The sequence below is a fragment of the Odocoileus virginianus genome, unplaced genomic scaffold, assembly GCF_023699985.2.
Source record: "Odocoileus virginianus isolate 20LAN1187 ecotype Illinois unplaced genomic scaffold, Ovbor_1.2 Unplaced_Scaffold_1, whole genome shotgun sequence".
Taxonomy (NCBI): Eukaryota; Metazoa; Chordata; class Mammalia; order Artiodactyla; family Cervidae; genus Odocoileus; species Odocoileus virginianus.
The window spans coordinates 11,328,287-11,432,767 of NW_027224263.1; the positions used below are offsets into that span (position 1 = coordinate 11,328,287).

Here is a 104,481-nt window from a genome sequence, read left to right on the forward strand (position 1 = left end):
TTCTCCTCCTGCCCCCAATCCCTCCCAGCATCAGGGTCTTTTCCAACGAGTCAACTCTTTGCATGAGGTGGCCAAAGTATTGGAGTTTCAGCTTCAGCATCAGTCCTTCCAATGAACACCCAGGACTTATCTCTTTCAGGATGGACTGGTTGGATCTTCTTGCAGTCCAAGGGACTCTCAAGAGTCTTCTCCAACACCACAGTTCAAAAGCATCAATTGCCACAGGGACCTCCTAGTCACAATCTACATGAAGGAAAGTAAACATGCTTTCCTAGAACCAGAAGTAAGGGGAAAGATAGTGTTGTGGGCTGAACTGTGTATCCCCAAAATTCATATGTGGAAGACCTAAGCCCTAGCACCTCGGAATGTGACTGTATTTGGAGATGCACATATGCATGCTCACTCACGTCTGGCTCTTTGTGACCCCATGGACTGTAGCCCTCCAGGCTCCTCTATCCGTGGGACTCTTCTTCCTTTGAAGGAGGTCGCCATTACCGCCATTACCCCTACCATAGTTGGGTCCAAACAACAGGGAGGGAACACAGCCCTGCCCATCAACAGAATAAATTGGATTAAAGATTTACTGAGCATGGCCCCGCCCATCAGAACAAGACCCAGTTTCCCCCACAGTCAGTCTCTCCCATCAGGAAGCTTCCATAAGCCTCTTATCCTTATCCATCAGAGGGCAGACAGAATGAAAACCACAATCACAGAAAACTAACCAAACTGATCACATGGACCACAGCCTTGTCTAACTCAATGAAACGATCAGTCATGCCATGTAGGGCCCGCCAAGACAGAAGGTATCATGGTGGAGAGTTCTGACAAAATGTGGCCCACTGGAGAAGGGAATGGCAAACCACTTCAGTATTCTTGCCTTGAGAACCCCATGAACAGTATGAAAAGGCTAAAAGATATGACACTGAAAGAACTCCCCAGGTTGGTAGGTGCCCCAAATGCTACTGGAGAAGAGTGGAAAAATAACTCCAGAAAGAATGAAGAGATGGAGCCAAAGCAAAAACAATGCCAGCTGTGGATGTGACTGGTGATGGAAGTAAAGTCTGATGCTGTAAAGAACAATACTGCATAGGAACCTGGAATGTTAGGTCCATGAATCAAGGTAAATTGGAAGTGGTCAAACAGGAGATGGCAAGAGTGAACATTGACATTTTAGGAATCAGTGAACTAAAATGGACTGGAATGGGTGAATTTAATTCAGATGACCATTATATCTACTACTGTGGGCAAGAATCCCTTAGAAGAAATGGAGTAGCCCTCATAGTCAACAAAAGAGTCCAAAATGCAGTACTTGGGTACAATCTCAAAAATGACAGAATGATTTCTGTTCATTTCCAAGGCAAGCCATTCAATATCACAGTAATCCAAGTCTATGCCCCAACACCTAATGCCTAAGAAGCTGAATTTACTGGTTCTGCAATGACCTACAAGACTATCTAGAACTAATACCCCCCCCCAAAAAAAAGCTGTCCTTTTCATCATAGGGGACTGAATGCAAAAGTAGGAAGTCAAGAGATACCTGGAGTAACAGGCAAGTTTGGCCTTGGAGTACAAAATGAAGCAGGGCAAAGGCTAAAAGAGTTTTGCCAAAAGAACACACAGGTCATAGCAAACACCCTCTTCCAACAACACAAGAGAAGACTCTACACATGGACATCATCAGATGGTCAATACCAAAATCAGATTGATTATATTCTTTGCAGCTGAAGATGGAGAAGCTCTATACAGTCAGCAAAAACAAGACTGGGAGCTTACTGTGGCTCAGATCATGAACTCCTTATTGCAAAATTCAGACTTAAATTGAAGAAAGTAGGGGAAACCACTAGACCATTCAGGTATGACCTAAATCAAATCCCTTATGATTATACAGTGGAAGTGACAAATAGATTCAAGGGATTAGATCTGATAGAGTGCCTGAAGAACTATGGATGGAGGTTCATGACATTGTACAGGAGGCAGTGATCAAAACCATCTCCAAGAAAAAGAAATGCAAAAAGGTAAAATGGTTGTCTGAGGAGGCCTTACAAATAGCTGAGAAAAGAAGAGAAGCTAAAGGCAAAGGAGAAAAGGAAAGATATACCCATCTGAATGCAGAGTTCCAAAGAATAGCAAGGAGAGATAAGAAAGCCTTCCTCAGTAATCAATGCAAAGAAATAGAGGAAAACAATAGAATGGGAAAGACTAGAGATCTCTTCAAGAAAATTACAGATACCAAGGGAACATTTCATGCAAAGATGGGTACAACAAAGGACAGAAATGGTATAGAACTAACAGAAGCAGATGATACTAAGAAGAGGTGGCAAGAATACACAGAAGAATGATACAAAACAGATAACTACAAGGGTATGATTATTCACCTAGAAGCCAGACATCCTGGAGTGCAAAGTTAAGTGGGCCTTAGGAAGCATCACTGCAAACAAAGCTAGTGGAGGTGATGGAATTCCAGCTGAGCTATTTCAAATCCTAAAAGATGATGCTGTGAAAGTGCTGCACTCAATATGCCAGCAAATTTGGAAAACTCAGCAGTGGCCACAGGACTGGAAAAGGTCAGTTTTCATTCCAATCCCAAAGAAAAGCAATGCCAAAGAATGTTCAAACTACTGCACAATTGTATTCATCTCACACACTAGCAAAGTAATGCTCAAAATTCTCCAAGCTAGGCTTCAATAGTACATGAACTGAAGAACTTCCAGATGTTCAAGCTGGATTTAGAAAAGGCAGAGAAACCAGAGATCAAATTGCCAACATCCGTTGGATCATTGAAAAAGTAAGAGAGTTCCAGAAAAATATCTACTTCTGCTTTATTGACTATGCCAAAGCCTTTGACTATGTGGATCACAACAAACTGTGGAAAATTCTTAAAGAGATGGGAATACCAGACCACCTTACCTGCCTCCTGAGAAACCTGTATTCAGGTCAAGAAGCAACAGTTAGAACCAGACATGGAACAACAGACTGGTTCCAAATTGGGAAAGGAGTATGTCAAGGCTGTATATTGTCACCCTGTTTATTTAACTTATATTCAGAGTACATCATGTGAAATGCCGGGCTGGTTGAAGCACAAGCTGGAATCAAGATTGCCGGGAAAAATATCAATAACCTTAGATATGCAGATGATACCACCCTTATGGCAGAAAGCAAGAGGAACTAAAGAGCCCCTTGATGAAAGTTAAAGAGGAGAGTGAAAAAAGCTGACTTAAAAGTCAACATTCAAAAATGAAGATCAAGGCACCTGGTCCCATCACTTCATGACAAATAAATGCGGAAACAATTGAAATAGTGACAGACTTTATATTCTTGGACTCCAAAATCACTGTAGATGGTGACTGCAGTCATGAAATTAAAAGACACTTGCTCCTTGGGAGAAAAGTTATGACCAACCTAGACAAGTTAATAAAAAGCAGACATTACTTTGTCAACACAGGTCTGTCTAGTCAAAGCTATGGTTTTTCCAGTAGTCATGTATAGATGTATGAGTTGGACTATAAAGAATGCTGAGCGTCAAAGAATTGATGCTTTTAAACTGTGGCATTGGAGAAGACTCTTGAGAGTCCCTTGGACTGCAAGATGAAACCAGTCAATCCTAAAGGAAATCAGTCCTGAATATTCATTAGAAGGACTGATGCTGAAGCTGAAGCTCTAATACTTTGGCCACCTGATGCAAAGAACTGACTCATTGGAAAAGACCCTGATGCTGGGAAAGATTGAAGACAGGAGGAGAAGGGGACGACAGAGGATGAGATGGTTGGATGGCATCACTGACTCGATGGACATGAGTTTGAGCAAGCTCTGGGAGTTGGTGATGGACAGGGAAGCCTGGCATGCTGCAGTCCACGGGGTTGCAAAGAGTTGGACATGACTGAATGACTGAACTGAACTGAACTGAACTGAACAGTAAAGACTCTTTCACTTTATAAGGTAACATTGGAAGGTTCCAGCACTTAGGACTTGATATATTTGGGTGAACATTATTCAGTCTCCTACAGAATCCAAAACCTTTGCAAACAATTTCAGGAAGATCATGGACTCCAGGAAGAATATCTGCTCTGTCGTTGCATGTCAGCATAGGTATGCTGTGAACATATGCACTGGAAGTTCAGTTCAGTCGTGTCTGACTCTTTGCGACCCCATGAACTGTAGCATGCCAGGCTTCCCTGTCTTTCACCATCTCCTGGAGCTTGCTCAAACTCATGTCCATTGAGTCAGTGATGCCATCCAGTCCTCTGTTGTCCCCTTCTCCTCCTGCCTTCTATCTTTCCCAGCATCAGGGTCTTTTCCAATGAGTTGGCTGTTCACATCAGGTGGCCAAAGTATTGGAGCTTCAGCTTCAGCATCAGTCCTTCCAGAGATATGTTGGAAGCAGGTCTATTATTCACCATCCTCTTGACACCTCCAAATCAAATACAGTGTTTTTTTTTTTCTCTAAAAAAGTAGAAATAGAGATACAGATGTACAGAACAAATGGATGGACACCAAAAGGGGACAGGAGGGGGCATGAACTGGGAGATTGGGATTGACATATATACACTACTATGTATAAAATAGATAACTAATGAGAACCTACTGTGTAACACAGGGAACTCTGCTCAATATTCTGGTGACCAAGAGGGGATATATGTATAGATTCACTCTGCTGTACAACAGAAACTAACATAGCATCGTATAGCAACTAAACACCAATTAAAAAAATACAACCCCCCACCCTCCAGCTCTAGCCCTAGTAAGTCAGAATCTCCCAAAGGCCAGGCCCAGGAATCTGCATTTCCAATAAGCACCCCAAAATTATTGAGGCAGCCAGCCTTGCACACATCCTTTAGTGAGTATTGGTTAAACAGTCTGAGGGCACAAGTATCCTCACTTAAATGGACGCAGTACTGCCACCTCCTTCACAGTAAAAAAAAAAAAAGAAAAAAAAAAAAAAGTCTGTGTAAGCTATTTGCACAAAGAAAACGCTAACGCTTTTATTTTCCACTCCCCCGATACAAAGGTGAAGAACTTTTACTGCTTATTTGATTTGGATTCCGCCTCATGTTTAATGCACCTGGCTCCAAGGCCCAAAGTTGAACCGACAGAGAGGGAGAAGGGAAGACTCGAGAAAACTCCAGTTCCCACAACCAAGCCGCACTTGACCTCGCGGGGACCTGCTGCTCATCTCCACCCTCCGCCGCTAGCGAGCATTTGTATCCCGCCCGAGGCTGCGCGGGAAGCCCGCCCCCGCGCCCCGTTGATTGGCCGCGCCCGCCCGCCCGTCACGCTCTTTTGTCTCGGTTAGCTGAGGATAAAAGCTGCCGCGGCAGCCGTGGGAACTGCTGCCTCGACTCGGCTACCAGTCTCAGGGTGGTCCCGGCTAACTCAGCGGCTGAGGAGGCGCCAATCTTTTTCCCCTGCAGGGCCGCGGAGACCGAAGGCGGAGACGCAGCTGTCGACGCCAAAGCGCCCGGTGCCCACCAGCCCAACACAGGTAAAGAAAGGGGGGCGCGATTGCCCCGCGCGGAGAGAGCGGGGGGAAGCCCTACCAGGACTGGCGGCTCCCAGTTTAGGGAATGGAGGACTGCGCGGCAGGGGAAGGAGCCCTCCCGCGGCCTGGCTGCACTGAGGGAGGAGGTGGGGTTCCACTGGATGCTGCCGAATGGGTAGGATTTGCCTGGATTGAGAAAGGGGGCGTTTTCAGGGGGAGGGGGCAAGGGGCGTGTTTGGGAGGTGGGAGAATCGCAAACTGCCTTGAACCCCCTTTGCATCTCCTCATTCCTTCCGGCGGGAGGAATATGTGGGTGTGCGTCTCCAACTCCGATTCTCTTTCTCGGTGGCAGGCCACCAGAGCCGAAGCTGAACTTGAATTCTGTGCGGCTGATTACAGAGCTGGTAGGACGACGATTTCCCCGGGGGAAATGGAATGGGGGGCCTTCTTTGGCTTGTATTCAGAAGGTGGGAGAAGGAATTTTCCCCCTGGCTGCTGTGGAGGCCGCGGGGTGGGGGGCGGGGGGCGGGGAGGAGGAAGCGGGATGAGGAATGAGGCTGTTTCTGACCCTTCGCCTCCCTGCACTGCCCTCTGCGGCGGCGCAGTCTTGACGCCCTGAGGTCCCAGAACGGCGACCCCCGGTGGACAGCGATCGGTTGAAGCCCGGAGGCGAACTTTCCCACGGAGGCCACCCGTTGCAGAAGCTGGAAGTGAAATAAAGGCGCGCACTTGCTCCTGAGCTCCTGTAAGAATCTGAGAAATAGCGGGGCGGGGTGGGGAGTGGACTTTAAGAAGGGGGTGTGGTTGAGACCGGCGATCAAGAGGTTAATGAGATCTTGTTTATTCCCGCAAATCTGTGACCGCTGTACTCTATTTTGAGAGCCCACTATCCTCTCCATACACTATTACACTTAGAATTAGAAGCAACAGTTGCCGTCCCTCTTGAAGGAACGGAGGGAAGGGATAGAAGTGGCTGTAAGAAGCATCGTGCTAACACGAGACACCGGCTGGCTCCGTGAGGTTTAATTGCCAGTCTCCTGGACGATATTTTTAGAGTAGTGGGCAGATATAAAATGTACTGCAGGGTATTCAGGAAGGGAGAAAATAACCCCTGCTCCCATCTTTTGTTTCGTTTGTTTCTTTTTTCAGTTTCTACTGAGGTAGGAGAACGACAGAATCCCCCAGGACGCCTGCAGATTAGGCTTTTTGTAAAAGCCTTGTTAACATTTAGAGACCCGAACATTTAGAGACCCGGTCATCGTCCCGTCATGACTAGCATCATTGCGCGCGTGGGTAACAGCCGGCGGCAGAACGCACCCTTGCCACCTTGGGCCCATTCTATGCTAAGGTCTATGGAGAGGAGTCTTGGTCCTTTAATGGCCATCCTGGCAGAGAGAAACCTGAAATTGTTCTCGGGGAGGGTGGTGCCAGCCCATGGGGAAGAAACCCTTGAGAACTGGCTGATCCAAGTCAATGAGGTCTTGCCAGATTGGAATATGTCTGAAGAGGAAAAGCTCAGGCGCTTGATTAAAACCCTGAGGGGCCCCGCACGGGAAGTGATGCTTTTGCTGCAGGCGGCCAACCCCAACCTCAGCGTGGCAGATTTCTTGCACGCCATGAAATTGGTGTTTGGGGAGTCTGAAAGCAGTGTGACTGCTCATAGTAAATTTTTTAACACCCTGCAGGTGCAAGGGGAGAAAGCCTCCCTTTATGTGATCCGTTTAGAGGTGCAGCTCCAGAATGCTATTCAGGCAGGGATCATAGCTCAGAGAGATGCCAACCAGTCTCGCCTGCACCAGTTCCTTTTAGGGGCCGAGCTGAATGGGGACCTGCGCTTCAGGCTGAAGAATCTTCTCAGGATGTATGCAAATGAGCAGGAGTGTCTCCCCAGTTTCCTGGAGTTAATCAGGATGATAAGGGAGGAAGAGGATTGGGATGACACTTTCATTAAACAGAAGCGGGCCAAGAGATCTGAGTCAGTGGTGGCAAGGGCAACTAGCCCAGTGGCACTTGGGGGCTCCCCACCCACAGTGATTGATAATAAAGACTGTAACGTGATCGAGATAGATGATACCCCCAATGACTCAGATGAGGATGTGATCCTGGTGGAGGAGTCCCAGGATCTTCCACTTTCATTCTCGGATTCTCCTCCCCCCAGATACAGGGCCAGACTTCAGGATCAAGTGCTAATCATTGATTCCCCCAACAATTCCCAGCCTCCATCTCCTTGCACCAGTGGGGGTTCTGGGTATAAGAATGATGGTCCTGGGAATATGTGTAGAACCAGGAAACGAAAACACATAATTTGCTGTTCATATTGTGGTGAAGACGGCCACTCAAAGGAAAGCTGTGACAACGAGAGCAACAAGGCCCAGATGTTTGAAAATCTGATCATCACCCTGCAGGAGCTGGCACATAGCGAGGAGAGGTCAAGAGAGGCCCCTGTCGAACCCAGTGACCCTTTCGAGCTACAGTGAGGTGCTAGCCCCCAGCTTTAAGTGAACCCTAACCTATATGCAGAGTCCAGCAATGGGAAAAATGGGGGGAGGATGCTTCTAATCACATAAATTAATCCACAAAGCAGCTTTCTTTTGGGGTGAAGGATGGAGGGTCTTGAATATTGGTATAGTGGAGGGAGATGGCCTGACCTCCATCCTTGCTACTAATCCCCTGCTGCCTAATCCTAATCCTCTGTGCGTGCTGCTTTCCTTGATGCCTTTATTCTCTTTGTGAAAGTGATATAATTCATTGTTAAATATTAAAACAGTAAAGACAAATGCAAAACATACAAATTACCCCAAACCCTTCAACCCTTAAATAACCGTTGTCAACCCTTTGATGAATGTCCTTCTAGGTAGTTCCATTTACCTATGTACCCAGACAGATATATGTATAGATAACAGTGAGCAAATATAAGTGTTGTTCTAAAGTCTGTATTTTTTCAGCAAATAATATATGTTGTGAGCTTCTTTCTATATCAATAAATAGCAGCAGCTAGTTTACTGTCTGTATTATTTTAGGAAGAAGTAAAGAAAAAAAGGAATAAGAAAACAGTGAAAAGCTATAAACGGGGGGGGGGGGTTATACACTGAGGTGGGGTTTTGATAAACTTCCACTTTGCAGATGAGGAAAAGGGAAGAAGAAATGGGCTGAAATCTTCCCCAGAGGTAAATGGACAGAGCCCCTTACCACAGCTGACCTGTCCCTTAGGTCATAGAGCCAAACTGTGGCACCCGCTAGTTGACAATGTTCAAAGGCTTTCTTCTCTAACATACGCAGAAGATTCTGACAGTGGGGGAGGCTGGTGCTGAGGTAATAGCCCAAACGGAGGATGCCAGGGGTCCATTCCTGATTACTTTGGGGAGGGGGCAGCTCTCCCTGCTCTGGGCGGGTTTCTGACATCGCCCTTGCCATGGCTTCTCCCCGTCCAGGTCACAAAAGGAAATCTCTCCTGTGGGCTGACGCGGCCCCTCCCCCACCCTGCTCCCCCAGTTAAGGAAGCAGAGAGCAGCTACTGGTGGGAGCCAGCGTCAGGGGGCTCAGCCCCCAGAAGCCCTGAAGTGACATGTTACAGTACACTGGCAGTCCAATGACTTCAAGGCAACCCCGCTCAATCCTGCAACTGAGAATAGCTGGGGAGGGATGAAAAGCAATATAGTTGCCCATACACATGAAGGAACACGTGGTCAGAAAGCCTTCCACATTATTTTAGTGGAGTGGAGGACATTCATGGCCTGGAAAGAAGAAGCAGGGCAGGGGGTGGAGGGGTGGGGAACACCTTCCCAGGAACTTGCCCTGTCCCTTCTCCCGATCTCATATTGGAGATATTGAAGGGGGTTAAAGAGGACTCCTCTGACCTCAGACCCCAAGGTCCTTACGCTTCTTGTAGGTGTATAAATACCTCTGTGAGCAGCACAGGGCTGGGGGCACGGGAGTGGGGAGGACTGCATTTAAGACTGGGGGGGGGGAAGGAATGGGCACACCTGAGGACCTGAAGGAGCTGATGTACAGGAAATCAGTGCTCCTCAGAGCCAAGAGGAGGGAGCCCAGCGGCTGGAGAGGGTGTGCCAGGGGCTAAAGAGTAAGAGGAGAGCAAGTGAGGGCCCATCAGGGACACTCACAGGAGACTGACAGTGATGGGAAGGCTAGTCATCACAGACCCCCGGGCTGTGTATACAACTCCAGGCTGAGGGTACCAGCAATGCACTGGTTGATGTGCCCAGAGAGAGACAGTGGGGTTCCCATTGTGTTAGCAACTGAGAGAGGAAGGAGAGGGAGACACCAGGTGCTGTAAGAAGCCAGTGCAGCCTCTCCTGGACTGTCAAGCCTCCGGAACCTGCTTAGAAAGAACACCCTACCCCCCACCCCCAGGCACATTCTCCATCGGTGGAGAGGGTATAGGCTCAGCCTCCCTTGTTCTGCCATCACCCCTCCCCTGGACCCCAGCATCCCAGGTTTGGCTTAAGCCTCAGCCTCCTTAACCCTCCTGACCAGAGGGAGACTGGGAGGGCCTCTCTGCCTTGGACCCTTTAGCTGAGAACCGGCCCAGCGTGCAGACTCCAGAGGCACTCTCCTTGCATCCATCCCTGGCACTTCTGGGACCCTGGTAGCCACCACCATCTCTCCAGAGCCAAAGGGGACCCCCTCCCTCACCTCCAGGCAAGAGGCAGCTCCACTCAGGCCCCCAAAGCCATATGGACCCCCAACATTTCCCAGATCATATAGAGTTGGAAAAGTCCCTGATGCTGGGAAAGATTGAGGGCAGAAGAAGAGGGTGTCAGAGGATGAGATGGCTGGATGGCATCACTGATGCAATGGACATGAACTTGGGCAAACTCTGGGAGATGGTGAGGGACAGGGAGGCCTGGCGTGCTGCAGTCCATGGGGTTGCAAAGAGTTGGACATGACTGGGCAACTGAACAACAACAATAACATAGAATTTAACCTTTAATTCTTCTCTACCTCTCCATCTCTGCTATTTTCTTAATTTTACTTTATAAACACTTGTTGAATATTTGCCCAAAGATACACTCTATGTTGCCATGTCTCTCTAGTATCCAGTAGAAGAGAGAGCTGAAATAAGACAAAAATAAATCCTGCCCACTTCACTAACCTCCTTTTCACTGGAGTTAGCTTGGGAGTTCAGTTAGACCACTGCTTTGAAAATATGTTCTGTGATTCACCCCCTTTTTCTTCCCTCTTTCATCCTCCTCTCTGGTGTATGAATTTGAGACTGTCTACATTTTTATTTCACCAACCTGATGTCATCTGACATTTCTTTTCTGTTTCACTTTGTGTGACACTGGCTTTTCCTTTACTTGAGAAATACATATTCTCCCTAATTAGGAGACATGGACCCAATGCCTGAGCATTCAGATCAGACTAATGGGGTTAGCCAAAAAAAGCCTTCATTTCAAACTGTAAGCTTCTTTCTTCCTTTCTGCCTTCATTCTCATTGGTCGCTAAGAGATGAAAATCACTCTTTTGTCTTGTCAGAAGAAACCGGCCTTTCTGCACTAAGGATCCCTCCTTCCTGGCATTCTTTTCCCTTGGTTTCCATGAGACAGGTTCCCCCTTCCCTGACCTCTTTGGTGCCTGGTTCTCAGTTTACTTTGCTGAATCTTCTTCCTTTTCTTGATCTTTCCTTGCTGCTGCTGCTGCTTCAGTCGTGTCCGACTCTGTGCGACCCCATGGACAGCAGCCCACCAGGCTCCTCTGTCCACGGAATTCTCTAGGCAAGAGTACTGGAGTGGGTTGCCATTTCCTTTTCCATGATAGTAATCAAAATCAAAATCATTACAATTATGATTTAAGAGCTTATTGCATGCCTGTACCAAGTCCTTTATTAGCAGGCCCCAGCCTTTTTAGAACCAGGGACCAGTTTCATGGAGACAATTTTCCTATGGTGGAGGGAAGTGGCTGGTTTTGGGATGATTCAAGTATATTACATTTATTGTGCACTTTATTTCTATTATTATTACATCAGTTCCACCTCAGATCATCAGGCATTAGATCCCAGAGGTTGGGGGTGCCCACTTTAAATGCATGCACTCCTTTAGCCCTCACATCAATTCCATAAAATAGGTATTACTATTAGCACATGTTTCAGATGAGGAAAGGGCTTCCCAGGTGGCTCAGCAGTAAACAATCTGTCTGCAATGCAGGAGACACGGGTTTGATCCCTGGATTAAGAAGATCCCCTGGAGAAGGAAATGGCAACCCACTCCAATATTCTTGCCTGGGAAATCCCACGGACAGAGGAGCCTGGCTGGCTACAGTCCATGGGGTCCCAAAGAGTTGGATACGACTAAGTGACTAAACAACAACAACAACAAAAACAGATGAGGAAACACACTGCAAAGTTAAATAAACTTGCCTAGGGGTATGCAGCTAGTTAGTGGTGGAGCCAGAGGTCACACTCTAGGGTGGGAAGCCTACACTTCTTACGTGTCTTAGCTCTCCTGTGTACACAGCACCCTACAATGTAGGTGCTGCTGAAGCTGCCTATGAACAGGAAACTGAAGTTTCTAAATTCAGGATGATAAGACCTGCCTTGCCCAGGTGCTTGGTGTATGAGTGATTAGCATCAGGCTTTCAAGAAATGGTAACTATTACTCGGTTAGAATGCATGATTCTGCTACAGAAGGAAGGATGGGGGAAAGTAAATGCTGTCTTTGCTAAGCAGACAGTGCTTATTCAATGATAATCTGACACTGTAACAGTTGGGCTCTAGGAGTTGTGCCGAGCCTGGCCCCTGGCAGGCACAGGAGTGAAATCAAAAATGCCAGAGTGTTTAGTGGGCTTCCCTGGTGGCTCAGTGGTAAAAAATCTGCCTGCCAATGCAGGAGATGTGGATTGATTAGATCCCTGGGTTGGGAAGATCCCCTGGAGGAGGAAATGGCAACCCACTCCAGTATTCTTGCCTGGAAAATCTCATGGACAGAGGAGCCTGGTGGGCTACAGTCCATGGGGCTGCAAAAGAGTTGGACATGACTGAATGACTAAACAACCACAACAGCCACAACAAATATATATATACACAATATATATATATACATGTGTATATATATATTAATATATACATACACAGTAGGATATTACTCAGTCATAAGAAGAATGAAACATTGCCATTTGAAGCAACATGGATGCAGCTAGAGATTATCATACTAAGTGAAGTTGTAAGTCAGAAAGAGAAAGACAAACACTATATGACAAGGGTCCCCAACCTCCAGGCTGTGGACTGGTACCTCCTGTCAGATCAGTGGCGGCATTAGATCAGAAATAAAGTGCACAAGACATGTAATGCAAGCCTAGTCAGTGGGAAAATTGTGTTCCATGAAATCTGTCCCCAGTGTCAAAAAGGTTGGGGACTACTGCCATATGATATTACTTATACGTGAAATCTAAAGTATAATATGGGCTTCTAGTATTCTTGCCTGGAGAATCCCATGGACAGAGAAGCCTGGTGGGCTACAGTCCATGGGGTCACAAAGAGTTGGACATGACTGAGCGACTAAGCACAGCACAGCACAGGGATCTTGATGGGCTTCCCAGGTGGTGCTAGTGGTAAAGAACCTGTCTGCCAATGCAGAAGATGTAAGAGATGCAGGTTCGATCCCTGAGTGAAGAAGATCCCCTGGAGGAGGACACAGAAACCCACTCCAGTATTCTTGCCTGGAGAATCCCATGGACAGAGGAGCCTGGCGGGCTACAGTCATGGGGTCGCAAAGAATTGGACATGACTGAGTAAGCAGCCCCCCACACAAAATATAACACAAACAAACCTATCTATGAAACAGAATCATGGACACAGAGAACAGACTGGTGGTTGCCAAGAGGGAGGGGGGTGGGGGAAGGATGGAGTAGGAAGTTGAGGTTAGCCAATGTAAGCAGATTGCACATTCTATCATGTGTGGAATGAACAAACAAGGTCCTCCTTATACCACAGGGATCTATATTTGCTATCCTATGGTAAAGCATAATGGAAATGAATACATAAAAAAGAAATATAAAACTGAATCACTTTGCAGTACAGTAGAAATTAACACATTATAAGTCAATAATAAATAAATAAAACTGCACGCCTGGACTAGCATTCTCATTCTGTTTTCCCTCCTCTGTTTGCCCATCACATGCCTCTCTTCTAGCACACCACATAATTTACTGATTTATTATATTATTTGTTTATTCCTGTCTATCCCCCACTAGACTAAACATTTTAGTCTGCTTAGTTCACTGTGGTATCCCCAGGTCCTAGAATAATACCTGGAACATAAGCTGGATTTCAATAAATGCTTGTGAATGGAACAAATCAAGTGCTTGGCACACAGTAGGTACACAGAGAATGGCAACCTTTATTATTGCTACACTCCCAGAACAAATGTTATTGGAGGGGAGTCAGTCAAGGAAGGAACAGTGTATACTGCTGAACTGCCATCCATCGAGTTGATGAGATCAGGAACCTGGGAGACATTCTAAATCAACTGCTTGCTTCTCTCTCTCCCACTCACTCTCTGCGACTTGTTAGTTGGACCATTCACTCCTAGCAAGGCAGAAAGAGAGAGATGGGTTTCTTTGTAGCTTCATCCATATCACATCATCAGATCTTAGGTTTAGGTGTTTCAAACTCCCAATTTCACGTGCACTTATAAGTATTAAAAGACAACTGCCCTGTAAAATATGGATGTTTTGGGTACTCTTTGCTATTTCCCTTTTACTGAAGGATAAGTAAAAGAATAATTATGTGGTACAGTCACTATGGAGAATAGTATGGAGGTTCCTTAAAAAACTAAAAATAGAGCTACCATGTGATCCAGCAATCCCACTCCTGGGCATATATCCAGAAAAGAGAAAACTCTAATTCAAAAAGATACATGCACCCCAATGTTCATAGCAGCACTGTTTATAATAGTCAAGACATGGAAACAAACCAAGAGCCCATCAAAAGATGGCTGGTTTAAGAAGATGTGGTATTATACATACAGTGGAGTATTACTCAGCCATTAAAAGTGAAATAATGCCATTTGCAACAAATGGATGGACCTAGAGATTATTGTACTAAGTGAAGTAAGTCAGACAAAGAAAAATACTATGATATCACATGATATCACTCCTATGTGGAATCTGAGAAATTGTACAAATGAGCTTATTTACAAAACAGAAACAGACTCATAGACATAGGAAATGAACTGATAGTTACTAAAGGGGAAAGGGGGGAGGAATAAATTAGGAGTATGTGATTAACAGATACAAACTACTATACATAAAACAGATAAGCAACAAGGATTTACTGTGTAACACAGGGAATTATATTCAATATCTTGTAATAACCTATAATGGAAAAGAAACTGAATCATTTTGCTGTATACCTGAAATTAACACAGTATTGTAAATCAACTATACTTCAATAAAAATATGTAAGACTTATGTGCATAATAAATAACCTAAGATGTAAAAAAAGAGTAATAATAATGAATATTATTTTCACTTGCTATGTGTTGAACATGTAAGTAATATAGTAAGAACTATTAACCCCATTTTATTTATTTATTTTTTTATTATTAACCCCATTTTAGAGGAGTTAAATGGGTCTCAGTAAGAGAGAGCAAGAGGATTAAGGTGTTATATGCCCGTAAACACAGAGTAAGTCTGGCACCAAAGCCTGTGAACTTTCCATCATATATTTGAAGTAAAAGTATTGACATTAATGAGAAAACCTGTATCACAGTGGAAGATCAGTTATTGGGACAGGGGTAACAGACAGATATGAACATCTGATCAATTTCCTGTTCATCAAGTACAGGTTAAAGCTGTTTGAAAATCTGTAAGTGAAAGAACTTAAATTTTACTAGAGGGAACATGATGGAGGTTGATTTTAAATATCATGAATGGACCAAGACAATTTAGCTCAGGGAAACATAATTGAAAATAGAATCTCTTTAGTATCACTGATCTCTGAAACTCAAGAAATCGACACATAAACTTTTCCCTTCTCTGTCTGCCAGAATGTTTGGTAAAACTATTTTATTCACTAAATGACTTTAGAGTTGCTATAAAAGTAGGAAATTTAGAATACCATAAGATTATATAAAATTTTTATATGCTTAATATTTAAAAAGGCATCAAAGTATACAGAAAGAATAAATAAGCCATAGGTAAGTACTGAACATTTGGCATATTTCTTTTAAGTCTTTTTTCTAACTTTGAGAGTGTGAGTGTAGATATATGTACAATGTATTGAGTAAAATTTGTTAATAAGTACAATAATTTCAAAAGCACAAAATAAAGATTGGCAAAAGAGAAGTAAGGGGGTGGTAACACCTGAGCAAATATAAAAACATACCAAGAAAACCTACAAGAAGTAAACTGTTACTGGCTGACAAATAATTATCATTAATTGTAGTAAGTATGATTATTATAGACAAAGCAAAAGAATTGGTGGAAACATTTCTGAAAATAATGAGGGACATTAATGTAAAATCTGAAAGGATTAGGAAAGGAAAACGATAAGAAGAAATTTTATCTTTAGAGGATACAAGTGAAAGGACAGAACTCAAGTTAAGCTAGAAGATAGTGAGTGAGCTTGGTAGCTGTAGAGAGGAAGACATGATTATAAATTCACCCAGGCCCCAGCTACATCACAGACTGACCTCACAATTAGAATGCAGAGATCCTCTGCCTTGAGTGAAGTAGCTTATCAGAATAAAACAAGAGTGATGACATGAATCAGCCATGGATTTACATGTATTCCCCATCCCGATCCCCATGTAAATCCGTGGCTGATTCATGTCAATGTATGGCAAAAACCACTACAATATTGTAAAGTAATTAGCCTCCAACTAGTAAAAATAAATGGAAAAAAAAATAAAAACTACCATGCAAGAGTTCTTCTCTCTAGACTAATTAAATCAAGATCCGAAATGATTCTCACATGCAACCATATATATATATATATATACCTATAAACAAACAAGAGTGATGAGAACCATGGCAGGGGGAGCCGGGGGACAGAACACAGAGGAGGGCTCTATAATCCAGGGTGTCAGAAATGGCTTCTCACAGGGGGTCATGTGTAGGCCACAGGACTAGTATCCACAGCAACTGGGAGAGCAAAGTGATCAGAGCTCTAACCAGTGTGAAACCTACCTACCTTATCACTGTGGTCAGAGAGCCCCAAGAAGGCAGTCCAAGAGGACAAAGGAGCACACTGTTTCCCAGTTGAAGGTCTTGAGCTGTTGTGGGAGGTCTCAGCTGCATTGGATGTCAGTGGGGACTTCAAAACCATCAAGTGCCGACTCTCCAAATATCTCCAACACACATGTTGATATGACCAAGTTGAATTTATCACTTACCTCTGTAAGCGAGAACCCCCACCTCACAAAGCTTTGCTAGTGTTTTAGGGAGGAAGGAAGTTCCAGTGGATTGTGAAATGAAAGCATGGTTTACAGTTGAGGGTCTTTTAATCTGGGACTTGATTAGGACTGGAGTAGGGACCTTGATGGACTTCCCAGGTAGCGCTAGTGGTAAAGAACCTGCCTGCCAATGCAGGAGACATAAGAGATGGAGTTTGATCCCTGGGTTGGGAAGATCCCCCCTGCAGGAGGGCATGGCAACCCACTCCAGTATTCTTGCCTGGAGAATCCTGTGGGCAGAGGAGCCGGCAGGCTACAGTCCATAGGGTCGCAAAGAGTCAGGCATGACAGAAGCAACTTAGCACGCACAGCAGAGATCATGATACCAAAAGTCTGGGATTGGTGGAAGCTGCAAGGGGAGGATTTTGAGGAGGGGGACTTAAAGAATTTCAGAGTGCAAACTGTTGATGCCTTCCACAGAAAAGTTTATGGATCTTTGGGGAGGATGCTGTAGTGAAGAAACCATTTGCCTGGACAGAGGAGTCCTGGAAAAATCAGTCAGTCAATTTAGTCTCTCAGTCGTGTCCAACTCTTTGCGACCCCATCCTTGTCCATCACCAACTCCAGAAGCTTGCTCAAACTCATGTCCATCGAGTCAGTGATGCCATTCAACCATCTCATCCTCTGTCATCCCCTTCTCCTGCCCTCAATCTTTCCCAGCATCAGGGTCTTTTCCAATGAGTCAGTTCTTTGCATCAGGTGGCCAAAGTATTGGAGCTTCAGCTTCAACATCAGTCCTTCCAATGAATATTCAGGACTGATTTCCTTTAGGATTGACTGGTTTGATCTCCTTGCAGTCCAAGGGACTCTCAAGAATCTTCTCCAACACCACAGTTCAAAAGCATCAATTCTTTGGCGTTCAGCTTTCTTTATGGTCCAACTCTCACATCCATTCATGACTACTGGAAAAACCATAGCTTTGACTTGGACCTTTGTCAGCAAAGTAATGTCTCTGCTTTTTAATATGCTGTCTAGGTTGGTCATAGCTTTCCTTCCAAGGAGCAAACATCTTTTAATTTCATGGCTACAGTCACCATCTGCAGTGATTTTGGAGCCCCCACCCAAATAAAGTCTCTCACTGTTTCCATTGTTTCCCCATCTATTTGCCATGAAGTGATGGGACCAGATGTCATGATCTCCATTTTTGAATGTTGAGTTTTAAGCCAGCTTTTCCACTCTCCTCTTTCACTTTCATCAAGAGGCTCTTTAGTTCCTCTTCACTTTCTGCCATAAGGGTGGTGTCATCTGCATATCTGAGGTTATTGATAGTTCTCCCGGCAATCTTGATTCCAGCTTGTGCTTCATCCAGCCTGGCATTTTGCATGATATACTCTGCATATAAGTTAAATAAACAGGGTGACAATATACAGCCTTAAGGTATTTTTTTCCCCAATTTGGAACCAGTCCATTGTTCCACGTTCATTTCTAACTGTTGCTTATTGACGTGCATACAGATTTCTCAGGAGGTAGGTGAGGAGGTCTGGTATTCCCATTTCTTGAAGAATTTTCCACAGTTTGTTGTGATTCACACAGTCAAAGATTTTGGCATAGTCAATGAAGCAGAAGTAGATGTTTTTCTGGAATTCTCTTGCTTTTTCGATGATCCAATGGATATTGGCAATTTGATCTCTGGTTCCTCTGCCTTTTCTAAATCCAGCTTGAACATCTGGAAGTTCTTCAGTTCACGTACTGTTGAAGCCTAGCTTGGAGAATTTTGAGCATTACTTTGCTAGCGTGTGAGATGAGTGCAATTGTGTGGTAGTTTGAGCATTCTTTGGCATTGCCTTTTTTGGGGATTGGAATGAAAACTGACCTTTTCTAGTCTGTGGTCACTGCTGAGTTTTCCAAATTTGCTGGCATATTGAGTGCAGCACTTTCACAGCATCATCTTCTAGGATTTGAAATAGCTCAGCTGGAATTCCATCACCTCCACTAGCTTTGTTCATAGTGATGCTTCCTAAGGCCCACTTGACTTTGCACTCAGGAATGGTGGGTTCTAGGTGAGTGATCACACCATCGTGGTTATCTGTCATTAAGATCTTTTTTGTACAGTTCTGTGTATTCCTACCACCTCTTCTTAGTATCTTCTGCTTCTGTTAAGTCCATACCGTTTCTTTTATTGTGCCCATTTTTGCGTGAAATGTTCCTTTGGTATCTCTAATTTTCTTGAAGAGATCTCTAGTCTTTCCCCTTCTATTGTTTTCCTCTATTTCTTTTCATTGATCATTGAGGAAGGCTTTCTTATTTCTCTCTTGCTATTCTTTGGAACTCTGCATTCAAATGGATATATCTTTCCTTTTCTCCTTTGTCTTTTGCTTCTCTTCTTTCTCAGCTATTTGTAAGGCCTCCTCAGACAACCATTTTGCTTTTTGCATTTCTTTTTCTTGGGAATGATTTTGATCACAGCCTCCTGTACAATGTTACAAACCTCTGTCCACAGTTCTTTAGGCATGTTATCATCTAATTCCTTGAATCTACTTGTCACTTCCACTGTATAATCATAAGGGATTTGATTTAGGTCATACCTGAATGGTCTAGTGTTTTCCCTACTTTCTTCAATTTAAGTCTGAATTTTGCAATAAGGAGTTCATGATCTGAGCCACAGTCAGCTCCAGGTCTTGTTTTTGCTGACTATATAGAGCTTCTCCATCTTCAGCTGCAAAGAATATAATCAATCTGATTTCGGTATTGACCATCTGGTGATGTCCATGTGTAGAGTCATTTCTTGTGTTGTTGGAAGAGGGTATTTGCTATGACCAGTGCGTTCTCTTGGCAAAACTGTTAGCCTTTGCCCTGCTTCATTTTGTATTCCAAGGCCAAATTTGCCTGTTACTCCAGGTATCTCTTGACTTTCTACTTTTGCATTCCAGTCCCCTATGATGAAAAGGATATCTTTTTTTTTTTTTTTTTTTTTTTTTTGGTGTTAGTTCTAGAAGGTCTTGTAGGTCATTGCGTAACTATGCAATTCAGCTTCTTGGGCATTAGGTGTTGGAGCATAGACTTGGATTACTGTGATATTGAATGGTTTGCCTTGGAAACAAACAGAGATCATTCTGTCATTTTTGAGATTGCACCCAAGTACTGCATTTTGGACTCTTTTGTTGACTATGAGGGCTACTTCATTTCTTCTAAGGGATTCTTGCCCACAGTAGTAGATATAATGGTCATCTGAATTAAATTCGCCCATTCCAGTCCATTTTAGTTCACTGATTCCTAAAATGTCATGTTCACTCTTGCCATCTCCTGTTTGACCACTAGCAATTTACCTTGATTCATGGACCTAACATTCCAGGTTCCTATGCAATATTATTCTTTACAGCATTGGACTTTACTTCTATCACCAGTCACATCCACAGCTTTGCGTTGTTTTCACTTTGGCTCAGCCTCTTCATTCTTTCTGGAGCTATTTCTCCACTCTTCTCCAGTAGCATATTGGGCACCTACCGACCTGGGGAGTTCATCTTTCAGTGTCATATCTTTTTGCCTTTTCATACTGTTCATGGGGTTCTCAAGGCAAGAATACTGAAGTGGTTTGCCATTCCCTTCTCCAGTGGACCACATTTTGTCAGAACTCTCCACCTATGACCCATCCATCTTGGTTGACCCTGAATGGCATGGCTCGTAGTTTCACTGAGTTAGACAAGGCTGTGATCCATGTGATCAGTTTGGTTAGTTTTCTGTGACTGTGGTTTTCATTCTGTCTGCCCTCTGGTGTATAAGGTTAGGAGGTTTGTGGAAGCTTCCTGATGAGAGGAACTTCCTGGAAAGTAATATCAGTGAAGACAGTGGACTAGCAAAGTCACATTTATGTAGCTAATACTGTGTGGTTTAGTTTCTTAGTGTCCAGGCTGAGTGTGGGGATGGACTGTTTTAATTCTCATACACAAAACATTTTATGAATAATTCACCTTAGGTATGCATTTATTTTGTAGTGTCAAGACCCTTTTGTTCCCCTGAATACCGAGGAAAGATGACACCTACTCTTCTTATTAGGTGTTTGCTAAGCCCTGAGATACTAATTAAATAGCTAGCTTTAACAGTTTGCTAAGCCCTTTAGGTGGATTATTTTATTTAATGCTCACAAACACCTTGTGAAGTTGGCACTAATTCATTTTTTCAGACCTTCAAGAAAACACAGCTTCAACAAATCTGCCTTATTAGATTCGTTTTTTTTTTTTTCTGAAGGGATCCAGGTTCAAGATTATTTGGCCATTCTGTCCTCTTTGGGGGCCCTTTTCCCTTCGGGAATTACTGAGGAAGTGATGGAGGCAGCCTCCATCTGCTCCACTTTGGATCTGGGTCACCTCCCCTTGGGATTCCTGGTGGCTCAGATGGTAGAGAATCCGCCTGCAATGCGGGAGACCTGGGTTTGATCCCTGGGTTGGGAAGATCCCCTGGAGGAGGGCATGGCAACCCACTCCAGTATTCTTGCCACGGGGGGATTTCCCATAAACAGTGGAGCCTGGCAGGCTACAGTCCATGGGGTCGCAAAGAGCTGGACACGACTGAGCAACTAAGTAAGCAACGGCAGTAGCATCAGCTCCCTTCAACATCGCGGCTTCACCATGCGGTCGGGTGACCCCTCTCGTTGCAGAGGACCCCGCCTGGGATTTGGCTGCTCTGCAGACCGGAAGCCACCCCAACCCCTCCCGCGCATGCTCCGACCATCTGGTGCCCGCCGCGCCGGTTTTTCTGGTTTCCGGCTACCAGGGGGCGCTAGGACCCAATCGCACGTGCTGGGAGGGGCGGCGGCCAAGCGGTCGGGGAGCCGCGCGTTGGGGCGTGGGGGACCGTGGCTTGGAGCACGGGAGGGCTGCGAGCCTACTCAGGCTGCTTTTCTTCTACCATCACCTTCTCCTTTCGCTGTGCACGGGCCACACGGTGGAACTGCAGCGGTGAAAACGACTGAAGTCGGGGCGCTGTAACCTCCTGGCGACCCTGAGGAGCAGCAGCGTGAGTTTCCCGGGTACCAGGAGGCCCTGGGAGGAGACACCTCATCCTGACTTTGTGGCAGTTTTTGCCATTCCGTAACGCAAAGGAGGGACTTGGTCCCAACCTTTCCCTTAGATCGGAGAGGTGCCCTTCCATCCTCTTGCCCTTGGAGGGATGTGCTCTCCTCTGGAGTATCCCGGGCGGGGGGGGGGGGGGGGGGGGGGGGGGGGGGGGCTGGGCCGGGGGGGGTGGAGTTTGTATACTACACTTGATCTTAGCCAAAAGGCCGAGAAGCGATTGGAGTTTGTATCTTTCAGCTGTTCTGGCAGGACTTCCTAGCCCAGTAAGCATTAACCAAATTGCTAGAAAACCCCCAAACAAACAAAAATCATTAACATTTTCACAGATATGCTAGAATAGAACAATTCACCGTTTATGAATAGGGCTTGAGAGTTGCAAGAAATGAACTTGTTACCTGACTAAGGTTTATTGCTTGGAGTAGGGGTCTAGGCACACTCACACTTAAACTGGCAGGCCACTGATTATCCAGAGTACACACTGGGATCACCCAATCGGAAATGGATTCTACACTTCATCCTGCAGTATTCAGAGATGCTGACTTTGCTGTTTCTGTCAGCACAACCCGAAGCCCCAATTGACAAAAATGCATCCGAAATTTCATTCACCACAATTCTTACCAGGTCTTGCCATGGAGGACAAAAGTTAAATTAGATAAAAACGAAATAATGTAATAGATTAATGGTATAAGAGCCTTATATTTTGCGTACCATTAAATTAACTCATTTTGAGTGTACATTTGTTTTTAGTAAACTTTAGTAATTGTCACCACAGTCCAGTTTTAGAGCATTTTTATCACCCCACCCCACCCCCTAAATTCACAAAAGACTATTTGTAGTTGATCTCTCCTCCCACCTCTAGTCCTGAGCAACCATGTAAACTGTCTTCTGTCTCTGTAGTTGCTTTTTCTGAACAGTTCATGTGCATGGAATCATACAATATGTAGTCTTTTGTGACTGACTTCTTTTACTTAACATGTTTTTCAGGTTCATCCATGTTGTAACATATATCAGTACCTCATTGCTTTTTATGGCTGAATAGTATTCCATGGTATGGATATGCCACATTTGTTACCCATCTATTGGCTGAAGGACACTTATTTCCACTTTTTGGTTATCATGAATAACCCTGTTGTGAACGCCTGTGACGACATATGTTTTCAGTTCTCTTAATTTCACTGCTCTTCTCTGGTGCTGCCATATCACCCTTAGCAGACCCTTGTTATAACACTTAAGACACTGCCAAGTAAGCTTGGGTTCATTTTCTGTCTCTCCTCTAGAGAGGGCAAGGACCATGTTCACTTGTTCCCTGGTCTAGGAGTGGTATGTGTGGATCATAAGATAACTGCATGTTTAACTTCTTTAGGAATTTCTAGACTTTTCTAAAGTGGCTGCCATTTAATATTCCCATTGCTAAATGTATGAAGGTTCCAATTTCTCCACATCCTCACCAACACTTGTTTTGTCTTGTTGTCAGTATCTCATTGTGATGTTAATTCGACTAGACTGGTAGTTGGTTTAGCTAGTTTCACTTCACTCTAATGAATACCTGTTTTAATATTTTAATGTAGAAGCTGAAATGAATAATATATGGTCACTCTTTGCAAGGAGCTAATATATAGCTCCTTCAGGGAGACAGGTAGAGAAACAGATAATTACAGTTACAGTGTGTTAAGGTGCTCTGAAGGACTTGAGCACGGGGTGCTGTGGGGAGCAGAAGAAACCTAACCTAGGCTGGGGAGAGGATGGAGGAAAGTATTATTTTTTTTAATTGAAATATAGTTGATTTACAATATTGTGTTAGTTTCAGGTATACAGCAAAGTGATTCAGTTATATACATATGTTTTCAGATTCTTTTCTTTGTAGGTATTGAATACATACAAGATATTGGATATAGTTCCCTGCATTGTACAATAAGTCCTTGTTGTTTATCTGTTTGATGTATAGTAGTGTGTATCTGTTAACCCCAAGTTCAACCATAATGAAACAAAGTGTAGTTCGTCAATTCCATTTTTTTCATTAGTAGACCATATTACAAAACCATGTAATCAATTATTATTATATTTTGGGTTTCATCACTGAAAAACTATGGAAATTTGTTTTTTTCTGTTGTTATATAAGTACCTACATAATATTCTCGATTTTGCTTCTTGGCCCATATAGCCTAAAATATTTACTATCCGACCTTCACAGAAAAAGTTTGCCAACTCCTGGTTTAGTAGAATAAACAGACATAGAAAGTAGTTGACATGTACTTGTTGGCTGACCTTGGGAAGTCACTTTACTTCTCTGGCCTTGATTTTTATTATCTATAAAATAGAGATAAAGGGTGATGGGTGGATGAGATAAGCTCTAGGGTGAAAAACCCCCCATCCCCTAAATTTTTATAAATGATTTAGTTATGCAAATATTTGAGATACTACTGTATTCTAAGAACTGTTAAGAGGTGTTGAGGATACAGCAGGAAACAATATTCTTGTCCTGAAAAAGGATACTATTCTAAATGAAAGGAGATTTAGGTTGCAATGTATGATCTGAGATTGGATCTTTAATTTAAACAGACTAGCTTTATATAGAATTTTGGGGGAAAGTAGGCAAATATAAGTATGGATGGGTCTTAGATGAGATGAAAACTTTTTTTTTTTAAGTGTTTTGACTACTCTTCATGGCATGTGGGATCTTAGGTTCACTGCAGTGGAAGCTTCTTAACATGGAATGGTAAAGGTTGGTAATTGAGAAAAAGCAGTTATAGAGTTACAAAGCATTATGTACATGCATTATGTCATTTTGGTAGAAAATACATATATATATTATATATACTTAGAAAAAGATCTGAAAGGATATATACTTAGCTGTTAATAGTGACAATTTCTGGGTGATAGAAAGTTTGTTATTTTTATTTTAAATTTTTAATTGGAAGATAATTGTTTACAATATTGTATTGGTTTCTGCCATACATCAATATGAATCAGCCATAGGTATACATATGTCCCCACCCTCCTGAACTTCCCATCCCACCCACTCAGCACCAGTTTGAGCTTCTTGCATCATACAGCAAATTCCCACTGGCTATCTGTTTTACATATGGTAATATATATGTTTCAATGCTACTCTCTCAATTCATCCCACCTTCTCCTTCCCCCACTGTGTCCACAAGTCTGTTCTTGTTTCTAATCTTTTTATTTTCTAACTTTCCACAATGAACAAATATACACTGCTTTTGTAAAAATAAAAGATTCTTTCTAATTTAAAACATAATCTCTCTTCATGGTGCTTACCTGCTAGTGCCCCTTTAAGTATTAATATTGCCAAATCTGTCATTTTTTTCCTAGGGAAACACAAGTAAGAATGGAGAGTGCTCTTCTCCCCAGAAGCTAACAAAGCGTCAAGTCTTTCTCTGCGAAATGGCTGTAGAATGTAAACTGAGGCTCCTGGCATTTCCCTACTGGTAAGTAGAGCTTTCTTATACCTGGGGCTTTAAAATGGGGTGGGATTATGTAGGATTGGAGAAGGAAATGGCAACCCACTCCAGTATTCATGCCTGGAAAATCCCATGGACCGAGGAGCCTGGGGGCTGCAGTCCATGGGGTCGCAAAGAGTCAGACACGACTGAGCGACTTTACTTTCACTTTCTGTAGGATTGCTGGCATTAAAAAAGAAGGCTTAGTAAGGCCAATGTTGACTGTATTCAGCTAAGCACCATGCCTAATCTGATAGTGGATACAGGTTTATCTCCTCCAGCAATGGACACATCAGGATACTGAAGCCGGATGTGATCAAGCATTTGAATCATGTAACTCCTACTCCTTTTATTCTAGGCCAGGGATCCATAGACCCTGACAGCTATTTCTGTAACACTTTACTTACTGCAACACTTTACATATTGTCTATCACTGCTTGTGCCTCACCATGCTGGAGTTGAGTAGTTGTGACAGATGTAAGTATATGACCCACAAAATAAAAAAATTTACCATCTGGCCCTTTAAAAAAGAACAAGTTTATGGATCCCTGTTCTAGGCTCACAAGAAAACTGTCTTAGTAGATGAGTCTGTGAAGGAGAGAATGCCCATTTTACAGTTAAATGAATACATTGATGTTCTAATTTATAAACTTCAATCTCTTCTAAGCTTTATTAGCATGTGTCAGTATTCCCAGTTTCAGATGACTCTAGATTACTCATTAGATTGGATTTCTTTTTTTTTTCAAATTGAAATATAGCTGACATGAAATATTATGTTAGTTTCAGTTGTACTATATAGTGATTTGATACTTGTATGACTTATGGAATGATCGCCATGGTTAAGTCTAGTAACCATCTGTTCCCATACAGTTATTATGAATTATGAACCATATTCCTTATACTGTATATTACATTCATGTGACTTATTTAATAACTGGAGGTTTGCACCTCTTTATTCCCTTCATCTATTTTGCTTCCACCACCCTCCTCCCTTCTGGTAGCTACCCTTTTGTTTTCTGTATCTTTGAGTCTGTTTTCATTTTGTTTGTTTTTTAAGATTCTACGTATGAGTGAGAGCTTACAGTATTTGTCTTTTTCTGTCTGACTTATTTCACTTAGCATAATATTCTCCAGGCTCATTCACATTGCTGCAAATGGTAGAACTTTTATAGTTGAGTAATATTCCATCGTGTGTGTGTGTGTGTGTGTGTATACCACATCTTCTTTATCCATTCATGTATCAATGGACTCTTTAGCTTGCTTCCATATCTTGGCTATTGTATTAATACTGCTGCAGTGAAAATTGGGGTATGTATATCTTTTCAAATTAGTGTTTTGTTTTCATCATATAAATACTCAGAAGTGAATTCCTGGGCCATATGGCAGTTCTCCTGGTAGTTTTTTAGGTACTCCCCACCAAATGCTTATTCATTATTAAGGCCAAGCTAGTAACTTCACTGTGGAGAAACCCGGCAGACACCACCTTAACCAAATGATCAATTAAGATTAATAGTTATGGAACAAACTGATATCATGTGCCTCTTGATAGGATGCACTGAAAAGGACACAGTGTCACATCTATAGTATTCCTGCCAAAACAAATGGTCTAAATTGGGTCACGATGAACCATCAGAGAAACCCAAAATTGAAACAGCCAGTATTTTTCAAAAGTGTCATGGTAATGAAAGACCAAAAAACAAACAAACAAAAAGACTGGGGAACTATGCCAAATTAAAGGAGCTGAAAGGGACAGGGGTGATCCTAGACCAGAAAAAGGACATTATTGGGGCAATTGGAGGAAACTGAATACAGTCTATCGATTAGATAATTGTGTTGTATGAATGTTAATTTCTTGATTTATATTAATAGTATTATTCTGTGATTATGGCAGATGTTAACATTTGGAGAATCTGGGTAAAAGATATGTGAGGATTCTTTGGGCTATTTTGCAACTGTTTTTTGATTTCTGTAGTTTCCAAAGGAGAAGGTGAAAGTGAAATGGGAGTCATTTACCACACCCCCGAATAGCCGTAGGTGATCTGACTGCAGTGTGCAGTGTGGCTTGTAGGGGAGCCAGAGTTTAAGTGGGGGATCAGTCAGGAGACAGTGGCAGTTGACCAGGAGAAAGATGATGATGGCTCAGATGAGGGGATGGCAGTGGAGATCGAGAAGGGTGGATAGATTCAGGATACTTGGCATCTCCACTGGAAGGACATTGAGCAGGAAGGAATAAAAGGGAGGACCATCTCCTTTGAAAAGGATGTTCTCTGGGCATTATCTTCAGATAAAATATAGAACAGAAGAGACCCTGCATGTCTATATGGGTTCTTTTTGTTGCTGTTGTTAGTTTTCTGGATTCTAAATTCTTGAGCATGGAAACTATATTTTATCTTTTTTTTCTCTATGGTTTTCAATAGTGTTCCTCTCATCCAAGGGAAAACTAGGAAAGAAGCTTTCTTTGGTTCCCTCCTGTGTTTGCTTCTGACAAGGACTTTTTTTTTTTCCCAATTATTTTTATTAGTTGGAGGCTAATTACTTTACAATATTGTAGTGGTTTTTGCCATACATTGACATGAATCAGCCATGGATTTACATGTGTTTCCCATCCTGAACCTCCCCATCCCATCCCTCTGGGTCATCCCAGTGCACCAGCCCCGAGCACTTGTCTCATGCATCCAACCTGGACTGGCGATCTGTTTCATCACTTGATAATATACATGTTTCGATGCTGTTCTCTCAGATCATCCCACCCTCGCCTTCTCCCATAGAGTCCAAAAGTCTGTTCTATACATCTGTGTCTTTCTGTCTTGCATATAGGGTTATCATTACCATCTTTCTAAATTCCATATATATGCGTTAGTATACTGTATTGGTGTTTTTCTTTCTGGCTTACTTCACTCTGTATAATGGGCTCCAGTTTCATCCACCTCATTAGAACTGATTCAAATGAGTTCTTTTTAATGGCTGAGTAATATTCCATTGTGTATATGTACCACAGCTTTCTTATCCATTCGTCTGCTGATGGGCATCTAGGTTGCTTCCATGTCCTGGCTATTATAAACAGTGCTGCGATGAACATTGGGGTACACGTGTCTCTTTCAGATCTGGTTTCCTTGGTGTGTATGCCCAGGAATGGGATTGCTGGGTCATATGGCAGTTCTTTTTTTTTTTTTTTTTTTTCAACATTTTTTTTTCATTTATACTTTTTTTATTAGTTGGAGGCTAATTACTTTACAATATTGTAGTGGTTTTTGCCATACATTGACATGAATCAGCCATGGATTTACATGTGTTCCCCATCCTGATCCCCCCTCCCACCTCCCTCCCCATCCCATCCCTCTGGGTCTTCCCAGTGCACCAGCCCTGAGCACTTGTCTCATGCATCCAACCTGGGCTGGTGGTCTGTTTCACCCTTGATAGTATACTTGTTTCAATGCTATTCTCTCAGAACATCCCACCCTCGCCTTCTCCCACAGAGTCCCAAAGTCTGTTCTGTACATCTGTGTCTTTTTCTGTTTTGCATATTGGGTTATCATTACCATCTTTTTAAATTCCATATATATGTGTTAGTATACTGTATTGGTCTTTATCTTTCTGGCTTACTTCACTCTGTATAATGGGCTCCAGTTTCATCCATCTCATTAGAACTGATTCAAATGAATTCTTTTTAATGGCTAAGTAATATTCCATTGTGTATATGTACCATAGCTTCCTTATCCATTCGTCTGCTGATGGGCATCTAGGTTGCTTCCATGTCCTGGCAATTATAAACAGTGCTGCAATGAACATTGGGGTGCACGTGTCTCTTTCAGATCTAGTTTCCTTGGTGTGTATGCCCAGGAGTGGTATTGCTGGGTCATATGGCAGTTCTATTTCCAGTTTTTTAAGGAATCTCCACACTGTTCTCCATAGTGGCTATACTAGTTTGCATTCCCACCAACAGTGTAAGAGGGTTCCCTTTTCTCCACACCCTCTCCAGAATTTATTGCTTGTAGACTTTCAGATGGCAGCCATCCTGACTGGCGTGTAATGGTACCTCGTTGTGGTTTTGATTTGCATTTCTCTGATAATGAGTGATGTTGAGCATCTTTTCATGTCTTTGTTAGCCATCTGTATGTCTTCTTTGGATTAATGTCTGTTTAGTTCTTTGACCCATTTTTTGATTGGGTCATTTATTTTTCTGGAATTGAGCTTCAGGAGTTGCTTGTATATTTTTGAGATTAATCCTTTGTCTGTTGCTTCGTTTGCTATTATTTTCTCCCATTCTGAAGGCTGTCTTTTCACCTTGCTTATAGTTTCCTTTGTTGTGCAAAAGCTTTTAAGTTTCATTAGGTCCCATTTGTTTATTTTTGCTTTTATTTCCAATATTCTGGGAGGTGGGTCATAGAGGATCTTGCTGTGATTCATGTCGGAGAGTGTTTTGCCTATGTTCTCCTCTAGGAGTTTTATAGTTTCTGGTCTTACATTTAGATCTTTAATCCATTTTGAGCTTATTTTTGTGTATGGTGTTAGAAAGTGTTCTAGTTTCATTCTTTTACAGGTGGTTGACCAGTTTTCCCAGCACCACTTGTTAAAGAGGTTGTCTTTTTTCCATTGTATATTCTTGCCTTCTTTGTCGAAGATAAGGTGTCCATAGGTATGTGGATTTATCTCTGGGTTTTCTATTTTGTTCCATTGATCTATATTTCTGTCTTTGTGCCAGTACCATACTGTCTTGATGACTGTGGCTTTGTAGTAGTCTGAAGTCAGGCAGGTTGATTCCTCCAGTTCCATTCTTCTTTCTCAAGATTGCTTTGGCTATTCGAGGTTTTTTGTATTTCCATACAAATTGTGAAATTATTTGTTCTAGTTCTGCCCATCAGCAGACGAATGGATGAGGAAGCTGTGGTACATATACACCATGGAATATTACTCAGCCATTAAAAAGAATTCATTTGAATCAGTTCTAATGAGATGGATGAAACTGGAGCCCATTATACAAAGCGAAGTAAGCCAGAAAGATAAAGACCATTACAGTATACTAACACATATATATGGACTTTAGAAAGATGGTAACGATAACCCTATATGCAAAACAGAAAAAGAGACTCAGATGTATGGAACAGACTTGTGGACTCTGGGAGAAGGCGAGGGTGGGATGTTTCAGGAGAACAGCATTGAAACATGTATATTATCTAGGGTGAAACGGATAACCAGCTCAGGTTGGGTACATGAGACAAGTGCTCGGGCCTGGTGCACTGGGAAGACCCAGAGGGATCGGGTGGAGAGGGAGGTGGGAGGGGGGACTGGGATGGGGAGTACATGTAAATCCATGGCTAATTCATATCAATGTATAGCAAAAACTACTGTAATGATGTAAAGTAATTAGCCTCCAACTAATAAAAATTAAAAAAAAAAAAAAAAAAAGAATACCGTTGGTAGCTTGATAGGGATTGCATTGAATCTATAGATTGCTTTGGGTAGTATACTCATTTTCACAATATTGATTCTTCCAATCCATGAACACGGTATATTTCTCCATCTGTTTGTGTCCTCTTTGATTTCTTTCATCAGTGTTTTATAGTTTTCTATGTATAGGTATTTTGTTTCTTTAGGTAGATATACTCCTAAGTATTTTATTCTTTTTGTTGCAGTGGTGAATGGTATTGTTTCCTTAATTTCTCTTTCTGTTTTCTCATTGTTAGTGTATAGGAATACAAGGGATTTCTGTGTGTTAATTTTATATCCTGCAACTTTACTATATTCGTTGATTAGCTCTAGTAATTTTCTGGTAGAGTCTTTAGGGTTTTCTATGTAGAGGATCATGTCATCTGCAAACAGTGAGAGTTTCACTTCTTCTTTTCCTATCTGGATTCCTTTTATTTCTTTTTCTGCTCTGATTGCTGTGGCCAACACTTCCAAAACTATGTTGAATAGTAGTGGTGAGAGTACTCAAACTCTTCCAGAAAATTTCAGAAGAAGGTAAACTTCCAAACTCATTCTATCAGGCCACCATCACCCTCATTTCAAAACCAGACAAAGATGCCACAAAAAAGAAAACTGCAGGCCAATATCACTGATGAACATAGATGCAAACATCCTTAACAAAATTCTAGCAAACAGAATCCAACAACATATTAAAAAAATCATACATCATGACCAAGTGGGCTTTATCCTAGGAATGCAAGGATTCTTTAATATCTGCAAATCAATCAATGTAATACACCACATTAACAAACTGAAAGATAAAAACCATATGATTATCTCAATAGATGCAGAAAAAGCCTTTGACAAAATTCAACATCCATTTATGATAAAAACTCTCCAGAAAGCAGAATAGAAGGAACATACCTCAACATAATAAAAGCTATATATGGCAAACCCACAGCAAACATTACCCTCAATGGTGAAAAATTGAAAGCGTTTCCCGTAAAATCTGACAAGGACTTTACTCTTGGGAATCCCTCTCTGCTCCTTTTTTAAACTTAGGACTATATCTTTGTTTTCAATGAATTTATTTATTTATTTATGGCTGTGCTGGGTCTTCGTTGCTGCTTTTCTGTAGTTGCAGTGAGGTGCTGGCTACTCTCTAGTTGTGGTGCATGGGCTTCTCATTGAGGTGGCTTCTCTTGTTGTGGAGCGTGGGCTCTAGGGCATGCAGGCTTCACTAGTTGTGGCTCCTTGGCTCTAGAGCCCAGGCTCAGTATGTGGTGCACAAGCTTACCTGTTTTATGGCATGTAGGATCTTCCTGGGCCAGGGATCGATCCCGTGTCTCCTGCATTGCCAGGCGGATTCTTTACCGCCAAGCCACCAGGGAAACCCTCTCTCTGCTTTTTTTATGAAAGAGTTTGAATTCTGTGTTCTCACTCAAACTGTGACCTTTACAGAGCCCCATTGGTTAGTTTGGGTTTCCCCGTGATGTGCCTTTTCCTACATTTAGGTCTTAACCTGGAATACACTCAATAAAATTTTGTCTGTTTTTCAAGGCTGAGTTCAAGAACCACCCACTCTGAGTTGTCTTCCTGGATTTTCTCAGCCCAAAGTAATCCTTCTTTTTCTGAGGTAAGTCATAAATCTTGTTGTTGTTTAGTTGCTAAGTCATGTCCAACTCTTTGTGACCCCATGGACTGCAGCATGCCAGGCCTCCCTGTCCCTCACCACCATCTCCTGGAGTTTGCCCAAGTTCATGTCCATTGAATCGGTGATGCCATCCAACCATCTCATCCTCTGTCACCCCCTTCTCCCTGCCCTCAATCTTCCCCAGCATCAGGGTCTTTTCCAGTGAGTCAGCTCTTCACATCAGGTGGCCAAAGTATTAGAGCTTCAGCTTCAGCATCAGTCCTTCCAATGAATATTCAGGGTTGATTTCCTTTAGGATTGACTGGTTTGATCTCCTTGCTGTCCAAGGGATTCTCATAGCTCTTAGTTTATTTGTTTTATTTAGACCCCATTCACTGTTTTACAGTCATACTCATTGCTTTGTGCTTATTTGGCTTTGTTTGTTTTGGGCCATGCCACGGCATGTGGGATCTTAGTTCCCCTGCCAGGGAAGTCTCTGTACTTGTTCATATTCATGCCTTATATCCTCTACCTGATTTTAAATTCCTTGAGGGAAGGTACTTAGGTTGTTCAGCTTTAAATGAATAATTTTCTTTCTCATCATCAGATACAAAAGAGGTTCAACAGTGAGGTAAGTTGATAAATTCCCCAGTGTACTTGGAATCTAATCTTAAGTTTCTCGTGTTTCTAGTGAGGACTTTTCCTGTGAAATACTAGAGTCATTTCCTTTGTCCCCAGCAATCTCCTTTGTAACTTAAAGCCTGTTTTCTATGATTTTCTTTGCCATAGTGTTGATGGAGCTACTTCCACCAGGGGGAGCTCCTTACTCTATCTAGGTCAATTTCTTTTTCTTTATAGAGGCAAAGGAAAGGAGACTTCATCAGGCAAAATACTGAAGCAATGGGAATACAAACAATAGGAAGTAGGAACTTGGGACTTGCGACTTGATTTTGTTCCAGCACCTGTTGACCCAAATGCCATTTCACTTGTCATATTGGGTTTTGGTATGATTCCGGCCCATGTGTAAAGATTTTCCTCTCCCCAGTCATTTATTTCATCTACAGATATATATTAATCATGTACTTTCTGTCAAGTATTGTAGATGCTGAGCTTCGTCTGTGAACAAAACCTACCGAGTCTCTGACCTCATGGAACTCGTGAGGTGGAATCAGGTGGGTAACACATAATATGTAAGATAGATAGATACAAAGATGGGGATGAGTGCTAAAGGGGAAAAACAATGCAAGGTCTAATAGGCCATTGTAAGAACTTTGATTTTTACTATAAATGAGATGGGAAGCATTGGGGAGTTTTGAGTGGGAATGGTGTGATCTGACATGTTTTAAAAGGATCACTATTGTTTTCTATATAATACATTATATATAAGAGGATAAGCTTGGGCCAGACTGGTAACAGTGAAATTTGGGAGAAGTTGCTGGATTTGGGGGTGCATCTTGAAGTTGAATTTGCTGGCAGATCAGATGTGGGATGTGAAAGAGGAATCAAGGAAAACAGAGTCACCATGTTGCATAACACCAATAGCATTGTCTAAAATGTGGCTGGTGCTCTCTGGAGTGATATAACACAGTGTTTCTGTTTGAGACAATGCCAAGATTTTCATCCTGAGCAGCCGAAATGATGGAGTTACCACTAACTGCAGTGGTAAAGACTGTGGGAAAAACAGGGTTGGGAGTGTAAAAGAAGTTAAATTGAGGATGTGTTGAATTTGAGATGCCAGTCAGACATCTAAGTGGAGTTGATGAGTGAGCTGTGGGGTACAAGAGCATGGCACTCACAGGTGTGGTTAGGGCAGGAGATAAATGTTCTGAAGTCACAGATGTCTAGATAGTATTTCAAGCTCTGAGATGGATGAAATCTCCAGGAGTGAGGATAGTTAAGAGGAGGGGACCACGGACCCTACCCTCGGGTACTCTGACAGCCAGAGATTAGTAGGATGATGATGAGGAACCGGCAAAGGAGACTGACAAGGAGTGGCCAGTAAGGTGGAAGGAAAACCAGAAGAATGTGGTGCACCCGAAGCCTCGTGAAGAAGGTGCTTCCAGGAAGAGGGGATGATCAACTGTGATAAGTGCTTCTGGTTGGCCAGGCAAGGTGAGAGCCCAGAATATTCTATGGACTCTCACAACATAGAGGCCCCTAGTGACCTGGATAAAAGCCTTTTCAGTGGACGAAAGCTTGTTGGGAGTGGGGCCAAGGAAGAAGGGGAGGAGAAAAATTGTACATGGGGAATATAGACAAATATTTTGAAGAATTTTGCTGTCAAGAAGAGGAGAGAGATGAGGCAGTAACTGGTACGGTGTGTGGGAGGGTCAAGAGAAAGTATCAGAATAGGAGAAAATAGAGTCCAGAAATAAACCCACACACCTATGGTCAATTAATCTACAACAAAGGAGGCAAGAAAATATGCTGGGGAAAAAACAGTTTCTTCAGCAAGTGGTGCTGGGAAAGCTGGCCAGCTACATGCAGAATCAATGAAGTCAGAACACACCCTCACACCACACACAAAAATAAACTCACGGTGGGAGGAATAATGAAACGTTTGCCCCAGGAGTACTCACCAGTCGTTGGAGTTCACTAGTCCTTAGTCACATACGTTTCTGGTAATTCTCAGAGAAGAAAGGTGTTGAGGGAGGGAAAATTGCCAGCAGGTTTGACTGGAACAAGCTCTAAGGAAACCCGTGGACAGCCTTTAATAAAACTGGACTGAGAACCTCCACAGTTAGGAAAGGGGAGAGTATCTCCACGTGTGGAAACAAACAGTTGGGGTCATGAGCTATAGCTGGCCCCCTGATCTATTGGGTGATTCTAGCCTCCTGTGCCAACCTTGGCGGATCTGGCCTCCATTATACTGAAGACAGCCTGTACATCTACCTCCAGAAACATTATCTATTATTATTTACAGAAGGGAGAGGAAAATAAATTCTTGTAGATGCTGTGAACATGACAAAACCCCAGGTGGGGTGTGAACCAAGTAGGAAAACTGACATAAAAATTCAGGTCACAGTACCACAGTATCACTAATACCTTTGACTGTGTGGATCACGACAAACTGTGGAAAATTCTTCAAGAGATGGGAATACCAGACTACCTACCTGCCTCCTGAGAAATCTGTATGCAGGTCAAGAAGTAACAGTTAGAATTGGACATGGAACAACAGACTGGTTCCAGATTGGGAAAGGAGTACATCAAGGCTGTATATTGTCACCCTACTTATTTAACTTATATGCAGAGTACATCATGCAAAATGCCAGGCTGGATGAAGCACAAGCTGGAATCAAGATTGCTGAGAGAAATAGCAATCACCTCAGATACACAGATGATGTTACCGTTACGGCAGAAAGCGAAGAAGAACTAAAGAGCAAAGAGCTTCTTGATGAAAGTGAAAGAGGATAGTGAAAAAGTTGGCTTAAAACTCAACATTCAGAAAACTAAGATCATGGCATCCAGTCCCATCACTTCATGGCAAATAGATGGGGAAACAATGGAAACAGTGAGAGACTTTATTTTCTTGGGCTCCAAAATCACTGCAGATGGTGACTGCAGCCATGAAATTAAAAGACGCTTGCTCCTTGGAAGAAAAGCTATGACCAACCTAGACAGCATATTAAAAAGCAGAGACATTACCAACAAAGGTCCATCTAGTCAAAGCTATGGTTTTTCCAGTAGTCATGTATGGATGTAAGAGTTGGACTATAAAGAAAGCTGAGAGCCAAAGAATTGATGCTTTTGAACTGTGGTGTTGGAGAAGACTCTTGAGAGTCCCTTGGACTGCAAGGAGATCCAACCAGTCAATCCTAAAGGAGATCAGTCCTGAATATTCATTGGAAGGACTAATGCTGAAGCTGAAACTCCAATACTTTGGCCACCTGATGCGAAGAACTGACTCATTGGAAAAGACCCTGATGCTGGGAAAGATTGAAGGCGAGAGGAGAAGGGGACGACAGAGGATGAGATGGTTGGATGGCATCACTGACTTGATGGACGTGAGTTTGAGTAGGCTCCGGGAGTTGGTGATGGACAGGGAAGCCTGGCGTGCTGCAGTCTGTGGGGTCACAACGAGTCAGACACGACTGAGCGACTAAACTGACCACTAATGATGTCCTTATTCCTTGGCCAGAAGTGGACTTGGCAGCAGAACCCCATGTCTAGCTGGGCTCAATTCTTAGCTGTGTATACTAGGAGTGATGGCTTTGAGAACACGTACAAGTTTCACTGATCACCAGTCACCATGTTCTTTTTTTGTATTTGAACTTGTTTCCCAGTCTCATGTCTTCAAGGCCCAGCTCAAGTGTCACTTGTTCTGCAGAACCTTCTGTGAGCCCCATCTCAGGCAAAATGCATCATTTCCTTCCCTGAGTTTCCAGACCACTTTTTCTCTCTCTCTCTTCTCACATCTGTAACACTGAGGTGTGTGTGGCTGTGAATGGAAGAGATGGCAGAGTACAGTGGATAAGAACACAGGCTTTGGAGCAAGGATGCTTGGGTTTATATGTATAATATATATAAATATATATATATGTATACATTATAATGTGTGTATATATATATATATATATATTTGGCTGTACCAAGTCTTAGTTGCAGCACATGAGATCTTTAGTTGCGGCATGTGGGATCTAGTTTCCTGACCAGGGATTGAACTCAGGCCCCCTGCATTGCGGAGCATGGAGTCTTAGCCACTGGACCACCAGGGAAGTCCTGGCTGTATCTCCTTGTGCCTCAGTTTCTCCTCTGTCTCATCTGAATAGAATAGTAGTAAGATGAAAGAAGTTAATACATGTGAAGTACTTAGAACAGTGCCCAGTGTGTAGTAAGTGCTCAGTAAGCTTTAAAAAATATTTTTATGGGAGTAGAGTTGATTTACAATGTGGTGTTACTTTTAGGTGTACAGTAGTATAAGCTTTTGTTATTTGTCTCTCTTCTCCTTGAGGAATAAGACCGTGCCCTTTTGTTAGCACTGGGATTGGCACAGAGTGCTAGGTGCTTAATATATATTTGGGTGACTCAAGAGGTTTCTAAATCAAATCCAAGTTCGCATTTAACAGTTTCATATGTGTATGTCCCTTTCATTAGCTCACTTATTTATTGCTGTGTACCACTCTGTGTAGTGGTTAAAAATGAAGGTTCTAGAACCTGATGCCCTGGTCTGTGTTGTTGCTTAGTCACTTACTAGCTTGTTAGCCTCTATTGCCTCAGATTCCTCATCTGGAAAATGAGAAAAAAATATAGGAAGTTAAATAGTTACTGAACATTCAAGTGTTAACTATATCTATTTCTAATCTTATTAATTAAGTGACTTAATATACACCTCTGATGTTCTATGGACTGTGTTGGACAGTAGAGTTTCAGAAATGAATAAGGCTTGGTTCCTGCTCTAAGAAAACCCCTCTGCTAGGGAAGGCAGCAAGTCAGTAGGTATAGAGCCTAGCAGAAGAAGGGAGCAACTTTTTGAGAGGGACCAGTGAGGGGAAAAGGGAGGGTCATAAGGTTTTTTTAGGGTTTTCCCTGGTGGCTTAGTGGCACAGAATCTGCCAGCAATGCAGGAGATGCAGATGTGGATTTCATCCCTGGGTCGGGAAGATCCTCTGGAGTAGGAAATGGCAACAAACTCCAGTATTCTTGCCTGGAGAATCCCATGGACGGAGGAGCCTAGTGGGCTGCAGTCCATAGGGTAGCAAAGAGTCAGACATGACTGAGTGAATGAGCACTCATGCAAGGCTTTTTGGAGCAAGTACATCCTGAGCTTTGAATCTATGGGTTGCGGATCCTGGAATAAGAATGTCAAATAGGTATCAAAATCCTTTTTGTGGTTCATTGGAAATGAATTTTAGAACAGACGTCTCTCAACGATTTCCTGAATAAGACCCCTTCATGAGAGGTCCCACCCTCTATTTTGAAACTGAGAGAAACTGTTCTGGGCCAACAACAACGCATCGTCAGGCCAACCTAAGTGCCCCAAAAATGGTTTTGAACAGTTTTCCTTGAGCAAAACTCCTCTTTCCTTTTGTCGTTAAGCCAGAGAGCCGTCACGGGCAGAGGAGTACATTCCACGGGCCTCTGTCCTGCCCTCCCCCTCCCTCCCAGTGGATTTTCTGAAAAGGTTGGCACTCTCTTCCCTTTGTCACCCCCACCATCAGGTGACAGGCAAAGCAGAGAGAAGCATGTTTTCTAAGAAATGGCCAGGACCCTGTTCTCACTCACACCTCTCATAGAGACCTCTCCAAGATGGTGGGATGGGGCTATAGTAACATTTTTGAGATCAAAGACAGGGTAGGGGTAGATGAAAATGTTGGTCTTTTGTCTCTTAGAAAACCAATAAAGCCAGTGACGCTTGTCTATATTCCCCGAGTAGTTCATAAGAACAATAGAATTCAGAGTTCCTGGTGTTCCTCTAGAGCTGATTTTGGCAAGTGATAAGCAGCTTATAAAAGGGCTTATTATTGAGTAGAGCTTTGGCTGCCTGACTTTTAAGGTTGGTTATTTATTTTGCATGTTGTATAACAGGAGCGTTGGGCAATGCTCAGAAGAGGCCTTCTGGGTCAGGGAGTAAGGGCTTCTCTGTCTCCTCTTGCCAGAAGCAGATTCCAGTGCAGAGTATGAACCCAAGCCATGGCTTTCCTGCAACCTCTAATCACCAGACAGGCCTTCTCCTTAGGGGTTGAACATTTCCATCAAGTCCCAGCCCCAGAAAAATAGATGTGTGTATAATTTCTCCAACTCACACTGATAACGTGACCTGCCTTTGAAAGACATGTTTTTAAAGACACACTGTGGTCATTTGCAACAGACAGTCATATACAGGGTCCCTGGCATCTCAGTAGGTAGATGCTCTGAAAGATAGGACTTTGAAGAGCGCCCAGCCCAAATTGTCCCCAGTCTTTTTGGTTCAAACATTAAAGCATGTACCTCCTATCTCTTGCTGGCCTTACTGGTTCCCTGAGAAAGATCCAGACATTTTAGAGACAGTGAATGAAGGAAGTTCTTCTTTCTCCTGTTCTAAACTTTAGGAAACTGAGCCAAGGCTCTCAAGAAACTGCGATGGTCTTGATAGAGGAAAACTTAGTCGTGGCTCTTTTTTTCACTTTTCTCTTGTTTGATTTTTATGGGAACCTGAATTTATGAGGATGTTGTGTTTGTAGAGGCTATAAGCCAGCGTTTGTGTCTGGTCATATTAGTACAATGGGAGACAGCAGGAGGTTATAGGTGCCTGGGCAGAGGTTTCATGAGCTATTGAACGAGTTGTAGATGCTTTATGATATTTTGAAGACACATGTCTTGGGAGAGGTGGCCTTTACACTTGAAGTTACTGTTTCAGGATGAACCCTCCCTTCTCAGAGACAGGTTTTGCTGAAGAAAGCCTTAGAAAGCATGTGAGAAACAGTCATCCTCATAGAGTTTATGAGTGTGACTAGGTTAATTCTGTGCACTGAAGTCTCCAGCATCGGGGATGGCCCACTGCTTTGGCTCCTGAATTAGTCAGGATAAGCTAGATTCTGCAGGGACCCGTGCTGAGTCGTTCAGTCATATCTGACTCTTTGTGACCCCATGGAGTGTAGCCCACCAGGCTCCTCTATCCATGGGATTCTCCAGGCAAGAATACTGGAGTGGGTGGTCATGCCTTCTCCAGGGGATCTTCCCAATCCGGGGATCAAACCCTAATCTCCTGCATCTCCTGCATTGGCAGGCGGACTGTTTACCACTGAGCCACCTGAAAGCACCAGACTTTGATGCAGTAACAAATAAGCAACACATATGTTGCTCACATAAATAATTTGATGCAGACTGGTTGGCTCTCTTTAATCTTGTAGTAGTGCCATCCGGCACACATGACCTCCAAGGGCACTGTGGCAGAGGAAAAGACAGCTGGAAGCCCACAGGCCTTAATTGCCTCACCCCGCCATTGACACATCACTTCTGCACATATTTCAGTGGCAGGAACTCATCACCTTTCCCAGTCTAATGCCAGGGTCATGTAGAAGCATACCTGGTCTGTCTGGTGGCTGTGGAGAGTCTCTCCTACATCCTCTGGGGACCAACTGACCCTTAACTTCACACCCCACTCTCAGGGAATGTATGAGTGATGTTGATTTCCTAATTCTGCAGACACCAAACCAGCTCTCTAACCTGACAGAGAGCGCTAGTTTTAGCTAATGAGAGGACACAGGACAGGCAGTGCTTACCTGTTTGTCTGCTGCAGTCCTTTTCCTCGTCCTCCCTCAATTTGTTCACCATGAAGCTCACATCCTCCTTCTGCTTCTGTCTTAAGACTCACACTCGTGTGAATGTAAGAATGGCTCCCAGCTCAGACACCTTCATCACTCTGGTCCCAGGTTCCAGGTCTGACTGGAGCTATGGGAGTGTTAGGTGAGAAAGTGGAAGAGCTGCTCTTTCCGAAGTTCTCACAAAGTTGGGCAGGCAGTCCCTGTCTCTAATGGTCCTCAGGCCCCAGAGTTGAGGCACCATGAATTAATCTACAGCAAACTCTCTGACGAGATTGAGGGAACAGAGTTCCCCAGTGTCCATGAGTATCACTGAGAGAGGGGCCTTACTCCCCTCCCAATGCTGAGTTCTCTGTAGTTATGGTTGCCCTTCTCCCAGGAGGAGGATGACTAGTGGAGCCATTTCCAGATTTCTCTCCAGAAGTTAAGACCAAATTCCCAGAAGGGACCTGAGAGCTAAAAAGTGGTTGGCTGCTCCCGACCTGACTTATCTTGCATAGCTGAACCATAACCACTAGAGTATATTAGAGTGTGTGTGTGTGTGTGTGTGTGTGTGTGTAAAAATCAATCCTGTGGTGCTTGGTGACTTTGGGTGCCCAGCCCTTGGAACAGTTTGCTTCTTTTTTTGTTGTTTTCCCTTGGAATCTCAGGTACAAGCAAACTAAGGAAATAATCGACTCTTCTTGCCTTTAGTGTCTTCCAGAGGAGAGGGGTGGCTGGGGTCAGTGTGGACCAAATCCAAGGAGTGTACATCTGCCAGAGTTGCAGCCCATCTTCCTTGTTTCTGGCATGTGTATCTCTGCAGGATGAGCCCTAGACCTGATGTAAGTTATCCACAGGGTAGCTGGGTAGATGACCTGGTTGGCTTCAAAGGGTAGGAGGGGCAGCAATGTAACAAGGCAGGGGTTGGCATGGCTGTATCTGAAAGAGAGTCATGATGATGAGTTTTTCCTTTCTTTCCTTTGGCTTCATTGTGATATTCTGCGTGGGTCCTGTTAGTTTGAATCTGGGCGAGACTCGCCCAAATAGTTCTTAGATACGAATCACATCCCCTTACCTTCTAGAGTCACTGCCAAGCTCATTACGGTTAAAAGATTTCTCAGACCAGGTACAGCACTCACCTGGCTAGAGTCTACCATTTAAATGTATTTCATACATATGAGCGTTGTTTCCTTTATAATGTTTTTCATTGTTTCACAGTTATTCCAGATTGAACCACTTTTAAAATTTTCTTTGTGTTTTCTTTATGGGAAAACACCATTCAATGGTTGTTGTTTATATTCTCCTCTTTCTTTCCCAGTAACAAAATTTTAATTCTTCACTTTGACATTTTCATGTCTTCCTCTTTGTGTTTCATATTCCTGCTGTTGGTTGCCACTCTCCTCACTAAGTTTTCTCCCCCTTCCCAACATTGAAACCTAAGCCTTCTTCTCTTTTCTATGTCTTCAGTTTGAGATGTTGTGTATGAATTCTAGTAAAACTTTTAAGTGATCAAAGATATTTAACTTTGAGCCAGTTAGAATCTCGCAGACTTACGTCATCTTTCTAAGGACTTCAAAGTAATTCACCTTAAAAACTAAAATAGTCCATTGTAGTACTGTGTTTATCATCTCTATCTGGGAACTAGGTAGGGGCACATTTTATCCCTTCTTTCTTTTTGTTGTTGTTAGTTTTTTTTAAAATGTGTTTAGTGCTATGTTCAATGAACATAACATCATTAAATGCTAAGACTATCTATTTATCCTTGTGCGGTCTTAATTAAGGCTTGTGGGATCTTTGATCTTCACTGCAGCATGCTGGATGCGGGATCTTTAGTTGTGGCATGTGAACTCTTAGTTGCAGCATGTGGGATCTAGTTCCCTGACCAGGGATCAAACCTGGGCCCCCTGCATTGGGAGCACAGAGTCTTAGCCACTGGACCACCAGGGAAGTCCCTTCCTCCTTTCTCAAGAATGGTCAAATCAAGGTGCACAGGTGATAACTTTTCCATTGTCATCATCTTGATTGTTGTTTGATGTCCAGGCCAAAGTAAGGAACTGCTAGCCTATGGATTCTGCATTATTCCCTCCACTGTAAGCTAAAAATGATGCTAGGACAGGCTGAGGGAGACTGCTTTCCATCATGTGTGGGTTAATGGTCTGGCAGAGGCAGGACTCTGGATTTTGAGGCCCCCAGAAGATAGGGACCCTAGCATCTAGGCAATCCTCCTTTCATATTTTGTGTGTAGCTGAGTCTTTGGGGCCTGACCCAGCTCTCCCAGCAGAATCCTGTGGTCATCCTTTTCTACAGAAGATGTGGACACAGTGGGAATTTAGCTGTTGATAATATTATAGACAGTAGAAATTTTCAAGTGTTGCTTCTTAAAGTAACAAGTGATGGCTGAGGGTGCAAGGGAGAATGGCCTTCTCGGCAACTTATCAAATGAAGTGTCAAGTGTGAAATGGTTTCTAAATTGTAAAAGTATGAAACACATGATGGCCATTGCTATTGCATTATAAATTGCATGAGTTGCTTTTCTGCCAAGATTTTAAAGAAGGACATCAAAGATCTCAAGTATTGCTGTAGTTCAGTTCAGTTTAGTCGCTCAGTTGTGTTCGACTCTTTGCGACTCCATGGACTGCAGCATGCCAGGCCTCCCTGTCCATCACCAACTCCCGGAGTTTACCCAAACTCATGTCCATTGAGTCAGTAATGCCATCCAACCATCTCATCCTCTGTCGTCATCCCCTTCTCCTCCTGCCCTCAATCTTTCCCAGCATCAGGGTCTTTTCCAATGAGTCAGCTCTTCCCATCAGGTGGCCATCTGCAGTGATTTTGGAGCCCCCAAAAATAAAGTTTCCACTGTTTCCCCATCTATTTGCCATGAAGTGATGGGACCAGATGCCATGAATGTTGAGCTTTAAGCCAACTTTTTCACTCTCCTCTTTCACTTTCATCAAGAGGCTTTTTAGTTCCTCTTCACTTTCTGCCATAAGGGTGGTGTCATCTGCATATCTGAGATTATTGATATTTCTCCTGGCAATCTTGATTCCAGCTTGTGCTTCATCCAGTCCAGTGTTTCTCATGATGTACTCTGCATATAAGTTAAATAAGCAGAGTGACAATATACAGCCTTGACGTATTCCTTTTCCCATTTGGAACCAGTCTGTTTTTCCATGTCCAGTTCTAACTGTTGCTTCCTGACCTGCATACAGTTTCTCAAGAGGAAGGTTAAGAAACTTCAAAATTCACTTTGCTTACCTTCTGATTAGGGCATTTTTGTTTTGCTTGAACGTAGAGCCCATGGCTGAGTTATTTTTTTCTCCAGCTTCACTGAGGTATAATTGTATGCCAAAAACTGCAAGTAATTAATATGTAAAATCTGGTGAGTTTGGACACATGAATGGACCTAGAAGACATTAGGCTGAGTGAGATAAGTCAGTCACAGAAGGACAAATATGACATGAGATTCCTCTTAGATGAGACCTCTGAAATAGTCAAAAGTAAGGATGGTGGTTGCCAGGGGATGGGAGGATGGGGGTATGGGGGAGGGGTTGGTATTCAATGGATAGAAAGTAACAGCTATACAGTATAAGACGCGAACGTTCCAGAGACCTGAACTACAAGTAGTATTTACAGTTAACAATAAGGTTCATTTCAGTTCAGTTCAGTTGCTCAGTCGTTTCTGACTCTTTGTGACCCCATGGACTGCAGCATGCCAGGCTTCCCTGTCCATCATCAACTCCCAGAGCCTGCTCAAACTCATGTCCATCGAGTCAGTGATGCCATCCAACCATCTCATCCTCTGTCATCCCCTTCTCCTCCTGCCATCAATCTTTCCCAGCATCAGGGTCTTTTCCAGTGAATCAGTTCTTCACATCAGGTGGCCAAAGTATTAGAGCTTCAGCTTCAGCATCAGTGCTTCCAGTGAATATTCAAGACTGATCTTGCAGTCCAAGGGACTCTCAGGAATTTTCTCCAATACCACAGTTCAAAAGCATCAATTCTTTGGCTTTCAGCTTTCTTTATGGTCCAACTCTCACATCCATACATGACTACTGGGAAAACCATAGCTTTGACTAGATGGACCTTTGTTGGCAAAGTAATGTCTCTGCTTTTTAATATGCTGTCTAGATTGGTCATAGCTTTTCTTCCAAGGAGCAAGCATCTTTAATTTCATGGCTACAGTCAACATCTGCAGTGATTTTCAGGCCCAAGAAAAGAAGGTCTCTCACTGTTTCCATTATTTCCCATCTATTTGCCATGAAGTGATGGGACCAGATGCCATGATCTTCATTTTTTTTAATGTTGAGTTTTAAGCCAACTTTTTCACTCTCCTCTTCCACTTTTATCAAGAGGCTCCTCAGTTACTCTTCGCTTTCTGCCATAAGGGTGGTATCATCTGCATATCTGAGGTTATTGATATTTCTCCCAGAAATCTTGATTCCAGCTTGTGCTTCATCCAGCCTGGCATTTTGCATGATATACTCTGCATATAAGTTAAATAAGCAGGGTGACAATATACAGCCTTGATGTACTCCTTTCCCAATTTGGAACCAGTCTGTTGTTCCATGTGTGGTTCTAACTGTTGCTTCTTGATCTGCATACAGGTTTCTCAGGAGGCAGGTCAGGTGGTCTGGTATTTCCATCTCTTAAAGAATTTTCCACAGTTTGTTGTGATCCACACAGTCAAAGGCTTTGGCATAGTCAATAAAGCAGAAGTAGATGTTTTTCTGGAACTCTCTTGCTTTTTCTGTGTTTGAACAGATGTTGGCAATTTGATCTCTGATTTCTCTGCCTTTTCTACATCCTGCTTGAACATCTGGAAGTTCTCGGTTCATGTACTGTTGAAGCCTCGCTTGGAGAATTTTGAGCATTACTTTGCTAGCATGTGAGATGAGTGCAATTGTGTGGTAGTTTGAACATTCTTTGGCATTGCCTTTCTTTGGGACTGGAATGCAATAAGGTATCACAGACTTAAAAATTGATCAGTGCATTTTTTATATCATCTGGTTTCTCTCTGGATCTGCCTAAGGTCAAGACCTCACCTTTTTAATTTCCTCAGCATTCCACAGTTTTGGGGAAAAGGCAGAGATGTTCCTCAGTTGGAGGTTAGAGCAGATTCCCCAAGCCCATGTTACCCCCACTTTGTTGGCACTTCGCTGTCTTATTTTTTTCAATTCATTTGTTTTTAATTGAAGGATAATTGCTCTACAGTATTGCGCTGGGTACTTTGCTCTCTGAAAGAAGAATCTGGCACAGCTTCATGTTTATTCTTGGTTATTCTTCCCAATTTACTGTCACTCAGAGCTGTCTGAGCCAGGGAGTTGGTGCGGGGACAGGGGATTTTGAGGCCTGGCCTAATTCCAGGCAGATATCCAGTAGCACAGCACTTAACCCCAGGCCAGGCTTCTGGCAACTTCTGTCCTCTGGAATTTTGCTCTAAACCTAGAAAGAAGAAAATAGACATAAACTCCCTCAAACACAGAGCGATAGCACTGGAGTCATCAACTTTATTCCCCAGGCCTTTTCTAGTGCCTTGCTTACAACATAGCTCTAAAGAATGTTGTCATCTGGTTTCTAGCTGTACAGATTAAAAGCAACAGGAAGAGATATTGGAGTGGGGGATGGGGGGTAAGAAGCTCAGATATACTGATGGGAAGTCATACTGACAAAATAGCACAACATAATAAAGCATGTTGATTCTGATTACCCTGAACTAGCTGGGAAAAGATTCAAGTGAATTAAGAACTCCGGGAAGCATGTAATATATACACGTATATTTCATGTCATCAGAGATAATCTTTAAAGATTTTGGTGTTTAAAGGATACGACTTGCTTATCTATGCAAATCCAGTTGTTTCTAACTCTGCTATACCTTGCCTAAGCCAGAATTATGAACTATTTCTTGCAATGACAATATAATGCTTTTTGATAGTGAGATTTGAAGCCCTGAGCAGAACTGAAATTGTCTTGTTTTACGAGAGTGATTCATGCATTGAGCAAGAATGTGATTTGAATCCTAAATTCATTCATTCTGAGATTTGGTCCTCAGTAGAGGCATTCCTTTTCAGACTTCATCTGAGGCTCCCTCAGGTACCTCTAGGCTTTTGCTCACATTTTGGCAATTGGCCTAGGAGCTGCCTGTGATCCTGCACGGAGGCCCGAGCTGCATGGGAGGGCAGCTCAGGGCTTGGGGATACCAAACAGGAAGTGACCTCAAGCCTCAAAGAAGTCACTGCCAGCCTGTTGCCTGGGTTCACTATGCCAATGAACCAGCCCGGCCTCGTTGTCACCACCTCTGAGTCAGAAGTCTGGGCAGGGTGCAGAGGCTAATGTGCAGACTCCACTCTGGCAGCCTGTCCCGTTCTCATGGCCTTGAGCTCTCTGCCCAGCTGCTGTGAACTGGCAGGCCTTGGGTGGAAGGGACACCGGTTGGGCCAGGGCTTTCTGCTACTGTCAGAGGCATCTGTGATCAGTCCAGTTCACTTCCTCAGTTGTGTCCGACTCTTTACGACCCCATGGACTGCAGCATGCCAGGCTTCCCTGTCCATTATCAACTCCCGGAGCTTACTCAAACTCATGTCCATTGAGTTGGTGATGCCATCCAACCATCTCATCCTCTGTCGTCCCCTTCTCCTCTTGCCTTCAATCTTTCCCAGCATCAGGGTCTTTTCAAATGAGTCAGTTCTTCACATCAGGTGGCCAAAGTATTGGAGTTTCAGCTTCAGCATCAGTCCTTCTAATGAATATTCAGGACTGATTTCCTTTAGGATGGACTGGTTGGATCTCCTTGCAGTCCAAGGGACTCTCAAGAGTCTTCTCCAACACCACAGTTCAAAAGCATCAGTTCTTTGGTGCTCAGCTTTCTTTATAGTCCAACTCTCACATCCATACATGACTACTGGAAAAACCATAGCTTTGACTAGACGGACCTTTGTTGGCAAAGTAATGTCTCTCTGCTTTTTAATATGCTGTCTAGGTTGGTCATAACTTTTCTTCCAAGGAGCAAGCGTCTTTTAATTTCATGGCTGCAGTCACCATCTGCAGTGATTTTGGAGCCCCCCAAAATAAAAAGTCTGTCACTGTTTCCATTGTTTCATCCATTTGCCGTGAAGTGATGGGACCAGATGCCATGATCTTCGTTTTCTGAATGTTGAGTTTTAAGCCAATCATCTGCAATCACCTCCCTCCTTTTGCTGGTTGATTAATAGTCTGGGCGCTCACCTCTGCTGGCAGGAAAGTCTTGTTCACACCTCTGACTCCCCACCCTGTGACACAGAGCATGATTGCCTCAGGTCAAAGCACAGGAAGAGTGAGGCTGCAGAGCCCATGCGGCAGACAGAAGTGTGGCTCCCTTAGCCCTTGCCAGCGTGATGCCTTGGCCAAGCCCTTTGCCTCCTCCCTGTTCCGTCCCTTAATGCACTTCACCAAGGGGTGCTTGCCAATTGGCCAGTTTACTCCATCCTCCTTGTTTGGGGATGATTCTCATGGCAGTAGGACTACTGAATGGGGCACTAAAATGTGGTAAAGCCCTGGACTGGAAATTGGGAAAGCTGGGTTCTGGTCCTGGATCAGCTGTGGGGTCTTAGATCTCTTACTCCTCTGCCCGAGGGGGAGGGGCAGTGGTTGCATTCAATGATCTCGAAGGTCCAAGCGCTCACTCTTCTGTTCTCTGTCCTGTTCATACATACAGAAATGGGCCATTTTTGAGCGTACCTTCTCTTTTCCTCCATCTCCATATCTCCCTTCACCTGAGTTTCTCTTGTGGTGAATAAGTTCTGAGTCTCTTTCTTTCAAAAGCTGGCCAGGGAGTATGGCAGGATTGTATTCTCGATGCCTGAGTTCTGGGAGTTTTGATTTTGGAACTGATGTGGAATTCAGGATTAATACAGATATGGTAGTCCCATCTGAAAGTTTATCACTGAACAGCAGGCAGACCAGCCCAGCTACCTGTCCGTGTCACAGTGAGGTTTGGAACTCGACATCTTAGCCTCAGTTTACTCTCTTGCATGTGACTTGAGCCGGTGCAGGAGGACTAGGCTGTGCCTTTCCCTCTCATCCTCAGCACTTCCCAGAAAGGTGAGGGAAGGCTGGAGAGGGTGTAGCAGCAAGCTTGGTCATGGATACCTGACAAATGGCCAACTTTATTAAGTGCCTACTGTCTGATAACTGAGCCAGGGATTGTGGAGCGCGGAGACTAAGAGGGCAGCTTTTGACAAACAAACTCTGCCTGTTCTTGGCTTTTGGGCCTGCATCAAGTTGTTTACTCCATTTGGCATGCCCTTCCTCTCTTCTTAGCTTATTGAAAATCCTCACCATCCAGCAAGTTCCACCTCTTGCCTGAAGTTCAGCAACCTTTTACTGAGGACCTCACCATTCCCCAGCCCTGTTTGGGGGGTACAAAGATGAACAGACATGTTGTCCCTGTCCTCAGGCAGACTGTGCTGTATATATTTTCCTGCTTGGGTCACGGTGGCTTCATATTTCTTCCTTTCTTCTCTCCAGCTAAAACTGAAGCCCCTTGATGGCAGAGGCTATATTTTGGGGGGCTCCACAATGGCAAATAGATGGGGAAAATGTGGAAACAGTGTCAGATTTCATTTTCTTGGACTCCAAAATCAATGTGGATGGTGACTGCAGCCACAAAATTAAAAGACGCTTGCTCCTTGGAAGAATAGCTATGACAACCTAGACAGTGTATTAAAAAGCAGAGACATTACTTTGCTGACAAAGGTCTGTATAGTCAAAGCTATGGCTCTTCCAATAGTCAGGTATGGGTGTGAAAGTTGAACTATAAAGAAAGCTGAGCACTGAAGAATTGATGCTTTTGAACTGTGGTGTTGGAGAAGACTCTTGAGAGTCCCTTGGACAACAAGGAGATCAAACCAGTCAATCCTAAAGGAAATCAACCCTGAATATTCATTGGAAGGACTGATGCTGAAGCTGAAGCCTCCAATACTTTGGCCACCTGATGCAAAGAGCTGACTCATTGGAAAAGACCCTGATGCTGGGAAAGATTGAGGGCAAGAGGAGAAGGGGGCAACAGAGGATGAGATGGTTGAATGGTATCACTGACTCAGTGGACATGAGTTTGAGCAAGCTCCGGGAGTTGGTGATGGACAGAGAAGCCTGGCATGCTGCAGTCCATGGGGTCGCAAAGAGTCTGACATGACTTAGTGACTGAACAACAACAACCACTTCAAGTTAGGTGATTCACTAGAAGGATGACTCACAAGATGCAGCTGCAGGTTTTAGTTGCAGGTGAGGTCTTACAGCAAAGGATACAGAGGAAGGCAGCAGGAAAAATACACACATTGCTCGGGGATAACCTTCTGAATTTTTCCCTACCCAGGGCCACACAGGAACAACTCACAGCAAACTACAGGGACATTCATGACATGTCTGTGCCCAGGGAAGTCCACCAAGTCTCCAGGTCTGAGGCATTTATGAGACAAAACTCAAGACTCAAATGAAACTTACTTAAAGCCAGGTACATCATAACTCTTCTTAAACACTCCTGAGAGGACCTCCTGAGCTGGTACAACACACACCATTTCTCTGGACAGCATGGTCAATCAGAGACATAAAGAACCTGCTGAGGGCCATTGTCCCAGGGGTATAGGTCAGGGGTCAGTTATGATGCCAGGGTCCCTTGGAGACATACAAGGACTGATCCACGAGACCTTCTGTATTAACTCTTTCTTCCAAACTGTGTCTGATACAGTTCGTGTCCCCTCTCAGAGTGCCCAGCGTGGGGCTACACAAGACCTGGCCGCCTCTTTGAGCTCCACTCAGATACACATCACTATCTACTTGTCTTCTCCAGTCCCCTAGACACTGGCATGTGAACATGTCAAAATCTGAACTTGAATACCCCCCCACCACCACTTTTCCCCATCTCAGTAACTGTCAGCATCATTCACTCTATTGCTTGAGCCCCAAACCTGGGCATCATCCTTAATTCTCCTCTTCCTTTCACCCCCTCATCCACAGTCGATCCATAATTCCTATTTTTTTAAATATTTATTTATTTATTTGGCTGCGCCAGGTCTTAGTTGCAGCACTTGGGATCTTTAGTTGTGGCATAACTCTTAGTTGCAGCATGTGGGATCTAGTTCCCTGACCAGGGATCAAACCCAGGCCCCCTGCATTGGGAGCTTGAAGTCTTAGCCACTGGACCACCAGGGAAGTCCCTGTAATTACTATTGATTCTAACTCTGAGGTGTATCCCAAATGTGACCACCTCTCGTTCTTTCAACCAGTCTGGTCCAAACCACCATCGTCTTTCATCTGAAATACTCATCTGCTTGGGCTTCCCTGAGGTAAAGAATCTGCCTGCCAATGCAGGAGACGCAGGAGACACAGGTTCAATCCCTGATCTGGGAAGATCCCCTGGAGAAGGAAATGGCAACCCACTCCAGTATTCTTGCCTGGAAAATCCCATGGACAGAGGAGCCTGGCGGGCTACTATCCAGGGTGTTGCAAAGAGCTGGACACTGTGACTAAAGGACAACATCAAAGCTCCATTTTTTTCAAAGCATTTGTTTCTTTCAGTTATGTGCTGATAGAAGCCAGTGTAACTTTTATTATAAGTATGTCAGTTACTAAGAAAAAGAAACTTAATATATTTTTAAAAAGTAAAACTAAAGTTTAGTGCTTAAGGTTGCAACTTGGGTACAAATTAAAAAAGAAAACTAAAAGAATGCAAAGAAGGATTGGGATGGGATATATATCAGGTTTCTGAGGTAGCTGGCAAGGTTCTATTTCTTGACCTAGATGAGAATAAGAAGGTATTGACTTTATAATGCTCTACTAAGATGTGCAGTTTTTTATATGTTATACTTTATAATTTAAAGTGATTACAAATATGTATATCAACTGTTCAAATGTAAATTATTTTAATGCAGATATCCCTTGTGTGTTTTCATTTCAGGATCTCTGAAGACTTCCTTATGGATTTTGTCTCTGGGAACACGTGAGTTCCTGTATGAGTTTAATAGAGAATTTAAAATATGTATCATCGCTTATAGTCAGAGTCTTACAAGTGAAAACAAAACATCATTTCCCTTATCAAGTTGGCAGAGACTTTTCAAAAATGTTATTACTCAGTGTTGGTGAAAAGTATGAAGATATAGGAACTTATATGCCCTGCTGGTAGAAATGTAAATGAATACAACTTTTCTAGAAACCCAGCTTGTAGTCTGGAACAAGGGCCTGAAAATGTTCATATTCTTTTTCCCAGTAAGCTCAATTCTAGGAGATTTATGTGAAGGAAATGATCAGAGATTACATGCAAGAATGTGCCTTGCAACAATTTTATAATACTGAAATCTTGGAAACAACAGAGATGTTTAACACTTGGGAAATAGTATCATCACACGATGGAATATTATGCAGCCATCAGTATGGATGGTTTTGAATATTGGCACATAGAATGATGATGGTGGTGGCCAGGATTTATTAATCACTTACTATTTGCCAGGGACGACTATACCTCTTTAAATGAATTCTTGTATCGCTGCAGCAGTGCTTTGAGGTGAGTACTATGATTATTCACATTTTGCAGATAAGAAAACTGAGGTTCAGAAAGTTATGTAACTTGTCCAAAGTCACACTGTAATTAGCAGTAGAGCCAGAGCTTGCATCCAGGCCTGAATACTCCAAATTTACATAAAGTCTGTTAATAGTAATAATCTTTAAGTGATAGGATTATAGTGATTTTTTTTCTACTTTAAATTTTCTTTTATACTCTTAATTTTATACAGCCATCATTTATCAATTTTATAATCAGAAAAAAATAGCAGCTTCTCCCAGGTATTCCTGCCACACAAGGATATACTGACTTCTAGCAGAAGTGTCTAGGAGCAAAGGTAGGCCCAAAGGCCTTGGGACGAGAAATAACTGAAGACTTCCCTGAGGTTCGGCCTCCCCAGCTCCATGGCTAGTCCACACTTTTCCTGAGAACACTGCCCTTTCACTGGACTGGACAGGCAGCCCCCTTGGTCTGGGTTCTTTGCTTTTGTACAAGTAGTCTTGCTGAGGAAAGGAATGGCATATGGGCAGGGACAAAGGGCAGGAACAGCCTGCTTTTTAAATTTCCTACTAAAATTGCCTCCCTGAATTCCTGTGTCTCACACTGCTTGCCTCGTAGCTGTGCCCTATGTAACAGGAGTTCTAACTTGGCACCTCTGGTATGCTTCTGTACCACGTCTACCCTTAGACCAGGGCTCAGGCAGCCTCCTTCTGGCTCGAACTAACCAGCAACCTTGTTCAGGGGGCTTCATGTGGCCGCCAGTGGGTCATCACCACTTTGTCCTATTTCCATGCATGTATCTGCTACTCCACCTTCCTCCTGATCACAACTGGTCTTTTCCCTAAACTGGGATCTTTTAAGGGAAGATGAGGTCAGAAAATGCAACAGATTCAGTGTGACACCCACCATCCCCCCCCCCCCTTTCTCTAGACCTGGGAAAACTTACTCAGTGCTCCTGCCTTACAAAGAACAGGTCGGTCCATGAAAGAAAGACATTCTGGGAGTCTGCCCCAGGTTAGCCAAGAGACCTGGGCATGAAACTGAGCTCTTTGGCTTCCTGTGCCCCCTGTGCTGTCTATATTTAGCCGAGCTGCCCCGAGCCTTGTCCACCTTGACTGAAAGCCAAAGCAGGCAGTTTGCTTATAAACATTCTGTGCCTGCCAGCTCATGCCAGCCAACCATTTAGATATCGGTTTTAAAATATGAGGCTCCCCTTGGACCCAAGTCCGAGGGTCTGCAGAGAATACACACCAAGGGCTCCACAGCCCAAGTTTTTCCCAAGGCCAAGAGTGACCTCAGCCAAGTGCCTGAAAACGAAAGGCGTGTCTCTCACCGCTTCATCTTGGCAGGGCTCAGCCAGCAGCTCCCTCTCAGTCCCACTGTTCCTGGTCACAGTTCTTTGAGTGTGTTGACCTACTTTCTCCTCTTCAGAGGGAAGACAGAAACCAATAAATGTCTCGCGAGAACTCTTGCTCTCAGGAATGGTGACTCTGTCTTCTGGCCCCTCATCCTTTCCCTGCTCCATTATCACTCTGCTCTGCCCACTTCAAGCATGACTGGAGCAAAACCCTGAGTGTTGCTTACTGTCCCCATATTACCGCTGTATTTTCAGAGGCAGCATGGCCCACATATCACAGGGATGGGGACAGAGCCTGCCCACCTTTCCTTCCTTTCTTTTTTTTTTTTTAATATTTATTTTGAGCTGTGTTGGGTCTTAGCTGTGCTGCATGAGATCTTCACTGTGTTATTTGAGATCTTCCCTTGCCATGCAAGTTGTGGTGCATGGGCTTAGTTGCCCCATAGCATGTGGGATCTTAGTTCCTCAACCAGGGATCGAACCATGTCCCCTGCATTGCAAGGCAGATTCTTAATCACTGGACCACCAGGGAAGCCCCCCCCCCCACCCTTTCTTTCCCTAGTACAGCCCCCACTGGTAAGTGCCGTGTGCTGGAGTGAGGTTGCTTCTGCATGAGAACCTTTTGGAGATCTGCAGGGTGTCTCTGATTTTGTGACCAGTGGCATGATGAACCAAGAGACATCCAGCTTGACTCTTTCCTACATCTTTGGCATGGGCCTCTGAAAAGTGTCTCAGGTGTCTCAACTCTGTAGTTGCCTTGACAGGCAGAATCCTTTGGACAGTATACACAGGTGACTCTGCAATACTCTTCATTGAGATTTTCAGTGGCGAATTGATCAGTTTAAGCTTTCTTTACACTTCCCAGTCTGCATGCCATTGCCCACTTCCTCTAGCCATCAGTTACAATCAGCTTGGAAAATATATGCCCATTTTAATATCAGTCTGAGAAAAGTTACTTAGGTGGATAAGTCTGCTGAGGTTCAGAAGTAAGGGTATGGCTATGTCATATAATGAATTCCAGAGTGCCTTGGGAATCAAGGGGCTTTAATAAGCTGCTATGTCTATTCTCCATGACCATAGGTAATCAAATGGATCTTATTTAGCTCCTCTATCCCTGGCTGCTTTGTCTCCATTCTTTCCAACTCGTCCCTGTGTGCAGAGCAGATTATATACAACCAGCCTGTCTTCTAGCATCCTTTCAGATTTCGTTGACATTGAGTAACAGGTGGTTTGAAAAAGATTGCAAGTCTTTTTCACCAGCTCCAAAATCATATTAGAGTCACGGTGGCCACAGGAGCCTGCACCTCTGCAGCCAGCTGGGCCAGGGGTGGGGTGAGCCCTCCCCTTGGAGAGCTTAGCCAGCAGCAGGTGAGGATACAGGGCATAATTGCAGACAACAGTTGGGGGGATCTGTGCTTTTGGGGGACCCTTCCTACTTGTGGCTGTGAAGTGTCTGTCTCCCCGCCCGACCATCTGGGTTGATTGTAGGCAGAATGAGAATGGATAACAACAGGACCTCTGTCTCCCCAGGACTGGAGAAGGGAGGGGGCAACTGGGATGGGCACAAGGATGAACTGTGGGCAGTGGATAGAAAGGGTGATGTTACTGAAGAGGTGAATGATGGAAGGGACGATAATGGAAGTTATTACCTTAAAGGATGCCTCAGAGTTTCCTCAAGACTATGAAGTGAGAAGCGCCAGATTGGCAGGGTAGAGAGAAGGACACAACACTTGGAAGAAGCTTGCAGAGCCTATCTTGTCATAGGCAGCACACTTTGGTGCCTCACTGACCTAGGAAACCTTCTGTAATGAGGGCAGTGTTTCTTTGTGCTCTCTAATATGGTGGTCAATAGCCACATGTGGCTTTTGAGCACATAAAATGTGGCTGGTGTGACTGAGGAACTGAATTTTTAGTTGTAGTTAATTTTAATTAAATTGACCTACATGAAAAGATGCTCATCATCACTAATTATTAGGGAAATGCAAATCAAAACTACAGTGAGGTATCACCTCACACCAGTCAGAATGGCCATCATTAAAAAGTCTAATAAATGTTGGAGAGGGTATAAAGAAAAGCTAACCCTCCTACACTGTTGATGAAAGTATAGGTTAGTACAGCCACTATGGAAAACAGTATGGAGGTTCCTCAGAAAACTAAAAATAGAATTACCATATGATCCAGCAATCTCACTCCTGGGCATATATCCAGACAAAACTATAATTTGAAAAGATACATGCACCCCTATGTTCATAGTAGCACTATTCACAAAAGCCAAGACATGGGAATAAACCCATTAACCCAAATGTCCATTAACAGAGGAATGGATAAAGATTTGGTGTATATATACAGTGGACTATTATTCAACCATAAAAAGAAGGAAATAATGTCATATGCAGCAATTGAATGAATCAGGAGCTTATTACACTAAATGAAGTAAATCGCAAAGACAAATACCATATGATACCACTTATATGTGAAATCTAAAATATGACACAAATGGACTTATTTACAAAATAGACTCACAGACATAGAAACAAACTTATGCTTACCAAAGGGGAAACGGAGTGGGGGAAAGAAGGATTGGGAATTTGGGATTAGCAGATGCAAACTATTGTATATAGGATGGATAAACAACAAGGTCCTACTGTATAGCACAGGGAACTATATTCAATATCCTGTGATAAACCATCATGGAAAAGAATATGAAAAAGAATGTGTGTATATGTATGTGTGTGTGTGTATAACTGAATCAGACTCTGCTGTACAGCAGAAATTAACACAATATTGTAAATAAATTGTACCTCAATAAAATTTGAAAAATAAAGACATAAATTGACCTAGCTGCATGTGGTTAGTGTTTGTCCAGTGGGGGCAGCGCAGCCCTAGAGTCACAGTTGACTCAGGCAAGTGGGCGGTCCACTGCAGAGCTTTAAAGTACCAACTACAGCTGACAGCCCTGGTGTAAATCCTGGTTTGCCATTTACTAACTTTGCAACCTTGCAGAAGTTACCCAGCCTCTTTGAGCCTATTTTCTCATCTGTAAGATGGAGAGTCTAACAGTGCAGAAACCACAGAAGGCTGTTGGAAAGATTGAATGAGGTAATTCATGTAAAACTCTCAGCAAAGTGCCTGACATCTGTGAGGTGCTCAGTAAATGGTTACTGTCAGGATGTTTTGATGTTAAGATGGTATGATGTTTAGACCTATCTTATTTTTTTGTGCTTTGGCCCTAGTCATTGAACATCAGTAAATCAACCTGACTTGCTAAGTGCCTGGAGGTGTGAGGATAATGACATTTGCCCTTATTGGCTCCCTTGAGCTCCATAGCACAGGATCTGTTATTTGATTTTGTAGCTTTATTGAGTCTGAGCTCTGAATGAAATGAGGTTTTTTAATGAAAGAAAAGATGAAATTGTCAAGGTTAGAATAATAACATGAAAAAAAAATCACATGTCCCACGTTTCCAATTTTCCATTCATCGAACCGGCATTTATTTGCTGAGGGACTAGTGATTACAAGCGCAGACATCGGAGCTAGACTGACTGGGCTTGTATCCATTACTTACTAGCTGTGTGACTTGGACAAAGTTACTTAACCTCTCTGTGTCTATTTCCTACTTCTCAGTTGAGCATAGTAATAGTACCTGCCTCATGGGATTGTTGTACATATTAAATGAATCATACAATGAAATATTGCTTCACCATAAAAAGAGTGAAATAATACCATTTGCAGCAACATGGATGGACCTAGAGATTGTCATACTGAATGAAGTAAGTCAGAGAAAGACAAATATCATATGATACACTTATACATGGAATCTAAAAAATGGTACAAATGAACTTATTTGCAAAACAAATAGAGCCACAGATGTAGAAAACAAACTTATGGTCACCAGCAGGAAACTGGAGTGGCGTATGTGCGTGCTCATTCATTCAGTCATGTCTGACTCTTTTGCGACCCCATGAACTATAGGCCACCAGGCTCCTTTTGAAATCTCCATGGAATTCTCCAGGCAAGAATGCTGGAGTGGGTTGCCATTTCCTTCTCCGGAGGGGATCTTCCTGACCTAGGGATCGAACCCAGTCTCCTGCATTGGCAGGATTCTTTATCACTGAGCCACCTGGGAAGCCCCATACACTACCGTATATAAAATAGATAACTAATAAGAACCTACACAATAAGGAACTGTACACAATACTGTGTAGTGGCCTAAATGGGAAAATAATCTAAAAAAGAGTGGATATATGTATATGTATAACTGATTCACTTTGCTGTACACCTGAAACTAACACAATATTGTAAATCAACTATACTCCAATAAAATTTTTTTTAAAGATTAAATGAATCAGTGCATGTAAAGCACTTATCAAATTACTTAGCACTAATAATAAGCATTTGATAAATATTGGCTGATGTGATTAACTATATGCTCGGCACCATATTAAGTGCTGGTAAAACAAATAAGTACCATCCCTACCCTCATTAAGCTTATTGGCTAGTAGAGGGAGAGAGCTACATGGACATAGAAATATAATAAGATATAGACAATAAAGATGGAAGCATGCTCGGGATACTGAGGGGACATCAAGAAAGAAGAGATCAAGTTGGTTTGGAGGGCAATCTGAAAACTTTTCATAGAGCTGGAGAACAGTTAGTGGTGGGGTGCATTGCAGGTAGGTACATGTTTGTAGAAATAAATAAGAATGATGTGTCCAGAGAACTAAAGGCAGTTGATCAATTGGTATGCCTAGGATGTAAGGGAGAGGGGGTAAATGGAAGATAAGGTTGAAAATGTCAGCAGAAAACAAATCCTAAAAGATCTTATACATTAAGTTTAAGAATTTTTACTTTATCTTGAACAATGGGAAATCATCAAAAGGTTTTAAGTAGGGAAATACCATGATGGGGCATTTTAGAAGGACCCTACTGGCAGCCACAGTTGGGGGGAAATACTAGAGGCAGAGATGTCAGCTAAGAAACTACTGTAGTCATCCAGGCATAAGATGATGAGGTTGATGACCTAAAGTAACTGTCATGGGGATGGAAAGGTGGGGAATGGTACTGGAGATTGAATTGACTGATGAATACAGGAGGAGGACCAGTTTTGAAGAGGAAGTCGATGGAATCATTTGGGGCCATATCAGGTTTATCTAAGGCATTTGGAACTCATGGAAGAAGGAGGTTAGCACTGGACATACAAATATGGGAGACTTTAGAACTCTGCATCAGGCCCCCTTTTTTCTTACTCTCCACTTTCTTCCTAGGCTATTTATTCCCAGGGCTTTAAATACTATATCTATATTGATAAGTTCAGTTTCTAAACTTCCCTCTCTAGCCCTGACCACCTCACTGAGGTCTATCTAGACTTCTATAGCCAGCCATCTACTTAGGATCTCCAGTTGGATAACTCACACACATCTCAAATTTAACATGCCCAGAACTCAGTTCTTAAAGCAAGACCCAATCCTGCTTGCTCCTCTCCTTGTCTTCCAGCCTCAGTGGCACCCACCGTCTGTCTAGTTGCTTCAGCGAAAAACCTGAGGGTCAGACACTTTGGCTGTTCCTTCAAGTTGCCTTTGTAAAAATTCTTTCCTCTTAGACCAGCAAATGGACCTAGGAACAAACTGGACTGGAACTCATTCATAGGTAGGGGTCTTACTGTATGTTTATTGGAGAGGGGACTGGTGGAATTTGCTGGGTGAGGGATGGGAGGTGAGGGAAAGGAAGGAATCAAAGGTACTCGTACAGTACCTGGTAGGTGCTCAATGAATATTTGCTGAATGAATGGGTTGGGATATGAATGGAAGTTGAAGCTGTGGGAAATGTGTGATCTTAGGATCACTTCAAGGAGAGCCTGAAGAGTAAAATGAGATTCTAAAGAGATGTGCAGAGGAAGGGATGCTTACAAAAGCAACTTGAAGGAACAACTAGGGTGGTAGGAGGAGAAGCCGGAAAGTGTGAGAGTACAGAAGGCAGTCCTGCTTCCCTCTCCAGAAGTAACCAATGCTAACAGATGGGTGGGGAGCCTTCCAAATCATCTTCTATATATTTACATACATTCACAAATGTTTATATTGCATGCATATGTAGTTTGGGGTTTTATGTAAATGAACTCATAGTACATGCATTATTCTAGCACTTGCTTTTTTTAAAAAAAAATAACAGCTTTATTGAATTGAGCTGTACTTCGCACACCATACAATTCACACATTAAAACTGTACAATTCAGTGGTTTTTAGTATATTCATAGATATATACAACCACCATCATAGTCAGTTTTTGGAACATGTTCATCACCTCAAAACAAAACCCTGAGACCTTTAACTGTTACTCCCTTATCCCCAATGCCCACCCACAGCCTGAAGACACCACTAATCTCCTCTCTGTCTCTATAGATTAGCCTATTTTGGACTTGCCTATAAATGGAAGCATGTAATACATGGTCTTTTGTGATTGGCCTATTTCACTTAGCACATGTTTTCGAGGCTCATCTATGTTATAGCATGAATCAGAACTTCATTATTTTTACTGCTGAATAACATTCCTTTGTACATGTACACCACATTTTTTTTATCAATTCATCAGTTAGTGGACACTGGGTTGTTTCCGCTTTTTAACTGTTATGAATAATACTGTTATGAACATTCATTTACAAGTTTTCGTGTGGATGCTTATTTTCATATCTCTTGAATATATACCAAGGAGTGGAATGCTGGTGTTTTGCTGAAAGTTTTCACTTTTGTCTCAGGTTCAAAGGATTTGTTAACAAAATAAGCCACTTGTTATATACAAATAAATAATATAGATATTTATTAGAGAATTATCTAGCTTACTTTCATTAAAAGAAAAGAGAAATAGAAAGAGCAGAGAATACATCACCAAATTGGGTTTTGACCAACATCCAGACTTAAAGTCCCTTGTCACAGCACATCTGGAGTCCAGATTGGGAAAAGGGTCCCAGGCAGTGTGTCCACTCCGTGGGTGAGACTTCAAAGATTGCAGTTTGGGGTTCCTGCTTATAATCCCAGGATGGATGCAAACTGATATCATCATCAATCTGTGACCAAATTGCAAGCCTGGTTTCATGTTAATGCTGTTTGTTTTGTCTTGTAAAACTTGGAATGTTGCTAAGCCTATAGCAACATTTCTATAAAGAAAGCTGAGTGCCGAAGATTGATGCTTTTGAACTGTGGTGTTGGAGAAGACTCTTGAGAGTCCCTTGGACTGCAAGGAGATCCAACCAGTCCATCCTAAAGGAAATCAGTCCTGGGTGTTCATTGGAAGGACTGATGCTGAAGCTGAAACTCCAATACTTTGGCCATCTGATGTGAAGAACTGACTCATTGGAAAAGACCCTGATGCTGGGAAAGATTGAAGGCGGGAAGAGAAGGGGGCAACAAAGGATGAGATGGTTGGATGGCATCACCGACTCGATGGACATGAGTTTGAGTAAGCTCTGGGAGTTGGTGATGGACAGGGAAGCCTGGTGTGCTGCAGTCCATGGGGTCACAAAGAGTTGGACACGGCTGAGCGACTGAACTGAACTGAACTGAAGCCTGGGGCTTGGTTGTCCCGGCCCCCTCCAGGTTCTCAACAATCTCAAGATTCCTCCCCCATCTTATCTATGGTGCTGCAAGTCTTGCACTCACAGCAGGCAGTCACTCCCAGTCACTCCCAGTCAGGGCAGTGTCCAGGCAGGTTAGAAACAAGGTCAGAGGCCTGCTCTGCTTTTCTTTGAAGCCTATACAAGACTATTCATTTAGCTTCCATAACACTGGATCATACAGTAGCTCTATGTTTGACATTTTGAGAAACTGCCACATATTTTCAAAGTGGCTGCACCATTTTACATTCCCACCAGCAACCCAAGAGGGTTGCAGTTTCTCCACATCTTCACCAACATTTGTTATCTTGATGATTGCCATACTTGGGGTGTGATATCACTTGCTTTTTAATTTAAGGTGCCTTGAATATTTGTCCATATCAGCACATATAGATTTCTTGCATATATAACCACCATGTAATAGTCCACAGAGACCATGCATTTCAAGATGATCCTGTCCTGTACCACTGTGCTCTTTTCTCTCCCAGGGCTCAGCAGCATGGACACAGAAACAGCAGTGGTGGCTGGTTGCATTGATCCAGATTTGGAAGTTGTGTGGCAGTTAAAGCAGAAGGATAAGGTGAGAATGGTGTTGATGGTAATGGTGAGAGAATGCTTGAAGTGATTTACCAACCCTAGTGCATATCATGATGGTGACAGCCACAGTGACAAAGAGCTGGAATGGGTGATATAGCACAGTGGCCGGTACCTTAAAAGTAGGGGTTCTGCCCATGTTCATTGCAGCACTGTTGACAATAGCCAAACATGGCAGCAACCTAAATGTCCATCAGTGGGGGAATGGATGAAGAATGTGTGTGTGTGTGTGTGTGTGTGTGTGTGTGGTGGAATAGTACTCAGCCATAAAAAAAGAACACAACAAATGCCATTTTCAACAACATGGATGGACCTAGAGATTGCCATGGGGAGTGAAGTAAGTCAGACAGAGAAAGACAAATATTATATGATATCACTTATACGTGGAATCTAAAAAGAAACAATACAAATGAACCTACAAAACAGAGACTCACAGTCTCTGTAATTTATGGTTGCCAGGAGAAAGAGGGGGGATAGTTAGAGAGTTTGGGATGGACATGTACACACTGCTCTATTCAAAATGGATAACCAACAAGGACCTACTGTATAGCACATGGAACTCTGCTCAATGTTTTGTGGCAGCCTGGATGGGAGTGGGGTTTGGGGAGAATGGAAACATGTATATGTATGGCTCTCACCTTTGGCGCTCACCCGAAACTATCACAGTGTTGTTAATCAGCTATACTCCAGTACAGAATAAAAAGTTTAAGAAAAAAAGGTAGGGGTTTTGCATGACACTGAAAACATAGTTTTTTGTTTTATTTTGCATTTACCCATTTTCTTTGTTGAGGTTTTCTTTTTTTTAATTGCATCATTTACTGTTTGCCTTCTTAAACAGATGGCACAGAATATAATATAACCTTGCTTTGTGACTCAGAGTGGCCATTATGACCATCTGCTTTTGCCCTGGACCTCTGAGGCATGTAGTAATATGTCTTTCCCGATTAAATGGGTCCCAGATTTCTGTGCTTTTGAAATTCTATCTTGTTTAGTTTCCAGCTTTACTCTTTTTGGTGTCAGAGGCTGAGACCAGTGTATTCTAGGTTCTTCTAAGGTACAGATGTTTCACCAAGGGCTGACCTCATATATTTCCTGTGAAGTTCATGGATTTTATGATAGCAGTTTCTCAGGCTGTTTAGATGTTTTTTCCTCTTCTAGGTTTGTACTTGTATTATGGCAGAGGTTATGAGAAATTTGATCTCCAGAGAAGTGTTGGTGCTTCTTTAATTTGATACAAGCTGTTTTTGGCAAGCTAGTTTTCTAGCATTGAAGAATTGAACGAATAAGTTTGTATTTACCTTATCCACACTCTTTTTAATGGTAGAGACCTGCTCTGTCAATACAAGCAGCCACTAGCTACATGAAACTTTTGAGATTTCAATGTAAGTTAAGTAAATCAGATTAAAAATTTATTTCCTCATTAGCCCTAGCCACATTTCATGTTCTCAGTAGTCACATGTGCCTAATAATTGCTATTGTATTGGGGAGTGCAGATACAGAACCTTCCCATCATCATAAAAAGTTCTAATTTTCAGCTGTGGTCTAGACTTTGAATCAGTCTCCTCTCAGACTGGAGTTTTAAACATGAAACTTGTGCAGCAAGCATTTAAACAGCAGCCATGTTCCTACTACCCTATAGTACTCTCTGACCGTCCGCCCCCATCATGACCCTTCCTTGCCCTCTGTCAGTGTATTACTTCCTGTTGCTACTATAATAAATTACCACAAACTAAATGGCTTAAAACAACATATATTTATTATCTTACACTTCTGGAGATCAGAAGTCTAAAATCATCCATTTTTCAGCTTCCAGAAGCCACGGGCATTCCTTGGTTCATGGCCCCTTCCTCCATCTTCAAAGCCAGCACATAACATCTTCAAACCTCTCTGTCAGTGTCTGACCCCTGCTTCACATTGCCTTCTCTAATTCTAACCCTGCTGTTTCTCCCTTATGTGGACTCTGTAATTAGATTAGGCCCACCTGGATAATCCAGGATAATGTCCCCATCTTAAATCCTTAACTTAATCACACCTGCAAAGTCCATGTAAGGTAACACCTTCACAGATCCCAAGGATTAGGACATGGACATCTCTGGGGGATCACGATTCAGCGTACTAGAACAGGCAGTCTTCTCCAGTGGCCTCTTGTTTTCCTTGAAGATCAGTGCTGCACAGTGTACTGATATGCCAAGGTTTTCTGCAGAGAAAGGAGAATATTTTAAAATCTTATTTTCTGATTTTCTGCCTCCATCCTGTCTGGAAATATTAATGCCAAATTTTGGTTGTTCTGACTCCTCAAAATATGATCCTGTGAGTGCAGGGCCATCGGAGTGTCATATAGGCCAGACAGATCCACAGCTGACTCAGCCTCCAATCAAGAGTGTTTCCCCACGGTAACACAGTTGCTGCTTCAGGGCTGGTCTCTGCCAGCCTTTCTTCTCAAAAACAAACAGACCACAGACATAAACACAAAAAACCCTCCTGAACTGAGAACTTGTTATATTACCCAAAGCAAAGCCTCCTGAGCACCTCTTTGCCAAGAGAAGGGTGGCAGATGAAAGCCGGAGTCATTCCTAGGAGAAGCAGCAGCAGAAACCAGTGTGAAATTGGACTTCTACTCTCAGTCTGGACAAGATGGCATAGACTCATTGCTCCCTCTTCCTCTCAGCTGAGTATAATTATGAATCCTAGAAATAATTCAAGAGGCAACCAAAGGAGAATTCTAAAAGAGGTAAAGAGGAAGGCAGAGTGGCTGGGAATTCCAGGACTGGAGGAACATCGTGGTAGCCTTATGACTTACCACCCAACAAAAGGCAACATAGGCCCAGTATTTCCCAGCTCCCAACCTAGCAACAGATGGTTGCTCAGGTAGGCTCCTCTGGGTTGAGTGGGAGTCCTGCTGACAATACTAAGTGAGCATGGCAACTCCAGCAAGGAAATGTAGCAGGGAGCCCCACTGACAATAAGCAGTCAGGAGAAGTGCTTTCGTTTCCCACCAAGCCAGAGACTCCCCTGGCCCACCAAAAGATACTGTGCAAATGGCACCATCAAGGGGAAATCCTATTGCAGCAAGCAGTCTGGCTCAGGAAGCCTTTTGTCCTTATGATCTTAAGGATTCCCCTCTCCCCAAAAGATATACCAGGCATACAGCACTGGCAAGGGGTGGGGGACTTGCCACCAGAATAAGCAAAGTCAGGTAATGTGCTCTTTTTAAAGACTAGAGACTCACCTCCTCCACCTAGAGACATGAGGCAGTCCAGCCTGGTGAAGCACCTTCTGCTCCCTCGGGCAGCACCAGCAGGGACCAGTGAGGGCCCCGTCAGCACCATGTTAACCAAGCCGGACAAAATTGCACCACAGAGGTTCTGAAAAGTAAATTGTCATTGAAACCACAGCCTACAAAAGTAGGCTAGGAATTGTGTGCTAAAGCTAAACATTGTCCACTAAAATAAAAGATTTAAATTGTCTCCTAACATAGTAGCCAAATGTCCAGGATACAATGAAAAATCACCCATCATACCAAGAACCAGAGAATCACAACTAGAGTGAGAAAAGACAATCAACTGACATCACTACCAAGATGAATCAGATGTTAGAATTATCTGACAAGGATTTAAAAAAAAATTTTTTTTTATCAAAGGATAATTGCTTTACAGAATTTTGTTGTTTTCTGTCAAACCTCAACATGAATCAGCCATAGGTATACATATATCCCCTCCCTTTTGAAACTCCCTCCCATCTCCCTCCCCATCCCATCCCTCTAGGTTGATACAGAGCCCCTGTTTGAGTTTCCTGAGCCATACAGCAAATTCCCGTTGGCTATCTATTTTACATATGGTAATGTAAGTTTCCATGTTACTCTTTCCATACATCTCACCCTCTCCTCCCCTCTCCCCATGTCCATAAGTCTATTCTCTATGTCTGTTTCTCCACTGCTGCCCTGTAAATAAATTCTTCAGTACCATTTTTCTAGATTCTGTATATGTGCATTAGAATACAATATTTATCTTTCTCTTTCTGACTCACTTCACTCTGTATAATAGGTTCTAGGTTCATCCACCTCATTAGAACTGACTCAAATGTGTTCCTTTTTATGGCTGAGTAATATTCCATTGTGTATATGTACCACAACTTCTTTATCCATTCATCTGTCGATGGACATCTAGGTTGCTTCCATGTTCTAGCTATTGTAAATAGTGCTGCAATGAACAATGGGATACATGTGTCTTTTTCAATTTTGGTTTCCTCAGGGTATATGCCTAGGAGTGGGTGGGATTGCTGGGTCGTATGGTGGTTTTATTCCTAGTTTTTTAAGGAATCTCCATACCGTCTTCCATAGTGGCTGTATCAATTTACATTCCCACCAACAGTGCAAGAGGGTTCCCTTTTCTCCACACCCTCTCCAGCATTTACTGTTTGTAGACTTTTTGATGATGGCCATTCTGACCAGTGTGAGGTGATATCTCATTGTAGTTTTGATTTGCATTTCTCTAATAATGAGCAATGTTGAGCATCTTTTCATGTGTTTGTTAGCCATCTGTATGTCTTCTTTGGAGAAATGTCTGTTTAGGTCTTTTTCCCACTTTTTGATTGGGTTGTTTGTTTTTCTGGTATTGAGTTGTATGAGCTGCTTGTATATTTTGGAAATTAATCCTTTGTCAGTTGTTTCATTTGCTATTATTTTCTCCCATTCTGAGGGTTGTCTTTTCACCTTGCTTATAGTTTCCTTTGCTGTGCAAAAGCTTTTAAGTTTAATCAGGTCCCACTTGTTTACTTTTGTTTTTATTTCCATTACTCTAGGAGGTGGGTCATAGAGGATCTTGCTTTGATTTATGTCATCGAGTGTTCTGCCTGTTTTCCTCTAAGAGTTTTATAGTTTCTGGTCTTACATTTAGGTCTTTAATCCATTTTGAGTTTATCTTTGTGTATGGTGTTAGGAAGTGTTCTGATTTCATTCTTTTACATGTAGCTGTCCAGTTTTCCCAGCACCATTTATTGAAGAGGCTGTCTTTGCCCCATTGTATATTCTTGCCTCCTTTGTCAAAAATAAGGTACCCATAGGTGCATGGGTTTATTTCTGGGCTTTCTATCTTGTTCCATTGGTCTATATTTCTGTTTTTGTGCCAGTACCATACTGAGAATTATCTGACAAGGATTTTAATGCAGCACCACAAAAATGCTTCAATAAGTAATTGCCATGTCTCTTCCAAAAAATGAAAGGAAAAAAAATAAGAAGCAAAGAAACAACAAGTTATAAAAAAGAAACAGCAATTATAGAAGGAAGGATACAATAGCAGAAATTAAAAACTTGCTGGTTAGGCTCAATAGTATAGTGGAGATGACAGAGGATAGAATCAGTGAACTTGAGGATACACCAATAGAATTTACTCAATCTGAGCAGCACAGAAAAAAATAGACTGGAAAAAACATAGAGCCTCTGAAACCTGTGGGAAATTAAAAAAGATCCATATCAGAGTCCCAGAAGCATACCAAAGTCAAAGAGAGTGCAGGAAAGGGAGAAAGCTATAGACAAATATCTCATGGACTTAGAAAAATCTTCAACAAAACATTAGCAAAATGAAACCAACAATGTATAAAAGAATTACACACCATGACCAAGTGAGATTTATTAAGGTATGCAAATCTAGTTCAATATTTTAAAAATCAATCAACATATAAAAACTTGAGAAAAATCAGTCAACATAGGCTACCATATATATCTGACTCTTTGCGACCCCGTGAACTGTAGCCCACCAGGCTTCTCTGTCATGGTATTCTCCAGGCAAGAATACTGGAATGGGTTGCCTTCCCTTCTCCAGGGCATCTTCCTGACCAGGGATTGAACCCAGGTCTCCTGCACTGCAGGCGGATTCTTTACCACCTGAGCCACCAGGGAAGCCCCATCCACATGCCCATATCAGTTAGCAAAGAAAAACACATTTAATAAAATTCAACACTTACTCATGATAAAAACCATCAGTATACTAGGAGTAGAGGGGAACTTCCTTAACTTCATAAAGAACATCTAAACATAACAGCTAACATTATACTTAACAGTGAAAGACTGAATGTTTCCCTCTTAAGATTGGAATGAGGGAAGCATGTCTGTTCTTATCACTTCTATTCAACATTGTGCTGGAAGTTCTGGACAGTATAACAAGACAAGAAAAAGAAATTTTAAAAAATACAGATTAGAAAGAATCAAGGAAAACTGTCTCTGCAGAAAATTTGACCATCTGCACAACAAATCACAAGAAATCTTAAAAAAAACCTTCTAGAACTAATAATTGAACTCAGCAAGGCCACATGATATAAAATCAACACAAAAATCAATTGCATTTCTATATAGTAACTGGAAATCTAAAATAACACCATTTACAATTGCTCCAAAGAAAATGAAATATCAATATTTAGGTATAAACTTAACAAAGCAGGTACAGTATTTGTATGCTGAAAATTACAAAACACCAATGAAAGAACTTGAGATTGATTGTGTTCATGGACTGGAAGATTCAACATACTAAAGATGTCGGTTCTCCCCAGATTGATTTATAGGTTAATGAAATCTCTATCAAAATCCCAGCAAGGATTTTTATAGATAGAGATAGGCTTATTATAAAATTTATATGGAAGAAATTACCTGATTGTCTAGTGGTTAGGATTCTGTGCTTTTACTGCTGTGACCCGGGTTCAGTACCTGACCAGGGTACTGAGATCCCACAAGTCACTCTGTGCAATGCCCCCCAAAAAATTATATGAAATAGAAAAGGACCTAGAGTAGCTAAAAATGATTTTTATAAAGAGCAAACTTTTGTAAAAGATAAACCAATGTAAAGGCTTACTATATAGCTACAGTAATTAAGCCAGTATGATAAAAGTGGGAGGTAAACACACAGATAAATGGAACAGAATAGAGAACCCAGAAACACACCCACACAAATTTGTTCAATTGATTTTTGAAAGTTGTAAAATCAGTTCAGTGGAGGAAGGATAGCCTTTTAAACAAATAGTGCAGAAGCAATTGATATCCATGGGCAAAATAAGTGAATTTTTACCTAAACATCACACTGTATATAAAGATTAATTCAACATGGATCACAGACTTAAAGTGCAAAACTATAAAACTTGTAGAACAAAAGCCACAGGAGGAAATCTTCATGGTCTAGAGCTCAACAAAGTGTTCTTAGACTCGATACCACAAGCATGATCCATAAAAGGAAAAACTATTAATTGTATTTCATCAAAATAATGAAGTTTTGTTCTATGAAAGATCCTATTAATATGAGCTACAAACTAGAGAAATTATTTGCAAAGTATGTATCTGAAAAGGATTTTTATCCAGAATATATAAAGAACTCTCAAAATTCAAACAATCCTGTTAGAAAATGGGCAGAAGATATAAACAAACTTTTCACTAAAGAGAATATACAGATGACACATAACACATGAAAAGATATTCAACATCATCAGTCATCAGAAAAGTGCAAATCAAAACCATAGTGAGATATTACTACACACCTATCAGGTCAGTTCAGTTACTCAGTCATGTCCGACTCTGCAATCCCATGGACTGCAGCACTCCAGGCTTCCCTGTCCATCACCAATTCCCAAAGCTTGCTCAAACTCATGTCCATTGAGTCGGTGATGCCATCCAACTGTCTCATCCTCTGTCGTCCCCTTCTCCTCCCGCCTTCAATCTTTCCCAGCATCAGGGTCTTTTCCAATGAGTCAGTTCTTCGCATCAGGTGGCCAAAGTATTGGAGTTTCAGCTTCAGCATCAGTCCTTCCAGTGAATATTCAGGACTGATTTCTTTTAGGATTGACTGGTTTGATCTCCTTGCAGTCCAAGGGACTCTCAAGAGTCTTCTCCAGCACTGCAATTCAAAAGCATCAATTCTTCAATGCTCAGCTTTCTTTATAGTCCAACTCTCACATCCATACATGACTACTGGAAAAACCATAGCTTTGACTAGATGGACACACCTATGAGAACAGCTAAAATAAAAAATATTGACACCAAATGCTGGAGAGGATGCAGAGAAACTGGGTTACTCATACGTGTATTCTTCAACATATTAATGTTTAAATAAACTGTCGGACATATGTGCCATGGACTACTACTCAGCAATAAAAAGAAGTAGGGTATCCATTCATGTAATAACTTGGATGAATCTCCCAGGAATCCTCCTGAGTGAGAAAAATACCAGTTTTAAAAAGTTACACACTGTATGGTTGTTTATATAATACTATTGAAATGACAAAATGTACAGTGATGGGGGACAGTTAGTGGGTGCCACAGGGGTTAGAAAATGGGGCAGATAGAAGGTAAGTATGAATGCACAGGGAGCAGCTGGAAGGATCCTTGTGATAGTACAGTTCTGATCTTATTGGTGGATTCATGAACCTACACATGTGATAGAATTGCAAACAACTCAATCCACAGACATATACAAACAAATGATTACAGGTAAAGCTGGGGATATCTAGGCAAGATCAATGGATCATGGGCAGTATTGGTGCCGTGGTTGTGGTATTGTACTACAGTTTTATAAAATGTTCCCACTTTGGGAAACTGGGTAAAGTATACATGGTATATCACTGCATTATTTCTTACAATTGCATGTGACTCTACAATGATCTCAAAATACAAAGTTCAATTTAAAAAAAAAGAAAAACAATCGGGGCCTTGAATATTTTGCCAGAAGCTGATCTATGGAATCTGGCTCATTTGCAGGCATGAAACTAGTTGGCCTTTTGACTACAGAGTAGATAGTTATAAAGAACAGCGACTCCCCCAACTTGGGGGTGCAGCCCCTTTGGGAGCCTGTAATAATCCAAAGAGGTACTGTTCACCTTCTGGAAATTCTCAATAACCAAATGTAATTGAAAATCACTTTCATGAAATAACAAATATTTGATATATAAATCTTCATCTCAGAGAACCACAGTAGAAAATCAAAATAGGGGATCTTTAACCTCTCCACACGTTAGCCCTTCCCAAACAGGAGTCATCAGCCTGATCGTTCTTCATACCATCAATGTCTGAGATCTGAATTGGCCTGTTAAGTCTGTATGGTGAATAGCTGTCACCCTTAACCCTGGGCAACCAGAAGGCTCAGACCATAGAGAAACTCTGAGGGGGAATGAGAGGCTGTAGACGATTGGCAAACCCCATTCCATTGCTCGGCCAACGCCTCCAAAGGGATGTACCACCTTTAGATTCAACATCTTCCTTAAGAGAAGCTTAGAGGCTTTTCATGATCTTTTCCTAAAAGCTCTTTTCCTGCTTGTTCTTCAGACCTGGAGCATCTTGAATTTATCACTTGCTTTGATCAAAGAGAAACTTGATTTCACAGAGGACTAAACAAACAATGGGGAAAGCACATTTCCCCTTAATATTAGGTTTTTTTTCTTTAGTGACTCAAATTTAATCTTGTTAACATTGGCTTTTTTAAAAAAAATGTCCTCACAAATTGTTTGTCTGCAAAAGAGATCATTTGGAAGTTTGCTTTGGTTTTATGATTTAATATCTAAATTACTAAATTGGCCAAGTTAAAAACCTTGACCTTCCTTAAGCTTTTAGGTTCTGAGGCAAGAATACTGGAGTGGGTAACCATTCCCTTCTCCAGGGGATCTTCCTGACCCAAGGATTGAACCTGGGTCTCCTGCATTGCAGGCAGATTCTTTACTATCTGAGCCACCAGGGAAACCCTATATCAGGATTCCCCCCAAACTCCCTCATGCTGCCCCTTTGTAGTTACACCCCCTCCAAAGCCTGGCAACCACGGATGTGTTTTCCATCACTGTAGTTTTCTCTCTTTGAGAAAGTCATAGAAATGGAATCATACAGTAGAGAACTTTAAAACTGGCTTCTCTCAGCATCCTGTCTTCATGATTCATCACATTGGTGTATCTATCAGTAGTTCATTTAAGATCCTTTTTTACTTATGAATTGCTCCCCAATTTCATTAATTAGTTTTCTAAGCAGGCTTTGTAATAGTGTAGCAACAGTATAATCTGTGTGCAATGAAATCACCTTTGGTAAAAGGACTGACAGTTACTAAGGTTTTTCTTATCCAGTTCTTCATCTGTTTCGGCTGATAAAAAAAAAAAGGCAGATAGGCAAGAAGTAGATAATAATTTCTAAACAAGCATCATAGAGTTCTAAAACCAGCAAGCAGCACCCCTGACTGCCTGAATTGTTCTCAAACTACTTCTCTCACCACTTGAGAAACCTACCAGGACAGCAGTGGCCACTGGACTTCTAGACATATGCTTCCTGCCTAGGAGCCTTCCTGTTGATTCTAGAGCCAGCTTCACACAAAAGAATGAGTACAGTTTTCTAGAAAGTAACATCCCCCCCCCCCCCGCCCACCCACGGATCACACCCATACCCCCTGATCGCACCCACATCCCCTGCAGTGAAATCATGGAGTCTCAACCACTGGACTGCCAGGGAAGTCCCGAATGTGACATTTTAAGGAATTCTTGAACTGACCTCCTGAGGAACCCAAAATGTCTTTTACTAAAGGTTTGTCATACCAGAAACTTCTACCATTAGAATCACTCATTTAGGCTAAGGAGTTCCAGAAGACCTCTCTTTAAAAAATGCAAACATGTCATATAGGAGGGTATCCCGTTATGAAGTTGGGCCCTGAGGGGCTGAAACAAAACCTGATCTGAGGCAGAGGCCAGATTTGGAGTGGAGCTCAGTGCTAAGGGCTGGGACCCCGGCTTAAATTAAAGGTGAGGTCAGTTGACTCTGCAAGGCCAAGTAGTAGCAGGACTTTCTGAGGCCTTCCCAGGAGAGCTCTTCCCCGGTGTCCTCTGCTTTAGCTCCTCTCTGAAGTACCTAGATAATAGTATTTGATGCAAATTTCCTGAGTTATTTTGCAGATGTGAAACCGCTCCCCCCCCCCCCAAATAGATAATGTTAACTACTTGACGACCAGGAGCACATAGCCCCAGGCCTCCTGGAGCCTAAGGACTGATAATGTTAACCCCTGTGACACCACCCTATTCCCTCGCCACCAGAGAATCCTGTGTGAGTTGATCACATACCTTTCGACCCCCTGCCCCACCTGACTTTTATAAATGCTTTGCAGAAACCCTTCAGAGAACTCGAGGCTTTTTAGGGCAGGAGCCACCTGCCTCCTGGCATGGCCCTGAGTAAACCCTTCCCTACTCCGAACTCCACCTTTTCAGTTTGTTTAACCTCACCGTCAGGTGCACGAACTTGCATTAACAGCAGGAGACACTGGGACCCAGGGAAGTGGGCTGAAAAGGGGTGGGGGGTATGTGTCAAATGAGGCAGTGGGACCTGTTAAGAACAAACATTGCCTGTGTCCTCAGTACAGCCGGGTCATGCCCTGGTGGCCCCACTCTGGAGTCAGATCGCTAGATGCTGTGTTTGCTTCTGTCTTATCTACCTACTAAGTCAACACGAAGTCAAAGCTCTGAAACCCAATTCAATAAGAGTGTTTATGAATCCAGTGTACTTAGCCAGCACTAAGGAGGAAGCCACCTTCCGACTGCAGGAGGGCTTTCCTTTTTTATTCAGTTTCCCTTTCTTTTGTGTTTATAGTCTTTCCCCCTTCTCCCCAAAGTCACGTCACTCTGAAAGTCCTGCTTGTATTAATAAAAGCAACTCGATAGCCAACTATCAGAGACTCTAGGTGGAGGGTAAACCGAGTCATTTCCTGTGAGGGAGGGGAGTCAGCCTCGAGTGGTCAGACTTACCCCGAACTGAGGGCAGTAGGACGACCCTTGCACACCCACTTAGGAAGCCAGGGCCGCCTTAGCCTGGGGTTAGCTGGGGCCTTGGTCTTCTTCACCAGTGTTATTTTACAACCTCTTGCTCCACGCAGACACGTACAACTAATGAAGTAACTGTTGGTGCATCTGCCAGTAACACAGCTCATTTCTGTTGATTAGTCATAGACCAACAATTAGTAATTTGGTAGATTGCACTTGAGCTGACACATTTTCAAACTAACAGTTCATAAAACAGAGGGCTGTTTATTTTATGTATATATAAGTGGCTCTTAGTGCATCAAAAAGATGTTTAAAATAACAAAGGAATACTCAAAAGTGCAGTTTATCATCTTGGTTGGTAACATTCAATGGCAGCCCTTGGTTAAATAAGCAAAGCAGCACACAGAGGGTGGAAGTGCTGGGGCAAGCGTAGGCTCCTTCCTAAGGGCTTCTGGCCATGGCACCTGGGGCTCTAGGCAGGTGTGCTGAGGGGCTGCCCAGGGAGCAGGAGAACTGAGTTGCAAGATTGTTCAGACCTTTGCAAAGAAAGAATCACAGAGACAGTGCTTTCTGAGAAAGAGCAGAAAAAACCCACTCTAGTATTCTTGCCTGGGAAATCCCATGGACAGAGGAGCCTGGTGGGCTACAGTCCACGGGGTCTCAAAGAGTCAGACATGACTTAGTGACTCAACAACAGGAAGCTAGTTAAGTGTTTGAGACCCAAATGCCAATGGAAAAAGCTCTGTGTCTTTAGAGATGATGCAATTGGAGCCTTTCATATTGAAGCGTGAACATTTACAGCTGGGGCAGCAATCTCCCCTACATTTCTGTTCATCTGATTTTCAATTTCAGTTGTTCATTCTCTATACCCAGCCCCACTGTGGGACTGCGCACTAATTATCTCATGGTGGTGATACCATCTGCTGAAAAGGCTGGCAGCTGAGCCATTACCATCTTCCTACCTCTACCTGCCCTGGTACATGAAACAGAAGGCAGTGTACTGTCCCCTGTGCCCTCCTCAGGGGACTGATTCAGCTTCACAGATTGAGGCAGAAACTGAGAACTTGACCCATTCTCCAGACTGGAGCCTTTGCCTATGATGTTTAGTACTGGAGCTGGGGGACTCAGCCTGTGTCTACATGTGGCCTGGGTGGTGGAGCAGGTGAGACGGGCCTTGCGGTGAAATATTTGGCTAAACTACCTTCCTATGTGGGTCGACGCACCTGTGATTGATTCATGGGCCTGGGTCTGATCTAAATGAACAAGTGAATTTCTTGACCACCACTTTTATCTCTCTCCCTGGCCACCTGGACACAATTAAAAGCCACTTAGTCACAAGAGGGTTGAGAGGGTGTAGACAAGACTGAATAATCCCATCCTTGACCCTGGGAAAAGAACTGAAAGGATCTGATGTACACATAAATCAGTTGTACCATCTTTTTGTAGAAATGGCAGCATGACCTTTCTTTGTAATCCCACTCAAAGTATTTTTAAACTTCAGAATAGGAGTGAGGAACCCAGGCATTGACACTGGTAAATTGTTGCAAGCAGGCAGTATGGGAGAAGGTGGACAAGGCATACGGTCCCTAGTCTGATCTCCCCCTGCCCATGAAGTTCTGAAAGTTTGGTGAGAATAGTTGGTGAGTTAGAATGATAGTTAAGCATCTATTCTTTTATATATGTTAAAATATTCTTAATGCTTATGACAACTGTGAGGGATGTTACAGAGAGAGGAACATATTCACTGTCTAAGTAGCAGGGATAGGGAATAAGTCTTGATTTTTTTTAGTTATTCTTTATTTTTACTTATTTTTAATTTTATGTTGGAGTAGAAAATCTTGATTTGACCAGAGAAAAAAGGTGGTTTGTTTTCCACTTTTGAGCCATTGATTTGATCTCCAGGGAACACAGCCTAACTGTTGCACAGCTGGGCACTGACATTAATAGCAAGAAGCCAATCACATTTTTTTTTTCCTTTTGACTCTCCTTTTCTTTTACTGATCGTTATCTGTAACTGTTCAGGTTCCTTGGGTTTTTTTCCCTGTTATCATTAGCTTGTAAAAGAATGTGGTCAGCTTCCCCCATTTGTATGAATGTAGGAGAATATTAATACAACTACAAGAAAAGCAGAGATAAGCCAGAAGTCAAAGAATCAGAGTGTTCCAGCCAGAGGAGCCATAGAAAAAACTGGGACCAGCCCTTCACTTGTTTTTGTGTGTGTGTGTGTGTGTGTGTGTGTGTGTATGTGTGTTTTGCCACTCTTCCCTGGTAGCTCAGTTGGTAAAGAATCTGCCTGCAATGCAGGAGACCCCAGTTCGATTCCTGGGTCGGGAAGATCCTCTGGAGAAGGGATAGGCTACCCACTCCAGTATTCTTGGGCTTCCCTTGTGGCTCAGCTGGTAAAGAATCCACCTGCAATGCAGGAGACCTGGGTTCAATCCCTGGGTTGGGAAGATCCCCTGGAGAAAGTTGGGAAGATCCCTGTTCTACCTCAGCTACCTACTCCAGTATTCTGGCCTGGAGAATACCATGGACTGTATAGTCCACGGGGTCACAAAGAGTCGGACACGACTGAGTGAGTTGCTTTCACTTTCACTGTTCAGTATGTGGGATCTCAGTTCCCCTACCAGGGATTGACCCCCTGCAGTGGAAGCTCAGAGTCTTAACCACTGGACCACCAGGAAAGTCCCAGCCCTTCACTTTCACTGTGGGGAAACAGAGACCCAAAAAGGGAAGGTGGGTCATGATTCCCATTTCTGTCCTCTTTCCAGAATGCGATATATGATTTTACAGCTCCATACTTTCCTTTCTAATGATAATTTGTAAAAGTTATTATTAGGCACTCCTGGGGCACAAAGCCAATTAGGTTACGGAGTGGTACAGAGCCATATGATGGTAGGGAAACCTAGACCCAAACTAAACATTCACCCTGGACCATCAGATCTGGAGTTAACCCTCGTTTGTGTTGTGTTGGCATTCCCCTAGGTACTAGGTACTGTCCTTGGCCTGCTTGTCTTCTGTTGGGTTGACCAAAAGTTTCATTTGGGTTTTCTGTAAAATGTTACTGCAATTCTTAGGCTGTTCTACCTCAGCGGATAACTCATCCCTTCTCCAGTTCAACACCCAGCTTGTCACCTGTCCATCTCTTTACAAATCTCTGCTCTTCCCTTATACCCTGCTGTACTTGTAATCGCAACAAAACCTCTGTTTTGTTTGAATAAAGACAAGCAAAAATCTTTTCAACCTATGTCTCCCTGCCCTTAGCTATTCCCTTGTCAGCCAAGCCTCTTGAAAGAATGGTTTGTATTTGATGTTCTAAGTCCTTCCTTTTCATTCACCCCAGTGCCAAACTCAACGGGTACCTTTTAAGTCTTTATTTTACAGGATCTTGCTCCGCAGCATTTCACACTGTATTTGTCTGCCTGAAACTCTTTTTCCTGACTTTTCTTCTCTGGATTCTTCTACTCCTCTGTCCCTCAAGGATCTTAATCGATAGTAGTTATATCTTGGGTTCACACCCAGCTTACATCTCCTTTACTGCTGTACTTCCCAACCCATCATCTCTCAGGAAAGGATGGTAAAGCCCGGGACACAGTCAGTAGGTCTAGTGATGGCTCTCTAATGGGAGGTGGATACCGTACCTGTGGGATTCCGTTCTCTACCCGCCCCCCACAAGAATACAGTGAGATCGAGGAAGCAGATGGCAGGGAACTCAGCTGAGGGGTCACACTGACTCAGAGCCTGACCCTATGGTTGTGATTGTGTGAGTGGATGAGTGACTAGAAGACACTTCCGGGCAGAGGAGGCAGCATGAGAAATAAAGGCAACTCTGCCCGAGAAACAGGGAAGAGATCCTGAGACAGGGAGGGGTGCAGAGGAGCAGACAGAGGAGCGGAGAGGGGAATAGGAGGGAGACGGGAGTGAGGAGAGGAAGCGTGGGAGAGGGCACCCAGGGGAGTTCTGACTGCCCGTGAGGGGCTGTGGTGCTGGCTGCACTACATTTCCACGTGACTCCCTGGATCCTTGTAATGACTCTCTCTGTTCACTACCTTATTTTAGTGGGGTTTTGTCTCTTGCCACTTTTATCCTTAGGTACCTCTTCTTTTGTGGTGCTGGAGAAGACTCTTGAGAGTCCCTTGGACTGCAAGGAGATCAAATCAGTCAATCCTAAAGGAAATCAACCCTGAATATTCATTGGAAGGACTGATGCTGAAGCTGAAACTCCAATACTTTGGCACCTGATGTGAAGAGCCGACTCACTGGAAAAGACCCTGATGCTGGGAAAGATTGAAGGCAGGAGGAGAAGGGGACGACAGAGGATGAGGTGGTTGGATGGCATCACCGACTCAATGGACATGAACTTGGACAAACTCCTGGAGACAGTGGAGGATAGAGGAGCCTGGCATGCTGGGATCCATGAGGTCTCAAAGAATCAGACATGACTTAGTGATTGAACAACAACAATCTCTTCTTCCTCCACTTCCTCAACCTCACCCTGAGTGATCTCATCCACTCTTTTTTCAGTTTAAGATGTTTTTATTCAATGCATATAGTTTTTTTTAAAAGCATACCAAAGGCTTATACAAAAGGATTATACACAGTGATAAGCGGAAGACCCTATGCCCACCCCTTTCATGCTTCCCAAAAGCAGTCTCTCCTTGAAGTATTCCTTATGGTGTTTACCTCAGTCATTGAAAAGAATATAATTGTCCCACTATTCCTTTATTTTTATTCCAGTAAAATATACATTGCACAGATTTACCATTTTGACTAATTTATGTGTACAGTGGCATTAAGTACAATTGTATTGTGGTACAGTCATCACCACGAACCATCTACAGAAGTTTTTCATTCTCTCAAACTGAAATTCTGTATCCAGTAAACAGTAACTTCTCATTCCCTTCCTGCCCAGCCCCTGGTAATGACTCTTCTAGGTCGTGTCACTATACATTTTATTCTAGGTACATCATATAAATGGAATCATACAATATTTGTCCTCTGTTGTCACACTTATTTCACTTAGCAAATGTCTTCCAGGGTTGTCTATGTTGTAATATATATCAGAATTTCATTCCTTTTTAAAGGTTGAAACATATTCTATTTTATACACATACAACATCATATTTTATTTATCTTTTCATTCATTGATGGACATTTGATCTATTTCCATCTTTGGCTATTATGAATGTGCTGCTGTGAACTCAAGTGTATAATATCTGTTTGAGCCTCTGCTGTCATTTCTTTGGGATATATATATCCAGAAATGGAATTATTGAATCGTATGGTAATTCAGTGTTTGCTTTTCTGAGGAGCACTGTGTTGTTTTCCACATTCTACTGTTTTATAAAACACTTTTTAAACATCATGTACTGATTTTGTGTTATGGTAGCTGAAGATCCATCCACTCTTGAAGTATTCTCTAGGCCTTGTGTGCTAATGACTTCCCATCTATATTTCCAGCCCTCACTTTCTCTTGAGCTTCAGGCTTATATTATCCAAATGCTTGCTGGACATCTCCATGTGGATGTTAAGCTCAGCATATGCAAAGCATAATTAAAATGCTTGCCCCTGCCCCACCCAGACTTTCTCTTCCTCTGGTTATTATACTGCCCCTTCATTGGTGAATGTTACTCATGTCTACCCAATAACTCAAACAAAAAACCTGTAGAGGGGTGGGAAGGGGTGGGTGGGAGGGAGACTCAAGAAGGAGGGGATATATGTATACATATAGCTGATTCACTTTGTTGTAAGGCAGAAACTAACACAACATTGTAAAGCAATTATCCTTCAATAATAATAATAACAAAGAAACTTGGAGGTTATCACAAATTGTTCCTGGACCTTACCATCCAATGGTTCACCAAGACTTCCAGATTTTACCTCTGAAATATTTCTAAGCTCCATTCCCTTTTCTTCTTACTCACTGTCACTGCCCTAGTTGAGATCTTCATCATCTATTGATTGAACCACTTGCAGCAGCCTCCTCCTAACTTGTCTCCCTGCCTCCATTCTTGCCCTCATTTAATTCTATTGCAAATTGATCTAGGCCAGTTTAGCCTCTGGCACCATCAGGTACTTTTCAGTGAACATCAGTAGTTTCCAATGTCTGGAATTATCTGTGGGTTGTAGTCTTCATCCCCCAGAGCCTCCATACCAGGTGATATGTTCCACTGAAAACAGGACTTCGACCCAATTCTGCCAAGCATACATTTATTAGCAGTTGGGCATAGTCTTGCAACCTGTCCTCCAGGAAGCCCCACGCAGGAAAGGTTCACTTGAAGCACATTTAGTGATTCTCCAGCAGTAGCATTTTAGCTAAACTTCTGGTCAAATCAGGCAGCAGACTCATCCATCAAGTGTCAGGAGCCAGGACCCAATGGATTTCTAGACCTAGAATGCCACTCTGGAAGTACAGTGTTTTAGGCCCCTTTGATGCAAGGGCAGACAAAAGCAACAGTCCATAAATCTGGAACACTATTTATTTAACAAGTGAAAGTTTATTTCTACTATCCCGTATGTAATGAGCAAACCCTCTAGTGTAGATTTAGGTAGATTGGTTGAAGCTTTCCAGTAGCTGCTTCTGGAACATGAACTCATAATTAGAGTCCTTCAGATGCAAACTAAGCACTGCTAGAATGTGTTCCTCTTTGAGGTGCTTCAGACAGTAACTGTCCCTAGAGTTTATCTATATGTTCGTGTATACATATAGGTGTGTATGTATCTTGCGTTGTCTGTGCTGAGGTTTTTGTTGTTGTTGTCTTGTTTGTTTTGTTTTTTGGCATGTGGGATCTTATTTCGCCAACCAGGGATCAAACCTACAGACCCTGCAGTAGAAGCGCAGTCTTAACCTCTGGATCACCAGGGAAGTCCCTGTGCTGAGTTTTTTCAAGGTAAATTTCAGGCTATATAACAAATCTATCCTCCCATGGACATCTGTCCATATTGTTCCCCTGCATAAAACCCTTCCCTTTCATGGTTCCCTGTTGCCTGTAAAATCAAGTCCAAACTCTTTCAAGTGACATGCAAGGCCTTGCCAGACAACCCCCACCACTTTCTTTTCTGTACTTTACCCTCTAGTCTAGAATTACCAAGCCACTTGTAGTGAAGCCCCACCCATAATGCTCTCCCCACCTGCCTAACCCACCTTCGCACTTTCCTTCACCTGGCTAATTCTCACTCATCCTCTTTGACTCAATTCAGGCAATTAGCCCTTTCAAGAAGTCTTCCCTGGAACCTAATGGAGTTAAGCACAGAGTCGGACACAACTGAAGTGACTTAGCATGCACACATGCATTTAATATTTGAATAGCACTTATATATGCCAGGAACTATTCTAAGCACTTTTCAGCCTCAAAACAATTCTGTAAGTTAGGTTCTATTATTATCCCTCTTTTTAGATAAGGAAACTGAGGCAGATGAAGGTTTAACTTGTCCAAGTTCACATAATTGATGACTGGCAAGTCACACTTCAAACCCAGGTTGTCTGGCTCCAGAGTCTGTGTGTATAGAAATCCATAAGTGATGCTCTGTATTTTCATAGCACCATATGCATACCTCTATCTCAGCATTTAGCATAGTAGTTTGAAGTTTTTTCTTTGAGTATGTGCCTGCAGCTTTGCCATCAGGACCTTAAAGCTTAATAGCCTCTGAAGTATGGTGTAGGGTTAGATCATGGAGTTTGGAATTAGCCATACCTGGGGTTGAGTCCCACCTCTGCTCTGTACTAAGCTGTCTCAGTTCAGTTCAGTTCAGTCGCTCAGTCGTGTCCGACTCCTTGCGACCCCATGAACCCCACTCAGCACGCCAGGCCTCCCTGTCCATCACCAACTCCCAGAGTACACCCAAACCCAAGTCCATTGAGTCAGTGATGCCATCCAACCATCTCATCCTCTGTCGTCCCCTTCTCCCGCCCTCAATCTTTCCCAGCATCAGGGTCTTTTCAAATGAGTCAGCTCTCTGCATCAGGTGGCCAAAGTATTGGAGTTTCAGCTTCAACATCAGTTCCCTCCAACCTTAGGCAAATTACTCAACCTTTCTATGCTTCCTTTTCCTTATATGTAAATTGAGAATAAGAATACCTCACAGGGCAATGGAAAAATTGAAATGAGATGATATCTCTAAAGCACCTAGCACAGGGTCTGACATAGCTTAAAAAAAACTCTTGGTAATGCTTGACTATTACAAATAGTTATTATCTCTGCATCTCTAGCAACTGGCACAGTGCCTGAAAAATAAACATTTGAGAAATACTTGTTGAACTGAACTGTTATGGAAATCAGTAGACTGACATAGATATCTGAAGTATATCTTGTGTGTATGACTTCAGAATTGCTCCCCTGTACTTAAGCAGGATGTGCCATCTCACTTTGCTAGGGAACTTATGAGTTTTACCTCCAAAGGATAGATAGCCCTGGAACTCTCCAGTCATATAATGAACAAGCATATCATTCTGGTCCTTGCAACCATTAGTTTTATTGTAGCTGAAGCTCAGATAGGATAGCTCATCACCTTGAAGTGAATCTTGTTATCCTAAGTCATCTCATCATCTTTCAAACTGAAAAGAGAACTCCATTTCATTTCCTTTTCTTAGAACAAAGGCTTCAGGACTTCCCTGGTGGTCCAGTAGATAAGAATCTGCCTGCCAATGCAGGGTACATGGGTTTGATCCCTGGTCCTGGAAGATCCCACATGCTGCAGGGCAACTAAGCCCAAGTGCTGCAACTAGTGAAGCCTGCATGCTCTAGAGCCCATGTTCTGTAACAAGAGAAGCCACCACAATGAGAAGCGTGCACACCACAACTAGAGAGTAGCCCTTACGGCAGCAAGAGAAAGCCTGCGTGCAGCAATGAAAACCCAGTACAGCTAAAAAATTAAAATGAAAAAGACCAAGAGATTCAGAACTCCCCAGAGCTATCCATTCTTATCAAATCTCTGACCTTTTTGGGTTCTGAAATTCCTATGTAAATTTCCTTCCCAGTATCCCAGAGATTTGAATTGCTGATGAAAAAATTCAATAGGCAATCTATAAACAGAATGGGAAATTTTAAGCCAATCTGAGGATTATAACTTGGGAGACAGTCTCTCGTAGAGAACTCTGAGAACTGTTCTGCCCATTAGAGGTCAAAGAACAATTGTATCCATTTTTGAGACAAAGGGTTTTATACATCAGATGTATTGATGGTTTACATAATTCAGATGTATACCTACAAAGTACTGGGTCACTGTGACCCCTTACAATGTTAAGAAGGAATATTATCCCCTAAAGGAGTTATCGAGTAATGTGTCATCATGGCCCCTTACAAGATTGAGAAGGAATATTGGTCTCCTAAAAAGTGATCTTGCCAGAATTAAGAAGGAATATTATCTCCTAAAGGAGTTATCGAGTAATATGTCATCATGACCCCTCACAAGATTAAGAAGGAATGTTGGTCTCCTAAGAAGTGATCTTGCTCACACCAGGAGAACATTGTTCTTTACGGTTGAGCAGGTATTTCTGCCACTGGGGAGATCTGGTTGGTGCATAATGCACACTAGATGTGAGGGAGGAGGTCAGAGGGCAGAGAAAATTTTATGTTTATGCTTTTCTTGACTTGCCTTAAAATGTGAATTTTTATTTCATCAGTATTAATCCTGGTCATAACCTAAAATCTTGTAGTTTGATTAAATCTCTGATTGTTACACTATCATTCTTCTCTTTTTTAGAAGAACCTCACCCATTAACACAAAAAACGTGCAACTAACTGAGGATTCTGGATTCTTAGATGCTAAGGGAATAATGCTTGGAGCGTGGGTTTGGTCAGGGCAGGCTGCCCGAAGAAGGTCTCCAGGCAGATGGTGAAGGATTGGTAGATTTCTGATGGCAGGGGCTTCCCAAGTTGAGGAAAAGGCACTGGGCATGAGTCAGAGACCACAAAGCATGTAATAAACTAGAGGTGAGGTTAGCGGTTTCATGCTTAGAGCAAAACCTGGGATTCCCCTGTCTTTTTCTGTCCAGATGATCAGAAATAAATCCTGGAGGGTTCAGAAACATAGAGGTCAGAAATGTTCATCTCTAGAAAAGTGCACTGGGCCAGGCATGAGGAGATACGGTCTCTCATTCTGGTTCTACCACCAGTTTGTCCCATAATGGCGGGCAGGTCATATAAACGCATTTTAGACCATTTTCTTGACAGTTAGTTAGAGATAGATATGTAATCAGACTATCACACAGAGCTGGTGGGAGGATTCAGTGGAAACTTACAATATCCATCAGACATAAGTTACTGAGATACTATTATGAAAACGTAGATACCATAGGAAGAGAGACCACTTTCAGCCTTGCCATCTTGCATGTTATTGAATAATAAATGCCAGCTGCTCAGAGACGCCAAGAAATAGGTGTCAGGTGCACTGAAGAGAAAGGATTCTTTTAAACAAATGAAGAAACCAAAGTTCAGAGAGGTTAAATCACTCCTCAGTTATTGAGCAGGAACTGTGCTAAAGCCAAATGTGAACTACTTCACTGCTTTGTTTTCAGAGCCTGAAAACTTAGTTGGATTCCTTTGGCAGGCCCTTTAAGAGGGAGAATTGGTGAGAATTTCAGGAATAGTGGACAACTAATGAGGGCAGTATTTTGGAGATTGGCAGCTGATCTCAGATACAGGTAGCTTAATCTTTTTGTGTGCCTTAATCCACTCTGACCTCTAGAACTAGAGGTTCATAGACCTCTAGTACATATAAACTATGTATCACTCCTTTTGAGCCTGGGAACTGGGAGTTGAAAATGCTGAAAAGAGTGGCAATATCCCTTTAAATCAATAAGTATTTCTGAAGTAAGGTCTTGGCAGAGAGAAAGCAAGTGAAAGGAAAGCGAGCTGGCGTGAAGATCTGCACTCCAGTGGATCAATGAGCAGAGTGGGAATTCAGATACAAGAGAGCCTGTCCATGGCCCTCGTGGTGAGAGGGAGAAAGACAGAGACATCTTCATTATTTTCCAAAACAGAGTTGTACAGTTCTGGAAGACCTTCCGGCCGCTCATGAAGACACTGGTATAGATCCTCTTTCTGTTCTCTCTGGCCTCTTTAGCCAACACTCAACATGAATATCATGAGAGGTTGCTGATTGTCTTTCTAGAAACATATCTAACCAGTTTTTTCATGCTATTTCAAAATCTGAAAGTAGAAAAAGGAATTTAGGACAGTCTTATGACATTGTTGTGGAGGTTCCAGGTTTCCTCTTGTAATGCATGGAAGGTTTTAAAGCAACTGTTCTCTTTGACTAGCTCAAAAAATCCTCCTTCCTCCATCTCATGTTTTTTAAGATTTTTTTTATGTGGACCATTTTTAAAGTCTTCCTGAGCACCACAATGAAAAGCAGCCCCTGCTCACCACAACTAGTGAAAGCCTGAGCACAGCAACGAAAACCCAGTGCAACCAAAAATAAAAATAAATAAATTATCTTTTAAAAAAAGATTGGGAAAGTCCAGAGGAACTGGCAATGAAAATATAAGCCAGTCATGGGTATATCATGACAATGGCAATAGCAAGTACAAAGGCCCTAAGGTGGGCTTCATTGATGGATGTTTTCCAGATGTGGCCTCAGTGAGGACTCCACCACACTGAGAAACTGGTAGCATTAGCCCAAGGTTTCTAAATCAGCATCTTGCCGAAAAGAGCCCAGTTTAGGCCAGTGGTCTGGTGGCTCAGTCAGTAAAGAATCTGCCTGCAATGTGGAAGACCTGGGTTGGGAAGATCCCCTGAAGGAAGGCATGGCAACCCACTCCAGTATTCTTGCCTGGAGAATCCCATGGACAGAGGAGCCTAGCAGGCTATAGTCCATAGGGTCGCAAAGAGTTGGACACAACTGAGCACAGCACACAATATTGCTTCTGTTTTATGTTCTTTGGGTTTTTTGGATGGAAGGAATGTGGGATCTTCGCTCCCCATCTAGGGATTGAACCTACACCTGCTGCACCACCAGGGAAGTCCCTCTCCATCTCCTTGAATCTAGTCTGCATATCTGAGAGAATTCTGATTATAGTTTACATGACATTGGCATCTGCTCCTATCACTTCATGGCAAATAGAAGGGGAAAAGTGGAAGCAGTGACAGATTTTGTTTTCTTGGGCTCCAAAATCACTGCAGATGGTGATTGCAGCCATGAAATTAAAGGATGCTTGATCCCTTGGAAGGAAAGCTATGAGATAACTAGACAAGGTATTACAAAGCAGAGACATCACTTTGCTGACAAAGGTCTGTGTAGTCAAAGCTATGGTTTTTCCAGTAGTCATGTACGGATGTGAGAGTTGGACCATAAAGAAGGTTGAGCACCAAAGAATCAATGCTTTCAAATTGTGGTGCTGGAGAAGACTCTTGAAGAGTCCCTTGGACAGCAAGATCAAACCAGTCAATCCTAAAGGAAATCAACTCTGAATATTCATTGGAAGGACTGATGCTGAAGCTGAAGCTCCAATACTTTGGCCACCTGATGTGAAGAGCTGACTCATTGGAAAAGATCCTGATGCTGGGAAAGATTGAGGGTGGGAGGAGAAGGGGACGACAGAGGATGAGATGGTTGGATGGCATCACCAACTCAATGGACATGAGTCTGAGTAAGCTCCAGGAGTTGGTGATGGACAGGGAGGCCTGGCATGCTGCAGTCCATGGGGTCACAAAGAGTAGGACACAACTTAGGGACTGAGCCACAGCAACACTGGTGCACCATAACACTAGTGTGCAAGGGCCATTCCCATAGCAAAATCCCACCTTTTACACCTGTGTTAAATGAAGGGGTTGGTGGAAGTTCAAATCCATGTTAACATATGACTTTAATCAGAGACTGAAGATGACCCCTTGTTAATAATTTGGCATATGAATCATTTAAAACACAAAACAGTTTTCTTGTGGTGAAGAGAGGTGCTAGAATTCACCCTCATCCCCTCCTCCTCAATGTGTATTTTACATAAGATTACTCAGATTTTCTAACAAGATTAATAGTATGCTGTTATAACATAATTGCAATATTATACCAGAAGCATTATCAATGCTAAGTACTCTCCAATTTAGAATACATGAATAAATTTTCTAAAACTCTTGAGTATCCATTTTCCCAGCTAAATAATCTTTAAGTTCAAAAGGTAAAAGAAATATTTCTTCTTATATGGAAAATGGATATATATGGGAGTAGAGTTTTGATAAGCATTTGTGAATTCCCTGCTGGTAGATTTAAAAACCCCTTGGCAAGCTCAGCTCAGTGCTTTGTGATGACCTAGAGGGGTGGGATGGGGGGGTGGGTGGGAGGGAGGCTCAAGAGGGAGGGGATATATGTATACTTATAGCTGATTCACTTTGTTGTATAGCAGAAACTAACACAACATTGTAAAGCAATTATCCCCCAATTAAAAATTTAAAAATGCCTCCTTGGTGACCTCATGGCAACTAGGGATACTATGCCCATTTCTACCTAGGGGCCAAGGTAGAGTGTCTGCAGAATTATGTATCCATTAAGGTAACATTAACTTTGCCATTTCAACATACAGCATCCAAGGTCACCCTGGATGCTGACAACCAGCCAATTGATGGGAAAAACAGAAAGAGTAGAGAAGGCAGGTGAGCTTTTTTAGATTGGCCTGAATGTCACCCACACCCCTTCCACCAGCATTCCACTGGCAAGGACTTATCAGGAAGGCCCCACCTAGATGCAAAGGGAACTGAGAAATGGTAGTTCTTGTCTGTTGAGCCACTTCCCAGTCACATCTCAGGAATGATGGAAGGACAATACAGATATTTGGAGGCTAGCTAAGTGACTTTGTTGAATTGTACTGTGGTAGTAACTAAGTTCTTATCTCAACTCCACACTCTGCTTTGTGATGCTGGCAGTAAGGCACTACAAACCACATTTCTGCTTTGTTGGCCAACTCTATGTTGTTGTTCAGTTGCTCAGTTGTGTCTGACTCTGAGACCCCATGGACTGCAGCATGCCAGGCTTCCCTGTTCCTTCACTATCTCCTGGAGTTTGCTCAAATTCATGTCCATTGAGTCAGTGATGCCATCCAACCATCTCATTCTCTGTTGCCCCTTCTCTTCCTGCCCTCAGTCTTTCCCAGCATCAGGGTCTTTTCCAATGAGTCAACTCTTCACATCAGGTGGCCAAAGTATTGGAGCTTCAGCTTCAGCATCAGTCCTTCCAATGAATATTCAGGACTGATTTCCTTTAGGATGGACTGGTTGGATCTCCTTGCAGTCCAAGGGACTCTCAAGAGTCTTCTCCAACACCACAGTTCAAAAGCATCAATTCTTCAGCGCTCAGTATTCTTTATGGCCCAACTCTCACATCCCTTCTTGACTACTAGAAAAATTATAGCTTTGTTAGGTTCTGCCAATAGGGGGCAGTAGAAGAAGACCGCAAAGCAGGAGAAGGAAGAGACTTCCTGCCTGTTTGCTTACCGTGGGTTTTCCGTCTGTCTGTGGTTCCTGTATCACTGCAGCCTTGTGTGTTCACCCTGCAAACAGCAGTGCCTTCCTATAGCACCAGCTGAATCTGGTTGTAGTTTTTCCAACACTTGGAAGAATCTGCCTCATCATGTCTGCTCAGAGACACTACCAACAATCTGTCCCTATTATTCAGAAGTCTGGGTTCCAGCAACACGGGCACCTTCCTCCAAACTCAGACATCTTGGCACCAGTTGGCAAGTACCCCCTTTTCAGAAGCCTGAGGTTTAGCTCCAGGGAGCCCCTCTCCCAAGTTTTAGTAATTACAAACTCTTCTCTTCCTGCACCCCCAAAGCTCCAGGGTGATAGCTGCTCCCTGCAGTTTTTACCTTTGTGACATCTTAGAGGAACACTATCCAATAGAAATATAATGTGAATACTAGTTTTTAATTTTCTAGTAGCCACGTTAAAAAAGTTTTTAAAAATGGTGAAATTAATTTTAATGATGTATCATATATATCAATCTGATCTGTTTTCGTTTCAGTATATGATCACTGTAAAATTATTAATGAGATATTTTTATTAATAGTCTGGTGTGTCTTTTATACTTACAGCACATTTCAATGTGGAGGATAAATTTCACCAGGAATATTTGATCTATACTTACATTTTATAAAATTTACAGTTGAAAATATAGTTTCACCAAATCAAGTTGTTCAAACACATGTCAAAGTTTTCTAATAATTTAATTGAGTATCAATTTGTAATTTTTATTTGGAAATAACTGTGCCTCTACTTAATTGTATTGTGCCAATTAATTGTCTTATTTTGACAATGACTCTAATTATGGAAAATATCACTGATGAAGGATGCTAGATGGTCATTACATGCAACCTCTCTGTAGTATTTTCTTTTTTTTTTGCAATTTCTTATGAAGGCACAGTTGAGTTTTAAGAGTTCTTGACATATTCTGTATACAAATCCTTTGTTAGAGATGTGATTTACAAATATATTTTCCCAGTTCATAGCTTGTCTTTTTATCTTCCTAACAGGGTATTTCACAGAGCAAAAGTTTTTCATTTTGAGGAAGTTCAATTTATTGATTTTTTTCTTTTATGTATTGTGCTTTTAGTGTCATGTGTAAGAACTCTTCGCCTAACCCTAGGTCATGAATATTTTCTGCTGTTTTCTTCTAAAATTTTATAATTTTATATTTAAATCTGTGATCCAGTTTGAGTGAATTTATATGTAAGGTATGAGGTGTAGATCTATGTTTATTATTATGTTTAATACCTTTGCCTATGGATGTCCATAAAAGAAAGATTGAAGCAGGAGGAAAAGGGGGTGACAGAAGATGAGATGGTTGGATGGCATCATCGACTCAATGGACACGAGTTTGAGTAAACTCTGGAAAGTCCCTGTAATACACCTTAAAATCAGGTAGTGTAAACTGTCTGAATGTGTCCTTTCCTCAAAGTTGCTTTGACAGTTCTCAGTCATTTCCATTTACATATGAATTTTCAAATCAACTTGTCGTTTTCTATAAAAGTTCCTATTGGGAATTTGAAAGGGATTGTATTAAATCTGTAAATCAATATGGGAAGAATTGTTGTCTCAACAATATTGAGTCTTCTGACCCACTTTTTAGATTTTCTTTAGTTTCTCCCAGCAAAGCTTTATCGTTTTCAGCATACAAGTTTTGCATATCTTTTCTTGCCCAAATGCTTTGACCAGAACCTCTAGTCACTGCCAATATAAACAGTGAGAATGGACATCTTGATTTATTACTGATCTTCTTATAGGGGAAGAACTCAGTCTTTCAACGTTAAGTATGATGTTAGGTATAGGGTCTTCATAGATGCTCTCTATCAGGTTGATGGTTTCTTTGTATTCCTAGCTTGCTGAGAGTTATTATCAGTAATGGATGAAAGAGCTGAGAAGTGGAAGCTTTAGACCTCACCCTACCTTAGTCAGAGTTGTTCTGTTTTATGTTTTAAGTGTGGATATTCTCTGTGAAATGTGTTTACAAAATGAATTCAACTCCTAATAAGAAAAAAAAGTTTAAATAACACTACCTTATACAATAGGCAAATGTATTAGGCAAATTCTATTAGTCCAGAAAAATAGAACCAATAAGATAGATCGATCGATAGATATGTGTGTATAATATAATATAATGAGGAATTGGTTCACAATATTATGGAAGTAAGAAGTCACAAGATCTGCTGTCTGAAAACTGGAGGCCCAGGAAAGCCAGTGGTGTAATTCTTAGAGAATGGATGAATTCCAGTCCAAGTCTGAAGGCCTGAGAACCAGGGAAGCCAGTGCTGTAAATCTCAGTACAAGGGCAGAAGATCAATGTCCCAGCTCAGTCAAGCAGACAAGAAGCTAAAGGGATGAATGCCTCCTTCTACCTGGTGTTCTATTCAGGCCCTTGATGGATTTGATGTTGCCCACACTGGGGAGAGCAGTCTACTTTCCTGAGTCCACCAATTCAAATGTTAATCTCATCCAGAAACACCCTCACAGACACACCCAGAAATAATGTTTAATCTGAGCACCCCTTAGGTCAGTCAAGTTGACACATAAATTAAATCACCACAGTAAGTTATTGGAAAATTGAATATAGATTTTTAAAATTTTCCAATGAACTAGGAACACATAGGGAAATCTTTTGAAAGACTATTCCTGCAACCTTTGTAAAATCTAAAGGATTCTGAGGCCATGCTTGAAGACGCAGGTTCTGGGAATTCCCTAGTGATCCAGTGGTTAGGACTGTGTACTGCCTAAGGCACAGGTTCAATCCTGGGTTGGGGAACTAAGATCTTGCAATAAGTGTGGTATGGCCAAAACAAATAAACAAAAGCCAACAAAAAACCCCACTGATTCTCAGCCTCTTAAGTAGAGTTGTAAGACTGAAAGGGAACTTTCCAGAGAAGATTGCTCTCACTTTCCACCCCCAGGGATGGTAGTGCTAGAGAGAAGATGTGGCAAGTCTAGAGAAGGACATCTCTCACTGTTCTATATCTTAGCAACAAGACAGAAGTTCTGCACAGCCTTGGAGTCCCTTGGGATCACAGACTGCTTGAAGGCAGGAACTGTATTACTTTCTTTTCTGTAGCTCCTCCAGCTGTCTCTCACAGTTCTTTAAACATCTCATGTGCTCAATGGATAAATAAATGGTACATGAGCAAATATCTTTTCCATCCTACCATCTCCTGCCCCTTACTTTTTTTTAACTTTATTTTTTTTAATTTTCAATTTTTTTTTCAGTTTTATTTATTTATTACTTTTTCAGCTCACTGGGCCCAGCTCTGGACAGACCTGTGAAACAGATCAAGTTTGCCTTTGATGCCCTTTGCTGAGCAGGTGGTCCTGTCTCCTGAGTGCCTATTGTGTCCTCTGACTCATGATGGTTTCACTCTCAAATCCCAGAAAGGCCTGTTCTTCCTAGGCAGCATCCCAGACCTCACCTGAGCTTCCTCATTATGTGTCCTTTATCTTGCATTCTTTAAAGGTTTCACAAGTTAGGGTTAGGCCACCTGGCCAATGAGCATTACAGAGAAGAGAGCCTTCAAACTCTTGCCTTGGCACGTGACTTGGGTATCCATAGCACTTTCCTCCATCTCTCACCTTCTTTAAGCACTGAGCCCACCCATGGTGAGCCGTACTTACCACCTCCCAAGCCCCCTTTTCTCTCTCTGAGGACAGTTTTGTGTGATCCTGGAGTTGTTTGGTTTTGAAGGGCAGGTAAGCCTCAAGAATAGAGTAAGCCCTGCTTGAATCAGTGTATCTTTGTTATTTGTTGGAAAAATAAGTTATTCATCATACTGAATGACACTGTCTTTAGTTAAAATGACCTGTGATCACAATGTATTGATTACTTTTCTTCTGCAATTCATAAACTGGCTTTGAAGACAATTCCAAAGAAGGAATTACAAAAGGTTTTGAGCAATAGAAGCTTCCCAGGGCAGTATCTTTGAAAAACTGTTCGTTTATATGTTTAAGTTGAAAATGTGCTTAGAGAAAACTCAAATATTTCTCTTGAAAATTATTGAACATCTATTCTAGGGAGCAGAGTGTGCTATTTACAGGTTAAAAGCATTACTCTGGAGCTGGACTGCTTGGGTTCTAATCCTGTGTCTGTACCTAAGTTACCTGTATAGTCTTGGACAAGTTACTCAACCTGTTGTTTCCTCATTTGTAAAATCAGGATAGTCCCTCCCACATAGGGTCACTGTGACAAATCAGTTGAGTTAATCACATAAAGTGCTTAGAATGCAGGACCTGGTACATAGTAAGGGCTTATTTTCTTGGCTCCAAAATCACTGCAGATGGTGACTGCAGCCACAAAATTAAAAGACACTTGCTCCTTGAAAGAAAAGCTATGACAAACCTAGACAGCATATTAAAAAGCAGAGACATCACTTTGCTGACAAAGGTCTGTCTAGTCAAAGCTATGGTTTTTCCAGTAGTCAGTCATGTATGGATGTGAGAGTTGGACCATATAAAAGGCTGAGCACTGAAGAATCAATACTTTTGAATTGTGGTGTTGGAGAAGACTCTTGAGAGTCCCTTGGACTGCAAGGAGATCAAACCAGTCAATCCTAAAGGAAATCAACCCTGAATATTCACTGGAAGAACTGATGCTGAAGTTGAAGCTCCAATACTTTGGCCACCTGATGTGAAGAACTGACTCATTGGAAAAGACCCTGATGCTGGGAAAGATTGAGGGCAAGAGGAGAAGGGGGTGACAGAGGATGAGATGGTTGGATGGCATCATCAACTCAATGGACATGAGTTTGAGCAAACTCTGGGAGATAGTGAAGGACAGAGAAGCCTGGCGTGCTGCAGTCCATGGGGTCACAAAGAGTTGGACACAACTTAGCAGCTGAACAACAACACATAGTAAGGGGACAATGAGTTGTTATTATCATCATAACAATGTTTGAGGCACTGTGTTAGAAAACACTTAAGGTAATACTTAAAAGGCATATCCCTATCTTCAGGAAGTTCACAGTCTAATAGGAAATATGATGTATAATTTATGTCAATCAAATTTGATGAGTGATCTCAGAAATGCCAGTGGTCATGATGGGAGGAACAGCTGACACGAGGAGGGCTCTAGTAGGGAGAACATCTCAGTACAGTTCTATAAGCATCGAACACCCTCCACTTCATTCAGAACATTGTGTCCTGAGAATAGGAGTGTCAGTTCGACCAGATGCTTGATATTCAGAGTAGTGATGAGAACAGAAGGAACTGAGAGTAGAGATCACACGTTTTTACTAAAATACTTCCCCCTTTTTTTTAAAAAAAACAAAAGAATGATTTGCAGTGTCAGTCCCTGTGAAAGTATTTAGTGCTTGTCCCTTCACTCTGAATAGAAACCTGTCTGGACAGAGAATTCATAGACTCTATCATCAATATGTCTCTCCAGTTTCAAAAACTGACATACAGTATTGCTCTGATCCTGAAAGAATTGAATAATCTGGAAGAATTTGCCTTTTTACCAAGAGAGTTTAGTGATTTACTCTGGATTAGAATTGCATCAAAATTTAAGAATAGTAACATTAAATAATGAGATAATTTACACTTGAGGAGTGCATTGTTTCATTACTGTATCATTTTTTATGGTGCAGAAATTAGTTTTTTCAATTAAAATATTGGTTGCCTTTTTTTAAAACCAGAGTTTCCCCCTCTCAGAAATAGTTATGAGGATGACAATTTGTGTTGCAATCAGTTATTTTGTATGATTCATGAAGAAACACTTTAAAAATAACTTTGTAATAAAGATGGAAAACTGTTTCTTCACGATTGTGATTCATCATAATTATTTTTGAACATTTGGTAAATCCTATTTCTGGGAATTTTAAGAAGTGCTTTAAAACTCTCTCATAGCCTGTTTAAGGCCCTCATTTATGAATTCTGCAAAAGCTTCACTTTGTGAGGAAATGGGCTTGAGGTCGTAAGCATAGTATGAGACAGTGTGGTTAGATGTTTCTGCCCTCTCCTCATCTTTTCAGTTTCTCTTCTGAGAAGTGGAAAGTCAAAGGATTATTTGGGGGGAATTAAAGTAATTGCAAAGAAAAAGAGCACGGGCCAGCAACCTTTCCAAAATGGCATGTTCTGTGCTTCTGGGCCCAAGGGGCAAGCAATGGGTGGGGTATGTACTGAAAGGTTTCTCTTTCACAAGAGAGAAAGGTGAGATTCCCATACCAATTCTTAAGAGAACTGTGATGGAGCCACAGATGTGTTTTCTTAAGAAAGGGAGAGAGGATATGGCAGTCGTAACTGGAGCCACCACATGCTATACTTGGCGTTTGTTCCAGATTTGCTTGGTTGAACTGAATTTCCTGCTTAAAGTTTGTAATTACTATTTGGAGAATGGGCAACATACCATTCCAAGTTGTACAGAATGAGCACACAGCTGTCATCTTCATTTTCCTCCAAAGGCTATTAACAGTTGGTCCTAAAGTGAAGGATTTTATTCTGCTCTGTGGCTCATGAGTAGAGCAATCATAAAGTGTATTGATGTTGGCCAGAAAATCTGCATTCTGAGCATGTGTATGATTAACACCCTTATTGGATACAAATGATGCCAAGAGTTTCCAACCTTACCTGGAACTTCCTAAGGGTTGTGAAAATGAATTTTTCACTAACTATGGCTCCTATAATTCCTGGTGCACTTCTTTTTTTATTTATCTTATTTCTTTTTGCCTGTGCTGGGTCTTTGTTGCTGCCTGGGCTTTCTCTGATTGCAGGGAGTGGGGGCTTCTCTTATTGGAGCACAGGCTCTAGGGCACTCGGGCTTCAGTAGTTGCGGCTCCCAGGCTCTAGAGCATGGGCTCAATAGTTGCAACAACAGACTTAACTGCTCTGCGCTGTGTGGGATGTTCCCAGATCAGCGATCGGACCCTTGTCTGCTGCACACTGGCAGATGGATTCTTTACCATTGAGCCACTGGGAAAGCTATACTGCTTTTATTTTTTTTTAATCTATTTAACTCTAGTTGATCAATAATACTGTATTAGTTTCAGGTGTACAGCTTCAGATTCTTTTTCATTATAGGTTATTATAAGATATTTAATATAGTTCCCTGTGCTATACAGCAAATCCTGTTGTTTATTTTATGTACATTGATGTGTATCTATTAGTTCCATACTCCTAATTTATCCCTCCCCCTACTCTTTCCCCTTTGGTAACCATAACCCTATATGCAAGACAGAAAAAGAGACACAGATGTATAGAGTCCCATGGACTCTATGGGAGAAGGCGAGGGTGGGATGATCTGAGAGAATAGCATTGAAACATGTATATTATCAAGTGTGAAACAGATCGCCAGTCCAGGTTGGATGCATGAGACAAGTGCTCAGGGCTGGTGCACTGGGATGACCCAGAGGGATGGGATGGGGAGGGAGGTGGGAGGGGGGTTCAGGATGGGGAACACATGTGGATCCATGGCTGATTCATGTCAGTGTATGGCAGGATCCACTGCAATATTGTAAAGTAATTGGCCTCCGACTAATGAAAATAAATGAATAAAAAAATAAAATAAAATAAAAAGGGGATTATAAAAAAAAAGATTGTTTTCTATGTCTTTGAGTCTGTTTCTGTTCTGTAAATAAGTTGATTTGTGTTTTTTTTACATTCCACATATAAATGATATTATGTATTTGTCTTTCTCTGCCTGACTTATTTCACTTTTGCAAATGGCAATATTTCATTTTTCTTATGGTTGAGTTATATTCCATTATACATATGTGTGTGTGTATACACATATATACCACATCTTCTTTATCTGTGTGTGTCGAGGAACACTAACGTGTCCATGTCTTTACTATTGTAAATGGTGCTGCAATGAACATTGAGGTGCATGTATCTTTTTGAATTAGAGTTTTCATCTTTTCCAGACATATGCCCAGGAGTGGGATTGCTGGATCATATGGTAGTTCTATTTTTAGTTTTTTAAGGAACCTCCATACTGTTTTCCATAGTGGCTGTACCAATTTACATTCTCACGGTGTAGAAGGGTTTCCCTTTCTCTATACCCTCTCTAGCACTTAGGCTTTTAGATAATAGCCATTCTGACCAGTGTGAGGTGATACCTCATTGTAGTTTTGATTTGCATTTCTCTAATAATTAGCAATGTTGAGCATCTTTTCATGTGCCTCTTGGCCATCTGTATGTCTTCTTTGGAGAAATGTCTATTTAGGTTGGACTTAGTGACTTGATTCTAATGTAGGGAATATGGCAAAATGATGGGATGGCACTTCTGTGATTAGGTTACAGAAGATTGTGACTTCTATCCCACTGGCACTCTCTTTTGCCCTCTTACTTTAATGAAGCTTGATGCCATATTGCCACGTGCTGTATGGGGAGACCCACATGCCAGAGACTCAAGGAGGCCTGCGGCCAACAGCTTATGAGGAACTGAATCCTTTGTCCAACAGTGTATGAAAAACAGAATCCTGTGAACAACCATGTGACTGAACTTGGAAGCAGATCCTTCTCAGTAGAGCCTTCAGGTGAAGCAGCATCCCTGGCCAATGCCTTGATTGCAGGCTTGTGAAAGGCCCTGAAGCAGATGACCTAGCTAAGCCATGCCTGGATTCCTGAAAGTGTGTTTTAAGCAGCTAAGTTTTGGGAGTAATTGGTTATACTACATGCTAACTAATACACCTTCCAAGAGACAACCACTATCCTAAATGTGCTATCATCCTCATGTATGTTAGTCATTCAATTGTGTCTGACTCTTTGTGACCCCATGGACTGTAGCCTGCCAGGCTCCTCTGTCCATGGGATTTTCCAAGCAAGAATACTGGAGTGGGTTGCCATTTCCTTCTCCAGGGTATCTTCCTGACCCAGGGATTGAACTCAGGTCTCCTGCATTGCAGGCAGACTCTTCACCATCTGAGCCACCAGGCAAAATCTTAACATTCCCACACACGTGTTTATACATATGCTACATTTGTATATATCATTTCTATGTATGCCTGTACACACATTTTATATATATATATGCATATATATACACATTACTATATATAGGATGTATATAATATATGTATATATAGTATACACATGTAATACAATTACTTTTACAATTAAGAACATGTAATACAATTACTATATAGATATATATACATATATATATATACACATTACTGTGTGTATATATATATATATATACACACATTACTGTGTGTATATATATTGTTGTTCAGTCTTTCAGTCATGTCCGACTCTTTGCAAACCTGTGGATTGCAGCATGCCAGGCTTCACTGTTCTCATCTCTCAGAGTTTGCTCAGACTCATGTCCATTGAATTGGTGATGCCATCCAACCATCTCATCCTCTGTTGTCCCTTCTCCTCCTGCCTTCAATCTTTCCCAGCATCAGGGTCTTTTCCACTGAGTTGGCTCTTTGCATCAGGTGACCAAAGTATTGGTGCTTCAGCTTCAGTATTAACCCTTCCAGTGAATATTCAGGGTTACAGTATTACCCTTATACCAAAACCAAAGACATCACAAGGAAAGAAAATTTTGGATTATCTTTTATGACTATAGGTGCAAAAATCCTCAACAAAATGCTAGCAAACTGAATCTGACAACATATAAAAAGAATTATGCACTATGAAAAGTTGGATTTATCCTAGAAATATACAGTTGGTTTAACATCTGAAAATAAATTAATATAGTATATTGTAATGATTGAATAAAAAACAGAATCACATATTCATCTCAATAGATGCAAAAAAAGAATTTGACAAAATCCAATAGCCTTTTATGATAGAAACACTCAACAAACTAGAGATAGAAAAGAACTTCCTCACCTTGACAAAGGACTTCTATGACCCACAGCTAATCTACTTAATGGTGAAAGTATAGGTGTTTTATACCCTTACACTTAGAAATAAAACAATGTCTGCAGCTCAACAGTTTAATGGAATTCTATCCAGGGAAAGTAGGTGGGAAGAAAGAAATAAAAGACAGCCACACTGGAAAGGAAAAAGTAACATTATCTCTATTTGCAGATGACATGATCTTGTATGTAGAAAATCTCAAGGAATCTGCAAAGAAAACAAAACACCTATTATAACTAATTAAAAAGTTCAGCATGATTGCAGAATACAGGATCAATATACAATAATCAATTGTGTGTCTGTATACTTACAATGAACAATCCAAGAAGATTACAAAAGCAGTTTAATTTACAGTAGCATCAAAAAGAATAAAATATTTAGGAATAAAACTAAGAGAAGGAATATACAACTTATACTCTGAAAATTACAAGACACTATTGAAAGAAATTATTTGGGAACACATTCTATGCTCATGGATTGGAAGACAATATTATTAAGATGACAGTTCTTTCCAAATTGATCTATGGATTTGGTGCAATCTATATAAGAATCTCAGCTGGCTTCTCTTTAGAAAATGGCAAGCTGATTGTAAAATTCACAAGGAATTGCACATGACCCCGAATAGTCAAAGGAATCTTGAAAACGAAGAACAGGGAGGGGACATATGTATACCTATGGCTGATTCATGTTGATGTTTGGCAGAAACCAACACAATTCTGTAAAGCATTATCCTTCAATTAAAGAAAAGAAATCCAAAAATTCTCTTCCAAGAATTGAAGAATATCTTCCTTCCAAGAGAAAGGAAAATATATGCCCACAAAAAGACTTGTGTATAGCAGCATTATTCATGATAACCAAAAGGTAGGTATATGTGTGTGTGCTCAATAGTTCAGTCCTCTTCAACTCTTTGTGACCCCATGGACTGCAGACTGCCAGGCTCCTCTGTCCATGGAATTTTCCAGGCAAGAACACTGGAGTGGGTTGTCATTTCCTACTCCAGGGGATCTTCCTGACCCAGGGATTGAACCTGTGTCTCTTGTGTCTCCTGCATTGGCAGGTGGATTCTTTACTACTGGTGCCACCTGGGAAGCCCCAAACAACCCAAATGTCCATCAACTGATGAATGTATAAATATAAAGTGCTATATCCATACGATGGAAAATTGTTTGGCCATAAAAGGAACAAAGTGCTTACTGATACAGGCTGCAACACGGATGCATCTTGGAAAACATTATACTGAGTTGAAGAAGCCAGTTACAAAAGACCACATATTATATGATTCCATTTATATGAAATGTCCAGAATAAGGAAATATATAGACAGAAAGTAGATTGGTAGTTGCTTAGGGTTGGAGAGAATAAGGAATAGAAAACTAAAGGCTATGAGATTTCTTTCTGAGGTGATGAAAATGTTCTAACATTAGTAATGATCACACATGTTGGTGAATAGACTAAAAACCATTGAATTGTATAATTGAAATGGATGAATGTGAATTATAATTAATTATAATGTTTATGGATATGAATTATATCTCAATAAAGTTGTTTTAAAAATAAGCTGGTCATTCATAGGGCTCATCTCATTTGCTTCCCATCTCTCCAGGATCACTGTTCTTTGTTGCCTAATATATAGTGTCTTGAAAATTGTTGCTTCACAACAGACAAAGGATTAATCTCAAAAATATATAAGCAACTCCTGCAGCTCAATTCCAGAAAAATAAATGACCCAATCAAAAAATGGGCCAAAGAACTAAACAGACATTTCTCCAAAGAAGACATACAGATGGCTAACAAACACATGAAAAGATGCTCAACATCACTCATTATCAGAGAAATGCAAATCAAAACCACAATGAGGTACCATTACACTCCAGTCAGGATGGCTGCTATCCAAAAGTCTACAAGCAATAAATGCTGGAGAGGGTGTGAAGAAAAGGGAACCCTCTTACACTGTTGGTGGGAATGCAAACTAGTACAGCCGCTATGGAGAACAGTGTGGAGATTTCTTAAAAAACTGGAAATAGAACTGCCATATGACCCAGCAATACCATTTCTGGCAAACACACTGAGGAAACCAGATCTGAAAGAGACACGTGCACCCCAATGTTCATCGCAGCACTGTTTATAATAGCCAGGACATGGAAGCAACCTAGATGCCCATCAGCAGACAAATGGATGAGGAAGCTGTGGTACATATACACCATGGAATATTACTCAGTCATTAAAAAGAATTCATTTGAATCAGTTCTAATGAGATGGATGAAACTGGAGCCCATTATACAGAGTGAAGTAAGCCAGAAAGATAGAGAACATTACAGCATACTAACACATATATATGGAATTTAGAAAGATGGTAATGATAACCCTATATGCAAAACAGAAAAAGAGACACAGATGTACAGAACAGACTTTTGGACTCTGTGGGAAAAGGCGAGGGTGGGATGTTTCGAGAGAACAGCATGAATATTATCTAGGATGAAACAGATCACCAGCCCAGGTGGGATGCATGAGACAAGTGCTCGGGCCTGGTGCACTGGGAAGACCCAGAGGAATCGGGTGGAGAGGGAGGTGGGAGGGGGGATCGGGATGGGGAATACATGTAACTCCATGGCTGATTCATGTCAATGTATGACAAAACCCATTGAAATGTTGTAAAGTAATTAGCCTCCAACTAATAAAAATAAATGGAAAAAAAATTGTTGCTTCATACTGTCTGGATTTTTTTGATTGTTTCATGTGGGGGGATACATACAAATTCTACCATGCTGTCTTAGCTAGATGTAGCAGTCTCCCTATTTTTTAATTGAGGAAACTGAGGCCAAAAGCAGCTAACTGACTTACCAAAGTTCATACTAGTTAGTGGCAGAATCAGGTCTATAACCAGGATTTCCTGATCTCTCAATCTGAAGTTGAAACAGGATTGTTTCTCACCTCTGCAGCTTCTAGGGCAACTTGAGAGCTGAAGGTTAGTTACCCAGTCCAAGTGAATGTCTGGGCCTTGTGGATCCCTAAGACATCCGATCAGTTCTCTGCCTTCCCTTCCGTCAGCAAGTATTTACTGCACACCTGTCTGCATTATATTTTGGAAGACATTCCTGGGCACAGAAAATCAGGGGCTACCATCTCTGGCTCACCAAGAGGCTCACCATCTCTTTGGGAGAAAAGGCCGCACATGAAACATCTCTATGACTTCAACACATTTACCTATAATATAATGAATGACTCAGTCAACTGTGCAGCCAGGAGAGGCAGGAGGGGTCACTGTGTAAGGGCTTTTCTCAGGGAAGTCTTCCAAGAGGATGGAGAACCTGAGTTTCAAAAGATGGTAGCATCGTCTGACTGAGCGAGGCCAGAAAGGCAGGATGTCTCTGCAGGGCTTGTGTTAAAGTGCACATGAGGTCTCAGCGTCTCCTTGGTGATAATAAAAGCCTGAGTCTTGGGGTGGGGGAAAAGAAGGGGATGTTATTATAGGAAAACAAGTGTCTTCTCAGGTCATGAAAAGCTGGGTTGTCCACTTGAAGTTACAGGACAAACGTTCCAGACCCTAGATATTCAGCCACTCACTGAGCATGTACTGAGCACTTACTGTATACTGGGAGTTGTGCTGGGGGCTGGGGATTGACAGATGTCCAGGATCTGTGACTTGCCCTAATTCATGGTCTAGAGTGGAAGACACTTGGACATTGATGACAGACTTCCTTAAGGGAAGGTGCTCGCTTTCCCCACCCCACTCCCCGTTGGTCAACAGAAGTGGCCACATCCTTTCCCTTTGCAGATCCATCATCAGGGTTGGGAGAGGAGAAACAGGGGAAGGACCCAGGGCCACAACAGCTGGAAGAGGTCTCTGCTTCCTGGCAGGCATGGCAGGGCACACTCCCCGAGGATCAGTCCTGAGCTCTCCTTTACAGCCCGGCCCCAAACTCACCCCTCCAGGAAGCCTTCTCTTCTGTATCTGCTCCCCCTGCGACCCCCACAGGCTCTCCTGGTTGCACTGAGATGTGTGGGCACTGTTTGGCTCCCCTGGAAAAGCACAGGCCCTTTAGGGGGACGGTCCAGACCTTCTTCAAGTTTGCGACTCCCCTCCCCCGGGGTCTGCACAGGTAGGTGTCTGTTGACTGAATCCTAGGGCTCTTGAATCCGTCTCACCGTCAGTGGCGCTTCTCTTCTACTTGCCCAGGCCTGACCGTCTCCGGAGGGGCTTCCTGCCCTCTCCCCATCCCGCTCTGGCTCCTCTGCAAGGCCTGCCGGGGTTTCCACACCTGTGGCCAGGTGTGCTGCTGTGTGGTGGTGGGTACAACGAGGGCCTGCGCCCCAGGGGAGCCCCCCCACGCCCACAGGGACTGACTTGTGCTGTCATCGGCCTCCTAGACCAGTGTCACGGCCAGACCGGGCTGTGGGTGCTCACCGAAGAGAAGCACCCACACAGGGGTGCCATCTCCCTAGGGGAGACGAAAGCCCTGGGGTAAAGAGCGCAGCCCTCCTCTGTTCACAGAAGCCGCGGAAGGCAGGGAGCCAGCAGGCCTGAGGGAGTCTCTGGACTCGACCTGGCCTGCACATCTCCAGGGGGTCACTGCCCAGGCCTGTGACCTGGAGCTGAGCCCCTGGGAGTGGGGTGGAGTGTCAGGGCTCCATCCTTCCTGCTGAGCAGAAGTTCGGCCCTGCGGGGCCCTGGTCCTTGCCAAGTCAGCACTGCCAAAGGCCCGTTTTCACTCACAGCCTCCCTAGCTTGTGGGGCTTGAAGCAAGAATAATTGTGTCATCTCACTGTCTGGGTGGAGAGGGTCCCGGTCCCACCTTTCATAGACACTGTTCCTCCCCTGTCTCCTCCATGCCTCAGGATAGGCATAGTGCAGGGTGGGCTTTTTTCCATAAACTGTGAATTCACCTTCTTCATTTTCCCTCTTCCTGCTGGTTTTATAACAGAGAATTGCACTTCCCCCAACCAATAAAAAAAAAGTCTTAGCCAGTACAAGTGTCTGAGAGAGAACCAAACATTCCCATACATCTTGGTCGGCAGTTTAAGTTTGATAACACCATGCTCAGCAGCTACAGAGCAGGGACATGCGCCCTGCTGAGCAAACAGTTGGGTTTCAAATCCCTAATATCTATGAGCATCTTATGGGGTCAGAAACCCACCTGACCCAACATTGGTGACAGAGTGGTTTTTCACAATTTAAAGGAAAATTTATTTTAAGAGATTCCAAAGTTATTGAATCTGAGTGACTATGCATTTGTTTGTTCTCTTCCCCTGGGTTTTCAGATAGGCGTTTGTAGAAAGAAAGTGACTCATTCTATCCCATAGCTAATTCGTGGCTAAGCCTAGGACTTGGGCTCACTCTTTCTGAGTCCAGGACTCTTCATCTGAGCCTCCCTGGGATTTGGTCAGGGTTTGCTTCCAGGCTGAGATTTAAACACTAAGTGGAGTGGAAGGAAAAGAAAATGTCTTGAAGCTCAGAGGTGTGAAGCCTTAGGACATTGACAACCAATGAAGAACTCAGATAAAGTGCCTCTGAGAGGATTATATGCTGCAAAGCAGTCAATGGGGAAACAGGACTTGAGTTCCTGCAAGGGGATTTACACACAAAAATCTAGGGACTCGTCTAACAACATATTTGGGAGGAGTGAACAGGAGATGTCAGGGTGGAAAGTCAGAGTCCTGATAAAATTCTGGCTCTGGGACCTCGTACAAATTATTTCACCTTTTTCAGCCTCTACTGCTCATCTCAAATGAAGGAATGATGCTAATACCAGAGTTATTCCCAGTCAACTGAGGTCATCGCATCAGTCCCCACATCTGCTCCATGTTATCCTAAATGTCTCTTAAACCCCCCACTTCTCTCTGCCCTCGTGGTTCCTTCTTTAGTTCATCTTTCTACCTGGTCTGCCCCAGGCTGCATCCTTTACATTCTACTCTACACACTGCAGCCAAAGAGATCTTTCTAAAAGTCAAAGCCAGTTACATGGCAAATCTGCTTAAAACCCTTCAATAGCTTCTTATTACTCTCAGGATAAGACCCAAACCCTGGCCCTGGTCTACAAGGCCCTTCATTTTCTGGCACCTGTCTATCTCCCCAGGCTTATCTCACACTGCTCCTCTCTCTTAAGTTCCAGGCTCCAGCCACAATAAACTAGTAGCTGTTCCCCAATGAGGCAGCCTATCTCACCTCCAGCTTTTGCATAGCTTTTGCTTCTAGCTAGAACACTCAGCCTCCTCCAGCACACCGTCCTCGCCCTAACCCTGTAGTCCTGTGGAATCCAGTATCCATTCCACTGACCTGGGAAGTCCTCTCCCAGTCTGACCTGCTCCTCCTCTGTGCTCCCCAGCATCCCATGCTTCTGACTCCTTGGCACTCACGGCCCTGATTGAAATGATCTTTTGCTTTGCTTTCTCCAACTTAGCTCTGCAGGATGGTGACTTATTCTTCATTATGTTTCCAGCAAAGACATGTTGAATGAACAATGCATGTTGAAATGATTCATAAACTGCAACTTGCTACACCAGTGTTAATAAGTATTATGTAATATTACAGTGTTCAGGTTGGTTATTTAATATTGTTGGCCTACTCACCCATTTGATAATAACTAATGTCAGATTTCAGTTACATCATCCTGGTCCCTTATTATGCCCAATGCTAATAAAAGTTACCACTTATTGAGCAGCTAATCTAGGCTAGATTCTGTGCTGAGATTTTAGATGTGATCTCATTTATTCCTCATTATATTAGGTTGGCCAGAAAGTTCATTTAGGTTTT

The 104,481-nt window shown here is 42.4% G+C and overlaps 1 protein-coding gene, 1 long non-coding RNA gene and 2 other non-coding genes across 7 annotated transcripts; 3 read left to right on the forward strand and 1 right to left on the reverse strand.

The window, feature by feature from the left end:
* Nucleotides 1-5,254: 5,254 nt before the first annotated feature.
* LOC110146224 (uncharacterized) lies at nt 5,255-6,713 on the forward strand. Its single transcript, XR_011485883.1, has 4 exons — nt 5,255-5,479; nt 5,829-5,880; nt 6,082-6,221; nt 6,626-6,713. It is a non-coding gene; the product is annotated as an uncharacterized protein (transcript).
* Nucleotides 6,714-6,720: 7 nt separating this feature from the next.
* ZCCHC12 (zinc finger CCHC-type containing 12) lies at nt 6,721-8,473 on the forward strand. The gene has a single exon (XM_070462177.1). The coding sequence runs from the start codon at nt 6,745-6,747 to the stop codon at nt 7,951-7,953; it is 1,209 nt and encodes a 402-aa protein (XP_070318278.1). The 5' UTR covers nt 6,721-6,744; the 3' UTR covers nt 7,954-8,473.
* Nucleotides 8,474-21,614: 13,141 nt separating this feature from the next.
* Nucleotides 21,615-78,824, forward strand: LOC110146222 (uncharacterized). 4 transcript variants are annotated; one of them, XR_011485906.1, is made up of 10 exons: nt 21,615-21,840; nt 25,230-25,345; nt 32,324-32,399; nt 33,255-33,400; nt 33,491-33,568; nt 49,971-50,108; nt 51,552-51,593; nt 59,002-59,154; nt 61,600-61,691; nt 77,552-78,824. It is a non-coding gene; the product is annotated as an uncharacterized lncRNA (long non-coding RNA). The 4 variants fall into 4 exon arrangements; XR_002316442.2 differs by lacking the exon at nt 59,002-59,154; XR_002316441.2 differs by lacking the exons at nt 49,971-50,108; nt 59,002-59,154.
* TRNAG-CCC (transfer RNA glycine (anticodon CCC)) lies at nt 42,493-42,565 on the reverse strand. Its single transcript has one exon. It is a non-coding gene; the product is annotated as a tRNA-Gly (tRNA).
* Nucleotides 78,825-104,481: the final 25,657 nt, after the last annotated feature.

What these genes read in the sequence shown, in the direction of transcription:
- ZCCHC12 (XM_070462177.1), top strand. Translation starts at nt 6,745, where the DNA reads ATGACTAGCATCATTGCGCGCGTGGGTAACAGCCGGCGGCAGAACGCA.